Source organism: Aythya ferina (assembly GCF_964211825.1).
Source record: "Aythya ferina genome assembly, chromosome: 1".
NCBI classification, from domain to species: domain Eukaryota; kingdom Metazoa; phylum Chordata; class Aves; order Anseriformes; family Anatidae; genus Aythya; species Aythya ferina.
Window position 1 is genome coordinate 22,559,897 of NC_140296.1, and position 139,402 is coordinate 22,699,298.

At 46.1% G+C, this 139,402-nt stretch overlaps 2 protein-coding genes and 1 long non-coding RNA gene across 6 annotated transcripts in view; 1 reads left to right on the forward strand and 2 right to left on the reverse strand.

Annotated features, from left to right (window-relative positions):
* SLC7A1 (solute carrier family 7 member 1) overlaps positions 1 to 29,069 on the reverse strand; it is a 29,333-nt gene extending 264 nt beyond the window's left edge. The window contains exons 1-12 of one of the 4 annotated variants that reach the window (XM_084534425.1): positions 28,970 to 29,069; positions 17,588 to 17,971; positions 14,919 to 15,077; positions 14,109 to 14,283; positions 12,124 to 12,248; positions 10,300 to 10,522; positions 9,412 to 9,551; positions 8,306 to 8,408; positions 6,206 to 6,417; positions 5,689 to 5,837; positions 4,286 to 4,394; positions 1 to 3,639 (exon numbers count right to left, since the gene is read on the reverse strand). The exon at positions 1 to 3,639 is cut by the window's left edge and continues 264 nt beyond it. In XM_084534425.1, the coding sequence (XP_084390551.1) occupies positions 3,530 to 3,639; positions 4,286 to 4,394; positions 5,689 to 5,837; positions 6,206 to 6,417; positions 8,306 to 8,408; positions 9,412 to 9,551; positions 10,300 to 10,522; positions 12,124 to 12,248; positions 14,109 to 14,283; positions 14,919 to 15,077; positions 17,588 to 17,957 (1,875 nt within the window). In that variant the 5' untranslated portion in view covers positions 17,958 to 17,971; positions 28,970 to 29,069 and the 3' untranslated portion in view covers positions 1 to 3,529. Of the gene's footprint in view, positions 3,640 to 4,285; positions 4,395 to 5,688; positions 5,838 to 6,205; positions 6,418 to 8,305; positions 8,409 to 9,411; positions 9,552 to 10,299; positions 10,523 to 12,123; positions 12,249 to 14,108; positions 14,284 to 14,918; positions 15,078 to 17,587; positions 17,972 to 19,517; positions 19,535 to 26,625; positions 26,816 to 27,414; positions 27,561 to 28,969 lie in introns of those variants that run through there. The other 3 variants (XM_084534427.1, XM_084534426.1, XM_084534428.1) reach the window with 3 other exon arrangements.
* A 37,851-nt stretch (positions 29,070 to 66,920) lies between these two features.
* On the reverse strand, positions 66,921 to 120,423 carry UBL3 (ubiquitin like 3). The gene is made up of 5 exons (XM_084525681.1): positions 119,847 to 120,423; positions 77,685 to 77,793; positions 73,645 to 73,731; positions 69,113 to 69,190; positions 66,921 to 68,676 (listed from the first exon to the last, which is right to left on the reverse strand). The coding sequence occupies exons 1-5, from the start codon at positions 119,871 to 119,873 to the stop codon at positions 68,624 to 68,626; spliced, it is 354 nt and encodes a 117-aa protein (XP_084381807.1). The 5' UTR covers positions 119,874 to 120,423; the 3' UTR covers positions 66,921 to 68,623.
* Positions 118,680 to 119,927, forward strand: LOC311439694. The gene is made up of 2 exons (XR_014694902.1): positions 118,680 to 119,374; positions 119,514 to 119,927. It is a non-coding gene; the product is annotated as an uncharacterized lncRNA (long non-coding RNA).
* Positions 120,424 to 139,402: the final 18,979 nt, after the last annotated feature.

A 139,402-nucleotide genomic window follows, 5' to 3' on the forward strand; every position in this document is an offset into this window, starting at 1 on the left:
TGTTTGCGGAACAAGCATTAAAACTATTTACCACACCTGTAAGAAATATTCTGGGGGAAATCATTAGGAAAATAGACCATCGGACAACGGAAAGGTATATACACTTCGCTGAATAATTCGAAAAAATAAAAAATATACAGACTCTTCCATGGCTTCAGTCAGTAAAAATCGCCTCGCTGAAGGAAGGGCCCTCGCTCACCACCCGTTTGGGAGCACGCCGGCTCCGGGGTGGGCAGCGCCGTGCTCCTCGCCCTTCCCCTGGCACGGGAGGCTCGAAGGCAGGGCCACGAAGCGTGTCCCCGAGCAGGCTGGCCCCGTGTCCCGCAGCAGGAGCAAATACCCTGAGAAAAGCCCCTGAGGCTGCCGGTGCGAGCGGCCGGGCACCCTCAGCACCGTGCCCTCGGGGGGTGCCCTCCTCCTGCCCGCCCCACCCCTGGCGACCTGCCCTCTTCCACCCCAAAAACTCAAGCCCAGCAGGCGCTGGGAGGTTATCCAAGGATTTAGAAGCAGAGAGGATTTTTCTGCAAGAGGGAATGGGGCAGCCTTTAAAAGGGGACGGTGCTGAGATGCAGGGGGGCTGCGGGGCGCCCTGCACCCCTCCGAACCCTCTCCGCTGCCCGTGTGCTCGCTTACCCACTGGGCCAGCTGATAACAAAGCTCGTTTGTAAGCGGTTTTCCGGGGGTGGAAATGCTTGTGCTAGCAGGAATTTGAGAAATCCCACTGCAATACCCAAAACGCCACCGCTCCAGCAGCTGATCGTACAGAACACCAACGCAGTGAATGCCCTCGTGATATTGCCTGCTGCTCCCCGCGCCAGCAGGAGAGATGTTAGCTCCCCGCAGGCACAACGCAGCCTGTGAACAGGATTTTTTTCCCAAGCCCTGCCCCAAAACCAAGCAGCAGGGCCGTGAGGGGCTCCCTTCCCCGTCCTGCTGCAACCCAACGGGGATGGCACACACCAGGCGCCCAAAACAGTGGCAAAATCCACCCCGAGGGGCAAAAAGAACATAAAATGAAGCCAAAACCAAGCTGGTGATGACTTTTCAGCAACAAGAGAATTAAATTTGTAAGCAAATAAGCAAAAGCTAATCGTTTGGGGGGTTTTACACCAAACAATTAGCTCGGGGGAGTGCTGTTGTGGCAGATTTCCTTGGGGAAAGGCTGGCGGGCTCCGTGTCGGAGGGCTCCTGTGTTGGGAGCAAACTGGGAGCACCCAAACAGGGGAAAATAAAGTCAGTCCTTGGGGCCAGATCCTGCCCCAGAGGAGCAGGCAGGCTGTGTTTAGGAGCAAGGCATCACTCCTCTGCTCCTCCCACCCCCTCATACAGTGAAATGCTCTGCATCTCTACACAACGTCCTTGTAAAACAAAACAAAATCGTGAGCCAACTATTTACAAAGGAAAGCTCCAAGGAGGGAAGGCCTACTGCTCACTACAGCGAGGTTATAGCAGCAGCTGCATGTCTTCAAACACACCTGGCTTCGTCTGTGTTACATGCAGACATCAGCAGGGAGGCAGAGACAAAAAAAAAAACAAAAAGAAAAAAAAATAAATTAAATAGAAAATAAAAACTCACCCATTCGCAAAGTCCTGGGCATCATCCTAGAAAGAGGGAGCCCAATTTTTTTTTTTTCTTTCACCTTTTGGCTTGCAAAAGAGAAGCGAGGGGGGACAGAGCCACAAGGAGCCCGTGCCAAACCTGCTGTCCCCGTGGCCACATCGTGCCAGGGCAGCACGGCTCCGAAAAGTGGCAACAAAACCTCTTGAAAGGTGGCCCGGGGTGGGCTGTAGGAGCCTGAGATGGGGAGAAAAGCCCTCGACTCCCACAGCAGATTTGCAGCAGGTGGCTCTGGGGCTGGGACGGGTAATGGCACACTGAATGCAGGCTCTGGGGGCACAGAAGGGTTTTTCCTATGAAACCTCCTCAGAAAAAAATAAAAGAAGCTGAAGAAAAATGGTCCCAGCCCAGACTTTCCCTTCCTTCCTAGTGCTGCAGTTACATAACACAAAAGCTGACGTCAAGTTACGGAATATAAATACCAGAACAGATCCCTATGCAGACAACGAAAAAAAAAAATAAGTTAACATTTATATTAAAAAAAAATAATAATACATACAGCAAGAAATCTGCATATTTTTAAATAATTCTCTTTGGAAACACCCTTCCAGTCAGAATTCATATCGTTAATGCTGAATGTCTCAATTGCTCACAGCCGGTACCCACGGTGGAGAAAAATGTCCTTACGGTTTTGGTACAATGGGAAACTTAAATCCCCTCTGCGTTTGCCTTTTAGTTTTGCCCTCCTGCCACACCTTCAGTGCTTTTCAGGAGGCTGTGGAGTGCGTCGAGTCTGCCCTTGTTTAAAATCAAAACAGATCTCCACCTCGTGGGCTTGGATTTTGATGTTCTTCTCTCCCTGCTTGAGCAAAAACTTGATACGTGCAGAAGGAAAAAAGGCTTGGCAGATGGGCAGGACCATCTGCCGGGACGAAAGCGCCCTGAAAATGCACCCCGAAAGCACAGCACAGCTTCCAGTCCATCCGACTCCATCCCACTAAGCCCCCGGTCGAGTCAAATTGAGGAGCCTGTTCCTCAGCTCTCCTTCCCTTCACCACCCAGAGCTGTGCTGACAGGTCAAAAGCTGCGGAGGGCACCTAAGGCAGCATCCAGCCAGGGCAGGGCAGGGGTTTCTGCAGTGTCTGGTCAGGATTTGTTGCTCAGTACGAGCTGAAACGTGAATTTAAATTTAAGAGTGGTGTTACGTGGGCATGGCCCACCTTTCTAATGCTCTAACAAGCCTTTTTCAGGGCAAGGAATTTGTCTGGGGAAAGATATTTGGGGGAATTTGAGGGAATTGCAACCAGCCTGATGCACGGAGAGGAAAGCAGGGCCCTGCTCATTTTCCGGGCTCGATGCCGCCCCGCTGCCGGCGGTTTTTGAGGCAAAGAGGTTAAAAAAGTTAAATACAGTAAAAACTATGAAACCCAATCCTTTACAGAACGCAAATCTTGCAGGTGCTTTCTTAACCAGGCAAAAGCTGGTGTTTGGCAGGAGCCTTTTGGTTTTTTTTTGTGCGTACACAGGTGGTACAGCTCACATCAGGCTAAGCACGACGGTGGCACTGCGGATTAGGCAGTGGCTGGGGGGAGGTCACTCCCGGGGCTACTGAAAGGTTTCATAGCAGCATTTAAGGTTAACTGGCACACAGAAGCCGCGTTCGTTCTACGCACGCCGAAAAATAAAAAAATACAATTCAAAATTAAAACAGGAGGGGAAGCGCACGGCCCTGGATTAGCTGACAGCGCTGCCGGGAGCGTGCCAGAGGTGCGGCTTTTTTTCCCTTGCCATCCTTTTTGACTGCGCTAGGAAGCAAGCTGCAAGCTGCAGCAGCGGGGCCGGGGATCCCCACGTCGCGCTTCCTGGTCTCTGCCTTACTGATTAACCGGGGGCAACGCTTCGGGCTCCCCCCGGCGCGGCTTCCTCCTCGGCTGCAGCGCTTCCCCAGGTGCCCGTGAGGCCAGCACGCAGTCATTTGCAGCTGTCCGAGCCAGCCTCCGTGCTTCTCTCCGCGTCCGCCGTGGCTGCGTACGTGGCTTCCACGCTGTGCCATATCCCGTAGGTGAAGTAGATGATAAAGCCTGCGGGGAACGAGGGGAGAGAGCAAGGTGAGATAATAGAAACCTCTCCTCACGCCTACAGGCACGGGTTGCTGGTTAAGCCCAGCCGTCCTGACAGCACTCCAGCAGATCACAGCATTGCCTGCCTCAGAAAAAAGCCATAAACACAGGCACCATGTCTTAAAAGATGACCTATCCCTGCCCCAAAACCACCAGATGAAACAGGGCTGATTGCAGAATAAACCCCTCGCACTGTTCAGTGCTGTTTGTTCCGCACAAAAGCCTTCCCTCTCCCCTTGTGTGCCTCCATCTCAGTAAAATACATCAGCAACCGATGCTTCTCCTTATCATAACCTCCCTGGGCTCTTCAGCCTCCTCCACAGGGCTGCTGGGAACACCTCGGGGCAGAGCTCAGCTTCAGCAAGCCCTTACTGGTTCACCTCTCTTCGATCCTCCAGATCTCCTTCCATTACAGGACCTCACAAAGGCTTCATGACCCTTAAATTTAAAACAAAGCTGGAAACACACTGCCTAGATGGCTTCAGTAGGTTATCTGGAGACTAAAAGCAAGCAGAATCCCTCCCTGGGATGCTACAATAAATTTATAGCTAACAAAATCCCATAACTTTGACCACACGCTTTTTTTTTTTTCCTCTCTTAAACTCACCTATGAGCATCCAGACTGCAAATCGTATCCACGTGCCTAGGTCTAGCTGCATCATGAGGTAAACATTCACAAAAATACTCACAATAGGAAGAAGGGGCAAAAGAGGTACCTGAAAAAGCAAGAGGGATACATTACATCGACCGGAGAGATTAAAGGGGAAGGAAGAACATCACATCCCTGGCTAAATGGGCAGTGATGGCTGTCACCAATGCTTCAGCTGCCAGATCTGAGATAAAACGAGGTTAGATCAACACTCAGGGGATTACGAAAATTAATAATAAATAATAATAAAAAAAAAAAAATCTGAAATATTTTAAGCCTTTCCTGTTTAAGCTTCAACAAAAAACACCCCACACATTTATGGGGGCCAGCCATTCCCTTCATTAGGAAGGGGACGGCCATGCAAGCTAGAAAAAGGAAGAATATTTTCCTAAATTAAATGCTGTCAAGTCAGTAGGGACAAATGACCTTGCCCTGCGGGGGTGAGGTATGTGTTCAGAGACTGCAGAGATGATCTCTGAACTATTATTGGGCATCTCCCAGAGCTCTTGGTAGACAAATCACCTATTAAAAAGAAATATGGGAAAACAACTGGGGAACAAACCAGTCAGCCTTGGATTCCTGGAGAGATTTTGGAGAAAAATCACTAAGCAGGCAGGCTGTAAACGTCGAAAAGACAACAAGGAGATAAGAAACAGCCAGTACAGATTTACCAGTGACAGGTCTAATTTTCTGCTTCGGACAGGGTAGTGCCTGAGGGCAAAAAAGGGAGTTAAAATATCCCAAGTGTCAGGAAAAAAAAAGATCTCCTCAGAAATAAGTTCAGAAAATACAGCCCAGGCAACAGCTCCTAACTTTTCTGCTCTGAGGCGCTTTGTTTCCACTTGTGGGCCCATAAGCCAAAGATGAGTTGCAAACACTACTTTGAGAAACCATGGTTGGGTTAAATTTATTGAAAAACTATGAGAGTACTTGGGAGGACGGGATTAGAATTCAAACCTGCCTTTCTAGATTGAACAGCCTGGAATCAATACGAGGAAACGTGACCTGCAGGATTATACTGGAAAAAAAAAAAAAAGATTTTTTTTTTATAAAAAGGTATTTTTTCAATATAAAAAGGATGTTGTGCTTGGGCAGGGCAAGGGAATGGAGAGAGTTGTTCTTATTTAATTCTGTTAATGAGAGAATGGTCATCCCCTAGTCTGCATGGCCAACAGCAGGATAAATAAAAATAAAATATCTGTTAAATGTGCAGCATGGAAATTTAGGCTAAGCTACTGGGAACAGCTTGCCAGCTGTCTGGGCAGCACAGCACTGAAAATGTGACAAGAAGGGTTGGTGTCTTCTGCCAGCCACCTCCCAGAGGGCTCTTTTTGAGCTACACCTCCTCCCAGGGCACTCACCTTAAAGGAAAGTTTGGTCTTGCTTTCGGGCTGTTTCCATATAATGAAGCTGACGATGAGAACCAGTATCGCAGCAAGAATCCACACGGCCTTTATCAGGATGCTCGGCTCGAGGGCAGTCAGGATGCAGCTGCCCACGATAAGGAAACCTGTGAAGAGACACCAAAAGCTTATGGTGCTTTTTTTTTTTTTAAAAAAAAAAAAAAAGAAATAAAAAGAAATAAATTAAAAAAAAAAAAAAGAAAGAAAAAAATTGGCAAAACAAAATCTGAAAGCACAGCAAACCAAACTGCAAAACAAGAAAACTAATTCCCTTTCCCTGTACGCCCCCACACACCCCATCTGTGTATTTCCCTTCAAGTCATCAATTTAACCTGTAGATCCTGAGTTATTTTAGCTGCTACAAGAGCTCACTGCAATTCCAGGTAACTCAAAACAAGCAAGGAGTTGAGCTTTCCCAGCACGGTGAGGTTCAGGACCTACCAGCTGCCCCCAAGCAGCGCTGCCCGGTGCTTACCAATGATGAAGGTCGAGACGTTCACCACTGAGCCGGAGAATTTGGAAGGGTCGGAATTTGGGGGACACAGGATGGCTTTGAGGGAACATTTCTCCTCTTCCTCTGGCAGAAAGCCAGCCTGCGAGTCGCTGGTGCTCACAGACTCGTTGTTGTCTGTCTCCTCTGTCGTTCGAGCCATCTGGTAAGCCAAATTAGGCTGCTCGGGCTGATACCTAGGAAAAGGGAAGTGAGACAAAGAATGTATGGGCTTGGTATAGGGCAACAGAAAATTGTGACTGCACCCCAGATCTCTATAGCCTCAGAATAGGCACACGTAATGCCTACAGACTTGTATTTCAGGGAAAAATCTGAGGATTTGTTCACTACGTGAGCAAATACAATCAGCTGTCACCGCCTAAAGCTTGGTTGTAACATCCATGTTTTAAGCTGGCCAGCCATCTCTTCCATAAACCCCATCACCCACCATATCACCAAAATATTATCAGGTGATAGCAGGAGGCCTGGAGAAGGATGTGCCAGGAGAAGAGCCACGAAGAGGCTGTGGGTTTATCTGTGGCAGCCTCTTGTGCCCTGGTGTGGAGGCAGTTGAACTAACTGCTCAGCACGTATCACGCCCTGGCAGCTGCTGATCACACCACGCAGAGACATTCCTGGTGTGCTGTCCTCCTCTGGTCCAGCCTCTTGTTGCTTTGCCTGTTGCTACAAAGCAAAGAACTGTAGGGTTTTTATTGCACACGTGGACAACGCCTCATTTAACAGGGCCCTGATGTACAACGACATGAATCCATCCACAAAAAACCCTCTTCCAGCCCCAGCTCTTTTTTTTTTTCTTTTCATTTTTTCTTTGCATGTGGCTCTCATCTACGTCTACTTAAAGGACGGGACCATTTTGCCAGGCTCCTTAAAACCATTTCTGCGGGGATACGTTGACAATGAGATTTGTGAAAGATGAGCTGTGGGACGCAGTGAAATCCTTGGGTAGCAGGGTATCAGTCACAGCACCTTCCAGCTCTGGAAACGGTCGAGGTTTTTCTTCAACAGGCAGCCAAAGCAGCTGCCCTGGCTGCTAAAAGGCTGGCTGGCAGCTCTGCGGATCTACGGTGGGGAAAATGCCACCCGATAGGCACTGCAGCGTGCAAAAGCAAATTAGGAAGACATTTACAGCCATATGGAGACGAGAGGGCTGGGAAACCAGAGGGAAGGTATGAAGGGCGGGGAAAATCCCCCAGCTCTGTGCACTGGGGCAGGGTGGACAGCACAGGCACACAGCACCAACATTAAAGTGCAGGGTCGGCCCTTCATCAGAGCTCAAAGCATTTGCTGTGAGCAGGTAAAAAAGCATCCTCTGGATTTTAACTAACTCGTTGAACACAGAAGGGTATTGTTCAGCAACACGATCTTCAAAATCCAGCCCTTCTGGGCAGAGTGCTGCTTGTGAGGTGCCAAACAATTCAGACGCTCCTTTTTCAGCTTATGCTTGGGATGCTGTGGGAGCTGAGCCCTCGTAAAAGACACACACTAAGGCACTGATCCTACAAACCCATGCTCAACTTCACTGCTGCTGCCAGGCTCTGCTCCTACCCCCTTACTTGGGTGGCTGAGCACAGGAACGAGCTGCCCAGAGAGGTGTGGGGTCTCCTCTCCTGGATATTCAGAAGCTGTCAGGACACAACCCTGGGTAAAATGCTCCAGGAGACCCTGCTTGAGCAGGCAGGTGGGGCTGGACAATCCCAACCCCAACCATTCTGTGGTTCTGTGCTTCCTTCTGGGACAATCTGCAGCACTACACCGCTGACTGAAGGGTATCCCTGCTGACTGTCTGTAGGACGCAGAGCAAAGGCAAAAAGTCGTGAGCAACACGGCCCCATCTGGCTTTAATGCTCGGGTGAGAGCTGAACTCCCACCCGCACACCTTCTCGCAGAGATGACACAAGAGAGAACCTCCCTTGCACCTCCAGCGAGTACAAAAGCCCACGACCTTAATGAAATAAGTCTTTCACATGCTTAGCTGGAGATATTCGGGGTTTTACGGGGTCTGTGGAAATTAGGAGGGCATTTGGCTGCCGTGTGGTGCAAGAGAGGCTCTTGCTCCAGACATACCTCAACACCAGGACGCAGGCTGCCACCAAGGAGTAAGCCAGGAGGGTCCCGATGGACATGAGATCCACGAGATCCTTCAGGTCGAAGAGAAAAGCCATAACAGCTGCGGGGGGAGAGGAAGGCGAGAGGGAAGGACAAACATTAATACAGCAGAATATGCACATCCCAGCAGCGTTATCAGCAGCACAGCACACGTGTGGCTGTTGCTCGGGACTTGGCAAGGGGAAGACAGGGAGCTGGGGGCATTCTGAGGTGGGGGAAGGCAGGATTTGCTGGGCACCCGTGGCCTTGTCAGTCCCTGCCTCTCCTGGACTGCCACAGCACACATGGCAAGTGATCCCCACACCTGCAGCTTCAGCTGCATGCTTATAGCCCACAGTGGGACGACCAGAAGATGCTGCAGATTACGTTTTCTTATTTTCTCTGGCTCTTTACTCCCCAGTGTGGACTCAAGGCTCCCTGAAAGGAAAAATGTGAGGGAAGAAGCCGATTTGGATGGCAGAAGGTGAGGGAGAAAGCAGCACCACGCCTCCGCTTGCGAGGCACGGCGAGGACGGGGGTGGCTGCGAGAGGAGGATAAGCCACTCGGCTTTGCTGTCTGGGTTAATTCCTGTGCTCCTGGGAGGCGGGCGAGGGAAGGGGAGGACAGGACTGAGCCCAGCTGCGACGAACTGATTAACAAACGCCTGTGCCACGGGCTCCATCTGCTCGTCTCCGGCTGCTCTGGCATCTTCCCCCGAGCAGCAACCCACAGCCAGGGCAGGCGGCAGGGGCTGCAGCCAAGCCAGGGATGCTGGGGCACAGCTGGCTGCCACCTGCGGGGGGTTAATTACTTCTAAAGCCGGCCGAGCAGCCGGGGAGGGGATGAAGGCAGCTCTTGGCATGAGGCAGGGTGCCTGCAATGAGCTCGGAGCAAGAGGTGCAGGAGCACAGCGAGCTACTCACGTTCACCCTGCCCTTGTGCTTCCTTGGAAACCCAAGGCATCCTCTGGGCAGCCACGCTGTGCGCTATATCCTATTAGCAGCGAGCGTCAGGCAGGCTTATCTGCCCCCAGGATGAGCTTATGGCTCCGCTCCTCCCATTCGTGCAAGCTTTAGGATCTCACCTGCGATGGCTCCTGAGGTCACCGTTGCAATTATGGGCGTTTTCCTCTTCTCGTTGACTTTCGCCAGAAATTTAAAGAGCAGCCCGTCTTCTGCCATAGCATAAATTATTCGAGGCATTGGAAACATGGAGCCGAGGAGGCTACGAGCAGAGAAAGGGGAAATAAGCTACTTACAGCACCTCCTGCTGAGCCCAGGAGCACAAAACACATCAAGTTTATGGCAGTAGAAACACGGAACAGGTGGCTTTCATCCATTTCAGCTTCTCTTTCAAGAGCTCCCTCTGAACAGCCCTGTTGCTGATAGCTGGCAACAGAGGCACAGCTCCATGGTTTTGGATAACTTAGCCTCGGGGCACAGAAACAGCCTGACTTTTGGGTGTCAAAACACCTGTAACTCCTTTCAGCCTCTAAGAGTTGCTCACCTAATTGCATATGCCTGAGCTGAACTGACACAACAGGTCTCCAGGGAGAGTCAGGCAACCTGCAGATGCTCCATGAGATGCTCCCTGCTCCCTGACTTAATTCTGCTCCCCACTCAGCAGGCCAGGACGTCTTGCAGGAACTGTGGAGCTGTTTCCCTGACTCCCTGATCCCAGGTTTGTATTACAGAGACAAAAAGATTGGGTTTGCTGCCAAGATGGGTGTTTCTGAAGTGATCTTGGTCGTGTGCATCGCTGAAATTTATCACAGGTTGAAATCCTGAGCTTTTTCAAGGCGACAGCTCTGAATTTCAGCCCTGATCCCAGCTCCTCTGCCAACAAAGACCCAGGGGAAGGTGATGAAGGCAAAAAAGCTGGGCCACCACCCAGCCCTGACACACACCGTTTTGTAAATAAGCTAGAGACGTGTTTGCTTTGAAAGAAGCACCAAGGACAGGCCGTGCCTCACCTCGTGGAAAGTGCACACAGGGAGCCGACGGCTACGGCGTAATTGGCTCCATCCCAGCCCACGTATTTAAAGGCGTTGGGCAAAGGGCTGTTGGTATCCAGCTGGTAGTAAGGCATCATGAGCGTCAGGGCAGCTGACACGCCAAAATAAGCCACGAAGCAGATGAGCAGAGACGCCACGATGCCGATGGGAATGGCCTTCTGGGGGTTTTTTACCTCCTCACCTAGAAGAAAGAAATTGGAGCATCAGCCCAAAGACGAGCACGAATTTTCTCCCAGTCTAACACGTAATGGATGAAGATTTCAAAGGCTCTGTGTCGGTTCAGCTGCTGTGTGGAGCTGCACACTCCCAACGGCCTAAGGAGCCCGTCACATAGCTCAGACTGGCTACTTCCTCCCACTGCTGCTGCTCCTGTCATTCCTTCAAACATTTGTGGGTGACGTGTAAACTCAGACATAGAAACAATCAGGATTAAAAGCAGCGCCTTCCCCCAAAAAGGGTTATTTTTATCTCCAACTGCTCCTGCTATCCCACTGATAGCGCAGCCCCAAAACAGCTCAAACTCACAAGTGACGAGACAAAAATTGTCATGCAGCTGTGGGGCAAGTATTTAGGTCCGAATTTCCGTCAGCATCTCCACCAAAGCAACTGCACTGTGACCAGAGCACCCTAGGGGCCCAGTTCCAGGGAAGGCTTTTCATTTCACATGAAAATCACAGGGGTCTTTGAAAATCCCTTTCAAAAAAGGACTCCCTCTGGTTTTTATAGAATGTTTTGGACAACCAAGTTGGGGGAAATGTGTAAAAAAATTTAAAAAATCCTCCAAATGCAGACAGTGATTGATTAAGAAGCAGCTTCAAGGCTTCCTTGTTCTCCAGAGCTGCTCCTGTCTGAAAGCAAAAGCTTCTGAGGCTTGGCATTTCGGGAGGCAGAACCAATAAGCAGACCCTTGTACCTGTAAGTCAAAGACAGATGAATGTGTTCCTCCTCCAAGGAGAGGCCCCAGGGCTAGCTGAAGTAATGGAGCCAGCATTGCTTAAACTCCTTGGAACACGAGGCAGTACTTTGTTATCTGTCTCTGTGATGGTCTCCTCCCTCTGTGCCAGCTTTGAAGCAACTCATTCCTTGCCAAACGCGAAATTAAGGGTAAACCTTCCTTTCTCCAGGGGAATTAGATCCTTCTAAGCCAGGAGGAACGTGACAGCGCTGGTGGTTACTCTCTCAGAAGGAGATCTCTGAACCCTTGGAGATAAAAACTCCCCTTCATTTTGAGGCACTGCTTTAGGTGGAATATTCCTCCTTGGAGGCTCCCTCTTTCTCTGGCTCTCTGAATACTCCAAGCCAGTGGAGGATGACTGGAGCACCACTTCAGCTGAAGGCACTGAAGCATCCTGCTCCAGAATAACCTGATTAAAGCATTGTCTGGAGTTAGAGGCTCAAACTCCACTAGTCACACAAGAACCTGGGTTTTACTGCATGCCTGTTGGTAAAACTGGCTGTGTTTTCTGATCTGGTTATTAGCAGCAGTGAACAATCATGGAATTGAGGCAAAGAAGAAGGGAAAAAGCTCTTTTTATGGGTTATATGATCTAGCCACCTGCCACAGCAGCCAGAAGGCAACGTTCGTGCACCCAGGGACTTGGACGTACTCAGCAGTTTAAGGATTAGGAGCAGCTGAGTCAAAAATGTATTTTGGGCTGAAGTTCACAGGGAAAATGGATGCAGCGTCACGGATTACTCATCATCTGTGCTGTAAAACATTCCTGAAAGCCAAGCAGCCAGCAACCAGGGTCACATCTGGCAGGAAGCCCTGCTCCCTCTTACCTGTTGTAGCGATACAGTCAAATCCAACGAAAGCATAAAAGCACGTGGCTGCCCCTGAGAGGACTCCTTTCAATCCATAGGGCATGAAGCCTCCGACACCATACAGCATTTCTCCCTGGGTGTGGCTGAAAAACACGACACGGGGTTATAGAAGGCGTTCTGCCCAGGTGGCAGGAACCAAACTCACACCGAGGTCCACAGCTGGAGTTCAAAGGGACACGCTCTCCTTTTCACGTGCCAGCATGCAAATACTGAGGGAAATGCTCAGCCCTACCCACTGCTGGGCTCTGGGCTGGCCTGCAGCAGCCTGGGGAACGCAGGGAGTAAAAATGGTTCGTGGTTTATTCTCAGTACCTGTATTCATGTTGGGATAAAAATGTCTCGGCTGAGACAAGGAGAAGATAACATGAACATGAAATTTTCTCTCCTGATAAATTGTATGTGTGTAGATACATTTCAAGAAGCTTTTGAAAAAGCACAACACCTAATTCTGAAAACTGAAGACAGAGAAAAATGTAAATCATCCACTGTTCACCTAAGACGAACTCAGACAAGGCGTGAGGAGACATCAGAGCAATGCAGGGTGCCGTGACAGTCTAAAACCTACCCAGTGCTCCACCCTCAGCCTCAAAACTCCCTTCACCAAACCCTGTATGCAAATCCTGCGTGTGAGCTGAGGTGCCTGCACTTCTGACAAAGCAAATCCTTTGCTGAGCCTGATCCAAAGCTCGTTACAACAGGCACCTAATGACCCCAGCGTACTCCGGATCAAAGCCTGAGGTACACCTGCCTGTGTCGATATGCATATACAGAAGATCCTTCAGTTAGACTAATTTAGGCCACTCAAAATTGAGGAAGAAGCCTTGCAAAGATGAATTAATTCGATTAAGGCGAATCCCAGATCTGCACGTCTTATCAGGTAGAAGCATCTGAACTCTCTTGCAGGAGCTCCACCGAGAGCTGAAACCTCGCCTGTTATGTGCAGAAATAGCACAGCCTAAATGTGGGTTGCTCTGGAAATAATGCTAAAGCGAAGCAAACCCCAGACAGACTTGACAAAAATAGCAAGAGCTATGGGTGAAAGAGCTACAGCTCCACGTTGAAGCTGTTGCACTAATTGCTACTTGCATGGGAATAGCAGGAGGGAGGGAGGGGGAACCTTTCCTACAGAAGCAATTTGTTCGCAGGGAAGAAGATCACAGCAGGCTGAATTTTCCAGAGAAGCTCAATAAGTGGCTTGTATACAAGCCAAGCTAGACCCATGCAACATTTATAAATCTCTCCAGCGTGTGCCAGCCTGTGTTTCCTTGCAGGCCAGCGTGAAGGGTTCAGAGAGTGAGTCAGGACTGAGCTGATGGATGTGGAGACATTGGAAAGCCAGGGAGCAGTTGTTCTGTGTCACACAGTCTCAAGTGGAAAAAAAAAAACCAGCCTGGTATCACTGGCTACCCTTGCAAGCTCCTTATCTGTGGTCTTTTGTTGGAATTGAGGATTTTGGCCAAGCAGCAAAACGTCATTAAAAATGGATTTGTGATACGCCTGCTGCAGTGCATTAAAATAACCTGCAACTTGCCTCCCACTTCCTCAGGCATTTGGGACGAGCTCTCCCAAAGGTACAAGGGTTCTTCAAGGAAACTGCCCACAAGTTCAAAGAAACAACAGAGCTACACTTGATCGTGGCTTAAAACAGGCACCAGAGCCAACCTCGTGCTCAAGGTTATCTGAAAAGCTCTTTTCTCTCAATTTTGGACTCACTCCTGTGCAGAGCCCATGCTGGCACAGCCTGACTCCCACCACTTTCACCCCAACAGAGTCGCTCACTTTCAGCAAGCACCCACCAAAACCACCTGAGCCCCCAAAGAGCTCGGTGAAGGAGGAAGCCGTCCCGTTCACCAATCCTCTGACTCGCCCCACAAACCCTCCTCTAAACCTGCTGTTGCAAATGCATCCATTTTAGGTCTAAAAAAAAAAAAGGTGCAACCTACTTGTCCCCCAAAATGCTGTGGTTGGTGTTGTAAATGTCCTCTTCGGTCAGCTGCCAGTTTTTAAGTGATCCTTTCACAAAGCCGGAGACCATGACGAAGCCGAGGACGAGGATGTTGATGCAGGTGAACACTTTGTTCACCAGGGCCGATTCCTTCACACCAAAAATTAAAAGCCCTGCGAAAAGAGCAAACACACGGTCGGCTACTTCAGCACCAGCAGCGTGCGCAGGGGCTGGCGGAGGAGACCCAGAACAGCTCCCTTAGTGAAAATGTCAGCACTGTATCAACGCTGAGCTCTTCCCAGCTTAAAATTTTACACATTTTCAAGACTTTTCCAAATCCTGATCAAAGCCCTGGCACACTTTTAGGAAAAAAGGAGGAGGACCTGACTGCTTTTCACACATTTACTTCTCTGGGGTCTTGCATTCAGTGCTGCAAGTTGAAGCCCGTACATATTTCCATGTTTTGACACCTAATATAAAAAAATAGTACATGAGGTTGCTACCAAGTCCCGTATTTTTGCCTCTCACTTTTCTTGGCCCAAGGCACTGAAAATTGGCAGATTATCAAAGGGGGAATAAAAGTAGTGGAGTAAGAGAACGAAATCCTTGTGTAATAGGATTTGTGGGGGGAAGGATTAGACTTCCATACTGATTGAGGATAACAAGTCATCTTTTCTTGCCTTTCTTATATAAAATTTGATCAAAGGCTTTAAAGGTGGCTCAAAAACACCAATAACGCTCCCCTCTAATTACAAAGCTTGTAAACAGGAGATGCCCAGCGTTAACATCCCCCCCGCCAGGTTTTTACCTGTTAGGATGATGATTATCACCACGGCGAAGATGTCTGGGTACTTGGCCAGCACTCCGGGCGCATCCATGGTCATGTATTTCCTGCAGAACTCCTCGATGTGCTGCCCGATGATCTCGTCGAACGTCGCGCTCCAGGCTCTGGCCACGCTGGAGGTCCCTGGGAGAGGAAAAAGAGGACGAGGGTCACCTTCTGCAGCTGTCACATGCCCCAAATGCAGGGCACTTTGCACAGCTTTTGGCCACGGCAGCTCTCAAAGGCTGCCTCTGAAGGCAGCCTTGCATTGGGAGCTTGGGTGCTAGCAGAATTTCCTCTGCAGACCCAGCTCATTGCTTCACAGGGTGAAGGTCCTCATCGTGGTTTTTTTTTTCCCCTCTGGAGCACTCCACACCTCAGCCTGTACTCAAAGCACCTGCTTTGATATCAGCAAAGGCCATCAGCCATCTCAGACTCATGCTCTGACAAGATAAAATCCCTTAACAAAGTGTTTTGGCTTCCTCATCATCTTCAAAAACCCTCACAGGTGCTCCACACTCCATCACAAATGTTCTGCTTTCCTTCAAGACAATTCAAGGGAAAAGGCTGTTTCTTTACTGCTGGTTTCTTTCTTTTTTTCTTTTGGTCTTGGCTGCAACGTTTCGTGTTCCAGGACGGGAACAACCAGCTCCTGCACGCTTTGTCTTCAATGCCAGCTGCTCGGAAGCCAGTTCCCCATCGCTATCAGCTCATCCTGAACTCTCTGTAACCAGCGGGCTTGAGGAGTGGGGGGAATCTGACGTTCTTCCAACGGTGCAGGCACCTGGATAATATCTTTATTGTTGCTGAGGAGCTTGGCACAAAGGCATTAGGCCTGTACCCAGGAGAGCTGCACCCATGGCCACCACGATCCTGGGACCCCAAGATTTCATTTTTTCCCCACGTTACTTTCTGAGTGGGTGTCTGAAAGCCTCAGTGACAACATCAGCTCGGCTGAGTCCCTTATAAATTTAAGCTCCCACCACCTTGGCTGGCTCTGGTGGCACTGCTCAGGATTTTTTGCTACGCAAATGAAAAAAAAAATTGGCTTTCTGCCCCCTCTCAGCCCCCAGCTCTGAACTGCAGCCTGTGCCTGCCAAGAGAGCTTTCCCTCCCCCGCCCCTGATGCTGACGGGAGTTGTCCTTGCTCACAAGATGGGCAATTAGCACAAGGGAAAAAGTTGCATAAGATAAAGGAGAGAGACCTCGTACAGCTCGCATCCTCCTCAGGCTGATTTGTCTTAGCCACCCTTCCCAAATTGCGAGGAAGCCAGTTGCAAACATTTCTTTTTGCTACGGAGCTGAATTAAAAGTAACCAAGTTGTGTCAGAGCTCCTTCACGGACAACACCTACGTAGTTTGTAATGAGTTCTCTACCCTCTGCTAACACAACCAGCAGCCAGCTCAAAACCACAGGCCGAGGCAGCAGTTCAAAACCATTTTGAGAGGACAAAAAAATAGATCAGTCTCAGCTCAGACTGGGAGCGTAATGCTGGGTGTACAAACTTTTCACAGTGAAATTGCAGAATCAGGTTTTGGGACCGAGCTGAGGCTTTTCCAGGGCTATGTAAGCCAGTTTTGTGGTCCAGTATCATGGTAGGAAGGCCACCGTGTAGATAACACGACAATGAGCATGATAAAGACTGTGTGTCATTAACCTTCGGGATGAGGTGATAAATCACCACGAAATCCATGCCATTTGTCTACATGTAGCCTAAACAGAGTCCATTTTAGAAGTCTGGAGGAAACCATATTCTTACTTTGTTTAAAAACTATTTTTATCTCCTCACTGGAATGAACCTGATTCATAAAAGAACCCCAGGACTCTGATTTCCGAAGGAGACGAGGTTAATTAACTCTGGCTTTTCAACCCCTCAGTTGTTATTAAAAAGAAAATAAAAGAGAGAGGAAAAGGAGGAAGAGGTTCCAGGTCACTTCATCACTCTTGATCTGATCTCACACTTCCCAGCTCCATGGGAACTGATCTCCAAGGTAACAGTTGCACATCCCATAAAATGCAACTTTAAAAAAAAAAATAAAAAAAAATAACTTCCTTTAATCATTTAGCATAACGCTGGGTTTCATTTTCATTCGTTGAGTCTTCACTCTCAGCTGGCAAGTTGGTTGCAGCCTTAATTATGGGCACGATGAGGGATCCTTACTTGGCAAGGTGTGCTCTGTTTTAGTGCATCAGCGGGGCTGCACACCACGTGCTCAGAGCGTGCTGCACGGCCTCCCTTAATGTGAGCAAAGGGCTTAGGAGGGATTTGGTTTGGACCTTTCAGAGGCTGAGAAAGTGCAGCTCACCCTAGGTTAAATCTTGCCACCACTCATGAGAGAGAATTCTGATCTCCAGCTACTTTGAACAGGTCTCAAAGGGACCAGAAATTAATTCCTGATCAGGCAGGAGCACCAGAAATTCTGTCTCAGCAGCCAGGGCATGCCAAGCGGGTGATGTGGGAGTTCAGAGGAAGGAGCTGCTGCAATAATTTGGCTTCAGGACAAAGCCCAGGGTGTAACACTCACCTTGTAGGGTGACAGCAGCCACTGCTGCCCTGCTGAAGAACCCTCAAACCTTCAGTGGGTTTTAAAAAGGACTGAAGGGACCAAAAAGGTTTAAAGCTAAGGTCTCATCGCACGCCCCCTGTACTCACCGATGACGTAGGAGAGGATTAAATTCCACCCCGTGATGAAGGCCCACAGCTCGCCCACGGTCACGTAGCTGTACAGATAAGCTGACCCCGTCTTGGGAACCCGGGCACCGAACTCCCCGTAGCAGAGCCCGGCCAGCACAGAAGCCAAGGCGGCGATGAGGAAGGAGATGACGATGGCAGGCCCCGCGTTTTCCCTTGCCACGGCCCCGGCCAGGACGTAGACGCCTGCCCCCAAGGTGCTGCCGACGCCCAGGGCCACCAAGTCGAAGGTGTTGAGGCACCGCGAGAGCCGGCTGTCCTCTCGAGTGCAGTCCACGTTTTTCCGCCGAAGGAGCTGGTTCCCAAAATGGAGAATCTTCTGGCACTCCATCCTCGTGTCCGGGCCTGCGAGAAAAACAAAAAATTCATAGTTATTTATACTTTTAAAGTCTCGGGGGGTGAACTAAGAGCAAAACCCTGGAGCGTTGCATCCCCGAATAAGGCTCCACACGTGCTGCTGGCCCTAGAGGGAAACGTGAGCACGTGCAGCAGTAAAACAGAGCCACATATCCCTCTGGGAGCTCCAGCTCCTGCCAGCAGGCAGTAGCACGGGCTGGCAGCTGCCCCCAGGCTGGAAGAGATACAACTTGGGATAAAGGACACGCAGAGCCGAGCTTTATTTAATTCGGTTGCACTGAGGCAAGGCTCAAGCTGGTTTTTATTTGCATCGGCTGCGTGCAGCTCCCCGGGCCTCTCAGCCCACAGCCTGCCACCCTGCCTCCATCCCAGCGTCAGCACCCGCAGCCTGCTGGCAGTCGAGTGCATTCAGGCTACTACCAAACACCGCTTCAGTTCTGCCATCACATCGTCGACTCCAAAATGAAGAAACTCCTCGTTTTCCCCAATCCCTCTCCCTCGGCCTGCCGCCTGCCTCCCCTACCATCCCAATTTGCTTTCAGGCTTTGGTGCAAAGCCTCTGCTCCACAAACCTGCCGCCTAATAACGATCGTGGACCGTTTATTTGTTGCGTGGGCTTTTCATTTATTCATTAAAAAAAAAATAGCTGGCAAATTATCTCCAGCTCGTCTATAAATCCAAGAATCCCACTTAAAATATATGTTGAAATAACTTAATTCTGAAGCTTCCTGGGGCACACCTGCGGGTATTTTTTCCAGCTGCGTTGTGGTTATCAAGAGCAAAAGCAGAAGGGCTTCCGACGGATAACCTGGTTAGAGGAGGAACCGTTTCATTAGGATGGGCCTAGAAATGAAGCCTGGTGGCCATCCTGAGCCTCTCCTGCCCGTTCCTGTTGCTTTTCAAGCAGCGGGTGACAAAAGCGAGGTTTTGCTTCCAATTACACCCCCTGGGACTCAGCAAAGTGCCTTTCAGTAAGGACAAGCAGGGATTTTGCTCCTCGTCCCATAGCACAGCACCTCCCTGGATGCCGCAGAGGGGCCCGCATGCCCCTGCCCCGACCCTTCCCCCTGCTCTCATTTGTTATCTTTGCGATTGCATCAAAGGGGGACTGCGGCGGAGCTGATTTTCCCCTCCTTAGAAGTCGGGCCCGCCTGTGATCTGGCTTTTTGAAGGCTTCTTGCCTTTGAAGTACGGAAATGTGTGCTGGGCTGCCTGCTCTCGCTCCCACTCCTGCCCGCGCTGGAAAGGAGGAGCCTTCATTTCGGCGTGTGGGCAGCGCTCCCGCGGTACAACGCAGCCCGAATCGCCTCAAACAATGCGAATTACTCCAGAGACGCTGCCAAGTGGCACAGAACCACCTCCCCGTCGAGGAAACTTGACCTGAATGAACCGAAATGAGCTCTGTGTGTCCTCACACGCCCGATTCTCGCCCTGCTCAGGGCACCGAGGTGTCAGAGAAATCCTCTGGGACCCTGGGCATGAGGTCCTGGAGGGAAAGGAAGAGCCCCTTGGAGGGGCTCTGGGCATCACTCACCTGCTGCTAGGACAGCTCCTGGGACAAGCTCTTGTAGGACCAACCCTCCTCCTGCCTGGAGCCACCCCAAATCCTGGGCACCTGGGGGCTTCAGCAGGAGCCGAGGGAAGGCTGAGCCACCTCGATAACCTAGCAGGGAGGCTCCCGGGGCAGGGTTCACATCCTCAAGTGAGATCCCACCAGAGCCAGCAGCGGAGCTCCCACCGACATCAATAGGGCCCAATTCCCCCGTTCCTCCAGGTCCTTGTCCTTTATTTACAGCTCACCCCGTGTTTGTTCTGCGTCCAAATTCTCCTGCCTGGGCCGCATTGTGTTGTGAAGTCACATAAGATAGTCTTTCTCTTCTGATCTAATTGTTCATTAACCTGTTATATCAGGCTTGTGGATTTCCTTCCCCGTCGACAACATTTCCAAAAGGGCCGACGTTCTTCAAAAACAAGGCGGTAAGAAAACAAGCAGCCTCGCGTCTGGCTACAAGCAGCAAACCATAACAAACATCTGGCCGGCCGAACATGAAACGCCACGGGTAAAAATAAGCTGACAGGGCAGCCCTTTTACATAAGCAGCGCTACCGCTTCCGAAACAACCACGGCTTGTTTCAGCTTCTGGAAAGCCCTCCTTATCTGCCTCAAGGCCCTGCTGCTCCTGAGAATTTGCTTCTCACAAGCCAGCTCCAACACGCAGAAGAGCGTGAAATTAATGAAGTGTGAATGCCCCTCCTTCACGGCAAAGTGGCATCCCACGGCGGGTTTTGTTTTTCCTCGGCATCCTTTTGGTCTTCGGCGAATGTCTCCTCATGCAGCTACAGCATCACCGCTACCGAGCTGCAGAACAAACAGCAGGTGTTTATGACACGTTGGCATGTCTGGAAAACAACGTGGAATGGGTTTGGCCCTCTGTTTTTATATTAAACACACACCATCTTTCTCAACATCCACGTGGTGATGGCTTTTTGATGGTAACAAACCCCTTCGGGTGCCCTTTCCAAAGGGCTGGCTTTGGTTCGTCCATCCCAAGGTAGCACCATCCACAGAGAAGCCCCACTCAGAAAAAGAAGAGATGGAAAACCTGTGTTCCTCCTCTTTCTAGTAGCACGACAGATATTTTCAGGTGTCAGATTGAACTGCAGACTCCTAGAGGCAAAGAGGTTTTAGGGGACCTCACCAGAACCACCGACTGCCTCCTGAAACCTCGTTCGGAAACACCCAGAGGAAAGCAAACAAGAACTGAGGCAGCCACCTCAGGTGCAAAGCAAAACCTTATTTCCCTGCACTAAAGGATCAAGAGTGTCAGATAACGCATTTGGAAGGACCTCTCCTGGAAAACCTGCAGGTGCTTTGTGAAGTTACCTTGCAATGAGTGAGAGAGCAGAGAGAAGACAGCTACAGCAGACACCGAGCTCTCCACACAGACTCCTGCCACGAGAGAAGAGGCTTCACAGCTGATGAAAACCAAGGCAGGACCGTGCAGCAGCGTTACGTGGAGCTGGAAGACATCCCAGCACGGCAGCAGCAATGGCTGGGAGCCCGAGCGAGAAGCCAGTGAAAGGAACTGCAAATCTTTGCATCGGTTTCACCATGCAGAAAAGGATGCCACCCTCTTTTTTTTTATGATAACCAGGCAAGATTTGTCCGTGTGCTGTCGAATTGCTGTCTTGATTCCCATAATTCTGTATTTTTTACGTGTATAAGTATGTATTTATGTCCATAAACCCTGCAGAAATGCAGATTACATCGGCACGTGTGGATGTGGCCACCGAGCGTTGTATTCTTTGCCAATCCTGTCACGAAAAGCGGGATCACCCAGCAGCAAGGCATTTACGGCTCAGAGCGAAGCCATGCAGTTAAATATAAACCACTGGCTACACACAGCTCGGCCGCACACGCAGCAGGGGGTGTGCAGTGTGTACAAACACGCTCCTACCTACCTGCCCAGAGACACGCTGCCCACAAAACGGGGCCCGTGTTACCTCCCTCTTTTCAACACGGCCGTTTGCGTGGCACGAGGAATGTGCTGCCCGGGAAGCAGCCCTCTGCCCCTCGTGGCTTCTGTTCTTCCAGCTCCTGAACGTCACGGGTAGCTCAGAGATTTCTCCCAGTGCTCTGCAGGCATCTCACAGCCCCGAAGGATTCACCCCACTGCAAAAGGAGCAGCGAGGTGCCCTCTGTGATCCCTACACCACCCATTTACTCACCATCAGCTCCTGGAGGGGAATAGCCAGTGCCACTGGAAGAGCAGAGCGTGCTGCTGCTCCACTTCTGCCTCGGGGTGCTGCTGCTCGCCAGCCTGTCTTGTGAACCAGCACAGCTTGAAACAAGTTCCTTTCCCATCCCATAAGGGCTTCCAGGATGGCAATCATCCTCTTCCCAAGTCCAGACAAAACCTCCTAACTGCAAGCTGTTTGCGAGCCAGGGATTTCCCCCAAACCTCAGAGCAGACAGACTTCAATGTTCTGCTTCAATGCCTGCCTAAAACTTGATCCGGGTTATTTGTGGTTATGCTTTAGAACATATTTTAAAACAACGAGTGATTTTTGACCAAAATAAAAGGAGGGAGGGTGTGACAAAGGGCATCACACCTCTCCCACTACGGGGATCCCTATTTTCTGATGAAAAGCATTTAAATTGAAATTATCTCCCACCAGCTCGACCCGTCTTCCCAAATAGTTCCTCAGCAGGGCTTCAAATTATGTTTTGTGAGAAAAGGGCTTGATTTAACTCCCCCAATTTGTCACAAAACCTGAGGGGATCTCCACTGATAATTAGACGTGCCCAAGCAGAGCCCGAGACGGATTGCCAGGGATCGAGTCCGAATGCCAAACGGCCTGGAGTCTGCCAGGGGTTCAGCCTTGACAGCAAGCAGGGAAAAAAGAGAAAAAAAGGAATTATGCTCTGGGAAACAATACTAAATAAGCAAGTTTCTGTCTGTCTTACATCCAGATAAAAGGGAGACAGGGCTCTGCTCAGCCGAAACGTCCGGCCGTGCCATGCAGCGAGCTGCAGGAGCGGCCTTTAGACAATGATCCTTGGGAGACGGTGGGAAGTGTCCGTGAGGAGATAAGGAAGCGAGCTAGACCGAGACAGAAGTTGGTTTGTTATTCAAACAGCGGTGGGGAAACGATCAAATCAGAAATCCAGAGCCCTGACGCTTCTGCAGAAGAACGAATGGCGTCCTGTAGCGAGGTGGGGGGATGGATGGAGGGAGCCTTCCCCAAACGCTGCCATTTAATCGATAAGAAGGGCACAGCAGGCAGGGATTTTCAGGCACACCAATTTTGGGACGTCCCTGAGAGGTGAGGATGGCAGCCGGCACTTTGCTACCCTCAGGTAAGCGTGCCTGCAAACCTCAAATTCTGCTGCAGAGCCTACATCGCCCCTCAGGGCTTGGGCAATTGAAATAAAGTAATTAGACTAATTAATTGATTAATCCGGGAGTTTTCCCAGGTAAAGCACGAGGCGGGCACCTGGCCACACTTCTCATCTGCCATCAGACCCCCCCAGCCTGGCTCTCGCAGCCCGGTGAAAGCCGCTACCTGTGCTTGCAACGCGCTACTCCAGTCGCATCATCATCTCCCTGCCCAGGCAGCTCCTTCCCGCAGGATTCCCGGCCCCCCGGAGCAGCCTGGTGGTTAGGAACAGCAGCAGGGCACGGTTTGGTGCTTTCTGCCAACACCACGAGCAGTTGCCATGGCAGCTTCGCCCACGTGCTTGCCCGCTCGCTGTTAAAGCTTCACGTTGCACCGGTCGCTCGCTTTCCTTCCAGTATCCGCCCCGATCCTGCCCAGCTCCGCGCCCCTCCAGTCCCTTAGCCCAGTAAAATCCAGCATTCAGTGGGACAGGAGCACCTGAGTAATAAAAAAAAAAAGGCAGACGAGCTGGGATTACTGCTCTGACCGAGGGGAAAATAACCACTCTCGGAAGTGATTTGCAAATAATCCCCTCAGCTTTAGCTGCGAAGACTTCACAGCTCCTGGACGCTGATGGGCTTCCACCAAAACGCCTCCAAAAAATGCAGGCACGGTATCCAAACCCCAAATAGGCACCGAGCAGCCCAAATGAGTGTCTGCCTGCTCTGATCGCACGGCCATCAGGTGCTCCCGCTGTCGCACGGGTATGGGAGGCCAGGCTTGATCTATTCCACCTAAATAAATCTGATTATCGGAGCGGGGCAGGTGGAAGGTCTGTTTGCTGGCGGTAAACACTCTTCGCTCGGCTAAAACTCACTGCTCAGCTCTCCCCTGCTCCTCGACGGCCGTGCTGCAGGAGGAAAAAAAGGCAAAGCGAAGGCTTTTCTCTGCAGGCTGACCAGATTTGCCATCGTCGAGTTCTCATTCCCCTCCAGCAGCCTGGCAGCCGACCAGAAAAATTACTGGTGGCATCCAGCCTGCTATCACATGTTACAAACCTGATTAGAGTTTCCCAGGTCTGATAGCAAAAGAAATCTCTCCTGATTGCATTTTTGGGGTTGGAGGTGCACAGAGAGGCCGAACCGCTGAACTTCAGAACCGAGGATCTCCTCGCCGGAGCGGTGATTCCTCCAGCAATTGCAGTCCTCACAAATAAAGGGCCTTCTGAAGCTGCTGAGCTCTCCTGTTTTCACTCTGCTGCTTGTGTTGGAGCTTTCCTGAAGCGAAAAGGCCGCAGCAGCCAAACTCCCAGCCCAATCCTTGCTGTTCCAGATCAATCTCACACGAGTTCTCATTTTCCACACCCCAGCGGGAGCCCAAACACCGATTGCTCTTCCCCTGAGTGGCACCTCCACCCTCACCCCTCGTTCAGCTGCCGAGCTCTGGGTGTTCCCCTCCCTCACGCTAAGGCTGCCAGCACCCTTTTGGCTCCTTTCTTCCTCTTTTCCAGTGGATTAAAGAGCCCGAAAGGCCCCTCCTGCTGCACCTGCGGTCAGCACCAGCAGATGCCCGATGCTGTGGCATGGCTGCGCTTCCAAACCGTGCCAGCTGAATTCCCCATCCTTGTTTTAATCGCTCCCGCTGCTGTTCCAAGCTAAAAGGGACACCAAGCAAAAGCCTTTCTCAACCCGCGCTGCCGGTCACCCTGCTCCGTGAACTTTTGGAAGGGGGAAAGCAAACAGCACAGCCCTCGGCAGCATCCTCTGCTCGGGAATTATCTCAGGCGGGTCAGCAAGCGGTGAGGAACCCGGCGCGGAGTTTAATCAGCAACCTGGAGATGAAAGGCTGCACTCTGGTTACCCAGGCCAACAAACTAATCCCCCCCGTAGTATTTTTGCTGGAGATAAATCACCTTATTTACTCTGCCAGCTGAAACAGCGTGGGTGAAAGAGTGGCTTCGGCAAAGCCACCTCCTTCTATGAACACAACAGGTTTTTTTTATTTTAAGGCTCTCCCCCTTTTCTTCAGCGTAGGGACACAGCTCGTGTGTCAGCTCACGGCGAGCTCTTGCCACATCCATATCCTAAAGAGCCTCCCACGGAGGCATTCCTGAACGAAACCACTACAGCATTAGCAGCGTTTTGCTTTTGTTGTGCTTCATAGCTCGTGCTTTTTTCCCCCCCTTCTTTTTTTGGCAGAAGTTCTCTCCTTCTGCTGCCCCGCAATCCACACCTACATCACTTCCCGCTGCACAGGCAGGACGGGGAAGCAGATCCTTGGGAAACAAAAAGCCCCGATCTCAGCGTGTTTCACCCATAAAGTTTAAAAAAAAAAGGCAGTTTTACACGGCCCTGCTTTTAGAGCAAAAGGAAGTGGCACTGAACCACATCCCACAGCCACCCCACAGCCCCAGCACACTCACCTGTGGTTTACCTGCCCCGGGGGGTGCAGACACACGAGGCAGCACCGTGCAGGTCTTCCTACAGCTGGCCCCAAGAGCTGCGAGCACAGAGGGGAATATCCCCAAAGGGGGGGGTGTATCCCAGTCCTTCTCACCACAGCCAAACGCCCGGCAGCCAGGAATAACACGGGGTCACGGCACACACCGCTGTTTCTGCCGAGAGCACCTCCTCGTTGGACAGAGCGGCTTCCAGGAATAAATAAACCAGCTGGGATTAAGCAAGCTGCATGAATCCGCACCAGGGACAAACCCAGTTAAAGAAAAAGCTCATTGTTCCGTTTTTATTTTTTTTTTAAGGATGTCGGAGTGGCTCTAATAAACTTTTTTAGGAGGGGACGACTACCAAACAGCCACTGGATTCAAGAAGAACACACCTTGCTCAATAAATCCGGATGGTAACTCATTGCAAGCCCTCAAAAATAGCACCCTAATTAAAATCCTCATCCCTGTAATTTATAAATTAAGCAGGCTGAAAGATCTGCAAGGAAAGATACAGACAAATGACACGGGTCTGGAAAATGACGAGGCACAGGAGTGAGGTGCAAAACCTGCCCAGCTCAGGACAGACAACTCTGGGGAAAGAGAACCCAAAAGTTGTTCCTCAGCCCAGAAAAAGGCAGGAGAAGGAGCTGTAAGGAAACAGGAAGCTAAATACTACCCTTACGGTCATAAATGGGGCATTTGAGTAAGCCTAGGAATCGCCTGGATTTCTCAGAGGAGTTGTGGCATGGTACAGCACGCACTGAGGAGTGGGTTAGGTCATCAGGAAAATGTAAGGAGGAATGCTGCTTAGCCAAGGAACCGGTAGTGTATTTTTTCACCTTATTTACCCCAATTTCTGAGCACATTTCATTTGCACCTCTGTGAAAACGACGTCTTCCGATCTGGTTTTCACTCGAGGAGAAAACTGGAAACTCTGAAACGCACCCTGAGCCAAAAACCTCGTTGCATTTCATCCTGGAAACTCCGAAACAAGGCACTTCTGTGCAAGATACGGCTCACAGGACCGCTGGGCAGCCACCTCGGTGGGCTCAGGGCAAGCCAGCAACGCTGGGACGAGGGTCCCGGGGTTTATACAAGCCATGCTGGCAGCAGGGAGGTGGGAGCCCCAGTCCCTAATCGCTGACACTCCCCAAGTGCCCAGGAACCAGAGGGAGGTGTCAGTGAACCCCACGTCCTGTTTGACCAAGAGATTCAGCTCGGCCCTTTTATTTTTTTTTTTCCTTTGTGGGTTTAAGCAGGCAGCGATACGGGAGCAAAGGCAGCAAGAAGGGAGTGCTCGAATACCAGAACAAACTCACCCCCAGTGCAAACAGCCACGGCTCTCCCCGAAGCCACGGGGGAATCCGAGAACCTCGCAGGTTGACCGAGATCAAGGTTTAGGTGTTTGCAGTGCAGACCTTTACGTCGGCATCGCTGATATGGGCCAGGAGAAGGGAATTAAAGGTGAAAGCTAGACTGGCACAGAGCAGTCCTCACACGTCCCATAACCTAAAGCAGAGACACAGAGCCCAGGTGCAACATTACCTGCCATTTGTTAGTGGAATGGCACAGAAAAAAAGATAAAACTAGGAGTGGCAAAGATTTCAAGAGAAACACAGCTCCGAGCTGGTTCCTCTGAAAACTGGTCAGGTTGCAGGAAGAGCAATGCTCTTCTACGCTCCTTCTGCCTAGCGGATCCAGCTCCCTTCTCTCTCCTTCACGTGGACTCATGAGCATGTTGCAAATGTGCAATAACACATTTTGACCCACATTCACAGCTGAACTGCTTGAATTAGAAGCCTCGCTGGCCTCAGTTTCCGTTCCAGCCCCCCCCAAAACTCGGGGGGCCTCCTGAAGGCGTCTTCGCGCTGCTCAGCACAAGCCTGCAAGGAGCGAGCCTCAAAACACCCCACAGTGAAACAGCACGAATCAACAACACAGCCCAGGGAACAGGGGCATTTTGGGGCCAGTTTCACTAAGGCACACTGGTGGAGGGGCACAGGACAAGAGCCATCCCCTCCGGTACCATACAGAACACAATCTGCAGTTACGCAGCCTTGGCAATTCCACAATTCCTCTCTTTTTTTTTTTTTGCATCAGGTACAAACCTTGCCTAAAAGACGTTTAGGCTGACTGCCGAAGGCAAGGCAAGCCCACAGAGTATCTCACCAGCCAGGAAGGTTTCTCCCAGTCAGAGGTAGAGCCAGTGCAGCTGGGAAGCTGGGTGTGGGTGCGTGCCTCGCCGTGTGCCAGGCGTTTCGTAAAACAAACAGCCGGTCAGCGCTGAAATCCAAAGCGAAACAAGCTTCCCTGTCACGAGGTTCAAACGCGCTGCTGTCAGAGCAGGCTCTGCAAACCCTTTTTGCTTCACTACTGTTTTCACATGCTGCGTCTTGCCCTCGGGAACTCAGCAACTGGACTACCCACGCCTCTCCCTCCATGGCAGAGGCAGCCAAGTGTCACGGAGTAAAGGATTTCTAAAGGCAGAGCTGTCCCACAGCACCTACAGGTGCGAACACATCTTCCCCACACGCCCTGGGCTTGGAGCAGGGGTGCTGAGAGGTTCGTGTGATGGCAGACTTCGCCACGGGGTTGTTCCTCGGGGCTGCTGCTGATGTTTGTACATGGCCGCGAGTGCCACACGTGGCAGGCAAAGCCGCTTAGCTAACAGACAGCTCACTCATAAACCCACCTTCTCTCATACCCTGTCAACTCCTCAGAACTGCAGTGGCCTTCTTGTCCTCAGCACCGATGGTAATTACACCCTGCTCCAAAACGAAGAGTCCTAAAGAGTCCTACCCCTTCTTTCCAGCCTGTGTTGCATACAAAAACCCTCTTGAGTTGGTTTTTCCCCCCCTCCCTGCCCTGTCTGCCACAAACGTTAGGACATGAATATGCAAAAGACGAAGAAACCCATCTGTTAGCCCAACCGGCTGACAAACAAAACGGGCACAAGCCCCTTCCCTAAGAGCAGCAGTGACCGGGGCAGGCTGAAGGACAGCAGACAGCAGGAACTCGTGGGCTGCAGCCTCAATTTGAGCACCAGGAGCACAAAACAGGCTTCTGAGTGAATTCCCAGCCTCTTTTGTAATTTTTAAGGAAAGGAAAGCGCCGCACGCTGGGGCCGCAGCGGTCCCAGGTGAGGGATGGCCATGGTGGTCCGAGGCTCGCTCCTGCTCAGCACTGAGGCCTGCACCTCCTGGAGAAGCATGTCCTCTGCCACCCCGCTCGTTTTGTGGGGTGAAGAGACATGGGTTGAGCGGGGCCGGGTGGGTTTCACCCCTTGAAGGCGGGCAGGGTGGCGGCGATGCCCACCTGGGTGGGTGCCAGGTGCCACCAAGGGCGGCCGGGCACCGTCCCCCTGCCACCACAGGACAGCCAGGGCTGGGGGTCCTGGTGTTTTTGGGGGGCACGGAGAAGGGATGGGACACCCCGAAAGCTGAACAAGGGCTGAAGGGGACTGAGGAGGGGGCTGAAGGGGGCTGAGGAGGGGGCGAAGGGGGCTGAGGAGGGGGCGAAGGGGGCTGAGGAGGGGACGCAGCCCCCGATTGCATCATGCAAAATGGATGCCCCGCGCGTGGCGCGGCCCCGTCCCCATCCCCGTCCTTCTTTCTCCTCGTCCCTCTCCCCGTCCCCGTCCCCTTTCCAGCTCTCTCCACTCACCCTCGGCCCCCTGGCCGGCGGCGGGCTCAGTTGTGAGGCGAGGCGGAGCGGCGGGCGGCAGCCGCGGCGGGCATCGTGGCCATGGCAGCACCGCGCTCCCCGCCGGCAAAAGGGGCCGCGCCGAGCTCCGCCTATGAATGCGGGAGGGGGGAGAGGGCGAGGCCGCCGGGACGGGGCCTTTTCGGGCTGCCCGGACCTCCCCCGGGGTTGGGGAAGGCGATGGGGTGGGTTTTAGGGACGGCCGGTGCCGGAGCCGCCGCCCCCGGTGAGCCCCGGGCTCCGCCGCCCCCTGCCCACCATCTCGCTGCTTTCCCGCCCGCCGCCATGGCGGGCCCGGCCGGGGAGCTGAGGGGGGGAAGGAGCAAAAGGGGACTTTGAGCCATGGGGAGAAGGGTGATCGGGCAGATAGCGAGGCAGGGAAAAGGGAAAGAGAGGGAGGTGAAGGCCTCGTTGGGCCGGCTGAGGAAACATAGCCGGAACGGCGCGGGGAAGGAGGGCTTGGGTGAGGGCATCTCCTCAGGCTGGGGAGAGGTTGCCCCCAGAAGCGGGTTATGAGAAGAGTTTGGGTCCGTAGTGCACAGGAACGAAAGCTTGTGTTGGAAACCTGCTTACTCTTTTTCCTCTTGAGCCCATTGGAAGTGAGAACTGAGGGGCTGTGCTGCAGTGAACTGCCCAGCCGTGGTGTTTGCCCCGCTCAGATCACCAACAGCACACCACAGAGACAAAATCATAGGATCATTAGTGTTGGACAAGCCCTCGAAGATCACCTGGTCCAACCATCCCCCTACCACCAATGTCACCCACCAAACCATATCCCCAGGCACCACATCCAGCCTCTCCTTGAACACCCCCAGGGACGGTGACTCCACCACCTTCCTGGGCAACCCGTCCCAGTGCCTGACTGCTCTTTCTGAGCAGAAATGTCTCCTCATTGCCAACCTGAACCTCCCCTGGCACAGCTTGAGGCCATTCCCTCTAGTCCTATCACTAATTATCTGTGAGAAGAGGCCGACCCCAGCTCCCCACACCTTCCTTTCAGGTAGTAGAGAGCAATGAGGCCTCCCCTGAGCCTCCTCTTCTCCAAAGGAAACAACCCCAGTGCCCTCAGCCGCTCCTCACAGGACTCATGAGCCAGATCCTTAGATATAGATGGATGCAGGCAGAGCCCATGGTATGAAATATCATGCCCCAAACCAAGGGAATAGGCTGTTGGTGAAATCCCCACAGCTGCCCCTACAAATAGGACAAACAAGCAGTCCATGGGAGCTGTAGGTATCAGGAGAGGACAGCATGCGGTCTTTGCTGGGCTTGGCTCAGTGTTCATAAAATCTGTGGTGTGACCCCTATGGGAAATGTTTCCAGTGGGCTGCAAGACGGGACAACATCTCAACACAAATCTTGAAGAAACTCTCCAAAATAAAGTGGAAATCTAGAAAGGTGTAGCGTGTTTAGAAAAGAAATACAAAGTAGCAGTGCAGAACAGCTGGCTGAGCTGTTCTAGGCTAGGAAAAGGTCTGGAGATTACAATGAATCTCAACAGTGTTGCAAGATTGCTACATAGTTAAACCAAAAAAAAAAAAAAAGAAAAAAGAAACACAGCCATACCTTCCTTCTAGAGCATCTTGATGGTAACATTGTATGCAAGACATAGAAAGTAATTAGGAAGCTGTAGTGAATAGAGCTGAAACCTCAGCTGGAATACTATGCTTATTTTGACATTTAACAATAAGAACCAAATAGAGTTGCTTGGGGGAATACCAAAATAGAAGTCTGATAAAAAACACTTATTAATGAAAAGCTGAAGGAATTGTTTATGTGTTTTTTTTTGTTTTGTTTTATTTTTTTTTGCAGAACAAAGGCAGAATAGTAGAAGAGTCCTTCAGCGAATAAGCAGGCATAAGCAACAAAGAAATTGCTTAATGGCACTTATGACAGATCCACACTCATTAGTGATTACAGAGGAAGGCTAGAGCATTTCTGGGGTAAGCATTCAGAGAAAGCCCTTGAACAATGTTTCATTGCAGCAGTCCACTTCTACCTGTCACTGTCCTAAAGCTCTGGTTCGTCTTCTGTGCATATTAAAAGATATGGCTATGTAAATAAGGATAACAGTGGTCTCAGATTAGGGCCCCTAAACCAATCTGTTCAGAAAAAGAAACTCTCTTTTATGCCAAGCTGAGGTACCCAAGAATGCCAGATACAAATAGCATGCCAAAAAGAAAAATAATAATACTCATTCTGTATTTGTCTTCTATTTGCTATAATTAAGATATTCTGTATCGAAAGATTATCCATTGTACCTTAATAATGCATTGTTGGTTTTGTTTTTGTTTTTTTTTTTTTTTTATTTATTATTAAGTAGCTGGTCAGCCCATTGTAGTTCATTTTAATCTATGGCACCGAGGAATTATTCACAGCATTGTCTTCTGCCCTAGACATCACTGGCACCAACACACACAGGTGAGTAAACTCCAGCCAAAGGACAAATTGCAGACCTGGCACAGATCGATCATGTATCATGGGTAGGTTGGACATCCTGGCTACTTAAAGAAGTCCTGTCTGCTGATGTGGCTGCAAAGATAACAGGTGAACAAAACCAAGGAGGATCTGAAGCTGCGAGCAAGAAGCTTGGTGGTGAGATGGGCAGTTTTCATGGGTTATGTGAACTTTGTGCAATGTGAAAGGAATGGAAGAGGAGGGGAAGAAGGGAAAGATTATTCATTCTGCAGTTCAGGTTCCTTGGAGAAGATGTGGCAACACCAGGAGTTGAGCAAGTGGAATTGTCTACATCCAAGCTAGTCTCCAGGCTTTGTAACCAATAGACAAGGAGAAGCCTAAAACATATCAGCTGAGTTTCAAGCCCAGGAGTCTCTGGTTCACTCCCCAACACTACTGCTGGGGGGTACACCTACAGCAATGAGCTTAGATGTTGGTATCTGCATTATAGATATCCACAATTAATTGAAAAGGGTCCCATTCCAGCACTTAGATGTGTGAAATTAGGGGAAGATGAATCCAAACACAGGGCCTGACTACCACAACAGCGCAGTAGAGCAGGCAATGGGGTGGATGTCATACTGTGACTAAGCAGTTGGAAGCTTCCTGCAGAATGTATGTAGCCAAAAGTGAACCTGTAAGAGAATGTGTACAAGGGAAAAAAAAAAAAAAAAAAAAAAAAAAAAAAAAAAAAGAAAAATAAGACTGGAGAGGTAGATGGGAATTTTACAAGCTTTGGTTCAGCAAAGGCCAAGCACCACCTCAGGCTGGACTCTCAGAGCATCGTGTGGGTGGGAAGCCCTCATGGCTACAGTGACTGAACACCTTTTCTTCCATGAGCACACACAAATTATCCAACTGCATGGTGCCAGAACGAGGAACTAGGACCTGTTTTCCAGTAAAAGGCACTGCAACCTCCAAAGATATATGTATGTACAGTGTGTGCCCTAGAGGAAAAACATCCGAGTGAGAGAGGAGGGTCTGGAAGCTGCACCCACTTTGCATGCTCAGGAGCTGAAACAAGGCTCTCCTGCTTTTCAAGAGCGGTGTGCCAGGCTGGATTTTCCTTTTCCCAAATTAGTTCAGTGTGCCAGAAGGAAATAATGGAACAAACAGACACTGCCTTGCAAAGAACCAAAATGCTGGTGGTATCCTGACTCTGGGTGAGGTGGTAACTCCCAGTTCCCACATCTGAATCTTCCTGGGTGCTGGTAAATGCTGTCTCATAAATGCTTCTCTTGCTATGCTTTGGTCCTGCAAGGTACCACCCAGTTGGCCTAAGCCAAATATTTGCCACCTATGGCAGACGCCTTTCTCCCAATGACTTCACGGTGCTGGTTACAGAGAAGACACGCTGCAGCCACCGAGTGAGCCCTTGGGCTGTAGGGTGGGATTCCACTCTGGGACTTCCCAGTCCCATCTGGGGTTGTGTGCTATGTTTGAGAGAAGTGATGCTCAGCCCATAAATTTTACTTTCTCTTGTGTTTTTAATTAACAAGATCACTGCTGTGCCCTCCTGACAGGTAGGATGAACCTTTAAGGCAGTTTTTAAATGTGCCTTACTGCAATATGCAGGATAAGTCAAATGAACCCGGATGATCTTTTAAGCTGTCTCTTCCTTCTTCTTGCTTGGCTGTGGGGGTGACTCGCTCCTTTCCAAGCTAGAAAGTGTTACAGCAATAACCTCTGGCAAATAAAAACACTGACGGATAATTACAAATGGGTATTTCCATTTCACTGGAAGGAGCTTCTTTCCTACCTTGCCAAGAGTGAAACTCTCATTTTTCACCTCTTCTGGTTTATTCCGTTTCTTTCTTCTCTGCTCGGTCATTGATGAATTTAGCAGTAGCTCAGGGACCCGGGAATAAAAGAAAGTGCATCAAACAAAGCTGATGCAACAAGAGCTGGGCCAAGAGGTCACCTTTGAATCAGACAGTGGATTTTACAGGCTTCTCGGCCAAGCTTTATTCCTGCAATGCCGAAAACAAGGAGAGATGCAACTGCCAAGAACGGAGTCACTCCAGACTTACGACAGTGAAATGGCAAGGAGAAGAGTGCTCTATACATTTTCATAATTTTCCTATAAATCTAAAGGGACACCTTGGAATGCACTCAGACAAAGCTGTGGGAGGTGGTGGTGTAATGTGCGGCTTTTTTACTCATTTACTTTTATCTGAAACCACCACCCTCAATCCCTTTTCTTAAAATAACCAGAGCTAACATCCTGTTACCGCTTTGTGTCTGTCCCATTCTTAACAAAGTTGTTCTTTCACCTGCTGAAGTGCTTGGATTACTATTCTCATTCATCTTTTCTCTCTCTTTTTTTTTTTTTTTTTTTACCCGTTAGGATTTAATGGGTGTAGCGGACTTCCTTCACATCCTTGTGTTTATTTGGGGGGAAGCAGGCCATGATTTTATTGGAAATCGTTAATATAATTCATGTGTTTTGTGCTCTCTGAAAGCGCTGGAGATGAAAAAGACTTTTGTACTTTCTGCTCTTGAAAGATCATTGTTTCTGGCAAAGTCGTTTAGCATTTTCCAAGCTGTGAAATGATATCACTGACAGACGAGCCATTGGAAAGGGTACATCCAGACATGCCAAAGGATACCGAGAAAAGCTAAGACAATTTTCTTGGGAAAACCGCAGTGTCCGTGGCATACACATGTTGTCCTCTCGGCTTTGTACGTTTACAAAAATGTTGAGGAATAGGCTTGATTGAAATGGACTTTCCATGTGTTGTGGAACAGGTGGGTTAGTTTTCATTTTGAGAGAATTTTGCTGGGTCTTTTTGTTGCCTTTTTATTATTTTTTTTAGTGAAATTTGAATTGCTCATTTAAAATCAGTAAAAAAAAAAAATAAATCCTCAGAAATAAACTATTCAAGACATATAAAATATACAGACATACACTCTTACCATAGACTCCTCTTGACTCCTTGATCCCTAAATCATGTTGCATTTATGCCATCCCACACACAGCAAGAACCTGCAACTTATCACCTCCTGGAGCCAATTTGTCTGTAGCTGAGCCCGTCAGTATCTCACTCATCTGTAGGACAGGACCAGGCATTAATGCCCTATAAGTGGATAATACATTTATTTTAACACCTGAAGAGATACTCCGTCTCCAGTCAACTCCACTAAAGTACCCACTGAGTAGTTTTCAACCTGAATTTTCAAATGATATGTTGGGATTTGGCCCTTTCTACTCTTCCGGGCCTTTGTCCTCCTTCTAGTTGATGGAAAACCTCTTTCCCCAGGACTGGGGAAGAATGAAATCCTATGATAAGCAAACAAGAGCAAATATAATTCCTACAATTCATTTCAAGTCAGGATTCAAGGGGATCCGTAAGATGTCCAGGTTTTGTCTATTGGTTGGTTGTTTGGTTTTGTTTCGTTTGTATTTCCTTTGCCAAGAGTAGTAAAGCCAGGCAAGAGGCATCCCTAAGTTCAGTCTCGGTGAGAAAACATTCCTCGACTCAAAATACAGGTTCAAGTCAACCCCAGACAGAGTTGTTGACCTTCAGGACCCCAAATGAATATGTCCAGTTACAGATGAAAGGGAGATTCTAAATGTTGTGGGTTTTTTTCTCTTTATCTCAAGACCTAAATCAACTTCAGCCCACATTTATGCATGGGAACAATTCTGAGTTGGCCAAAACACTGTGTTTTAGGATGAACTAAATTATTTTAATGACAGAAAGTGCTTCCAGACCCAGTTCGCCTCCTCGTTGACACTTCGTACCCTGACAAATTTCAACTGAATTTGGAGAAGAAAAAAATTTAATTCCTTTGTTCCCAGATCACACATCCAGGCTACATCCAAGTCTTGCAGATTATTTTACATATTTCAGTGACTTCACTGAATGTGCAGGTGGGAGGTTTTCCCACTCCATCTCTGCAGGTAAAACTCTCAGCTAGGAAATTGGAAGAGGATGGAAAGGGTGGTTTGGGTTTTACAGTAAGCACCAGTGTTTACAGAGTGTCTGTGTGAAGGCGGAAGGTGTTGGCTGGGTGTTTTTTGCATTTCTAGACCAAACAACTAGTGATTAAGGAATTTTTTTCTTCTGACTGGAAGAAACCAAAGTCCATTACACGTTTGGTTTCTTACACTTTTAGTTTCCTTTCTTATGCCTTGGCTGTTGTAAAAAGTGTTGTAACACTTTTCTTCTGCCTTGACAAACTCTGGCACACCCTGCTCATATCCACACAAAATGCTGCAAAATTACCCCCTTCCTAGCCTGGTGCAGACTACATGATTCTCTCTTTGCAGCCTTTAAGTAGCTCTCTTTGCAATTTTGTACCAATCAGCATCTGCTGGTCTGTCCTGTACAAGGCTTTTCAGGTCCCCATATTCCCTTTGATATCTACAGACTGATTTCCACCTCTGATGCTCCACGGTGCCACTCCACAGTACCGACGTGGCAAATTCTCAGACTAACACTTCTGAGTTTCCTTCCTTAGCGTGCAAGAAATCGCCACAGTCACCTTCTTTTCTTCTTTTTAGGTGTGTCCTTTGCATCGATGACTGAAGAGAACTTTTGAGAAGGGTGGTGGTAAGTGTACTGAGTTCACATCCTCTCCTCTAACAGACAGTGGCTGTTATATATGCCACCCCCATTTGCCTCCAGCTGTCTCAGGCTACAGCTATGCTGCTCAAAAGAGAAGGCATGGGAGTGAGCTCAGATACTCAGGCCTGGGCATTCACACCACGCACTGATTAGTTCACTTCTTGGCTGTTTTGGGTCACTCCAGCCATTCCTCTTACACATACCTACCACGGAGAGGGAGCGAGCCCAAGATGTGTAGCCATGAGCCAGTCAACGCCAATTGGTTTCAGGCCCAAAGACTTTCCCTTTCTCATTTTATGGTATAGATACAGCTTCAGGCAGTCAGTTCTTGGAAGAGACAGTTGCTGTGTACAGAAATGAAAACAACCGCATCGTACTACCAAGTCTTCTGGTGCTATAGTAATAAAAATAATGAGGATAGTTCCAGGTAGGAAGTGCCTTTCTCCACAGGATGATTCACCACCACTCACTGTTCATTAACTTGCCTAACACAAGCAGAATCGCTGCAGCATTAAGGAAGTCCCAAAATCTGGAAACGGAAAGGCCACAACTACATCTAAAGGCGTTCTTGCCTATGACTTGGACAACTGTAAACAGTACTTGCCTAACTTACTGGAACAACTCATTTGTCTCAAGATAACAAGTCTCAGGCTCATAGAAACTCATCTGGCTATCCTGTAGTTCACATAATATTTCATTTCATCTTAGTCAAATTCATAGAGCTGTAATAAACTCCAAGATATTCAACTTTGATATCTCCCAACTTTGATCTAAGCAAGTTTTGCAAACCCAATCTGGCTTTTGGTGCTAAATGCATTAAAAGAAATACCAAAATAAAACCGATCCCAAGATCCTGAAGGATCTCATTAGTAACTTTCTTCCCGGTTGGTAGTCAATGTCATCTTCCTCTCATTAGCTCTACTGCTTTTCACCCTCCTTATCACTTATTTCATGCACTAACCCTTTCCTGAAACCAGTTTCCAAGGCAGTGCTATATCATTTTCTTTACTGAAGTCCAAGTAGATTAGATATGCTACATTTCTCTGGTCTATAAAGTGATTTCTTTTAATCAAATAGACTATATGGGCTCGTTTTGAAATCTCACCAGTCTTTGAGCTCTATTTTTCATTTAAATCCATACCTTTGCATACTTTTTCTTCAAACTATGTCTTTATATCTTCTCTACTGCTAAAATCTGTGTCGCATCCCATTTGCCACCCCCTGCTACTCATCTGGTTGTGTTGTACTACCTGTGATTTTAAAAATCTGTGAAAAAAAAAAAATCCTGATGTCCAGATTTTCAATTACGTGCTCACATCTTTTCATATTTCTGGGATGAAGATGACCTGCTCTTCAGCTAGCGTACATTAAAGCCTGTGGGTTCTCTTCCAACAGTTTCATCATAGATTGTGCACATTCCTGCTCCAGTGCTGATTTTGTCCTTCTCAATACCCTTGCTGGAAACTTTGTCCATTTAGGACATCTAAAGAAGAACTTGACAACCTAACATGCAACTTTGGTAAAGGCCTCTAAATTCAGAGCAGTGATCCAAATCCTCCTCCAAACTGGAGGCTGATTTAGCTCAGATGCCATTTGATTAAATGGCTCCCGCCTTCCTGATAGTACTAAAGACCTAGTTACACCAGGAGCTAATTTGAGAAGGGCTGAAGATTCAGTTATGTACAAGAAACCCAGAATACACTAAAAGGGGAATTCCTACTAATTTAAGAAAAAAACACTGTTGAGGTTGTTAATGGCCCCTTTACAGAGTACATTACTGAGGCCATCCAAGATATCTCGGAAACATCTCAGTCATTTAGATCATCCCAATCTCAGAAGCTAGCTTTATGATACTAAATAAAATGGACAGTCCCCCATTCTCTGTCCTTAAGGGCAAGCTGCACATCACAGCCTGAATCCACACAGGAAACCCCTCTTCTTCTTCAAAGCAAGTCAAAAACGAGCAAGTCAAACATATCACTGAGAGGAGCAACCCCATGCTATCCTATGAACTGTGCCCCCTCACTGCTGGGCAGAAGGCTGTCTTGGACAAATTGTACCTGAAGCAGGAACTATTAAATACCACCCTGGCCCCTAACAATGCTTTAGGTACGAACACAGGTGTAGCCAGGGAGGCTGACACCTTCTTACAGACCTAGAACCTCACGAGCAGCTCAGGCACCATACAGGTTGCCCTATATTCAAGTCCTGGGAATGTTACTTTCTCTCGTTTACTAGCCAAACGACTTAAGGCATCTTCTTCAGCATTGTGGATTTTGTTCCCAGAGCTAAATTAACTTCCTGGCATTACATCCCTGCGTACCCTCTTGGGTCTGGCCCTTGATCTAAGTGTGAACCAAATAGTGTGTTTGATCTCAGCGCCCTACTCTGTACACAGCAGCCCTACTTCCGCCTTTTTTTATTTAGTTTCTGTTTATACAGATACCAAACCTTTCAGCATTTATCTTCACAGATCTTTGCAGGTCTAACTCAGCTTGACTTCTGGCACTTGAAAGAAAGAAATCAGAAAGATATTTTTTATCCTTTTTATCCCATTCCACTGAAACACTATCAACACCTTGGTCCAAAATTACTTAGTGTAACCAGCTCTTCTATAATATGTTCACTACCAAAACTACACCCCAAATACAACCCCTTTTTCTTGTGGGGATAAATAAGTGTGTTATCACATCTCTTTATTCTTGAGTTTGCAGCTGGAATATTAAGCTCTTGCTTACTGTCAATTGCCAGTAATATTTATTCCTGATATTGAAGACACATTAAAGGTTTAGAGTTTTAAAAAAAACCTCTAACACCATCCTGTTTTTCTACTTTACCATACCTTTCCCAGAGGATTTTGACTCAATTCACTCAGTTTTCCTCCTGCTTGGTCTCAGTTTTCTTCATTATCTGTCACTGTATCATCATTTGTCAATGCTCAAGAAAACAAATCCAGTGATCCAATGCAAAGGATTATTCAGAAAGGAAGAGAGAACAGTGCAGAAAGCATTGTTATCACACCGGTTTGCCCACATCCTGAAAACCGTACTCACATCTCAAAAACGAAAATAGCAGAACCTGAATGGTTCAGGGAAGGGCAGGATGAATAGTAAAGATAAGTAATAATTTACACTTAAGGAGCGACTAAGTGGGACTGAATTGCTGAGTTCCAGAACAAGATGACAGAATAAAATTGTGCAAACAGAGCTGTGAAATTATGAGTGGGAAAATCAAAGAATCACAGAATGGTTTGGGTTGGAAGGGACCACCTTGAAATCATCTAGTTCCAGCCCCCTGCCATGGGCAGGGACACCTCCCACCACACCAGGTTGCCCAAAGCCCCATCCAGCCTGGCCTTGAGCACCTCCAGGGATGGGGCATCCACAGCTTCTCTGGGCAGCCTGGGACAGGGCCTCACCACCCTCTGAGGGAAGAATTTCTTCCTAATCTCTAGGCTAAACCTACCCTCTTTTAGTTTAAAACTATTCCCCCCTGTCCTATCATTATCTGATGGAGCAAATTTTTTATAAGCCCCCTTTAAGTATTAGTAAGTTGCAATAAGGTCACCCCGGAGCCTTCTCTTCCCCAGCTCTCTCAGCCTGTCCCCATAGGAGAGGTGCTCCAGCTCTGACCATCCTCGTGGCCCTCCTCTCGACCCACTCTAACAGCCCCACACCTGTCTGGGGGCTCCAGCCTTGGTTGCAGCACTCCAGGTGGGGCCTCACCAGGGCAGAGCAGAGGGGCACAATCCCCTCCCTCCACCTGCTGCCCACCCCTCTGTTGGTGCAGCCCAGGACGCAGTTGGCCTTCTGGGCTGCAAGTGGAAAAAGTGGATCCGATGAGGGAATAAAAAGAGTGTTTGCTTGTTTCCCCAAGCAAGAACTAGGAGCTGTCAAATGACACTAAGACAGGTTCAAAATTAACCGAAAGGAGTGGTCCTTCTGACTTTGCCTGGTAGTTCTGTGGAAGTCTTCAGCAAAAAGTGCTCTGGATGCAAAAATTATGCAGGGGTACTGGAAAAGTACTTGGAAGAGGGATCTGTTCAGAGCTACGGACAAACCACAGCGAGCTCAGCAAATCCCTGGAACTGAGAAGTGGAGGCTGGGAGAGTATTTCTGAGGAAAAGGGAATATTAAAGGGCAAATAAAAATATATACAAGATGAATGATATGATATGATATGATATGATAGGATAGGATAGGATAGGATAGGATAGGATAGGATAGGATAGGATATGAATAAAAAAATATTAAAAGGGAAAATTAAAGGGAAAATTATATATATGTAATATATATAATATATATATAATATACTATATAGATTATGATATATATATATCATATATATATCAATATATATATAATATAATATAATATAATATAATATAATATATATTTATTATAATATATATATTATGTATAATATATTTTATATTATATATATGATATGAAATGATATGATTGATATGGTATGATATGTGATACGTGATATGTGGTGTATGGTATGGTATGATGTGATGTGATATGATATGATATGATATGATACAACATGAATAATAAAAATATTTTAATTTCTTTGTTCTTAGTTTTCACTGCGCCTCCCCTTACAGCCATTGCTGGAAGCAGGACAGCAGTCTGGGTCAGCACGGAAGTTTTTACGTGGCAAATCCTTCCACGCCCAGACCTTGTTTTTATGGTTTTGTTCTGGCACTGCGTGCCCCCACACCCTGTCCTGCTGCTTCCCAATTTTCCATTTCCACCCTCGCATCAGTACACAGGTTTTAGGACTTCTGCTTCCCAACCCCAACGAGGCAATGCCCTTCCTCTGACAGGACCTCATGTCCGCCTTCTATGGCAGCACCCCACGCGTGGGGAAGGAACGAGGAGATGGAGGAGGACAAGAACGAGGAGATTTCACCCCATGAGAAGTGAAACCTCAACAGGCCCCCTCAGCCCAGCTCTCAGCTCTTCATGCAGGCTGAGCTCCTCGAAACGAGCCAGGAGGGCCCCAGCTCTGACAGGGCCCCGGAGGCCGCGGGGAGCCCCGGGCCACAGCCGCCATCCTGCGGCGCCCCCGTGCGGCCTGGCCGGGCTGCGGGGCCTGCCTCGGCCCCCTCAGCCCCAGCAGCAGGAGCCGGCCCCCAGGGGACGGCAGGGAGGGGAGAAACCGCCTAAATCCCGCGATGTTGAGTGGGTTATTAATGCCTAAATATCTGCAGATCTTAATTTCTTGCCGCGTTGCCTAGCCAAGGTGGAATTTCCCGGTGGTCTGATGGAGAAACCTGTTAAATCCCGAACAAAATCCTTCCAAAATCCCCTTTGCTGACATTAAAATAAAGCAAAAAGAAAACCCCAAACCCTGCAAGTGTCGAAGACGTGCATTCTTTAGAGGTGTTGGTGTTATTTCTCAACCAGAAATTACGTCACATCCATGATGCAATGTAGTAAACATGTAAGGGGAAAACCATTGCCACCCAAAGCCCCGGTGAAACGAGGTGTTTTGGTTGGCTTCAACAAGATGCAAACAGTCTGAAAACTGCTGCCGGGGCTAACGTTGTCTCCCTCGTCTTGGCCAGGTCAGATGCTGAGCAGAAAGACTGCCAAACCCTCCCAACACCTCCAGCATGGACACACAGTGGGACACCTGCTGAAATCCAGCTGCTGGCTCTTGGTGTCAGGAGACCGACCTACCTAGATGTGACCCTGAAAAATGCTCCTGAGTGAAGAGAATTCTCCTTCTTATTCAAAAATTCCCAGACGCAGCATATTACCTGAAAAAAAAAAGAAGCCATGACTGCAGTTTTTGCTTGAACCTGCTTAATTATACCATAGGACACAGGGAATTTGAATTTTAGCATATATCAGAGGTCTCCTCCACAAAAATTATATACACTGCAGACCCTGTTGCTCCATGAGGAGTGGGGTCACTGCCCTGCACAACTCAGATTCTTGCCCCTTGCTCCTGGTTCTCACATACCTAAGCCATAAATTACCTGGCCTTATAAATTTGCAATCTGTACCTGGTTCCCTGATCTTTGTTCCTCTAAGCTGATCTTTCTTTTACTGCATTCCCATATCTAGACCTTGCTGTCTTTCAGAAAACTTTCAATTTTTTGAAAAAAAAAAAAAAAAAAAAAAAAGTAGCTTTTCCTGTGTCTACAGACCCACCACGACCTGAGCAAGGTACTTTCTGTTCTCAGCCAAAACCATTTCAGCTGGGGCTACCAGCTCACAGCCTTCAGCAGCCTGAACCTTCCCAGTCTACCTGCTCACCTTAGTCTGTATCTGAGCAAAGCCACCTCACGTATGTCATTGCAAGTCCCATCACCGAAGGAGCATCATCCCTCCTTCCTCTTCGGTGCCTGTGGTGCTCTGTGCTCCCAGAAACCCTACATCCCTTTCTGTTTCTGCCCTTACTCCACAGACTGGCAGCCGGGAATCCCTGAGTTTTGGCTGATGGTCTGTAGCTCTTCCAAGAGCCAAGAAGGGGCTCTTTTTGGCTAGTTATTTCTCAGGGACCCACATTTCCCTGGGTAGAGCCACCAGCAGGTGGCCCTGCAAAGATCCTCCTGCTCCTGTAGGATATTTTGCTCAAGTAGGAGCAAAGAGGAACAGATCTGGACATCTTTCCCAGATAAATTTTGCCCACAGTATTTGTTCTACTCACTGTTGGGTTTCCCTCAGCCCCCTCTCCTCTGTCTCCCAGCCCAACTCTGAAATGGTCAATTCCCACCAGGAAATGAAAAAGGAATATTATGTGCAATCTCCAGGAAGAAAGTACTGCTCTCACAGCAGACTTGAGGATGACAGTGAAAACACAGCGTGGGGTTGTGTCCCGGTGGGGATTTCTCTTTTTCTTCCCTGATGTAACCCAATATTTCTACATATCTCACCTTTCCTCTGCAGCCTTAGGACACTCTGGGCATTAGTCATTTACTTCCTACTTCTAGGTTTGTTGTATGATTTTATTTTAATGTTCAGGTCTTGGGTGTAGTCCCCTGAAATGTCATGGTGGTTGGCTGTTAGTGTTATTTTTCCAGAGGAGTTACTATTTCCCACCCCAACCGTGGTGCCATCTAGAAATCCCCCAGCCTTTCCCTCCCATTGATAATTTAATGCTTTCCTCCAGAGCACAGTATCATCCTACAGTCTCTCAACAAACAACATTTGCCTTTCTGGCAGCAAAAGCCATCATTACATTGCTCAGACCTTCGCCCTTTCCTCTTGGACCCTCACTGTCTCTGAAATGAAGGGACTTGGTGTTCACTCTCTGTCTTCCTCCATTGTTTTTCTTTTCTCATGTTCCAGCAGAGGGAAATTCAGTCAGAAAATACCTAACCACCTTACACAATGTTTTTATCCAAAACAAGTCTGGTGTTAGCAGTCTTTGGAAGCCAAAGCAGCGTTGTGTGACAACAAGCCTCCGTCAGCATCAGGTGCTGGGAATGCCTGTGCCTCTGTGCCACCGCCTGGCCCTTGGCCTTGCCCTGAAGCTGGGCTCGCTGAGCCTGAAAAGAACATCCCTGTCCCTCAGCAAGCAACCTGATGACACCACGGTTGTGGATGTCCTGGGACCATGGGGACATGTGGCACGAGGAGTAGCTGTGTCCTGAGGGACCACATGTCGCGAGATGTAGGAGAGGCAGCCGGGAGGCCAGCAGCAGCTCGGCAGCCCTGGGTCTGGAGGGCTACGTGACGAAAATCAGACCAAACCTGCAGCGTTATAGGGGCATTAATAGTCACAGAGAGCCGGCTTTTGCCCTTCAAGGGAGACAGGAGGCCAGGAGCACTGGAGCTGTTAATTGAGTCACCGAGCAGTCATTTGTACATTTAAATAGCAGAAAGCCAAGTATGTTCTGCAGTCACTCCGAGCAAAGGACAGTGACAGGACACGCTCCTTTCAAAGCCCGGGGCTGTGTGACACACAGCTCTGCAAGCACAGCTCTTTCTGCCTGCCTCTCGCCAGGCTCCCTTAAAGAGACAGCTCTCCACGTCTCATTTTTATTATTTTTCTTCCCAAGCCAAACATAGTAACAAGCCATAATCAAGAAGAGATCGTAACGCGTAGCTTCCAGCATAATTAAACAACTTCGCTGATTAAAAACGTCCTCTTCATTTCTGAGGTGAACGCATTGTGCCCTGTGCTGAAATATCTCCTCTGGCTAAATCCATCCTCTGGCTCTGCCTGCAGCCACCCTGCAAACCTGCTCTTGCCCTTAGAGCTACATCACAAGGAGCTTCAGGTGATCCCTTTGGTTTCTCCACCTGAATGAGATTTGCATCTCATTTTTTTCCAGCATCTCTGTCGTGTGCACCCCCCGGGTGTTGCTAGAGGAAGACAAGGCACACATTTTCCAGTAGATCCGTCTGGTAGGACAAGCATATCGCAGCTATCTTCCATTACCTTCTCTTTGCCTTAGCTGGGGTAGTCCAGCTGGTGCCGAAGTGGCTTGCTTTGCAGGCTCGTCCCCTTCTCCTGTGTATTCCCAGGTCACAGAAGTAGGAAAAATGCAGAATGAGGGGGCCTTGGGTCAAGTTCTTACCCAAAATGCACAGTCAGCTTTCCTCCCAGTGTTACACCTGATGGCTGTTTGCTACATGTGCTCTTTCAAAGACCCGTGAGGACAGCCTCCATCAGCCCCCACAGTAAGAGAAACAAAAGACGTTTGGCCTGATGGAACATCTGGGCTGCTGAACACAAATCCAGCGGCAGCTGGAGAACATAATGTCTCCCAAAGAGAGTGCTGAATGGGAACATGCTGGGTTTTATGGCCTTGCCAGAGACCTGCTGAAGCTACAGCATCGAGTGTAGTTGCTCTGTTCTAATCTCTGACTTGTTTCAGTCTCCTCTCTCCTCAGTACCCATCATTTATGTTGAAATCCAGTACGTACGGTTTCCCAAATAGTTTCCTGTGCATAGACGTCCCCAAATATAACAAATTTATATTCTCTTAGGTACTCATCTGAGCTCGCATTTCACACCCTTCCCTGGTAGATTAATTCATGTAGCTTCTGTGTGTTGCTGCACGTCTCCTGTTATCACCAGCTTCTCTTTCTGTGTGTTAATAAAACTGTGTCTGCCGCCATGCAGATTTGGGCATCCAATTTAAAATAAAGAAATACACAGCTCGGTTTGGAGCTGATCACCCGCGTGTGCTGTAGAGCTGCTGGCAGCCTCCGTCAGTGCTGCCAAGTGCTGCAGACGCTGCAGGTTCTGCATCTCCTTCCAAGAGACGAGCGTCGCCTCTGTTTGCTGTGCTTGCCACGGAGCCTGCAGCTCCCTGTGCTGCTCCTTTTCCTTGGACGGCTTTTCCTCTCGCACTGAGGGTATTTTCCATTTTATTTCACATGTGGCATCACGTGCTGGTCAGTAAACTCACAGAGCTAAGACAGCTGCCAGCCTCTGCTCCCTTCAGCATTAGCTGGTGAGCTTTTTAGCACTGCGTAAGAGGAGCAGCAAGCCCTGAGTAGCTCTGTCGAGCCCCTCTAAAGCACTGTTATTGCTGAGGAATGCGTAATCAAGAGCCTCCTCTTATTATTATTCTCAGTGTATTCCTGGGATTCCTTCCCCCTGTGCATTAAGCCATGCTTGCACCCTCCTGCCAGAGGGTGTTGGAGCACGAGCTTTTGATTTATTGGCGGGCGGAGAGGGCTTTTTGCTGGGATTTTTTCCCAGAAGTGCTGCAGTTCCCCAGGCTGGACTACTAAAAGCTGATGAGAAACACGCTGCAGAGACCAGACCAAGATGGGCAGCTTGTGTTTAAAGGAGAAAACACTGCATGGTGACAGCGGGGAAACAGCAGTGGAAACTTAGAAATAGAGTGCTCTGTGAAGAGCCTCCGCAGGAACCCAGCTCTAACAATGCCTGCAAGGTCTGGGTGCTCCTGCTGCCAGATCTTGGCTCCAGAACCACCCATTGCAAGGCTGGAGACGATTAGCCCAAGTGGAAAATAAGATTCAAGCAGTTTAGGCAAGGATCAGGCTGACAAACAACTCCCAGAACAGCCCTGCTCTGTATTTGATGGGCCAAGGGCTGAAAATATGTTTTCCATCAACCTGACAACTTTGAAAAAGCAAAATCCTAGAATGCTGATGCTGGCAACCTGAATTCATATTTTATCCCCTTTCGGGAGAGACAGGATTTTTTATTTTTTATTTTTTCCCAGTGCCAGGTTGATTCTCCTGAAGAAGCTTTCACAGCCCTGCACGCACCAGCACCGAGGGGTGAATTCACCAGCAGGTTTCAAGATTAAATGCTACGGGATTTATTTTATTTTATTTTATTTTATTTTATTTTATTTTATTTTATTTTATTTTATTTTATTTTATTTTATTTTATTTTATTTCATTTCATTTCATTTCATTTCATTTCATTTCATTTCATTTTTATATTTTGCTGTGGGAGAGATCACTGGGTGTCAGCGAGGCTGTAACTCGACGCCGATTTGATGCCAGGGAAAGCAATTACAGCAGATACGCAAGCCAAGAGCACCAAGAAGCAGCAGGAGACATCGCAGGGTCCAGCTAATCCCCTAGGCAACTTCAACCATGTTATTACTTGACGCCGACCATTAAAGAAACATCAGCATTAACCTGCTTCTGCAGCAGCTTTTCCAAACAAGCTGAGAGCAGGCTGCACTGACAGTAAGGCAGAACCAAACAAGCTTTTTGTGCTGTGCAGCGGTAGCTGCCTTATTTCAGTGGCTGAGGGGATGAAGGACACAAGAGCAATCAGATAATACATTTACCTCTTGGGAGAGGAGGGGATACATCAGAAGAAAAGCCAGATTTCATCCCGAGACAGGACAGCCTGTTCCACAGCTACAGTAGGGACAGGTACTCCTGAGAAGATGTACAAACCTCTTCTGGCTCAGCTCAAGCCCTGCCCTTTTGGCAGGAGATTGTATGTACCAAAGAGATCCCTGCAGCCAGGGTCAATATCCACAGCACTGGCATGGTTCGAGATGGTGTCTACATGGGAGGACATCTGCTGGGTTTAAAGCTTTATAAATACCACAGCCAAGCTGTAATTTAAGCAGAGAACCAGGCTTATGGTAGAGGCTTAATGAGAATCCCAGCTCAAGCTGGGAAGCTGAAGGCAAGGCATGGCTCGCCAACAGACCCTGTGTGGCTTCGGTTTCTGCAGAGTTACCTCACAGCACACTGTGCATCTCTGAGCTGTAATGTGATGTGAGTTGTCATCACAGGACTTAAAAGAGTGATACCCGTGCAAACAGCCAAGCCTGGCAGGCTCAATGACACCCAGATCCTCCTCCCTGCTCCTTTCCCCACTTGCCACCCAGGAGATTTGGTAACAATTAGGAAAAGCATCTTTCCTTGTAGGTTATTTACTATAACCTACCTGATTTCCCTCAGTAAAAATCCAGCACAATGAAGCTCAGAAGAGGAGACAGGACCACGGCAACCAACTTACTTCAAAAAACTTCCCCCGAATAACTGGCACCTTGCAATCTTTGCATTGCTTTGCTTTGACTGAAGTTCAGAAATGGAGGAAAAGGTGGGAGTAAAATGAATTATGTTTCAGGATGACCATGAGCTCTACATGCTCTACATGAGTTCACGTCTTCTCAGCCAGCACCAACGAGCCCTTGTCACGACATGGAAGAGGAGCTCTTCTGCTGAGAAAGGACATGGTGAGCCTGGATGGCTGGGTTATGAAATGCAATGCCACAGAGAGGAAAGCAATTCTGTCATTTGACTGTTTTTTAACTGCTTTTGAGATTTCACCACAGGCTTCCCCGTAGCTCTCGAAGCTGACCACAAAGAGCTCCTCCTGTTGGGATGTCCCATCGGGCTGTCCCCGGGAGTGCCATGAATCCAGATGTGTGCCATGAGGCTGTAACTTGTGTTCCTCAAGGCCCAGGGTGAAATTTTTGCCTCAGCAGGTGCCCTCTGAAGCAGCCCATTGCCTGAAGCCAGGGGCCAGCATCTGGCTGAAGAGTTGGCTGCTGGCTGATTCGGACTGCATTTACCAGCCACAACCCCAAAAGTTGGCTGGGATCTGCTCAGCGAAGCAAGCTGATCGAACGTGATCCAAGAGGCACTGCCCTTCAGGACATCGAGCAAGTCTCAGCTGGGAACACAAAGATCATCACATCGGACTGGTGTCGCGCTGCTCCGAGCCAGCCACGCTGGGTGGGTATTTTTTCCTAATAGTGGTTTTAATCACATCAAGCCTGCCTTTTCAAGACACGGCATGCTAGAAGAGAGCTGACTTTTCACAAGATGCCACATAGCCACGTAGCTTTTTGAGTCTTTCCTGTTCTCAGAGCACACTGAGACAGTGATGGAGACTGTAAGGGCCTGCCTGGGGGAACCGATTACACGTACAAGGTGTTACTGACTCATCATGGCCTACTGTGACAGGAAAGACTCTCTTACAAATGAATTTACTGCAGCTTATCACAACTTTGTGAGCTATATATATATATGTACTCATCAGGAATAGGAACATAACCAGAACAGGAAAAATATGAGGGATGATTTGGAGGCCTCCTGAATACCATCAGTCTTTGGTGCTGGTTTGTACCTTCAGGCACAAGGTGAAGAAAGATCCCATGTGTCTTAGTTTCTACCTGGAAGCCCTATAGTCCCCTCCTCTGCTCTCCTCTGCTCACCACACCTTGCCTTGCTTCACCTCCCCTCCTTGTGTTGTAGGAAACAAGACCAGGCCAGGCCCTGACCTATCTGCTGTCCTCCCCCGTGACCCTAAGGAGGGAGCACACCGACACACCTACCTTCGTGGCCATTCAGAATAGGGAAAATCCTCGGGTAATCCCCTACTCTGTAATGTCAGCGAGTGGGAAATGAGCCAGCACAGACATATCCACCCCCGCCCCAGCCTTCACCATGAGGAGTGGAGGCACCAGCAACCTGATGGTTCTTGAAAAGTTGATCTTCTCATTCCTTGGGTATCCACTCGTTGCGATTTGCTTGGCAGGGGCATTTCCCCTTATGGGAATCTCTCTCCCAACAGACATGGTGTGAACAACTCTTATGGTTATGCCTTTCTCACCCAGTGACCTTGCACCACAGTACCAGCTCCTGTGCCCAAACAAAACAGGACCGGGACAATTCTGACAAACACGAAAGAAATTTGGTCACATTTCTTCTTCATCTGGCCAGCAAATCATTTGGCACTGGCATCCCAGGTCTCAAAATTTAAACTCGAATGAGTTCCCAATTGCAACCCGTAGAAGGAGGCGTTTTCCCCTCTCCGTTCCAGGACTCTCCCAGTAGACTACAAAGGGTTCAGCAAATAGAATAATGTGTCTTCTGTGCTAGGTATAATGAAATTATATTCACCACAGTCCCTACTGGGAGTTTTTGAACTCCAGGTTTATTTCTTAAACAGACGCCAAAGGATTTATTGCCAGAACAAATAACTAAAGAGAGAATGGAGAACGTTGTTTAATAGACGTAAGTATCTCAATGGAGATAAAAAGACAGATTTTACTCATCGTTTTCTAGGAATTGTATCACAGATACCTATATGGTTATAGGGCAAATTTATGTGATGTGATTTTTTTGAAAAGTTACGTGTGCTTATCCATATCAGCATTTCCTTGAAACGCTCCAAACTAGAATAATCACTCCATTAAAATAATTATCACTTAGAAATGCCGCATTAAAGAAAGGTAATAGCATGTGAGCTGTCAGCCTGTAGGATATGTGTATGATTGAGCTTAGTGGATCCATTTTCCAATTACAATGAAGCCTATGCTAGAAGCAACCCTTCTTAGGCAGACGCTGATTTTAAAACACTAACCAAAAATAGCTCTATTATTCACTTTTTCTAAGAAGATTCTCTCCAGCAATTCACTAGTCTCCAGGGTGGTGACTCTACCCAGGCTTTGGTGAGCCCTGCTTGATATTTTTGGTATATCAGAGCTTGGATTCTCATTTTGAAAGAAACTTGACAACATTAGGAAAGTAAATTAAGCACAATGAGATGGGGAATGACTCCGTAATAAGAACAAATGTAACTGCAGTCAGGAAATCTTTCCCCTAAAGGAATAACATTCATACCAAGAATGCAAAACAAATCAGCTCATGCAAAAGTGGAGCAATCAGCTCATTCTGCAGCATACAGATAAGTCCAGTCCCATAAACTAAGGCTGTGTGACCCTGCTGCATCCTCATGGCTTTAAGCACTTCTGTGTGAGGAAGGAGAACCATCCGCAAGAGACGAGGAGGGTCTTGGACCTCTCGCTAGGAAACACTGAGTTCAGTAGGAGTTAACTCGGCATGTCATCCAGTTCATGGCTGAAATAGGGCAGGGTACACCTGTACACACAAGTGGAAAGTCCTTCCTTCCTTCCTTCCTTCCTTCCTTCCTTCCTTCCTTCCTTCCTTCCTTCCTTCCTTCCTTCCTTCCTTCCTTCCTTCCTTCCTTCCTTCCTTCCTTCCTTCCTTCCTTCCTTCCTTCCTCCCTTCCTTCCTCCCTTCCTTCTTTCTTTCCTTCTTTCCTTCCTTTAAGAAACAGAAAATCCAGCTTCAGCTACCTGCTCTCCTCCCATCAAAACGTGTTTCTGTCATTGCCTTCAGCACAGGACCTCATGTTCAATCACAGCCGCTACCCTTCAGGTGTGTTAATCAAGAGGTAAGCGGCTCAATGCATCTTCCCGTTGTTCCCTTCTTTTCTCATTGCCCCCCGTCACAATGGAGACATCTGCAAAAATTGTTCAGAGTTGTCCAGGGACCTTGGATCCTTTCCTCCCTTTAGTTTTGCCAGGAAATATTTGTCCGATCGGGCGGTTTCACATATATCATTTCATGCCTTTCATCTGCAACAGCAGCACCAAGGATTTGTTCGGACAAAGCCTTTTGTGTGCAAAGCTCCCATGGAAACTTGTCGGCTGCAGAAGATTTTAAGACAAGGCACTTCATGAACTCTATACAGAAATAGAAGCGAAGCGCACAGAAAAGAAGAAAAAGCTCATTCTAGATGGCTCCAAAAGAAACATTCCTATATCTTGACTCAGTTTGAAAATAATTAAGATAATCTGGAAATCAAATTCAAAGTCTAGCAGGAAAGAAAGGCTCCCACTGCTAAGAGAAACAGCCTTGCAGGAGACACTGGTGCATAGCACATAATAAGGTGTGACGGTGAGCAACGGGGTTGTTACTGGGACATTAAATTCAGCGTTAATAGACAAACCTTACATTTTCACACATTTACAATTCTGCTTGCTTTCTTTTTATCCTTTCCTGGCTCGTCTTGTTCTCCTCATACACATTGCAGACAGCTCTGCTGTCATCCTCGCCGACGTTTCAAGGACGTCTCATTGAAGACGTTGAGAAAAGCAGCCCCTCGCAGCCTTCCATGAAGAAGCATCAGCGACTGGCAGCGGCCGAGCTCACGGCATCCCATCTCCAGCTGGATCCAAACCCTGAGAAGCAACATCTGGAAGCAAGATTGCAGGAAAACTTCTACAAGCTACCTCAGGCCGTTTACTGCCTGGTTTTACCCTTCCACCTTGCAGTTTTGTTTAGCCTTCATGCCCCTTGTTCCCTCCTCAGCAGCTTTCCACAGGTCCTCCTCTTCTGTTGCTGTTCACACCACAAGCTCGCTTAGGAAATTGCATTAAAAACATATTGCTTCTGTAAATTATCATTGTCAGGGCCTTGCTTGGTGTCATCCGTAATAGTTTTTGAAAATTAATTGCTCTAAAGCCACTTAAGGCCCCGGAGGATATGAATCGTTGTTCTCATAGTGTAAGTCCTTTGAGATAGGGACTACACCAGCAGTAGTAAAAAATACATCTAAATAGATGAAAACATGTTGGTAGAGGTTATATACAGTTTGAATGTTTAGGAGGAAAGAGAAAACTTTTGGGCCTTGAAATACAAGACACATGGCTAGGAAAATAATCAATCGTGGCCCCTGGTAATGGAGTGTGGAAATGGAGTGTGTGATTTGGGATTTTGAAAGGCTTGCACAAGAAGGTAGAAGCAAAGGGAAGGATCTCTGTGGCTGACAAGCAGAGAGAGGCCAACGCAAGTGTTGGAGGGAAGGGAAGGGAAGGGAAGGGAAGGGAAGGGAAGGGAAGGGAAGGGAAGGGAAGGGAAGGGAAGGGAAGGGAAGGGAAGGGAAGGGAAGGGAAGGGAAGGGAAGGGAAGGGAAGGGAAGGGAAGGGAAGGGAAGGGAAGGGAAGGGAAGGGAAGGGAAGGGAAGGGAAGGGAAGGGAAGGGAAGGGAAGGGAAGGGAAGGGAAGGGAAGGGAAGGGAAGGACAGCTGCTCTCGTGTGGGCTGGGCGGTGGCTGCGGCACCGTGCGATCCTTCACGAGCTGATGGGTTTGTCATCTGCTGCTTTTGCTGCTCAAGACATACCACTCGCGAAGCAGAAACGCAGTATGGCACAGAGTAAAAGCCATTATTCAGTTTTAATCTGCTGGAACATCAGTGTTTGGCAACTGCGAAGGAAAAAGAGATCAAGAAAAATATACTGTAGGCTGCGTCGGATACCTGTGACACTACTCATTGTTTCTCCATTTAAAAACAACAGCCCAAGTGCAGGATTCAGATTTTTTTTGGTCTGCTCATAAGTCTTTTCCCCGATGAGGAGTTTTGCTTTTCCATCTTAGTCCTCTTCTGTGTGAATCCTGCCTGTGTGACAGACCAGCACCAGCCGCTGTTGGTATCAGGAGGGACCGAACCAAGGGCTCTCGTCGTTCCCTTGCTCTCCATCACCGTTTTCTCTCTTGCTTTGTTTCTTTTTATGGTTCAAAAAAGAAAAATCACACAATCAATGATATGCCAACACGAGATTCACTTTACTACCCACCCTCTGGAATTGCAATGAAATTGCAAAATCAGCCTTCAACAATATTTGATTGATGGCCTTTGAAGGCTGGATAAAAAAGTCAATAAAGTCTCATTTCTTACGAATGTCTTCTCTGCTGCTTTTTCATATTTGCCCTGTGGGATATTTGGCAATTTTTCACACAGCACATAACCGAGTTGACTTATCACACGCAGTTCTTTAAAATAACACTGGAGGAATTTGAGGATTTTACTTAACACAATATGGTGAAGAAATACATCTCGGTTCTGTTTGCATTAGCGATAATCCCCTAACGTCCCAACGGGTCTGCTCGGCTGCAGCTGGTAATTTAGCTGGAGTTATTTAGGCAATAATGAAGGTTTTTAATTGTGGAATTGTATTTGGAATTCTTTTTGGAGAAAATCATCCTTTAAGACCCTCTATCAAGATGAGCAGTGCCCGGAGTTAGAGAAATGTCTCACGAAGGGGCCGAGAGGGTTCCCAGGTCATCTGGCGCTGGCGATTGGCACTGGTGCCTCCGGTGGAGTCACAGTTTGAGAGGAGGGAGCAACTCAAGCCACAATTATCCAGGCCTCTGTGGTCAGCAAAGACATGGAAAGCCCCAAGGATGGCCTTTACCATCTCTATGCGACACTACAAAGCCCCTCGCTTCTCCCTGGGCTTCTCTTCTGGAGGGAAGCCAGGAGCTCGGAGCAGCTTTATGGCACTGCCTCTGCCTGTGCAGCAGCAGCCACGTCCTCAGCCCTGGCTCCGTCTCTGTTCTGGGCTCGTTTGAGGGATTGACTGCTGTTTACAGTAATAAATAACGAGCAAGAGGCAGCCTGCAGGGCAGCCGGCGCAGAAGCAGCCTGTGCCCTGCCTTTGAACAGCATGTGGAATCACAGCCTCCTGGCCCTCCCTCCCGGAGCTGGTGTGAGCCCAGCTAAAGTAATTATCCTAATTGCTCACTTTAAATACTCCAGGTGCTGATCATGGGTGTGTCTGACACATGGAAACACGACATGAAAAAAGAGATGAAGCAGCTACTGTTGTAATGAACGTAGGTAATCCAAGCATGAACCCCCCATCACAGCAGCAATCCACGAGGAAGATGGACCTACAGCAGCATCAGCCCCAACAAGGGACAGGTCTTTGTTGAGGACCCTCCCGAAGAAAGCCCACGTGTCCAGACGAGGACTTTCAGGGTCCACGTGCTGAATGGAGCTGGATATAACGCAAGGGGCTCCCTGCACTCAATGGTGAGGGGAGCTGGGGGCAAAAGGAGGGCAGGCGTGGTGATCCAGAGCAGCCCTACAGCCCTCAGTTTCCCCATTGCATTTCTACAAGGGAGCAGAAGTAGGGCTCATTAGCCCAGCCTTATTTATACCCATCTGAATCTGGACTCGGTGCCTTGCTGCTGGAGGCCGAGCACTGTGCACGTATCTTGTGGGGAGCCCCTGTCTGGGGCAAACTTTAGGAGTTCCTAATTAAAGCTCAGGTTTGTGTGACTTCAGCCCTGCCAGCTCGTTCGTGCTTCTCTCCGTACCGTGTCACCGAGATCCAGCAGTGTAACAATAGGGACCCTAATCTGAATTTTACTCATTATGACAATTTCGGGACATCGTGTATCTCCAGGAATATATCGCTCCGTGTGACTGGCAATGGCCTGATATGAGTCAGTCTGTGAATCACAGGAGATAAAACTAGAAACCGAAGTAAACTGTTCTCTGTTTTTCAACCATGTAGAATCACTTTTCTGACAAATCACATGAATTTATTCTTTTATTTCATCATTTTCCCTCTTTCCTCTACCAGCTCTTATTTAACCCAACTGGAGCATATCCTGCCCCAGGTGTGGCTGCCGGTGCCTTCCCCTCATCCCTGGGTGCTGTGTCTCAGCGGTGCAGAGCAGGAGAAGACCTGCGTGCAGGACCAGCAGGGGTGCTCCCGAAGGGCACAACACGCTTTGCTCTCCCACGTGCTGCAGCACTGCCCAGAAGGGTTTGCCCACAACGCTTCAACCTCTGCCTGTCCAACCCACACAGGGCGAGATACCTGGGATGGGAGCTGTCCTGGACATTTGGGAGACACGGATGTCCAGGTAGAGAAGAGAAATCATAGAAATAGAGCTACAGAAGGGCTGAGGCTGGCAGGACCCCCTGGTGCCCCCCTGCCCAAGCAGGGACACCCAGAGCAGGCTGCCCAGGCCCACGTCCAGGCGGCTTTTGGAGCTCCCCAAGGAGGAGACCCCACAGCCTCTCTGGGCAGCCTGTGCCAGGGCTCCGTCACCCGCCCAGCACAGCAGTGCTGCCTGGTGCTCAGAGGGAGCCTCCTGGGTGCCCGGCTGTGCCCATGGCCTCCTGTCCTGGCACTGGGCACCACTGAGCAGAGCCTGGCTCCGGCCTCTCTGCACCCAGCGGGAGGCACGGCCTCTGCGGCCTCACCTCAGGGAGCCCCGGTGAAACGGGGACGGTGCAGGCAGGAGCACAAAGCCCAGGCAAGAACCAAGTGCCATGTGGGAGCTGGAATTTCCACCTTGCAGGGAATTCCCCGGTTTTGCAACGGGCTTTTAGTCTACGCTGGAGCGAAACCAGCAAGTTTTGGCAATTCCTCCGAAACCCGACTTTGGAAAGGCAAGCAGATCCTTTGATGCCTGTCAGAGTGTTTGTTGTCATTTCAACAACCGACAGGTTTTTTTTACATTAAATGGATTTCCAAACAACGCGCTGCCTCACAAAACGCTAAGCCAAGCATTTCGCTTTGGAAGGGCTGAAGCAGAGCATTTTATTGCTTTTGTGCAACTCTTCCTTCCTGACTTCCAGGATCTTATTCAGTTTTATTTTAGCTTTTTTTTTTTTTCATTTAGTTGTTCCCTTAAAAAAAATTCCCTTGATGGGGAAATCATACTTTTCCTGGAAAAAAAGAGTGGCCCATCAGCTGCATTGCTACGGCTAAGAAATAAAAGCAATTTTATTGCCTCTGCGGCCACAAGCCCACCCACAGCATGCCTTGAATGCCTGAAAAACAGCTCCATGAAACTTAAAAGTCCCTTTTTCCTTTCTCCTAGGTCTTCCTGAGTACTGAAGCGAGATGAGGTGATTTGCAAGGCAGAAGAGGTGCCTCATTCAGTCACGATTCGTCCCGGCTGGGCACCAAGCAGCCCTCGTGCACCTGCCCCAGCTCCCCTTCCAAGGGGAAGGTGGTGAGGGACCGCAGCAGCCAGTCAGGCTGGGATCACCTCAAAGTTTAATAATGACAGAATTCAGCCTCTTAGCAGCTGCCTTTGACAGGCAGCTAAGTCCTGGGCACGAGCAAGCCCCGATGGCTCCATCAGTCAGAGCCCTGCCAGAGGAAGAGCATTCCTTCAGCCACGTAAATCAAAGCTCTCGCCTTCTTTCTTGCCTGGGTTTGTTATTTCTCCTAAGCCAGACCCATCTGGATTCCTGAAAGCCGTTCTTCTGACCCGCATAAAGAAGGTGTTTTATCTCTAAGAGGATGGTGATGGGCTCCCTTCTCTGTACACCCATGTTTTCCCCTTTGTGCCTGCACTAACTGCCTCTGCTTGTTTCATTGTTCATTTAATACCCGCTGCCCATTTGCTGCTACCTGAAGTACACTTCAAAGCTCCTAAACACGAGCTGGGTGCACACAAATTTCGATGCAAATCAAAGCGGAGAGGAATTTCAGAAAGCCATCAAAGAGCAGCAGAGAAAAGCCTCCCGAAATGTCATCCCTCCCGGCAGGCAACCACGATGCCCCGTGGTTTCCCCAGTGCCTGACCTCAGGCTGCTCCCAGATCTTTGGGTGAGCCAAGTCATGGTTAAAGCCTTCTGTGAAGTAGGAGAATCAAGGAAAGTGAAATAGATTTTTTATTATTATTATTTTTATTTGCAGTTCATCAGCTCAGTGCAAAGGTTCTTTTTTCTCCTGTTGGTCTTGGAGTTGCTTCTCGTGTCTCCAAACCCTTTCGCTTGGTTTTACTCTTGACTCTGCCCGTCCAGCGCTCAGCATCCTTCTATTTCTAGTGCCTCGGGCTCTGATGTGTGGCCATGTAGGGAATCCTTTAGGGGCCATTCCTGACACACGTCCAAGCCATCACAGCTGTCCCTCTCCACTCTTCACTCGCAGGGCAGGTCCTTGCCTTAGCTGTTTCCCTCATCACATCATCTTTTATTTTCTGCAGCCCTGGTCCTCGGAGCTCTTTCCAGGCTGCTCGCTTCCCCATCGCTGCCTTTCTTCCTGCACCCTGCCCCGTTCAGCAGCCTTGTCTCAGGTGTGGGGGTTCCTGGCTTCAGCAAAACTTTGGGACCATCTCCCAATACTTGCAAAGTTTCTCCTGGTGTTTCTCCTGGTGCCCGCTTCACAGCCTTGTGTGTACTCCAGAGCCCTCAAGCTTTCCAGATGAATCCTGGAATGTTTTTCATCTCTCTTGGTTGGAGAGAGGAGCATTTGCAGGGTGGACTATTCATGGTGGGGGGGTGGAATTGGGTGGTCTTCAAGGCCCCTTCCAACCCAAACCATTCTGTGGTCCTATGCTTCAGGCTTTGCCTCTTCCCGTTTTCGTCTTGACATGATGTCTACTTTTACACCAGTTCTCCTTCCAAACTTTTTGTTCTTTTGCCCCCGCCTCATCAGGTACTCACTCTAGACCTTTCTCCATCTCCTGACAGGAGGTCAGGAAGAGCTGAGCTGGGAAAACCACGATGTACCTGACCGGCACAGCTCCTTTGTGTGCTGTGGCAGAGCTGTGACCACCTCGTGCCTCCCTGGCCTTCATCCAAGCCCCAGCCACATTTCAGGAGCCTGCTCATCACCGCCGGCTCCATTTCCACAGGCTCACCAGCCCAGGGGTTTTGGGGGGCTTCGGGAGGCTGCTGGAGGCACGCAGCTGGTTCCCATCACGGGGTGAATGCCTTACACAGGCTTCTCGATGAGGAGCAGCGTGGGCTCGCAGGTAATTTTAAAATCCAATTTCGGCATCGGCTGAGAGAGTAGGAAAGGCTGTCAGGGAGCTGAAAAGCTGGGGAAGCGCTCTGACGCTCAGAAATGTCAGGGATTAATCGGGGGAAACCTGCACGCGGGATGCTTGCTTCCGAGTAATCCTTTTAATGAAAACTGGTTATATAAAGTAATCCCAGCCCTTCCTCTGCCCCTGACCCCGGTCACAATTACAAGACAGGCAGAGGGAGCAAATGCAAGCCAGCGAGCACTCTGCGCATCACTAATGGGTCATCCTCCTTTAGGGACTGACCGGGCAACCCCGCTCCCGGCTCCCTGTGCCACCTGCCATGATGATTAACAGGGAGGAGAAACCCGCTGACCCAAAGGTAAGCCCGTTACAGTAAATGGGAGCTGCTCATCGATTTCCCCCAGCCCTTCCTCCAGCAGCAGCGTGGCCGCCCAGGAAATATTTTTGGGCTGGGAAGGTGGGAAGGGGAGGGTGTCTCCGGGAGCTCCTGCCCGTAACAGGCCCCGTGCCGTGGGTGCAGCGGGGTGATTAAATGGGTGATTAAACTCCCCTGAGTGCACAGAACAGGTTTCACCCTGCTCCACTTCTGGGGAGGGCTCAGGAAGGGAAAAAGGCTCCTGGAAGAGCTGGCAGGTGAGGGGCCAGAAGGGCCCGGTGCCCAGGCGCATGGTGTGACCAGCTGTGCGCCGACCTGGAGGCCAAAGGTCTTTTAGGATGGCAAAGCTGGATTTTGGGGCATATCTGCACCAGGTTTACATGGATGTGAACTCCTTCCTTGCAACATCAGCACGAGGCCCAGGCAGAGGGCTGGGCACACAGGGGGTAAGCGGTTGAGCTGCTGCCTCTGGCTGCATGCAGCAGAGCCCCTGCTCCTGCTCACTGGGACTTCGGGCAGAGTGCAGCTCCCTCCGAGGCAGTACAAGCAGTGTCCAAGGTCATTTTTTTAATAAAAATGTGACTGCACATGATTAAAGTGTTCCTTGTCCCCGTAAAACCAGCAACGTAGCAAAGCAAGTCCACGGTGACCGTTTTAATGCATGAGATTGGGAATTATTTTAGGGCATCTCAGGAAGATGTTTTAAAGCAAGCTTGCTTGTTTCAAGGACTAGAAAAATGGGATTTACTGATAGCTATGCAAAATAGCTAATGGAGTGGCAGAGGGACCAGGACCTGATCTCTCACTGAGCTGGACCCCAAATCTCCACCCCTCAGACCACTGCCCACCCTCCCAATTAATTGGAGCTGATCGGTGACATCAGAGGCTGTGGTAAGCAGGGTACGGGCAGACGCAGATGGCTGGCTGGCGAGGCAGATGGACAGACAGCAAGTGCGAGCTGGCACGCCTCATTTCCTTTAAAATCTGGCTTCAAATTAGGTTTCTGTGCTACAGCAGCAGTGATTTCTGCAGTGACGCGAAAAGGGAGCTCTGGGGCTCGCTGGAGATCTGGGATAACTGAGGGCAAAAAGTGCCGCACGTAGCTGGCAGCACGGGCCCGTGCCCAGCACCCAGACACCATCCTGGCTCCCCTTTGACACGAATCTTGGTCCTCAATCACCTAATTGGATAATTATGCCAATTATGAGGGTGAGGGAAACCTCTCAAGCTCGTAGGTGTCAGAGCGGCCTCCTGGAGCCAACCGGTCGTGGCACAGACACCAGCTCGGGAAGCCTTCTGCATCAGGGACGGGATTCACCCCTGGGACACACACCCAGGGGGAAATGCACGGAGCTCAGCAGGGTTTTCCCCAAGGAACAAGGTAAGGGGGAGCCAAAACTTGCTGGAGGAGGCAGTAAAAGCATCTCTGCTCCCTGCTGAAGGATGGGGACACAGTGAGGCAAAGCGGGGGGCAGGACAGGGATCTGGCACTGCCTCTGCTCACCCAGCCATCCCCAGCAGTGTCCCAGCTTGCATGTGAGAATATGTGGGATGTGGCATCAAAAGTAAATGACAGCCCTTGTTCCACCTTCATCCACAAACCCAGGCACTGCCAGGAAGGCAACCAGGCATGAGTTCCCCTAGGGAAAGCCCTGCTGACTGCTGGCTGCCACCTTCTCCTCTGCACACCAAGAAATGCGGCCCCAGAGAGGTCGCTCCATGGTTTTCCAGGAGCCAGAGCAGGGTGGCCAGCCGTTGGTCCCCCAGCTCATCCTTTGGGCCTGTTTTTTTGCCTGCTTTTCTCCCCCTGTCTGTAACCTCACGCAACCTCCATCACCTTTCAGAGCACAGCCATCAACTCCAAACCACACTTACAGACTTGTGGTGTTACAATCAGGTGAGCGCGGTGGCAAATCCTCCAAACCTCTTACCCTGTTCTCTTCAGACTTAACAACGACAGAGAATAAGATGATGGCAATTTCGCAAAGCCCTCTCCGTGAGAGGGAATATGTTTCAAAGCGAGTATTAATGGGTTTTGGAAGGAGGAACTCGTGTATGACTGCATCTACTGACAGATATCAGGCTGTAGGTTCAAAAAGCCGGAGCAACTAACCCCTTCTGCCCCTGCAAGCAGCGACCAAAGCATTTCAGAGGGAAACCTCCCTCACAGCTCTCACCACGTTTGGGACATCCAAAGGAACTGGGGTCAGCAGAAACCTCTACATGAGCTACGGTGGGGATCAGGCCAGGCCCTGCTTCTCGGTGCCTTCTTCCTTGTACTGCTCCTGCCCAGTGGGGAGCCTTGGGGACAGGCCAGGTCTGCTCCCCATGCTGCCCATTTATCAGCACACTCCTTCGATCAATGTCCTTGCACTTCAGCAGGTCAAGCATGTTTGTACAGATGCAGCAGTCCCCTTTGTGTGCCAGCATCGTGTAATGTGAGCTTCGTGTACTTACAGAAGGACCCACCCCATATTTAAGAGGTTTTATAAGACAGAGGCAAGGGGACTGGCACAAGGAGTGAAGCAAAACAGGGCAACATCAGCACAGCCTCCTCATCCACCTGCCCTTTTCCTGCAGGGATGTTTTATCAGGTTAGACTTGTAGTCACGACAATCTCCTTTCCCTCCTCATCCCAGCCGAGTGTCGTCCTGCAGCTCAGCATGACGCAGACCCAAAGGACCCACATGAGAAGATGCACTGGGAGAGGAGGCACAGTGAGGCTGTGAGACTGCTGGGAGAGCAGAAGCTGCTCTAAGCTGATTACAAGGGTTTGCTTCAGCATATACTATCTGGTAACAACTTTTTTTTTTTGCATTTTGACGATCAAATTTCATCCTCCTCTCCTTCAGCAGGCAGTGAGCTTCATCCACCTCCTGCAGCTCCCACCACCCATCCCCGAGGGAAGACCTGGCAAGGCCGGGGGCATCCAAAGCCACCAGGGCCCACAGAGTTTTTGTGCCCCCGGGGTTTTCACAGAATCACAGAATCACAGAATTTCTAGGTTGGAAGAGACCTCAAGATCATCGAGTCCAACCTCTGACCTAACGCTAGCAGTCCCCACTAAACCATTTCCCTAAGCTCTACATCTAAACGTCTTTTGAAGACTTCCAGGGATGGTGACTCCACCACTTCCCTGGGCAGCCTGTTCCAGTGCCTCACAACCCTTTCAGTGAAGAAGTTCTTCCTAACATCTAACCTAAAACTCCCCTGGCGCAACTTTAGCCCATTCCCCCTCATCCTGTCACCAGGCACGTGGGAGAACAGGCCAACCCCCACCTCGCTACAGCCTCCCTTGAGGTACCCATAGAGAGCGATAAGGTCGCCCCTGAGCCTCCTCTTCTCCAGGCTGAACAAGCCCAGCTCCCTCAGCCGCTCCTCGTAGGACTTGTTCTCCAGGCCCCTCACCAGCTTCGTCGCCCTTCTCTGCACCCGCTCAAGCACCTCCATGTCCTTCTTGTAGCGAGGGGCCCAAAACTGAACACAGTACTCGAGGTGCGGCCTCACCAGAGCTGAGTACAGGGGGACGATCACCTCCCTAGCCCTGCTGGTCACGCTGTTCCTGATACAAGCCAGGATGCCGTTGGCCTTCTTGGCCACCTGAGCACACTGCTGGCTCATATTCAGCCGACTGTCCACCATCACTCCCAGGTCCTTCTCTGCCTGGCAGCTCTCCAACCATTCCTCTCCCAGCCTGTAGCTCTGCTTGGGGTTATTGCGCCCCAGGTGCAGGACCCGGCACTTGGCCTTGTTAAACTTCATGCAGTTGACCTCAGCCCATCGGTCCAGCCTATCCAGATCCTCCTGCAGAGCTTCCCTACCCTCAAGCAGATCGACACACGCACCTAACTTGGTGTCATCTGCGAACTTACTGAGGGTGCACTCGATGCCCTCGTCCAGATCATCGATGAAGATATTAAAGAGGACCGGCCCCAGCACCGAGCCCTGGGGGACGCCACTAGTGACTGACCTCCAACTGGACTTGGCTCCATTCACCACGACTCTTTGGGCCCGGCTATCCAGCCAGTTTCTAACCCAACGAAGCGTGCGCCAGTCCAAGCCTAGGGCAGCCAGTTTCTTGAGGAGAATGCTGTTTTATATAAATTATCTCCTCCTCTCTCCTCTTTCCTCTCTCCCACACCCCAGTTAAGGTCTCAGAGGCACAGGGACAGAAGCACTCACATTTAAATACCTACCAGCAGCTGAGGAGGCGAGCTGTGCGTTAGGTGCCGATGATGCTGTGCCCTCAGAAGCTTCACCACATCAATGCCCTTGCATTTTTTTCTGTCTCTCCAACAGAAAAATCACTTCTGTCTCTTTTTCCACCCCAGAAAGGAGGGGAGGCTCTCCAGGTTTGGCACCAGCCTGCAGGGCCCAGAGGATCCCTCCAGGCTCCCCCCGGGCAGGAGCCGCCTGCCAAGGAGGGCGCGAGGTTGGCTCCACTTTGGCTTTCTCTTGGCCAACTCTTGCCAAGAGGAAGAGAGGAAAGGTCTTTGCTAGACCAAAGCAGAGCTGAAGGCTCACATCCCGCTGTGCCAGCCAACATTTTCCAGACCACACTTCCTGAAGCGAGCCATGCAAGCACGCCTCTCTGCACGGGATCCTCCCGTACCCGCGGGGATCAGGAGCTGGCAGGACAGAGCTCCCCGAGGGCAGGGAGGCTGCTGGGCACCTTCACAGGCAGCAAGTCACCACTCCTTCCAAACGCCTTCGTTCCCAGAGGCAATGAGGCGCTTTGTAGTGTTCAGCCTCTCTCTCTGAGGCTTCACCACTACGCGAAGGCCCTGGAGGCCCGAGCGGCCTCGATCCCATGGGTGACAGCCACACGTCCAGTGGTAATCACTGTGATCTGCCTGCTGAAGCACCAGGATAGTGGAAAACCAGGATGATGGGGAGCTCAAAGGCTTCGGTGGCAAAGTAACAGCTTGCCAGAGGACAAAAATAAAGTCTGAGGCAGACCTTGTGTCTGTTTGTTGAGGGAAGACCTTTCCTTGGGGTGTGGGCAGTCAGGAACCAGAAGATTCATCTGACATTTCTTAGTGTAAAAGCTGTTGCCTATTTGCTTCACAGAAGAACACCCCCAGGTGCTTATTCCACTGCAAGGCAGGAAACACGGCTGCTGGGACACCCACAGGGGGCTGGGAGCGTTCCCCTTGCTGGGTCCTCGTTGCCTCGCTGACATTTCACCAGGAGCCGCGCGCTGTTAATCCCACACCGCTGTGTGCTGTGGTGGCCCTGGCTTTTGCCAGGTAACATCTGAAAGCCTCATGAAAGAGCCAAATACCAGCCCCTCCTGCCCCTCTTTCATAGCTACGGCTACTTGGCCATCAGCGCTGGCCATCAGTCAGGAGCTGTGAAGTATTTTCTGGTAGAAGACTCAAAATATTTCCTACCTATAAAGTCAGAGTCCTCTGGTAACAGCAGGGTACTTAGATCTTGCCCTGTGCATTTTTAGGGCATTAATTTCTGCCCTAATCAATTGCAGTTCACGTTCCTTGCCATCTGAACACAGTAACTTGCTCCTTCAAACTTGCTCCAGGAAAGCACAAAAATCACCTGAACTGACCAAAAGTTCTCCTCAGGACACAGCAAGATGATGAACTCTCAGCAGGGCATGCGATACGTTGGCCTGGTACTGGCAAGGGCTCACATTTTGCTGTCGCTTGTCCATAACGGAGGAGGTAGCGTGCCAGAAACATCTCCCCCCAAAAGCCAGGCTCTCATTAAAAGCTTGTGCACCGTCTGAAGGAATTAATACCCTGTTGAAAAAAAGGTTTAATGATAATCATGAGTACTCTGAAATTTCGCTCTATCCTTATAGTGATTCATCCTTTTAAGTCTTGCTCATCTTTTCTCCTCCAATTATTTCAGGTGGAAATCTCTTCAGTCGTTTTCAGGAAAAATATTTCTATCAGATTTGAATGTGACCTCTGCTTTAAAGAGGAATTTCAATTTGACGCAAAAGCTCTCCAACCATTTTCTCTGTGCTCGTCATCGTTGTAGATATTTTAATCCCTCGTTCTCTTCAGTCTAATATTTCTGCTGTCTAATCGTTTTTGTTATCATTTTCCAAACCCTAAGGAGCTGGCAGTACAACGCACTTGCTGTGAAGCCCAGAACAGAGTTCCCGATGGATCTAGTTGATTTTAAAACTTATGAGTTGTACAAGTACCTTGCTTCCTCCAGCTATGCCTTCCTCTACATTAAAAACCAAACTTCATTTCTCATTGCAATCCATTCAACGTGCTTGATCAGGCACAGCCCAACTTTCCAAATTTTGTCTAAGCTTCACATTAACAACCTTCACAATTTTCCACTTCACTGGTCGTTCCTTTATCATTTAAAAAATTAGAAAAAAAATCAATCATAACTACAGAAAAACAGCAGAAAGGTGGTTTTTTTTTTTTTTTTTTTTTTTCCCTCCAGGTTTTAGTATAGCATAATAAATTGGTCATCAAATTAGCTATTGCATTGTAAACTTCTTCACAATCATGAAGGACACAGGGCTGTTCCTCTGAAATATGTTACTGCAGTATGAGGACTTCAATAACGTATCATGAACCATATATATTCTTGGCAGCCTCTTGAATAACAAAGTACTTTTATTGTGCTCTGAAAATAAGCTTGATACTCACAAGTAATGGCCAAAACACGGTATCTAGAGGAATACAGCTATTTCAGAAGAAACAAAGATAAGAAGTCTTTAACACTCCTGAAAGATCTTGATATTTCCTCCAATTTAAGCACAAAGCCCCATCAGTTTCAGTGGTGCAGCTGTTAATGGCCTACACATACATTTTGACAGGACGTATAACCTAAAATCTGCCTAAGTTTATCCATTTCATTAGTACAATATTACTGAGAGGTTTCGATTGAGAAGTCTATCCGTCTTCCTATCCACTTCTCCAAGTAGGGTTTGCAAAATGGATCTCATCAGAGCACTCGCTGAAGCGTGAAGCATCCAGGCTTCACCTCCCCAAAGAACAGCAGCAGCAGCTCCTGACTTTCAGCCAGCCTAGAAACCGCTGCCTTCCTTCCTACCTACCTGCAAGGGAGGAAGAAAGCTTTCTCAGAGTCCTATATACATTTTCCTCTAAATTAAGTTAAATTAAATCACTGCACCTCCTGTTGCAAACACGGGGTACTAAGGAAATGCGTTCAGACTTCAGAGATCACCCCTGGGTTAATATCAATGCTGAATATTAGTAAAGACTTTTTAAAAATGAACAGCGGTGATACTTTCTCCCTCCATCAGCGAGACGAGTCCCTCAGACTGTTGAAACAGCTGTATTTATTCTATCATTTAAGTACAAGTCAGAGTGCTTTCGTTGCTATCAGATACGATCCCTCACATGTGCTAATATTAACTTACGACCGATAGTGCACAGGGGAGTGGGAGATGGATGCGGTCCCTTTGTGCTATTTCAGAACTCGAAGGGTTCTGCTTCATCTGCTGCTCTCATCCTCATGGCCATCTATTACCTCCGAGAGAAAATATCATTTCTGTCGAAGAGTAAAAATCAAATGTCAGGCTCTCCAATGCATTAGCAGACTGTCCAACAGCTTGACCCTGCAAAGAAGCATCCTCTTGACTCCAATCAGCAGAGAAGAGAAGCACACACATAGCAAGGCTGGGGAATCTGGGATTAAGAACCTGCTGCTTTTTTTGTTTTTGACTCATATGCACTACAATCCCCGAGACAAGGCATCCCAGGAAAACGCGCAGCTCTTTCAGCAATTCTTCTCCGCAGTTTTCCACTACCCTGACACAACAGAAATGTCCTGGAATGGACTGATGGAGCTCCAAGAATTCGCATGGAAATTAAGGCAGCAGTTCTGCTTGGCTTCTGCAGAACTTGCATTTTGACAAGTTCACATTTTAAATGCCAAGCAGCATGCAAAGATTTGCTTGGACAAGCACGTACGTGTACATTATTCATTTCAACAAGAGGGAACTCTACATCACTATTCAAGCTTGCCAAGTATTTTAACCAGAAGCTACTGGATTTTCATATATTCATACAGTATTAAGTACCTAGCTGCTTTTAGAAAATGTGCTTACATTTAAAGCATTTTCAAAAAAAATATATGTATTTTAGAGTGGTTTAACTAATAAAAGGAGTCCTGCCTCAGCCCATTTCGTTTTCTTGTATTGTAACAACTATTCCCCATCTGAGCCTGCATTACTCAAGTGGCCAGCGTTTTGGAAAAAGGGAAGCTTCATTTTATGAATAAAGATGACAACACGCTCCTCATAGCTGTCTTAAGTTGATGGCTTTCAAACACTTTAATTTTAATAAAAAAATTGTTTCACTATAGTTGCCTATTTATCAACTTAGCAAGAAAGAAGAAAATACCCAACACCCTAGGCCACTTCTTTTCACAACGCAGACGAAATGGAGGTGCACAAGTTACCTCGTGCTTACTCTGAGAGCACACCCAGGGCCCCACACACGTTTCTGTGGTCACACTCCAGGAACACTTCCACTTTTCATTTAAGTATTTAGTACAGACAACTGCATCCTTCTCAGGAGGGCTGAAGAGTAGTCACCGAGCATTTGAAGAGCTCAAAATCTGAAGTCAACATGCTACTGAATCAAAACTGAAGTGATAAATCCCACTAGGAGTTTTTACTCCCTCCCTCCTTTTTCTTTTTTGTTTAAGTAAAATGGAGTCCTTATTAGCTTCCAGATTAAGAAGTATTATTAAAACTAGTTACAGACCCAGTCACAACCCTTAAAACACCACCGAGATGCACTACAATATTCTTTTATTTAGTTTACAGAGGAGTCTATCAGTACAGGTTGCAGAAAGAAAATGTTTAGTGCTATTTACAATTTATTTTAAAACTCTGCTCTATACAAATTTAATTCTGATCAGTATGAACAATATTTTTGTAAATCTACTGCATATAAAGCATTTCATCAAAGCAGTAACAATGGGTAAAATAACCTGATTACATTTGAATGATGCCAATCATTCGAAAAAACGATTACACGGAACATCTGTAGGAGTTGTGGACACTTAAGTACAGAACACAATGTCAACCTGTGACTTTCTTTAAAGGCTAAAGCTATTTATATGGAATATTGTTCTATTATACTACACGCCAATCTATATTTAACTTCTATAGTTATGTATTTTATAAGATTTTTATTAAATATATTCTACACATATTTGTAATTTCAGCCAGGAAGAATTCCTCCCCAGTGAAAAAAATATAAAATCTTTTATTTTTTAATTTTTTTATTATTATTTTTACAGGTTTAGATGAAACTAGCTCATGCTTTAGTGCTGTGCAAATTTCTTTAGCATATCAATGTTTAAATTATTGATATGAAATGAAAGAATGGCATCCTTTTTTAATTACGTATGCCTTCAAAACTCAGCTTTTGATTTTAATACAATTGCAAGCACTAATACCAAATGCAGATTACGTAAAGAAACAAAACTAGTACTATGGCAGAGGTTTTTCTTTTTGCTTTTTAAACTTTAATAATTCTTTTGAAGTCTCTAATGAGTAAGCATGACACTGGACACTAAGGTACAGATGAGAAAGTGACTGAAAAACACCAATTGCCAATATTCAAATACATAAAATTGATTAGTAAATGATGTTTTCTAACATTTATGCACAATAATAAAAGCCTATGAACTACAGGAAATTACCCCTCCCATATTAAGGCTAGGAAATGCACTCTCTGCACTTGTTTGTGCTGTCTGAATTAAGCACTCACCTAACGCACGAGATAGAGTGCACGCAGTAACGAAAAAAATTAGTTTCATCAGCCCTCTACAGAGTGCTTTTAAATTACAGGCACATAGTTTTTTTGTTTGTCGTAGTGAAAATATATATAGTTAGACTCGGTTTAGTTAGTATTCTGTGCCAGTTCGGCCACCAAGGTTGACTCAGGTAGAATGGACTTAACAGTTTTTCCTTTGATTTGGCCAAAAATGAGATTTGCTTTAATTATAGATATACTATTTTCCAGTGTTGCATTGTAGGTTATTACTAGGTATCTCAAATATTGTTAAAGATTGTTGATAAGAAATATACTGTCAACCATATTTAGTGCAAATTGCATCTAGAAAGCTTGACTATAGTTAGACCCGGTTAATGGACATTTCTCTGGCAGCAAAATGATTCCTGCTATGGAAAAGAACACATTAATTTTTCTGGAGATCAAATTTGTTCAAGAACCGATGTATTATAAGATTATTCAACAAACAAAAAGCAGGAATTAAAAAAAAAAAAACACAATGAAAGTGTTCATAGATCTTTCTCCTTAAAAAAAAAAGACTAATGAGACAGTGTTCGTGTAATATTTCAGTTCCATGGATTTACAGACAGGCTCTTCCTACAGGTGTTTGAAGCAAGGTAGGGCCTCTTCTATTCCAGCAGCATGAAAGACAAAGACTATATTACATCACACTTAGCAGGTAAAGCTAACAAGGTTTACAGGATTACACAGCAATTGCTTTCTCCAGTTTTTTCACGGTTCCTTTGACCTGCAGAACAAGAAGAAAGTTTTGCTTAGAAGCCGTTTCTAAAATGATTAGGTGGTTTTGTGCATGAATAGACTTGATTGAAGAATGTCTTACTATTTTTAGTGAAGATATTTATGTGTTTATCGTTATTATCCCCATGCATACATAAAATAACAAAATGATGAAAGTAAATCAAGAATATCTTTTTAACAATAAAAACAGAGCTTTTAAGGTTTGAGTAATTTTTGATATATATATTTATTTATTTTTTTACAGAAATGCTAAAAAAGAAAAGTAATTTCTTAGTCTTCTATAAGGAAGATGTACAAAAGCATTCTAATACTTGCTTCACAAGACCACAAGGACTTTTCTCCACTATGAAATACTCAAAGCCTGTAAGATATTTGACTATTTTGCCACATAATTGAGTGAGAAGTACCTCTATTGCACAGCGTACCTTGAGAATTTGGTTCTGGCAATGTCTCTCTAGCCACCAAATGCATCACTGTTGTTTTGCCAAAAGGAAGTTTTAATGCTGCAAAAGGAGAAAGGGAGATTTACTAATACGTTACAGTAGATTTCTTTCTTCAAAACACCCAATTGAAACGAATGTTGATTGGATTAGCATCTGTTCCAAAAGTTCATACTGTTAGGTTTGAATTGCTTATTAAATAAATCTATAAAGGCATTCTGACTAAAGCTTTGCAGATTAGTCTTAGAACCTGATAATAATCACTTGAAACGTGGTGTTCTTGGAGGTCTGAGATCCCTGTCATGAAGTTTAGCTTCCTTCTTCTGAGTAAAAGCAGAAGGCCAAGACTCAGGTGCTTTAACGTGCCCTTATTCATAAGGATGGAAAAAAAACAGCTAGGTCAACCAGCGAATTGTTAGTTCTAAGACACCCAGAACATAAAAACCACTGCTGAAAAACAGATTCTCCTAAAACATACTTAGATCCATGATGTGGATTTCTGAATGTTTGTTTTAATGAGTTCTTTATTTTAGTTACATTTCCTCATGCCTCATCCTAAGACTAAACAACTTTCTTGATTATTTTTCTGAGAAATGCAATGTAAGGATGCATTCTTTGAAGCTTGTTCCCCCATTTATAAGGGAAAAAATGATAAATGTAACAAGAACTTAAGCCTAAGCACACAAATCATTTTGCCTCGACTAGAATTTTTCCTCTTAAATTCAATTTACAACTAATATTTTCACACACGGTGCACCAAATCATTTTAAGTGAATAAATGAATAACGAAAGCCCAATAAACCTGAAGGTAACTGAAGAGAAAATCCTTTTACTCATTTCAATCACTACAGCATACATCCAGCATTCAGTAGTAAAATCCACAATGTAGTATTTCCTTACTTCTTACGTTCAATACAAGCCCAGCTGCAACAATGACACTAACTCATTTTTATGGCCTATGTCTTTGAAAAAAAATCAAGTCACGATTGCAGTACTGGTGTAAACATGGAGGGATACACAGATAAACTTCTCTCACGTAGCTGTGCTGTGGGAAGAGCTGTCTAGGGAAAAAAAAAAAAAAATCAGATCTGAACATCACTTAGTTTACCTGAAGGACTGCCCTGTGCCTGCAACTAGAAGCTATTGATAGCTTAAAGTTTGGCAAGGATGAAGTATTTTGGGTACTCGATTCAGAGTTTTCATTGTATCACAGAAAAGAATACGTTAAGAGCCTGTTAAACTCAGTATAAAAAGTATTCTTTTCATTACAGAAACTCTTAGACCCAGGACAGACCAAGATTTTATGAACTAATCACATTAGGGACATCTTATATAATATCAAGACACTCAAGGAGACTTGATTAGTGAGCTGTGGAGATTAATTATTTACAGTAATCAAGTAAAAAGTATGCTAATATTTTAATTAATTCATTTCAGCTAATAGTTTGCATAGTTCACACAAGTTCTTATTAGCAATTTCCAACAGTGGCTTTCTTTGGAGCACCGTGAAAGAAAGAGAGCACCTTAACCTATGCTCGGTAACCCTTTCCTTCTATCATCTCTGCTCTTTCATCCCTTCACCTTACTTAAAGCAAAATTTTATTGAATTCCTTTCTCATCTATGTAATCCTGCTTTTATTTCAGAGTTTTTACCATCAGAATTTTCTTTTCACCTTCTTTTGGTATGTGCATGCCATGCAAGTAAAGCATTGCCTACTGCCACTACCTAACAAGACAAATAGGGCTGTCACCTCCCTCACTATTTCAGATGTATCACTTCAGGCACAACCTGCAAAGCATTTAACTCAAGGGTAAAATTTCCTGTTGGAGGCTGAACAACAAACTCTGCCCCGCTTCCTCCCCAGCCCTTCGCGGAGGCAGGAGGCAAGTGGTGGCTCTAGCACCCCAGGCAGAGGCACGGCGAGCTCTGCAGAGCCATCTCAATCTCCTTCCCGCTCGCAATGCCATCAGCTCAGCTCTTCCTGTAGTGACAGCCCATTCAGAAAGGTGGCAAAAGAAATGGTTTCTCTGAAATACGTTTTTTTCCACTCAAAAGCCAGTCTTTCCTATTTACCTGTCATTTTTTGAGGCGTCTCCCTTTAAAAGGGTCTCAAATCCTATCCACATGTAAGGTTACGACTAGAGCGTTACAATATCATTTTAAATGGGATTGAAAAGGGTCTCCTCTTTAAAAAGCGCACAACAAGCTGTTTCCTTGGAAACTCTTGTTTTGCTGGTTGATAAAGCGACCTTCAGTACACAGTAAGTCCAAATTCCAGTCAATATTTCCTAATCACCCAAAGCAAATAAAGCACTGTGTGCTACAGCAGTTACACAGAGCTGCAAACAGAAAAGCCTAATGGAACTGTATGATGACAACACAAGAAACTAAATATGTCTGGTATTTAACAAGAAAGTTTTTTTTTCCCCTTTCTTTTAAAAATAGCCAGCTCACTTGGGGTTATTGGCAGTAACTTTGAAGTCCTAAAGTCTTTTCAGGCAATCATGAATCGCCGTTGCCCTTTCAGCTGTTATCTTACTCCAGATAAATTTGTTCAAACTGAAGCCAGTGTTTTAGGATTTATTTTTTTATTATTATTAAAGCAATGCAGCAACAGAAAGATCTTTGAGAAATATTAACATACATATCTGATCCTCGGGGTAAAATCATGATGATTAAATTGCAACGCATGAATGATTAACAGTGAACTAAAAAGCCCTGAACTCAAGTAAGTGTCCAAAATGCGGGGAGGATCTGAGCTGATGCAAGAGTCAACAGCTCGCAGCTATTATTTTTCAGCCTTACTTGTTAAACAAATATTCAAGATTGCTTCAGATTTAGACAGGTATCAGTAAAGGAAACAAGCACTGGTAGTCAAGAACAACACCTAGAGATGATTAGTAAAGAAAGTCCCATTTAGCTGTACTTGCCTGGAAAAATGTATGATAAATCTCATGTCTGTAATCCCAGAGATGAACCAAAATTTACAACACTTGTCTCAACTGCTTCCTTAACTTCTACTAGCTGTGCTCATTGGCACCAGGTAATTGAAGAGATAAGAATTACATAGTTCTCTCAGGTGAATTGACGATGATCTTGTCAGTATATACAGCAGGATTAAAAATTGATTTATATGGAGAGTAAACCCATTGGAACCAGCCAACACCAGTAACATCAGAAAGAAAATCAAGGGCTGAATCATCCCAGTCATTCCTTAAGGGAAAGGCCACTGTAAGCAGTCAAAAAATACTCCTTTCAGGTTCAGTTGGACTTCAGAAACAATTCATTAGTGATCCTATAATGGGCAGGGACACCTCCCACCACACCAGGTTACCCAAAGCCCCATCCAGCCTGGCCTTGAACACCTCCAGGGATGGGGCACCCACAGCTTCTCTGGGCAGCCTATGCCAGGGCCTCACCACCCTCTGGGTGAAGAATTTCTTCCTTATACCTAATCTAAACCTACCCTCTTGGTTTAAAGCCATTCCCCCTTGTCCTGTCATTATCTGACTGAGCAAAAATATGCTCTCCATCTTTTTTTATAAGCCCCCTTTAAGTACTGAAAAGCTGCAGGGAGGTCTCCCCAAAGCCTTCTCTTCTCCAGGCTGAACATCCCCAGCTCCCTGGGTGAGGTGCTCCAGCTCTGACCATCCTTGTGGCCCTCCCCTGGACTCACTCTAACAGCCCCACATCCTTCTAGTGCTGGGGGCCCCAGCCCTGGTGTAGCACTCATGGTGCTCATGGCTGGGATTGACTGCTCCAGTGCAACACCTTCCACTTGGACTTGTTGAACCTCATCAGTCCACATGGGCCCACCTCTCAAGGCTGCCCAGGTCCCTTTGAATAATTTCCTTTTGAAATTGCTCAAAGAGGCAACTTTGATTGATAAAGGGAAAGATTGCAACAAATTTGTGTCATATTTCCATCCAAGATACCCACCAAGGAGTGTAATTGCATGAAAACACTTGCCACAAGGGGGCATAATTGAATTGTATTTCCTTAGCATCCGAAGTGAAGCCATTTACTTTTGTTTTCACATAACTATGCAATTGTATCCCTGGGAGAGCACTGGACATCAAGAATGCTTCCCCTCATTCTCATTCATAGGGTGTCTTTCTTCATTGCACTATGGTTTGAAGCATTGTTTAGCCAATTACCATAATCTTTAGAAAATATTTTGAAGCACTTGAGACATTTATGTAGTAACTTGCCCTCAAATACAGTGTAAGAGAAGTGGAAAAAATATTCTATTTAGGAAGACAACAGATAAAAGCAACATTACTGCCTCTTAATGCAAGAGGAGACTTGACTTGCCAATTGGTACATCCCAGAGTTTAACTAGTCATAACAAGATGGAAAAATATGCAAGATAAAATGCAATGTCATCCTGTGCCAAAGCAAAATAGCACGCAGCAAGGCACATTGTGATCTTCAACACCAAATTAGTATTTACTGCATCGTACAAAAAATCCCCTTTGCCTGGCTGTAACATGGATAATGGAAATCATTTTCGTACCTCCTAGTGTCACATTGCCATGAAGAAACCTCCCTTGATAAATAAGCCGCAAGATATTTGGACTGCTGACTTGCTCTTCTTCCCAGTCTGAAAAGGAAGAGAATTTCCACGGTTAGGTTGTAATGCCAACGTCTTTGGTTATTTCTCACCTTTACTTAAGAAGAAAACCTGGGAGAGGATTTTCTTGCATGAAACACCACAGAGAGCATAGACTAAAGATACAGAAAGACAATTCACTCCTGAAAGTTATTCTTAAATGTGTTAGTGATATTGAGCATTGGAATCCCCTAATTCTATGCCTATAAATATAAATATTACGAACTCACAGATCACATGAGCTATTTAACATACACACAAGCCCTGCACGAGATACTTTTAAGAGCAAATTGCTTCCTGTTTACACCGAGGCTGAACGCCCACTTTGCTAAAATTGCCTTGATTTCTTCCAGTCCAGGGGCTCCATCCTGGAGCCACACTCATCCTCCCCAGTTCCCTGCCTAGCCCGAGCCTCTCTGCAGCCACACGCAGAGCCGAAGCGCACGTGATCGGTCATCTGAAAGAGGATTCCCAGATCACAGAGCCCCAAGCCCGGCGTGGGCAGCTCGGCGGTGCTCGATGCCGACCAGATTGAGCCAGCTCCGTGTCCAGAGGCGGCAGAGAAATGAGCAGCCCCCGACCCGACAGCGGCTGCGGGGAGGCCGAACAGAGGAGGCTTTTATGGGCGTATTTTAAGGAACTTCTCCAAGAACAAGCTGGATATGGTTTCATGGGGAGAAAGGTGATTCGGGAAAAACAAGCCTGCATTTTCCTATAATGCGTTTCCCATAACGCCTCAGCTGCAATAAATCATTTATAAGCTGAGATGATCGCTTCCCACTCCTTCGCTGCTCCCCGTCACAATGTGAAAAACAAATACATCTGCACTTTGCTTTCAGAATAAGTACCATAAAAACCTTTAAACGCCGAATTTAAATGGCCTCTCTCCGGGAGTAGTGTCTTCTGCTCTGTAGCTGACCAGCTACCTGGTAACACCTGCTCACAGACGTGATTTTTTGCTGCTTTTGTAGTGTTTTTATATGAAAATGAATATTCAGCAAGGGATCAGGACAGACAGACACCGACCTGCTTACTGGGAACATACAATTAGCACACGGACAGCGGCAACCGGCCCCACAAAAGGAGAGGAACTGAAAAGGGGAGACAGGGAAGCATTTAAAACAGAAGGCAGTGCTGTGGGGGGCATCCGAAGAGGCCCTGGTGTGAAGGAGAGCATGGGGGAGGCCGAGGAGAGGCCGGGGAGGTGAGGCTGCTGCAGCAGGCCTGGGGTAGCAGCTGGGGTAAAATTCGGCAGCCAAAGCCATCTGAATTGCAATTATCTCCGCTCGTCGCCTGATGCGACTGTCTTGCACGAGCCATTTTTGCTGTGCTGGGAAGACAACCAAGGATCGGAATTACCACACTGCTAGGACAAACTATTTATTTTTTGGAAGGTATTGGTTTCTTTCTTTCTTTTTACTCTATTGCATCTGAACTCCACAGAGACGAGGACTGTGAAGAGAAGCCAATTTACAGGACCGTAGCGATATAAAACAGCAACCAGAAGACAACAGACTGTGTTTTGGCACAGGTATTTCCTCACTGTTAACCTGCCAATTTGCCCATTCTTTTAATTTTTGCTTCTTGGCTCACAGTCCGAAACATTTCTTTCTGACACCTTTTCCATTTTCAAATTCCACCAATGATGACTAAAGGAAAAAATATTTACCTAGGCTTTTAAAATTTTTTGTTGTTTTTAAAAATATAGCAGATAACCACTGTACAACAAGTATCTTTTAACACTGTCTAGAAGGAAGGCAGGGAAGAGGAATCCTACCTAGATTTGTACATGAAATTAAGTCAGCATTCCCCACTACCCATCAGGAAATCCTTAATTAACAGCTGCATTACAAAAATTGGAGGAGAGTTTGGCCTTAAGCTTGCTAGGCATATGACTGAGGATCTCTCATGAATTTTCTTCCTCATAAGATCGTGACAAGTCAAAATGACACTAAAAACAATCATTTCCTCTGTTTGACATAAACTTTTGTCCGCATTGGGATTTCTCAGTGCTGTGGTACAGAAGAGTGCTCTCACTCAGCAAATAGCCTGTAGGCAAGTAACATGTGAAAACCTACATACTTTTCTCAAGTAGTTTTTTCCTGTGTCTTTTACATTGACGTTATTCTTCTTTGCACAGGCAATTAAATATTCATCAAGAAGATTCAGAGCACTCCTGGGGGACACCAGGTATTTGAACCAATGCTTGTACGTCCAGTTCTGCTTTTTGTTTTCTTTAAAGCTGAGACTTTGCAGACTGGGTTTCCTCCCAGACAGAAACTCCATCTGCAACCTTCAAGCTCCTCAGGTTGCAGTAGGAGTAGACCACATTAGAAACAAACTCACATAACAGAACACTAATGTGGCAATACTTTCATCTCTGGTGCTGTTCTGTCAACCTGTATTATGTCCACCAAAATCAGTGACTTTACTGGCCTTTAATCTTTACTAGCATAAAGGAGAGCTGAACCGAGCCCACAACGCACGCTCATTCCAATGCTACAACCACCCAATGCATCTGTTTTGCTGTAGTGGAAGGAAATCACCTTTATTATTACTATTGCCTTCAGTATTCAGTATTACTTGATGTATCACATCACAAGCCTAAACTACTGAGTTTGCCAAAGGTTTCCTCATCACATGCCGCAGCACAAATCAAACTCATGAAATAACCCCTTGCTTCCGAGCTTAATGCCCTGCATACGAAGAGGTAGGATGCAGATGTCAGACTGCAAGATCACATGCTCAGGAATAAACTTGGGTAAGAGAAAAACAGTTCTGTCTTTACTAATTCAGACAAACGTAACCAAAGAACAACCAATGCCAACCACTTTCCAGGCTTGCATTAAAACATGTGCAGCAGCTCCAACAAAATCCTTCACCAACCAGATTTCTTGCTGTAAAAGTGCTGAACATCTCTATCTAATACTTAGGACTACAACTTCTTCATTCATTACGTGTTTTATTAAACATGTAACGCTGCATCCCACCAAAACAAACAAACAAGTCACCCAAACCCCTGTTCCTCCTGATCTCAAAGATAGCAAGTTTAAGGCCTAAAATACAGCTTATCAGCACTAACTTTATGGCATAGATTGTCCGTCCTACCTCTTCGAGGAACTCACCACAGGAACAGATATCGCAGTGTTGGAGTTTGTGTAAATAGCAGGCTTTTTCACATCAAAATAGTAACCCAGATGAAGTCCTCTACCAAAGGAAGCATTTTCTTTCATCATATATAAGGCTATGCCTGTGCTTTGGCTATTTTCCCACGAAATCATACTCAGGGAAAACAGAAGGACTTTGTTTTTGTGGAACCATTCACATATGTGAATAAACATCTTAGTTTTCAATTCAATTTTCCTGGTTTGATATTCCCGCGTAACACCAAATACATTTATACAAACACCTTCAGTCTCCCGTCTTTTAATGCCTCTTAAAATCTTCTTTTACATAACACTTTTTTTCCTGGGAAAATATCATTAACACAGATCCTTTCCAAGATAAGGTAGTAAGTGAGAAGAACTTGAGGCTGAATACCATTAATGTATTCCTGTGACACGCTATGCTTTCCACTAGCTGTCCTCACATAAAAGGTTTTGTATCTCCAACACTTCAAGGTCTTCCAGTTATTACATCTGCTACCAAAACTGACCAAGAAAAGAATCTAAAGATAGAGAGAAAGTAGTAACTTCACTCTGAGAAAGCAAGTTTTAGGGGAAAAAACAGGAAATAGTCAAGACACCTACAAGTCTACCCCACCTAAGACACAGGAAGAAGGCAGGATGGCAGCTGTATTTCTATGTAAATCTCTGCCCACATACACAACGAGCGTACATAATCTGAATGTTGGTAACAGAGGCAGGTTTATTAGGACTTCAGCCTGAAAGCACAGGGAAGCTTTGAACTCGCCAGTAAAATGCCAAAGGCACACAACTACTCACCCATCGGCCAGTTGTCGTACACGTGCTTCGCAATATCTGCAGCAGAGTCATTTGGTGAGAACAAGAACTCTTTCGTTTTCCCGCTCACCAAGATGAGGCGCAAATTTATCTGTAAAGAAAACGCATTATTAGGAAAGTAACTGAAAAAAAAAAAAAAAGACTTTACTTTTTTTTTTTTTTTTTTTTTTACATTATTATAAGCTGTCATGTTTTGGAGAAGATTTTTCTAAAGTGATCTGACAATACACTTTAAGATGGTGTTAAATATAAGGACAAAGAGGTCAATAAAATGTTGTTTGTTTATGCCATCTAGGAAGATTAGATCCTTACGGCTGATGTTTTTGACATTAACCACCAGAAGATTCCAATAGATAGTGATCAAATCAACTGCAACATTAAAAAGCTTTCAGCAGAGTATAAAAGAAATTCCAGCCAGAAGCACTAGCAACATATCATCTTGAATAAAAACGAACGTGAAGAATTAACCTTTACACACAGCACTGAAAAATATACTTCTGCAAAGTCTGTGTGCTCTAGAGTCAGTCTCCTCTAGTATGACATTTATCAGCCCAGATCTCACCCACTGCTCCTCCTACAAAACACCCAAGGAACTGAACATCTTCCCTTGGTCCCAGCCGCCACAGATCTCTCTTTCAAACCCAAAACTTTATTCCATTGCTGCCCTGATGCTACAAGTAAAACTGCTGAGATCCACATGCAATGAAGTTACAGCACATCGCAGTGTATCAGCAACTTCCTTTATCTAACCATCAGCATCTTCAGCTACAATTGTCCTCCCTTCTATCTGCAAGTTACTGACTGCTTTTTTCCATATAGCATCAAAATAATCTGTATAGAGACACTATGACACGAGTTACAATGCAAAAGAGATTAGATTCCAGTTCTCAAGCAACCACAAGGTCACACAACGTATTTGGGTAGCCAACGCTTCCCAATGTCCATGACAAGGAGTCTATGTACCTTGTGTTTTGGCCTACAAGCCTAAATCCCATCAATTTTTAGCAAGACTTGGGCAACCCAACTGCTTGGATGCTTTTTTTCTAGATCAGACTGGGAAAAAAAACCTGCATCCCTCATTCTAGAAAACTTCTAGAAAACATTCTCACTGGAATTTGGGAAATTCTTTGTCTGGGTCAAATACAAGAGGAAAAATGTACAGTGATGACCAAATTTTCAAGACTTTTGCAGGGTTGAATACCTTGGTGCTTCACGTCCACATCCCAAACAGATCATTTATTCCCTCTTAAATGCTTTGGCTTGGGTTCATCCCACCTATCTTTGTGAATCTAGTGGAGGCATCCAAAATTAAAGTCTCCATCATCCTGCACATTTCATCAAAGTAAATGAAGAGAACGATCTCTCCAAAAAACAATTCAGCATCTACTTCAAACACAGCAAGGGTAAATCCACATGAAAGGGCTCAGTTCCCCTCCCATGCCCCTGGTAACCTCCATCAGAAAACAGAAGCTGTGCCGTTAGCCCAGGGAAGATGCCAGGTGGCTGCTTTTTTTCGGAGGAAATGCTGCCACCACCATCACATCATCCCTGCCCATCACGAGAAGCCTCCGAGGACTGAAGCTGCAGGAATGCTGTTTGGTCACAGAAACTCATTCAGAAAATTCGGAACTAGCCCCACCGACTCCAAAAACCCAACTGCAACTTCAAATTTTACGCCTAAATTTAGTGGCAGCCAGAGGATGCCCGCTTGTTGCTTTGCTTCTACTGTGTTTCAGCTGAAATAGCTCCCCCAACCCTCAGCAGTCCCCACCTGTGTATTTACAGCCAACACTTCCACAGACGATTTCTTTGGTCGGACTGCCCATGAGGAGCTCTTCAAGCTTTCTCTAACGAGATATCCATTTTCCCATTCACCCCAGCTGCCTGTCTCTGCATGTTTCAGTCTTTTTTTTTTTCCCCCTCCTCCAAAGAGATGACTGTTTCGGAAGCGTACCCAGCGATGTCTCACCAGCTGCTTGTTCCACCACCACCAGCACCTACTGGGAACACCCCCTGTGGCTGTGTCCCAGGAGGGCACACACCTCCTTCAGAGCTCACCACACCATGAGCTTGGCTACTTCGTACCCTGACCTACCTTCATCCACACGATTATTTAGGCTCTGAGCCTGTAACACCCTAAAGCTCCAAATTTCACCCCATTCCTACTGCTCCACGTCTCCCAGAGAAAGGAAGGAGGAGTCCAAGTGGAAAGAAGTTGGCAAAACCTTACGCTGCAACCACAAAAACGGTCGGGATCTCCCTCATGTCTGGGCCTGAACCCTACAAAATCACCCAGACATTTCTGCGTCACGCTTTTCCTTCTATAATGAGAACATTTTTTTTGAACTTCACATCATCCACAGGTTATGGCAGCAACATCCCTTGATGTTTACCTTTGCCACGGAGTCAGATGAAGCAAGAGTGATCAGAGAATTAATCCACAGCGACTCCAATAATGAGTTCCCCCTCCTCTCAGTCAGGCCATTTATGTTCGCCCCTTTATACACTCATTTTCTCTACTAAATCCCAGTTTCTCCTATTTAACCAACAGTCTACAATCTGGCATCGCATCGGCTGCTATGTACATACCCAGATGAAACTGTAACAATTTCTATTTAGAAAATCAGTTCTTTTCATCGAAAGTCAGCCTGCCATCATCTGGCTTTCAGAAGTGCAGCGCGCTGCCTTCCCACTTCACTTTCTCTATACCTCATTATCTTTAATTATCCTTTAAGCGTCAATGCATCTCATTACAACTCCGATACACTGCCAAAAATTTCGGAGGTTTAGACTGCGTCACAAGCTGTTATTGTACTTGGGAATGGGCTGCCTGTTTAACAAACAAACAAACCAACCCCAAATATTCAGCAGCAGCGTCTGCTGTACACAGTCGAGGATAAAACGAGGAAATTTCTGCTCCAGCAGCTTGCCTTCCTCTTCCCCTCCTCCCCCCACGTCTGTGTCCCCGCTCTAACTAGCTCCTCATCCCCCCAGCTTGCTCCCTGTCGCCCAGCTGTCCCCCAGCTCTGATTTTCTGCAGGCTACCTGAGGATTTGATCTCATTTATCAGGGCGGAGCTCATCTGTGGTGGGGATTACATGTTTTGAGGATGAGAACGCTTTCCTAGGCAGCGAATGTTTCTATCACCAACCTATCAGCTCCTTAGAACTGCGGGATCTGCATCCTACAAGGAGATGATTAAAAGAAAAAGGCTATTAGTAATGCCCAACACTTATAATTATGGCAGAGCACTGATACAGAACTGAAGTTATTCTCCAGCTAGCACAACGTTAAGGAGATTTCTTTTCTTTTTATTCTCGCTACCGTGTTTTGAAACTGGCAGGCACGCTAAAGTAAACACAGAAAGGAAAAGTATATCACAGAACTAGCCAAAACTAATGCTGCTTCCTGGGAAGTTTGATTAAATCATATCTCCACAGTTAATTAAAAATACAAAAATCAATATAAGCACCAGGAAAAAATTGAAAAACTTTAATTCCTTCCCACCTCCACAAGATGGATAGCCCAATAAGTGATTTTTTTTGTTGCTGCAGACTATATCTAAAAGACTATCATCTTTTTATCAAATGTAAAGGCAAATATCAACATATACCACATATACCTTTACAGCATCTACCACAAAGTATGTCTAAACCAGGGGAAGAATACATTCATTAAGAAACAAGAAGTCTCACCAAATATCAGAAGGAGCCCAAAATAAATCCTTAAATCAGTCCCGCAGATGTTGCATCAAGTGCAAGGAAACAGCTGCTCCAATAAAAGGTTAAAGTATTTTCTTATTTATAGTACAGCATGCCCCTGACACGTTTAGTTTGCATGTTTGTCTATATATATGCATATATATAAGATATATTTATCTCTGTATTTATATTTCTTAATCTTGGCTCGAAGGAATCTTAATCTTCAGTTGAACATCACGTTACCTCAAAGGGTTTGAAACACAGAATCCCCAAACTTGCCTTTAAATTTAGAGCCTAATCTTATTTCCCCTCGAGAGCACTGCGAAGTGAATTGCTTGCAACTGCTGCGCTTCTCACCCCGTACGCCTGAGAATCCCACTTCAAACAAACTAGAGGGGATCTGAAACAAACCTTCTGGCACAAGGCCACTGATGGAAGTCCATATCTAAAATGAAAAAAAAAAAAAAAAAGAGCACGTGCATGTAATGGAAGGAAGGAACAGACAGGTCTTGGTTTGGCAGAGAAGTTCTGACTCAGAAGCAGCCAATTTCAAAATTTCAAGTTCCAAAATGACTCTTAGGATACAGAGTAGCTCAAACCACTACACCTTATGTTAAAAGTCTGCAAGGAACTTGTGCCTGTATCATCTGAGATCATATGCCTACAGCCCCTCTGCCTTCCTTACTGTAAGAGCCTTGGTCTGAGATACTCGTCTGATTCCCATGGCCCTGACGAGTTTCTTCTCTACAGGGGATGTAACAAGAACTGTCCTGATTTATTTATTTTTTTATATTTTCTTTAGGACACCAAAGGGAATTCCAACCTTTTGCTACAGCAAGCTGCATAAGGGCCATAAACTCACATCTATGCCTTACAGCACCAACTGCAAAGATTATACACTACAAACTAAAATAATAGTAATAAAAAATGCTTGTGCACAGAAGTATGTATTAACAAATGCTGTGCAATTGCATCTTTTGGAACAAAATTTGGGTTATGTAGATGCAGATGTAGAAGTTGTGTTTTGTGTTACTGAGTTTGTGCAACCGAGTTTGTTCATGTCACTGTGCTTCTAACTTCACAGCCCAAGTTAAAGAAATGAAAGCCTCTTAAACATCAAGGAATGAGGGATTTACAATCATCAGGAAATACTCTGTTGGCCAAGTGGCTCCCATCTACTCAGTTAAACATTTTTTCTTATCAGTTTCACGCTGCAGCAGCAGGTTAAGATTCCTCCCATCTTACAATTAAAACACAGAGGAGGAAGAGCATCGTATCACCGCATGCTATACGACCCCAAGTTTAAACTAATTGCTTTTGTTCAGCTGTTTTTAAGATTGAAATACATACACAAGACAATTTTTCCTCTTTTTTTTTTTTAAGATGTAAAATTTAATTAAAAATTAAGAATGGACCAGAGGGGGAAAGGATGAGAAAGCAGCACTCAGAAGCTTCACTTTTCAAAACCCAACACATTTACTTCCTAGCTCAGGTTCATAATTGTACAAAAGCAGCTTGTTCTCCAAAGGTGAGCCGAAATTTCTTAGTGACTGCAGCCCAAAGAGCTGCCTGCTAGCTCCCGACCATGTAGCACCACGCAGCACCCTCCACTTGCTGAATTCCACCCCATCCACTTCAGAGGCTGAACCAAGCCTGAACAGGAGCCTACGTGAAGCAGCAGCGTTACACAGGCCGTGTCAGGACAATCCTGCAGGTTCTAGACTCCTGTTCACTTGTAAGGTAGATGCCATCTCATGTAACCCCATCCATAAATTGAGAATTTCAGTTTTTACGCTCCAGATCCTGGCTGTCCTATTGAGTGAAACTTCCTTTCCGTTCCCAGCACAACTTTATTCTTGGCCAGGGTACACCCACTGACACCAGACCTACTTCAGGCTTCAGTTATAACAGCGGGGTTTTGTCCCCTTAGGGTTTGGGAGGTTTATTCTCCATCTGCAGATGAGGACACCTTGCTAAACCAAACAAGCAAAGGCTTTCCTCATTAGCAGGCGGGCTTGGTGTGGTCACTGCCTTCAGGGCTCCGAAGCACATCAGCAGAGGTTAAGGAAACAGGGCTCGGTTAGCCCGGAGGCTTGGCAGGCACCTCTGAGCAGCCTTCAAATACCTATGGGGAAATCGCTGACGTGATGACCGTTCGACTGAGGTACAAAACAGAAGATCAAGAGACAAGAGTCTTGGGAACAACAGGTTTTCAAATGAGATAAGGAAAAAAAAAATTGCCCTGAGGACATCGAAGCAGTGAAAGAGGTAACCTGGAGATGCTCTGGAAGCTCTGGCTTGGGGATTTTCAAGACCTGAATGACAAAGCCCCAGGCGACCTCCTCTGAATTCAGTCCACTTGCAGAGGTGACCTTGCTTCCAGCAGCAGGCTGGGCTGGAGACCTCTCAAGGTCCTTTCCACACTGAGTGCTTCTACAATTCACTTCCATCTGCATCTGCTTCAGCTTTGATTCATCTTCCTTAAGTATGCACGATTAGAACTGTACACAGCGTTTCAGAGAATATCATCAAGATTTTATGAAGTGATAAGAAACCTTCCTAAATCTATTGCAAATGCCTCTCCGTTTTCTGCACAAAGACCACAACTGCCTCACATTTGCATTTCAGTAACTTTGCAATACTCCTCCAGTCCAGACAATCCCGTGACACAGAACTTCTAATCTGCATTACACTACCTTAACCACCCGTTATGTACAGGATATGTTGATATTAATGCAATTAATTTTGTTCCTACTAATTCAGCCTTTGAGATAACCCAATCTTTTCCATATGATGGCACGATCCTCTCTGATGCCTCCAAGTTTTCATCCTCAGATTTCATCAGCATCTTACCATCTTCACCCAAGTCACACACTCCATCAATCCGTCTTCCCAGACTAATCCTCTCCTACAAAACTTCAGCTACTCACTGAGTTCCAGACTTTGACCTCTTCTGCGTTTTCCTCATCTGAAAAACCACCTTTCCAAAGCAAACTGGATAATGAATCTGTCATCATCGAACTTTGGTAAGTAAATACACATTGTGAATTTGAGTTGTTTTACACTTCTCTGCTCCTTCTCAACGTCCTGCTTGAAGTGGTTATTTACCTGTCAACTTCGAAGGCTCTCCCTCCATCCTTTTACTCACTTTGCATGCAGCTATTTTATACCTTTAATGGCTTTGACTTGAAACAGCAAGCCTGCAAACTCTTCAGACAATGCTCCTTATACTGACCCCACACACGCAGCCTAATCAGCATTTACACCCTTGGAATCCAAAGCCTTGGTGTATCAGAGATGTATTTGCTCCTGTTTTGTTTATTCTTCCATTTGATATGAATACGAACTGTATCAGCTCGTGACCGTTGGATCTAATGTCACTTTGCCACGCAGTCTGCTGAAGATTTCCAGAGCTTTTGGGAAATTTTAAGAGACAGACATCTAGAATAATAATGTTTGGCTAAGAAACTGCCTGGCTGTTAGACTGACAGACAGGCACACGAAGTGAGAAGAAAGTACAAGAGCAAGGAGGAGAACGAATGTGCTGCCCGGCGATGCAAGAGCTCTCAGGAAAGGAACAAGAGATCCTTGATTCTGGACTCGACTTGAAGGGTCTCCAGGCAAAATGAACAACTATTTCTACCCTTACAATTATTACCCTGCACCTACATTAAGTTTACTTCATATCAGGGCAAAGAAAACGACATATGTTATGGGAAGTGACATAAATTGACGTAAATTGTCAACGTGGCAGAACAAAACTCTGAGGTTTCATTGCCAGCTGGCAGACAGACCCACGTAACTCATCCAAAGCTGTACCACTTGTGATAGCACGATGGCTCCGACACGGGGCCGTAGAGGTGTGATAATACCACCCTGCATCACCCTACTCAAGATTAACGTGAAGTTCATAACCAGCCCCAGTGACACACTCATCTTCACATCACTGCAAAGAGAAGCAAATACATTTTTATGGGTAAACACTTGCACATCAAACAAGCATTGACTAAGACAGCTTTGCACTGCTAAGAACTACGCAAATTTCAGAGAACGCTGAAGTGATGGGAAAGGAAACCAACCCGAAGCATGATCAAATTTTATTTAAAGGAGGAAAAAGCAAAATCCTATCAGCATTTACCTCGGCAGCTGTGACAGAGCAAGCTGTCTCTATAGAAACTGTGGCATTCTTGAACTAGAAGTCACAGTGCTCGGACACACTTCAGCCATGCCCTCACTTCAGCTCAAGTAACACTGGAACAATGGCAATACATTAACCAGCGTCCTCCAGTGAGTTCAAGGGCTGTCTTTTAAGAAGAAATATCTAGGAAACATTGTTCTTCAAATTAAGTTAACATGGATATTGTCACAAATAACCAGTAGAATGCAATTGATTCCAGTGGAAGATGGAGATTTCTACGTGCACTTTACCATCTAATACTCCACAGGATCACAGAATAGTTTGGGTTGGAAGGGACCTTAAAGCCCACCCATTTCCAACCCCCTGCCATGGGCAGGGACACCTCCCACCACACCAGGTTGCCCAAAGCCCCATCCAGCCTGGCCTTGAGCACCTCCAGGGATGTGACATCCACAGCTTCTCTGGGCAGCCTGTGCCAGGGCCTCACCACCCTCTGGGGGAAGAATTTCTTCCTTATACCTAATCTAAACCTACCCTTTTCTAATTTAAAACCACTCCCCTTGTCTTTTCACTCTACCCCCTGGCAAAGAGTCCCTCCCCAGCTTTCCTGTAGCCCCCTTTAGGTACTGGAAGGCCACCATAAGGTCTCCCTGGAGCCTTCTCTTCTCCAGGCTGAACAACCGCAGCTCCCTCAGCCTGTCTGCATAATCCACTTGCACAGGGAAGATGCAGATAAAGACCTGCTCTGATAACTCATCAGCCAGAGACAGGGCAATTTCATCGTGCTCATGCAAAACAGATTTCTATCGTGTTATGACAGAATTGCCTAATTCCACTGCAGTGATAAGATGTACTTAAAAGATACAAAAGACCACGGTTTAGAATTAGGCTTCAGTATAAGTAGGTAGAAAAACAGGCACAGAGAGTCAACCACACGGCACCCAAGGCTGCTGTTTTCAACACTCATCCTTTCAGGGCGCTGTTGGAATAAACACATCTGCACTTTGAAATAAACTGCCTAAAACACAGAACGGAGAAACCGACGCAGTGAAAATTACCATGAAATTCTGGTAGAGATCACTGTAGCGATCCCTCCAGCACAGTGAACCAGGCACTGCAAAACACTGGAAGTAATAACGCCGCATCCTGTCACGATGCATACGGGAGAAGCTGGTGAGTAGGAGCGAGAAGACAAGATGCTCGTTTCTTTTTTTTTTTTTTTCTGATCTTTATCTCCCTAAAAATGCCTCCTGGTGACACACATCCCGGCATTTGACTCCAGGCTTCAGAAGAGGGATCAGTGCGTGCCATCTGTGTGACCTTCCTGCCGTGTTTTCTCAAGAGCTGCCACTGGATAAGGCCATCACCTTGCTTTCACCTTCTGCTATCAGCTGGCGTTCAAAGCTCACAGGTTCGCTGCAGGTGAATAATGATAACACTACAGTTTGGATTTAATTCTCGTATAATTCAACACTTCGTAGATTTAAGGAGTGTTTACATGGAACTTTTAAACATTATCTAGGACAGCTCAATCTCTTCTTTAAGAGGAGATCTAAGTCTGAATGCTTATTTTGTGAACTAACAGCTCAGATTTGCAAACAAATATTGCTCTAACCAAGGAAGAAACACAACTCAAAGGAAAGCCCCAAAGACAGCTGCTTCTTCAAGTCCAAGGGGCAGATGGGTACCTTGCACCCTTCTCAATCCATTATTTTCTTCCCATCTTTAACCAATTTTGTGGGTCTAAATTTCCATTTAACTCACGTTCCTAGAAGTTTCAGATGCAGCTGTTCCATGGTTACAAAGGATAAAGAAAAGCTAATGACGGGCTGGGGAAAGCATATTGAATGCTCTGTTTGTGCGCTGTGAGAAAACAGAGGCAGAAATCTGAGTTTCCTGCTGCTGCATAATGGGAATTTGACCAAACCATGCACGCCATAACTGGATTTGGAGGTATGAGGATTTTATAACCAGAATCGGTCAAGAAGACAACACACACAGCTCAAAGTAACCTTTCGGTTACAGTCAGCTACAGTTTGAGCAGAATTTAAGTTCAACAACAAAAAAAAAGTGAATGTGAAGAAATCATTCCAAAATGTCCCCAAAAATAAATTGGACATTTCATGGGAAATGCTATTAACTGGAGGCAATCAAAACAACGATAATAGCCAGCAGCACACGGCCATGGACAAGGGCTAGCTCTACATGCTAATTTTCAGGAGAGAAAAGTGAAGCTCTCCGAGCCAACTTCATTATTTCTGAGAGGAACGCTCACTCATCTGAATGCAGTATCAGGGAGACGGATTGACAAAAATAATAACCAAAGGAGGCAGGCAGGCAATTCACCAGTAAAAGGCAGTATTCAAACTTCCCGTAACACCCCACTGATCTTTGCACTACATGCTGGAGTAAGCACGGATGTGTATATTGAAGCCTGCCACAAATCAAGGGATTAAGTTGTTGGTTTTGTACTTTCCTCCCTAGACACAGTTTAAAGGGGTATAGTATATGGACTATAATCGCTGTACTTAATCACAGAAAGGTTTGGGTTGGAAGGGACCTTAAAGCCCACCCAGTCCCAACCCCCTGCCATGGGCAGGGACACCTCCCACCACACCAGGTTGCCCAAAGCCCCATCCAGCCTGGCCTTGAGCACCTCCAGGGATGGGGCATCCACAGCTTCTCTGGGCAGCCTGTGCCAGGGCCTCACCACCCTCGGAGGGAAGAATTTCTTCCTTATACCTAATCTAAATCTCCAGAACCTCCAAGTACTTCTCACAGGGCTGTTCTCAGTGAGTTCTTCACCCCATCTTTCTTCACCCCATCTGCATTCATGGCTGGGACTGTCCTGACCCAGGTGCAGCTTCACCTGACAGCCAGGACTTTTCAGATCTGGCAACTCCATCAGCCAGCTCCCTCAGGACCCTGGGATGCACAGCATCAGGCCCCATGGGCTTTTACACATTTAATGTATCCTTATATACAATAAACCATGTTAATACAACAGGTATTGCAAGAGGAAACTGAATTTTAATTTCTATTTTAAAGTTATTCAAACTTTAAACAAACCCGTTGGTTAATCATTATTGCAGAACTCCTAAACCTTGCTCTTCCCCCTACTCCTACTCCCCCACAGGAACAATGCAAGACTGCAACAGCAATTAAGGATCGCTTCAAAATTAGTGTCTTTTTGTGAGAATACACAACTAACTAACCAATTTACAGAATTCTTCGGAAAAATCTTTAATCTCCATTTATTGAAAAAGGGAAGTGAGGGGACCACCCCTTAGTTCCCTCCACGAGCATGAAGATTCCTGCCGTGATAGTTCTCCTTGAAAACTAATCAATCTCCATGCAAAACCTAATAAGATTTGCTACTCTTCAAGCCTCAAAAAACAAAGGATAGTGACAAACAAGTGCAAATCTGTTCCAAACCAGACTATAGCAAAAAGAAAAAAGCCAGAAAATGATCTTCTGAATCCAATTCTGTTTCCTGTTGTGTTTTTTCTCGCAGTACCTGTTGCATTACATGGTTTTGACGCAGCTCACTGTACTGTACATAACACACTGTGACTAAACACGGAGATTACAGCTGATATAGGTGCTACAGCTTGAAAATTCAAAGAAAAATACCTCACTTCCTAATGACAAATAAACAGTGAGGTGGTCCCCTGGAAGTCCAGGCGAATATCATTCCCAGAAACCAGCACTAAGTTATTAATAAGACCAATGAATCAACGAAAACCATCCCTAAGACTATCAGGACCTACATCCCAGTAACAACGCCAGCAACAGGAGACAATTTTTCAGTTTATCACTGTGAAGTCCTTCGGGGATTCTGCCGACTCCTCCTTGTGTGATCCCGCATCTCAGACAGCCTGCACCTACTAAATTTTTCAAGCCTTGGGAGCGAGCATCAAAAATAAAATGGAAAAAGTCTTCAGTATTTTTAAGACAGGACAGAGGTGAAGAGCTGCACCTTGAATTAGAGACGCATTACAGCTCACTCGTGTGGAAATACCATAAAATTAAATTTTTATTATTAGCCACTGATTCCTAGTTTCTCTGGGCTGTGTATCGTGGCAGTCAGCCAAAGTTTTGTCATTCCAAAGCACTATCTAAATCACTGAGCTGTGATAATTTAAGACAAGAGATAGAGCATTACATATATATATTTTTTCTCTCTGATGCAAAAGATGGTTTAAATTTTAATCAAAATGGATGTTTCACTGACTATACATCTTGTTTATTCTTGCAAAAGCAATCACCTTAGATATGAATGAGAACACAACCTTTTCTAATTGTTTTCATCCTAAAATAGCCCAGAGAAAACACTGAATCATGTGGTAAGAGATGAAGGATTGCGATGCTGGTGCCAATTTATTCAGAATAAAACTCTTCAGGAGCAAACAGCTTGACCTTGACCTATGTCTGCACTTTTCAGCTCAGAGTGATGACCGCTCTATACCTTCGATTTTTCCCTCCTCAAGGAATTACCCTTAACCTTCAGCAAAAAGGTAAAACACGGTTATATAAAGCTTAAATATTGTTGTTCCATTTAAACATGGTGGCAAAACTTCATCCCCAAGCTACGCCTGCTGAAGTCAACTGACTGAAATTAATGGCAGATAACGCAAATCAGGTTTGATCCAGTTATTTATTGTGTTAAATACTAAAAAGCACAGCTTATCCACCTTGCTGTTACTGCCCTCCCGACCAGCTGGCAGCCTAGGAGTAATTCTTTGCCTGTTTCCATCACGGAGAGCACTTGCTAGTCCAGACTATCTACTAATGACTGGCCAGTTAAAGCTGCCCTCGCATTTTGGCCTCCTCCTCCAGTATCATTAAGCCTTTTGTGGAGTAAGAACCACACAGTTCACCAGCTGTAAACTTATTGCTCAACTTCCTTGGTAGATGCAGTTCCAGATGCAGTACCTCTGTGTGGCTCTGGGGAGCTCTGCCCACCACAGTGGCCAAGGACATCCAAAGGGAACTGGATCCACCTTGGCCAGGTGCTGTGAAGTCGCAGTAGGTCTAAACCAACCTTTTTCCATCTGGGAGAAAACTTTTCACCCAAAGAGGGAAATAAAATAATAATATTAATAATAAAAGCTTTTTAGAGCACACATTTAATATCTTCTTAAAATCTTCTTCCTTCCTCCATTTGTCTTTTTAACCAGAGTCTACGCAAAAAGCATCACATCACACACAAAAAAAAGCTTGGTTCCAGCCCTCCAGGAAACAAAATATCTATAAAACCCACTAAATTCAAGAACCGACTAATATCCAGGCATCTTCTAAGCACAAGTGTCATTGTGGTCTAGGATCTCACTAAACCCCTCGCATGAGGGGAAAATAGCGATGCCTTCTTGAAGACATTACAGTCTTAATTGGAAGCGATTATAAGCAACACCAGTCAGGGCTCTTTGTTCTTCCTGCATCAACAACTACATTATAACGAGCCATCTGCTCTGTGTCAAAGCAGTGAGTAAGGTTGGTTTCTGCGAATCTGGGGCAACATGTGTTCTAGCTTGCATCTTAATTACGGCTTGCAAAACCCTATATATGGACAACTACACAGGCATGTTATTGAGAGCTCCCCAAAGTATCTGTGCCTCTTAAAAAATATAGTATTGCTTCCCTGAACTAATTGGTTTGAATCTAAATACACAAGCACCTGGAGAATTTAATAGGTTTCTTTCCTCACACACTATGAGAATAAAATCATTTCAGACCCAAGTCGTATTACAAACCCTTAACCCTCCCCTCCACGTTTCTGTGGTCAATACCGCCAGCAGATGCTACTCACCAGATGAGGACTGGTTGCAAAACAGCCAGCGCTCACCTACGCCAGAAGAACATTTCCTGGCCTCTTGCCATGGCAGGTCACTTGGCCTCCACAGGTTCCCTGAGGTATGGAGATGATCCGTCTCTCTCTCTCGTTTCTCATTTACCCAGATTGTCAGCTTTTTAGGACAGTTCTTGTTTTGCTTTACACATAACACTTCTAAGCTATAGCTCATCTACAGAGCAAATGTTTTGAAATTAAGGGTGTTTCATTAATAGTTCCACAAACCCTATGGTGGGTTTCCAAAGAGGCATGACTGTCTGGCAAGATAGAATCAATAATGGACCACGTTATGAAAAACCTCACTGCTTATGACTAACAATAGTTAATGGAGAATTACTGCCTCAGACAGTTACTAAACTTTCGTAATTATTTGAAATAAAACATGACTTTGATGTTACAAGAGAGAGCACACACACACCCCCAAAACCAAACAAGCCAAAATGTCTTTTCTTACTGGGACTCTGCGCGGAGCTGTGGACAGATGAGTGTTTCGGCTATGGTGACTAATCCTTAACAAAACCAATCTTTAACAAAAAGGGTTCAGAAAAAAAATCTGTACTTGTCATTACAGCAAAGAAAGGTGCCATGTCGTCACTGATGCTGTCACAACCTTATGAAGGTTGCTTCAGCTACGTGTTGGGCGAGAAAAGGCTTAGCAAGCTCTCTGCCAGGAGATGCACCACCCTTTAGCATGAATCTTTCAGGGCAACAAGCACGTAGGTATTATCGACTGACTGACAGCGCTGTGTACACAACCTGATGTTAACACTCACGCAGCTCAAAAGTTTCTAGTTATCAGCCAAGGGATTTTCTTGCTATTTACTAAGCCGTACTTACAGCACAGTAGCAGAATTGTTGATGTAACCATTTCTTACAAACTTTCAAGAACATCCTCACGGGACAGCACAGAAAATCCAGCTGCTCTAGGCGAAGAGAAGGCAAGTCCACGCAGTCAGAACTATTTCATTCTTCCCAGTAGTTTGGGAGACAAATCCTTACACAAAGCTGAAAGGAGGATGTGGCATTTAGAAGAAAAGTGCGTTTGTCACACAAAACAGCTATCAAGACCACTATTGTCTTAAGCTACCCTCGGCCTGGGCAACTATTCAGCTGAAGAGTCAATCCGCATCAACCTGCGACTAGTGATACTGTCACGTAGTGGTGCCAGCGCCAACCGTGCCATCATCTGCCTTTCAGATCAACATCCTCGCTCATAAATTAGTTTTCAAATAACATAATGAATTCTCATGTGCATATAACTGTATTTCATTGATTACCTCAACAGGCAAGACTGTTTACTTAAATAAACAGCCTCTCAAATTATACAAAGTAAGCGTTGCATGAATACTGTGCAGCATTTATATTACAAGCCAAGGATTTGTATGCTGGATGAGCCTACGCTGTGCCAGATACTGTCTGGAATCTGAACATCCCCACGTTACAACCCCGAGCACCACCTGGCACAGTTCAGTTCTTAGTCTAGTAACTGTAACCAGTGCACAACAATTCATTTTGTTAACTGAAGACACCAAGAGAAAGCTTGAAACCATTACAAAAAAGTAAGAACTAAACAAGGCAGCCCAAAGAAGAAAGACAAACCAGAAGATGTGGAACAAGATGACAGGCTACAGAAACCTGTGGAGCCTGGAAAGCGTCTCCCTCAAAGAATAAAACCAAGAGGAAACCAACAGAAACAGCTCCAGTCTGCGAAGAACACAGGAGTGCGGGAATCACAGCAAATAGAAGAAAATGAAGTAAAACGGTGGTGAACATGGCCTGAGACTGATGGCAGGCAGCTGTAAGGTTTGTAAAGTTTAGTGAAGCCTACAAGGCTTTAAATCACAGAATCATCTAGGTTGGAAGAGACCTCCAAGATCACTGAGTCCAATCTCTGAACTAGCACTAACCAGTCCTCCACTAAACCATATCCCTAAGCTCTACATCTAAACATCTTTTAAAGACTTCCAGGGATGGTGACTCCACCACTTCCCTGGGAAGCCCATTCCAATGCCTCACAACCCTTTTGGTAAAGAAGTTCTTCCTAAAATCCAACCTAAAACACCCCTGGAGCAACTTTAGCCCATTCCCCCTCGTCCTACCACTGGGCACATGGGTGAATAGACCAAATCATGGCCAATTGGTTATTAAATAAATAAAAGGTACCAATCATCTCAGCATCTCGAGTTGCAGACCTGTCAGAGAAATATCAATTAAAGATACATAAGACACCATGTCCCTAATAAAAGCTACCCTAAAATACCCCTGTGCCAAAGGTTTTGAAACTTTAACAAACATCCAAGATTATACTCTATCCTTACAAAAAGGAGTTTCATGTTTTAAGAACTGCAGCAGAGAACTGCAGAGATGGCAAGCGCAGCTTGTTTTCAAAACCCATGGTATCTCGGATCTTCCCGCTGCACGCCTCAGAGGTAGGATTAAGAAGTTTAATTAGCTATTCAGGCAAGTCCTGAAGCAGCTGATCACCTTCACCTTCCTCCCCAAGTGCGTCAGTGAAGTCATCAGGGTGCTACTTGCACTCCAAAGGTGAGACCATTACTGTGATTACCTGCAAATTCTCAAATCACAAAAGCCTCGGTGTCATGTTCTCGAAACCAAATGGGAAAGGACCGCATGTGTGCTCCTGTGTTAAACAGCACCAAGCTCACCGCCTTCACCCATCCAAATTCTGGAACAGAGAACTCTTCCTTAAGGCTTCCTCCATAATCCATCTCCCTTTCTTTAGGTGTGAAGAGAAAGGCATCGTCCATAGTTAGTAATATTACATTAAGGAATGTAAGGACTTCATTTCATTACTTACATTGCACTTACACGACCTACAGTGGGGTAAGTAGCAGACAGAACAGAACAACGTGCTCAGTATCAGAACAAGAACAGGCCTCTGGAAAGTCTTTTATAAAAAGCAAAGCAAGAGATGATCTGAAACTTCAAAACAGGAATTGAACACAGGTGCTTGTAAGAAAATAGATTAAGTAGTGGAAAAGTGACTAGTTCTAGCACTTTTTTTTTTTTTTTTTTTTTTTAAGTGTTACCTGGAATATATTTAGTCATCAGACTGCAGATCCATTACAGAAAAATAATTCACGTTCAACATCCCTATGAAAAATTTAGGCACACTACCTCTAGAACTGAGCTTTATTAATAGTGTGATTCTCCCTACAATATTAGTAATTTGCAGTGTCCTAAAAGGAAAAGAAAGCCGAGACAGTTCTTCAGTCCTACCTTCTAGCTTGCTTGTCAGTTCAGACTTCTGAGGCTGCTGCTGTGCCTCCTTTGCAAATTATACCTCTACCTTTCCTCATTAAAGGCTCTGCAAACTAATATTAAAAATACATAGAAATAAAAAGGGAATGGTCATACACTATCAAACACTTCATAATTCTTAATTACAATATTACTTCTACCTCAGTAAGAAAACTCCCTGCTGATGAAACCAACTTGCAGATGGATCTCTGTACCATGTATCTCACCATACAGCAAAACAAGTCAACCTGACCACATCTCCCCTGAATCTGAAAGTTTCCACAAATTTTAGTTTTGCCAGGCCTAAATTTTTAATGCAGATTTTAAAATTAGAGTGAAACGGTATATAGAAGAGTACCGCATCAGTTTGTGATGTAGAAATGAAGTTGAAGAAACAAAACTGGTGACAATACGATCAGAAGTTTAGAGCTTTTCCTTCCTCTTTACATTAAGCTGAAGAAATACAAAATACCATCGAAGGTCAACCCAAGAACCTACCACAGCCAGTCTGCTTTTAACACAACCCTGCTCTGGACACCTCAGAGAAAGGAATAAATCCTGGACAGGCTGTCTCAGTTCCACACTATCACAACTGGAGGATGTTTTCCTGCCATTAATGACTATTTTTTTTGCTCTTGAAAATTAACAGCCCTGTTTGACACTGACGTGACAATCATTTGCACAACGATTCTTATTAAATTACATCTTTTGCCTCATTATAACAAGCCAGTAAGTTCTACCAACTACTTCAAACTTGACATCTTCTCAAACTTCCCTTGTACAGCGAAGCACTGTAGGATTAAAAAGCTCTTAGAGGTTAACTCCTACAGCACTTTCCCATCATTTTTCTTACCTCTAATGAAGGATTAAGCTTTTTTTTAAAATGTCCGCTAAGGTAATAATTCAGCATGTGGCCAACTCACGTTTGATCTATTTTAAAAGACTGCATTTAGTCAATAAAGTGTCATTTTACCCCCCAAAAAAACAGTATTTTCACCCTTGCATATATATATACACATCTAAATTTCATGTTTCTTCTTGAATTTATTGGCTAATAATTTGTAGAAAATAATGTGCTCTGAGTAGTTAGCATTCAACAGTAAATGTAATTCACAATGAAATATTTCCATTAGAGACAAAGTTGAAATCAAAGCTCACAAAGTCTAAGCTGCAGGAGTTTTTGAAAGAACCCAACTTTGATCTTTAATAAAATCCTCATAATCAATACAGCAAAACATAGGGAAGGGGGGAGGGAGGGCAGGAACAAACACGTTTATTCAGGACTGTCCAAATTGCAACACAAAACCAAATGTCTCTTGCCTACTAATTATTCCTTTTGTGGTTTGGTAACAGCACTTTCACAGAGGGATGGTACTTGCGGTAAGCTAAATGAGTAGCAGGACATAAATCAAAAGAGTATTTTAGCCTGCTTCTTCCTTCAGAGAGAGAGCAGACGCTCCTCAGCTGAAGGCTTCCAAAGTCTCCAAACAAAAATACAACGGTGATTAATCCTCCCCTGTTATTACGGGTTGTTTCATCAAGGAAGGAAGCGTAACTGACATCACGAACCGCAGAAGAGACACAGCCAGAGTGATTTTCAGTTCTTTTCCCCTCCTCAGTCAACCAGCTACACCAGGGATGGGTATGACTGCAGACAGCGCTTCCACCAAAAACGCCCGTGGCTTTCATGCGATTTCTCACCTGCACAGAAGCCAGTGGCAGATAAATGCTATGAGGTACAAACGGGGAGAAAACATCATCCTGTAAGCAAGGCAGCAAGATGAATAGGCTTAGTTGGACATACCACCCCTAGAAATGGGTACAGAAGGATGCTCTTACAGCTTGCGACCAAGAGAACAACCTTCGGTTACTCAATGGTACTTCAAGAACCTGGACATATCTCTGTGCTGGCCTTTTATTCACTTCTTCCTATGTCAGAGCACGCTTTGTTACTAGCCCAAACGCTTTATTTCTTCCCTTTGCACACATCCAACATGAAAGCAGCACCAAAGGCAGAACAAATATTTAATTTCTTGAAATAACACGGCTTTCCTCCATAAAGGCAGGCATGAAGTTTGTGAACTATAAATAATTAATAGCTTTTCACAGGTCAGATCTTTTTATGTACAATAAAGGGGTAGCAGAGTTACTCTATTTTTATTTTATCTTATTTTTTTTTACTGTCACAATGATATCAGCTGCTCTTGAAGCAGTATTACTATATTTGCAGGGTTGTATTCAATGCTGACATGTCCAGAACCACATTTTTAGGCAGGACAGACCCAGATTCACTGCATTACTAATACATAATATTACCAGGAAAGTGCTGGTTCACCTGACCAAGGCTTCCCTTTGAAGCCTTCTGCCACTGACCACACAATGCTCAGACTCCCACTTCTGAAGCTGAGATTCCCTACGCTGGCTCCCACTTTAGATAGCACTGGCTTTGGTCGTCAAAAGCAGGACCAGAATGAAATGAGCACTTCTGAGAGCAGTGAAAATACAGGCAGAAAGGAGGCACACGTCCGTGTATTTTAACCAAAAAGGCTCATTTTTATCAAGTTTAAATAACTGTATCAAGCCAAAGAGAAAAACAGAAGGTCTAATGGCTTGAGTGCTGTACCACGTGTGCAACATTCAGAGGTTATAGATGCTCAGCCACCTTCCAATCCGAGAGGAAAATTCATCTATTTCCAATTATCTTGGCAGCCACATTAGCCCAAGCTTAACACATCATTCAGTCCTTCCTGGAGATGCTGGATCTTCAAGGGAAGCTTCACGAGTTGCTCCTTGCGGATGGCATTTCAGCTGATAGGTTCCCGATAATTAATTCGCCGGGCAAGGCTGCTGCCTGCAGATCAGGTTTATTCCCTCCTTCAGCTCGCCGTGAATTAGATGCAAACGACACAAAGAAGGAAAACCAACTGAAGGAATCAACCAGCCACCCACAGCAACAGGGCGATGAATGCCACGCCGGGGAAATCTCGGTTTGAGCTTTCCACATCGCATTCAGGTTCCCTCGTGAATCACCCTGTAACATTAGCTGCGTTTCTCCCCAGGTGGGTACGTTCACACTTTTTGGGAGCAGAAAGCACAGAGCGCTAGAGAATGCATCACATCACCTCCCCTATACGACTGTGACTTGTCAGGAAGCCAGAAACTAATTTATTTCTGAAAGGTGAGCAAGAACTGCTAATAAAGCACTCGGATGACTCCACTTCATCCCTTGTCTTCTCTCAACCGCTGTGATCCTGGGTGCTCTCTGCCCTCCCCGCCTCTTACAACACTTCAGCCTCTTTATCGCTGCTCTTATCTATTTGCTTACTTTTTCCTCTTTTAGCAGCGTTTTCTGCTTACCAACACCCAGCCCTGGGTGACTCATTTATGTTCATGTATCTACCTGACATTATCCATCAATTTAGTCTCCTACGTACCTGACTACTCGTTCCACCTGCCGCTAGCTTGGTCCAAACACAACCCAAAGCAGGCTTGTATTTTATTTCAAACTTTTGCCCTCTCCGTTCTCCCAGTGCTGTGAGTACCTGCTAACCCTATTTTCATCTTTCATGTCCATTTTGCAATTTTCAGGTTGCCTTGAGTATCTAACCCCTCATGAACAGACACTGTGCAACTCCTCGTTACTAACCTATTACTGCGGTCACAGAGTATCACCTACGTGCTGTCAAATTTCTTGCAAATATCACAGAAAAATTCAGGATGGAAAACGTTAACCTTGCAGCTGGCGTACACAGGACTCTTTCTGAAGAGCACAGGCAGCACGGGATAAAGGCCAAACCTTCTCACTGGATCATGAGGTGCATATGCAGGAGCAGCTGCCACTGAAAGCCAAACAACGAAGTTGAGCAACCTTTTTTTTCCCCCCCATGAACTAGGAAAGAAAGTGACAGTGAGGGGATGTATTAAGAATGCCAGCATTATGTTTGTGTCTTTGCTGACTGGTTTGGAAGCATGCAACAGGGGCCAGAGCAAAGGATGCTGCAGTGACTGGAAGATGAGATGAGGGGAATTCAGCTGGAGGAACAAGTAAAGAGAACGTAAATTGCATGTAAAGAGAATAATCCAGGAGAAAAACCTGGACTAGAGAGGGTTTTGTACAGAGCAGGCCTCAGATTGTTGTGCCTGTGGGTGAGGAGGAGCTGAGTGAAGCCATAGCAGGAGAGATGGAGCAGAGCTGTGCGCGCAAGCACGGCTGAGCAAAGCACGCAGCACAGCGTTGGGAAATCTCCTAAAGAAAGCTGGGAGTGGAAAGGAGTTCACGAGTCAAAGGAGGACGCAATAGAGATGCTGCAGGAGGAACAGGAAAACAATGTTAGAGCATCCCTGAAGGACAGGCTACCTCAGGTCCATTATCATCCCGCAGCTGTCATTTATTGCCATGTCTGGTCCCGAATCTACAACCAACAGTGAAACAGACCCCTCAGCTCATTGACAGGTTAGTAACAAGCGTGTTACTCAGCGAGTGCTGGACAAAAGTAAAAGCAGTTGTCATAGAGGACATTTCTCTCAATCTGGGCACAAGGAGGAGGTCTTCCAGATCCAATCTCACATCGATCAGTTCACTCTAACCCCTCTCGGTTCTGCATTTATGTTCTCTCTATCACATTTTCTCCTTGAAATATTATCGTGCGGTTTTGAATTTTACCTCAACCTAGATTTAGCTGGCGATTATTTCAAGGTAGCTTCCCAACAACAAAGTAGTCCTTCAGCTTCAGAACTGGGCAGGTTTATCAAGCATCTTGCCTTTCCAGCACGTTGTGCTGGCCAGCCAACAGAGCTGAAACATGCACCTCACTGAAGTCACAGCGGGTGGTTTGGTTCATCACGGAGCAGCAAAAGGAGGAAACTCCTTCACTGACTTCTGGCAAGGTAATTTCCCAAGCAAGGAACACAACAGAGGAAAAGAAACTTGAACACAAAAAGGGGTTGCAAATTTAGGAAAAGGATAGATTTTATATGGAAGATGAATGCAAGAACAAGCTGGGCGCTATTCCAGACGCATACCAGTGCCAAGTCAAGGGGCCCTCGGGCAGGCCAACTGCACCTGCAGCTCGGTGTGTTCACAAATTTGACAAGCGAGCCTCTGCTTCCTCCTCTAGGTCACCAATAAAGATATTAAATGAGCCAGGTCCTACAACAGAGCCCTGCGATGGACCAGCCTTGTGCTTAGCACAGCTGGAACCTGCAAAAAGCCCCGATGAAGCAAGCTCTGAAAAGGGAAGCTTCAGCACTTCAGTGAGGGGCACAGCACAATTTCCAGCTGGCGCTGTGGTAATCTACAGAATCTCCACCATTATCTAAGAAAAAAAAACAAACAACATACATCTGTTTCTCGACCAACACATGGCTGCCTTCATTACACCTGAATTCAGGCAGCTCTTCCCACAGCTGGACCGTGGAGTTTAGGACTCTAAGGCCAGGCAAAAGTACAAGGAAGAAAAGCATGTCTTATCAGAAGATCTGCAACAGCTGGTATATAAAACCACTCAAAAAAAAAAAATGATTCTTTTACTCAGTCATCCCTTGGCAATGGAAATTAATAAGTTCAATAAACCATCCCCTGGATCTGTTTAGAAAGAGAAAGACATCGCAGGGAATAGATACCTGTTCAGAAAATCATCTGGGGTTTCAAGTTTTTGTTGTTGCTGTTTTGCTTTTGTGTGTTTTAAATCATTTTGCTCCTGTGACTAGTAAGATTACTAAAAGGTCACTCTGCAAACTCATTAAATCAGCATCTTTCCCCCTCATAGTTTGTATTTATAATAAATACATAATACTGTTTTCATTAAAACGTGGATCTTCTGAAACTTTACTTCCCCAGAATACTACCCAAACCCTTTATTGAGCCTATAAAGCTTTACAGTCGGTCTGGGTGTTTTATGCTGTAATTTTAATTTTATTTTCAGTGCTGAAATTCCACCTTTGAGCAATAAGCATGGATAATTTTTTCGGTAAATCTGCAAGGATTGAAAAGGACAGTTATAAGCAGTCGTAAACATTCCCTTAACACGGAAGCACTACAAGGCATGCTTTTCTTCATTCACTCATTGCATGCTTACACTTCGTACTAGAAGAGAAAAGCAAAAGGGCTGCACACAAGCAGTTATAAACTGAAGAATATCACCTAAAATGCTACCAAATCACGGAAAATACTGGTCAGTAATTTCAGAACGTGCTGCAAGGATGACCCTGCTTGTGAACATGCACATGTAGGCACTGTACATTTCATGTGGTGCTGTTTTTATGTGAGAAGCACAGGTCTCTGCGCCTGGGCTTGCAGGGTGAAGCTAGAGAACGGCAGTTTTATTTCACCATGCTTCAGAAAACTGAAGTGGTTTTGATAAAAACAAAGCCAGGGGAACTGATATTGAAATAAAAGACTATTTGTTAGACAGAACTAGTGAGGTATAGTGATAGGCTGCACATCCTTGGAAGTGAAGCACAAGTTGAGCATTTGCCCAGCCAGGGACAAGCCCACAAGCGATGCCCTCTCCTCTCTCTCCTGTAACTAAAGCAAAATGCAGAAGCTGGTTCCAGCAGATCATCTTCCCTTCTAGCAACTACCACCAAATCCCACCGGGATGCGTATTTTAGAGATGAGAACCTCTCTCATAATACACATTTTCAGAAGTTTATCAAACACAATGCAGCTTTTTAGAGAACTTAAGGACATTTAAGTTCTCTAAGCTTAAGCACGAGACATTTTGGTAGTGCCTATGGATTTCCCTTGTTCCTTTTTTTTGTTGTTGTTGTTGTTGTTGTTTTTTTCTTTCATCACTCTGAACACCTAAAGTTAGGAACACCACCAACAAAAACACATTAAACAGAGCATACCAGTACATAAGACAGAGGTTAATACACACGCAAGGAACTAAAGGTTAACTTCTGGCCCCAAAAGACCAAAGGGAGAACATAACATTGTGCATACATTGTTAAACTACTTTTTTTCCTGCTACAAGTAACAAGAAAAGAACAATCTTGCCCTTGTTTGTTATTTTTGCCTTATAGAAATCTCCTCACTCACCCCTATCCAAAGTTTCAGCCATACAAGAGGCTGGTCAGCATTTGGGGAGAATTCTGTCCTTGTTCAGCTGTGTGTTTTTAACTGAAACATCTTGCTATTTTTTAAGTGTCTCTTAACCCCCCAAATAAATGTATCTTTCATCTCATTTAGTTATTTAGAGGTGACAGTAGGAAATACACAGACAAATTGTCCAGCTAAGCCAATTTTTCAATAAATATTTATACAAGCAAAACTGTTCCATCTACAGTGGAAAATGCAGAAACACTGGGTTATTTTAATAAAACTTCACAGGTTGCTCTTCAAACTACTACGCACAGGCCGACTTGCTCTACACTAAGAATATAAAATCACTTAGTTACTCACAGACTAAAGTGCAAGGAATCCCAAAGCAGTTTGATTGAAAGGTCTTATTCAAAGAGCTAAACTACCAGTGTTTTGAAGCATCTTGATGTTCACAAGCTGCAGCAAGGGAAATTCTGCCTGCACACACAGATGAAGTCTTCGGGTAGAGGTGGTTTAAGCTTGGCACAGGTTGCCCCAAGGGCAGTGGGACTGGCATCCTTGGACACACAGAATTCAAGCAGAGGAGGCTTGAGCAACTTCTCCTACCCCTGAGGACAGTCCTGCTTCGGGCTGCTCTTTTGGACAGCTCTACTTCAGGCTAGAGGACCTCCTGAGGTCACTTCCAACCTAAATTGCTCTATAACCTATAAATATGGACTAGTCAGACCAAAGTATTTTTAGTACTACAGATTTTTCCAGTGTTCCCCCGATCCCTCATCCTTCCATACAGCAGCATTGGTAGGAAGATGAGAGTCTGATAAACATTGCATAAGAAATGTAAGAAAGGATTGACAGCCACATTTACGTGTAAAAACTGCATCAAAAAGGCATTAAGGTTAAATAGCTTTATTTCCTTAATTCTCTCATTGGTTGTACCATTTCATCTGAAATTTACAACAACCAGCAACAACTATTTTAAAATGAATGCTTGTTTAGGCGTTCAGGTGGCCTTTACTATAAACAACCAGAACAAAACAACAACAAAATGCTTTATTTCCCTGACAAGCAACTAATCCTTTAAGCCACGTTCACTGTCGCTGTCCTACTTGGAAATTAGTATTGTCTCAGTACGTCGGCGCTTACATAAATGCAAGCACTTGGGCACCTCCAGCATTCAGCAAGTTTGGCTTTCTCTAGAGAGCATCTTTTACATCTACACTTTTGTGACTGCAACCGATTGACAAAAAGGGGCAGTCCCAATTTCTACCGTTTTTCTGGGCTCATTGGATGAGTGGTTTTAAGGCAGACATGGAAAAGCTTTGGGAGAATTTCTGCCAGATTGCTTCTCCATCAAATCATTCGTGACCCGTTCTTTTTTTTGGCTGCACGACCCACGACTAAATCCTGCTTTTGAGGACATGGTGGAAACATGGCCATGGGAGGGCAGGCGTGATGTGGCTAGTCATGTCTATGTAAGGACTAGATGGAAAGTGTGTGTGGGGTGAGCTGACATCACAATTTTGTCCCTGGTTCATTAAAATGTTTGAATGAAGACATTAGTGCTTGCCGGGGCTGCCCCCCTGCCAGGAAGACAGATAAACGGGCTGTCTTGCAATGACATGATATTGGCAGGTTTTAGCTACAAAGCTTCCAGGGAGACTTTGAAGACAGCGGCTGGGGCAAAGGAGATTTTAAAAGCATAGATTCGAGGTCCTTGATCTTCCTAGAGTAAGCCTCTGCTGAGTTGGGCCAATAACCTTAAGCCAAAGCCAGCCACGTCCAAACAGCTGAAGCTGGATGTGATTAATTCAAGCGCAGGTTATCCAACTGATACGTGAGTATAAGAGCAGGCATTTCGAGTATTTTGATACGACAGCTTGATTAGTATCCCAGCTGCCCTCATACAATAGCTTCAAATTATTGTTCCCACTTCATGTTCATATCTACACGCTGGAGTCACTGCAAACACCCCTTCACCAAGCTGCCCCGAGACAGAGCAGAAAACAAAGCTCAGCGGGACGAGAAGAGGCTGGAGCCTGCATAAACGACACCAAACTCAGGGGTTTTGTGCTTTTCAGCAGTGCAGACACCTCTTGCTAACTCTGCAAGGCAGAAGAAACACACAAGGATTCCCAAATCCAGTGGAGCCAAAGCCTTTCCCAGCCCAGGCTCAAACTGACCGCTCCTGGAGGGCCAGCAAAAGGAGGTTTGTCATCCTAAGGGGGATGAATCAGACCCAGACGCAAGGTATCTGATGGAAATCCAAGCCAGAAAATGTGGTGCCTTGTTGCCTTGGGTAGTTTCCCCGCTAGAATGTCTCCTTGATTTTACTTGAGCTTTAGTTTGCAATTTTAAATGAGCAAAACTCCTGTGGGAGGCAGGAGGATGAATTTCCAGAATTACATTTTAAAGCCAGCTCTAAGCGGCAGTCAGCAAAGAACTGGTTTCTAATTTTAAGCAATTTTCTGCAATTGATGATTTTTTGCCTCAATACAGTTTATTTTGCTGCAAACTGCTCAGCAAAACAGAATGATTAACTGACCTGCAGCAATTGTCTTCCCAGATTTTTGCAAATACCGATTTTTTACATAAAGACCGAATCTCGGTCTTATTTATCACGAAGCCAACTTTTCAAAAGGAAGTCAGTAAACCCAAAAAACCCAGTCAACTCTACCGGGCTGCCATTATCATCCCAAAACACTCATCCAAAAGACTCGAAAGTTACAAAAAGCTGCATCATCTCCCAGGGTCAGACAAAGTAAGAGGGATGCCAGACGGATTAACGCGGTGCTGCTTGGGTTAGATGTCAATAGGATTAGAAAGGCCTTCGGGTTGCGGCTAGCAGGCGGACCCACAAGAAGGCACACGTCCCATCTGGGGGAGCAGCTCCGGCCCTACACGGCAGAAGATGAAAGCAGTGAGGCAGAGGAAAGATCTCAAATACACTCCTCGGCCAAAGACTAAATTTAAGGAAGTGTCAGACAAGCTAAAGGAGTCAGATTAAAATGAAAGGGAAAAAAAAAAAAAAAAGCTTTTGTGTCAACTCACAGAAAGGCCACTGTGTTATTCTTAAATGCACGCCTCCATCCAGGCAACAGAGCAAAATGGACAGCTGGCTAAAACCCATCCAGAAAAAAAATAAATAAGCTCCTCGTGCATTTAACAGATGGTGGCCCAGGTTATGAAATTGGTCTTTGCTTCAAGTCTCTGAAAATAGGCTTTTAACTAAACCAAGCTACAACGTTTAAATAGCCTGAGAATACTTCTCAAATGAAAGAGAGCTAAGTGTGTATTGTAGTGCATACACTAATACTGGGAATAACACCGTGTTTCTACAGATTATATCCTAGTCTACATTTCTTGTGTCTGAAATAATCCGCATCCTCTGAAAAATGAAAAGTTTGGGGGTTACTGTCGTGTACGTCCAGCCAAATGAGAAAACAGTAATTGCAATAGCTTCACTTTGCATCACAGGGTTTGGGGTGGGAAGGAGATTTGTTTAAAATAATTCTCTGCAACTACTTTGCAAAACATCTTTACTTTATCACACAGCATAGGAAAGAGCAAAGGTATCTGCCTCAACACAGCCCTCTTCAGCACTTCTCAAAGCCTTGCAGGGTACGGACAAGGTTTTGCATTTCATATTTTGATGTGGCAAGCTGAATGCGTGCAGAATGAAGTCCTAGCTATTTCCCATCACCTGCAGCAGAACTAAATTACAACAAGCTACCTATGACAGGTGAGTTGACAAAGTAGAGAATCACTTCAAAACAGACAAAAACCCGCAAAGCGCCTGTGAGTGTCCTAGCTACAAGCACGCCTCGCATCACCTTCACTTTGGAAAACCACACTCAGACAACCTACATCCTCCAAAAGACAATTTCAAGAAACTTCTACTCAAATCCGGGCTTAAGAAGCAGTTCTGTACATTTTTAGATGTCCTCCAAGTACCCACACAATTAATAAGTTGGGTGACAAACGTCTCAGACCTTTTTTATAAAATCACAGCAACTCCAGCTTCTGTAGCCTAGAGAAGATGTGCACATCGGAGTGGACAGCAACCTTCTTCCCCCAAGTCTTCACTGACATTTTTGCTTCACACTGGTGACACGCCAAGCTAAGCTATTAGTTATTCGCCCCCCCCTTCTGGACCTGCTCTAACAGCCCCACATCCTTCTGGTGCTGAGGTTCTCGTGGTTATTTTCCCTTCTACTCATTAGAGAAAGCAATCTGCTCGTCTGCTTGATTACAAAGCTCCAGGAAGGAAGAAACAGCATTAATTCTTGAGTTTTATTTCCCTAAAGGAAAAAAAAAAAAAAAAAAAAAAAGCACAGAGCCACTAAACCTGAAGCGTTTCAGCAGAACGGCCCCTGCTTGGTGGCCACCTGACAAATGCTTGGAGCCACAGGAGTGGATAATTCCCCAGAAAAATAAACCCCTAAAAATTAACATTGAAGAGAGCATTATGCACGTTCTACTCAGAGAATGTTACCCCTAACCTAAAAATAAATAATTCATCAGTCTTCAAAAAGGAGGGAAGGAATCAAACAAGGAGATACACGTGTGGATTTGGCACTACAATGCTTTCCAAGGCACCGAAATCCAGAACTAGGGCACGGCTTTATCCCCCAGATCATTTTCAGCTTAGTCTGAACAATAAAAGTCTTTTGAATAAACTGCCTGCATTCAACAATCGTGCTACACGCATCCCCAAACACCAGACACAAATGTAAGAGCTCGTGTCTCCACAGCAGAAAACAGATGGACTCGAAGGAAAGGACATGCCTGTGGGCTGCTACCTCTGCTTTGGTCTTCGGGGCACAAGACAGCAGGTGGAGCATTGCTTCCCATCCATGCCGCACGCTAGAGCTTTCAAAGGAACACTGTAAATACTTCAGCAAAGCCTCCTGGCTCTTCAGGTCAAGTATTATTTCCAGGGCTCCCGAAATAGCAGTTCTAATTCGCAAATTTTTGATTGATCCCTCGGTAATGAAATCTAGCCATCCAAAAGAGGTCTGCCAGAAGCCCGAGCCCAGCGATTAGTCTTGTCATACGGATGGAGGCTATATTTAGATGAGTGCCTATTTAGGTAGGCACTATATAAAGACTCCTCCACTCCCCATGAAATTCCTCCAAAAATGAAGCGCCGCTGCAAATACCAGGCACTGCCTTCTAGCACACGCACAGCAACGCGTCTTGTCTCAGCACTCGTGACGTAGCTTGGCCACGTCAACGCTTTCTTCTTCTCCAAATACTACAACTACTTATGCTGGAAAGGCTTTACGTACGGTCATTGGGATTCTACTGGACCTGTTTTTGAAAAAAACAGAACTAAACAAGTGTTTCAAGGATTAAACTGGGCCAAGAGCGAAGTGCTAATATGAGACACAGCACAAGGGCTTCATTCACACTGTGACTTAACTTTGACAATGCACAACTCTCAAAAGCAGCCCTCCAAAACAGAAACGTACAATGTACTCCTCAAGTCATAGGAAAGAAGTTTAGTATACAACAGAAATCTTGCTAGAGAAGTGATAAAGTTTTCTGTATTCATACATTATGTAATGCTGAAAAACCTTCATTATTTAACCACGTATGCATTAATTTCCAAGCTACTCTTTCTCTTCTGCTTTGAGGATACGAAATATCTTGCAAACATTTCAGGCCAAGTGTCAAGAGAGACCTGTCAAGCTCCAAAGAGTGAGCTGCTTTCATTTAATCTAGCATCAAAAAAAAATTTGTGAATTTCAGAGACTATTATAAAATCTTCAGTATCATTAAAACAAATTTGTACAGATAGTATCTTTTTTTTCTCCTGCCACACAAGCATGATTACACACTTATGTACTGAAGACATATTGCATTTCTGCTGGGATATTTGGCGTAGACCATTCAAGCCCAATTTTATACCACAAATTACAAAGCTGATGGGTCTGACTTCAGACAATTTTCAAGATTAATCCAGTAGCGTGCAAATTCTTGTTTGATAACTTAAATTACTTTTAAATTCATTGTAATACCATGTCTCAGCTTCCTTTTTTTTTTTTTTTTTAAAGGAGTATTTCTTCTGTGCTAAAAGGAAGGAAATGGAGTTTGAATACTGGAAAACTTCTTTTCTAGCACTGTACTCACAACCATGGATACAAAAGTTATTGTAGGAAGTAACAGAAGCAGTGGAAGTGTGATTTACTGTAAAAAAAAAAAAAGTTTATTGATTGTGAAGCATTACTTAATGGACATGAGCTAGGAAAAGGCAGCCTACCAACCAAACAATATGAAATTGTTGCAAACAGGACTGCAGAGCCCCAGCAGCTCCAATGAGTTACCTGAACACACACCTCTGGTGCTGCTTTCAGGTGTTGTGAAGTCCCCATACACTGCAGCTGCTCCTAAACAAGGGCACAGGTCTCCCCCACACATGGGGCTGTCTGGACACGTCCATCAACACGTGCTAAATGGCACTAATGCCACATTGAGGCAAATTCTTCAAGTGGTGGAAACCTTACTGCCTTAGAGACTGGATTTGGTAACGCTAGATTCACTTTTACCAAAAGGTGGGAGAACACTTACACATTTTTCCACCCAAAGTAACGTACTCTACAAGTACAAGTTATGGATGGGTTTGGGTACATTGGTCTGTATTTGGCATGCAACAGGTAGGTGAGGATGCCCATCAGAAAACTGCTATCATCTGACACATTAAAAGCAGCACGTACTGGAATTTAATCACTAAGAGTACAAACCTATGCATGGTAAGAATAAAAATCATGAGCTGGTTGCTGGCCAGCATGCTTGCATGGCAAACTACTGCCCATAAACAAGCCTGAAGGCTTTTACGCCATGGTCTGCACTGCCTCTGAGGTCGCTGCTAGAAGGTTGTGTAGTTGTGATTTGGCTCCCCTCTGCGCTGCTCTCAGCTGCTCCCACCACCCATCCTACCAGCTACCACGGCAGCTCAAAATGCCTACAACACCAAGCGTGTGCCATCTTCTGCAGCAACCCAGCCAGAACGGTTTCTAACAGCTCAAAACGCTTCCTCTTCCCTATCCCAACAGCCCGAGGGACACTCTAGGGTTAGCCAATACAGCTTCTGGCACAGCGCAGCGAAACAACTGCTGTCTTTCCCCCAAAGTTAAAGACAGAACAAAAACGGGAGGTTACTTCCTATAAGATTCTGAAAAAAAATATTTTTGTAGATGAAATTTAGATTACCACAACAAATAGCTATGGTTCCTCCTGAAAACTACACCGCAGTTTTCATAATGTTGTACATCTGATTTCACGAGAAAAACTATTATTTGATACAAAGACTGCAGAAAATGATAGATTTATTCAGGAATAATCTGTATCTTAGGCCTCCTGCAGAGCAACATTTAGCAAAAGATAAGAACTATGAAACTATACTGTTGATGGCAAAAAAGACCAAAACCTTAAATGATCTCCCTGTTAAGCACAGTAATTTTCTTTCCCTCTGGGCTTCACCTCTATATGCTGAGAAATAGAAGATAAAACAAAAGCAGGATTTTAGGGTTTTTTGGCAGAAGATAACAAAGGGAAAGAAAATATCTCCTAACCACATGCTTATTATAAATAAAATACATAACCTAGGATTTTTTTTTTTTTAAGGCATCAAAGTCAGTACTGATATGCAGCAGCAGAATCAGCTGCAAAGGCAGGAAAGTATTTACCTTCACTCCACCTTATCTGGCATTACTCAGCACTCTTTAACTACTCACTCAGGCAAATTTCAAACCCAGCTGAAGAAAAAGCAAGCACCAACCAGCATATCTGCAGATAAAGGCACTGACCGATAATCACCCCTTTCTCCGTGGATAAGTCTAGCAGCCTTTCCTACATGTTGTTTTCTAAAAAGAAACTTACAGAAATCAAGGGAGAAATTAAGAATGAAACTAAAATCTCACATCACTGAACACAGGGAAGTGCTGCATATCACAGAAGTCTCAAGGTGAATTCGGACTTCTCATCCAAAACATGTTAGAGCAGCGCAAAACAGCAAGGCGCTGATCCAGGCTTTGAACAAGGAGTGGGTGCTGAATAGGAAAGGGATATTGCGATGGAGAGATGCACACGGTTCTCGAAGAAGAGTTGATTATCCATTTATGAAATACGATAAATGGATAGTTAAATGCGGTGATTTAACAACCAGTGGGCAGCTAAGCACCACCATGCCATGCTCTGCCATCTTGATCCTGGTATTTATGTTTCTATATTTCATTTCAGAAGTGGGACAGTTCTCTCCTAATGCCAGTTTTCCATGTATGACATAATTAGCACTACAGTAACTACACCATACAGTTTATTATGCACATTTTGCCGGCGTTATCTGCTTAAAACACAAATTGAAAAAGACAACTCAGCCAACTGAGGGAAAGAGAGAAGGCACGCAGAAGTCCCAGCACCCCAGCAGACGTGAGTGGTGAGAGTTCCCTGCAGAACTGTGTGCTTCAAGCCTCCTTTTTTACAACAAAGGTGAAATGAAGGTGAAAAAGCAAGCTTGGAGGTCCCCCCGACCCCCACTTTCATGGATATCCCTGCTAGCAAGGCAGCACTGAGCCCATCACTGGAGAAGCATACTCCTCTTCTACCCTTGATAAGGGAACCACTTCCAAGCTACAACAATTCTGCAATACGCGCTGCCACCTTCCCCAGACCCCTCACTGCGATCCCACTGGAGTTCACCTAGCATCTCAGCCACTGCAATGGATATTTTAAACTCCCAAATAATTTCAAGCATATGGAACTGGAAATGAAAGATCCCCATTTCCAGATTCGTATGAAAGCTGGATTCTTATGGAACTGTACCGGCCAGAAGCAACCAGCAGACAGAAACGCTGCACTCTCCCTTTGACACGAGCACCTGGTCACTTTGCCATTACTCATGAAAAGGGGATCCTGAAGATCCTACATGGCTCGGTAATAAGCTGTTTTCTTGGTGCCAGGATCTGACATATTACATCCTGAAGCTGTTCCGGTGTCTAGATGGCTAGAAATACTCATTAGTGTCATTTGGAAAAAACCTTCTCTTCCTCAGTATTTCACATTTGAAGGGGACTGGCTGAAACTCACCTAAAACAGTTACCAAACCTTCAAAGTCAGTTGCTAAAACAGCGTTTCTTAGAAACCGCCAGCACAAAGGATACACATTACAGCATACTTGGGTAGAAAACCTACCAACATTCAAGTCAAATAGGATACATTTTTATGGCCTAAGGTAACACGCCTGGCAAGCGCCAGCTTATGAGCACGGGCTTCCTGACTGCGGGTACGGGCAAACTACAAGGACTCAAAGAGGTACTGCCAAACCATCCGTGTAAAGGGGAAAGCAGGGCACATCCGTAGCTGTTCAGGAGAGGGGCTAAACCACTGACCCCACTGTTCCCACCATGCTAACCAGCGACAGCCTCTGGCAGAGTTTTACCCCCTGTGCTCCCCACACTGAGTGACCAATAGCCAGCCCCAGCCCTACACTTAGCAAGCCAGAAAATTAAAGCGAGTGAGAGCTTTGGAAGCCTTCGTAACAGACAGCACAGCGCTCTGTTGGGAGAACAGCTTTTTAGTCATCCTTACAAACATATGATTATCCTGCTCTGCCCTGCGCTGGTGTGGCCTCACATCAAGTACTGTGTGAGGTTTTGGGTGGCATGCTAAAAGAAGGACATAAAACTATCAGAGAGCACACAAAGGAGGGCTACAAAGATGGTGAAGGGTTTGGAGGGAAAGGTGTATGAGGAGGTCCCTTGGTGTGCTCAGCCCCGAGCAGAGCAGGCTGAGGGGAGGCCTCATGGCGGCCTGCAGCTCCCTCACGAGGGGAGCGGAGGGGCAGGCGCTGAGCTCTGCTCTCTGGGGACAGTGACAGGACCCGAGGGAACGGCATGGAGCTGGGACAGGGGAGGGTCAGGCTGGGGGTTAGGGAAAGGGTCTGCACCCAGAGGGTGCTCGGGCACTGGGACAGGCTCCCCAGGGCAGTGGTCACAGCACCGAGCCTGCTGGAGTTCAAGAAACATTTGGACAGCGCTCTCAGACACATGGTTTGGTTTTGGGGTGGTCCTCTGTGGAGCCAGGAGTTTGGACTCCATGACTCCTGTACTCCCTTCTAGCTCAGGATCTGCTATGATCCTACACAGTAAGATATGACACTCATCACCACTGACATGCTATAATACAGCTATCGGAAGCTACTAATTGTGTGTGATTTTACACTAATTCCAGTATTAGGGAATCATACTGAACTAGTGAATGGGGATTTCCCCTTCCCCCACTTTAAATCTTTCAATAAAGCTTTCTGTAAGTTTTGAGTTTATTTCCAGAAATACCTGCGCAAATATAAACCACTGAAACAAGCGAGCCCAATGAAGTCTGTTTCCATTGGGGATCAATGCCTCAAAAATGAGAGCTAAGCTCTTGTTACCATACCCCACGACCGTTATATCTAACGTGCTCGTACTGATTAAAAGTATATTCACGCACAGCCAAAGTGACAAATATTCAGATTGGATACATCCTAAGCAATGTGTTGTACATCAGTTACAACCATGGAATGCTACTCCAAGAATTAAGTTTAGTTTTATGTTCATACAAATAAGACCTCTATAATCAAAAAAATGATACTAAAAAAATGCTGCAACAAGGTATTACAGGCTTTTAAGAAGTACACGGCCTTCTAGCCAGCCACTTACAGTATCTGACAGATAAGCATGTCTGAAGAATGTTGGACAGTATTTTATCTTAAAGGAAATACTGTGAAGTGCAACTATCTTCGAATAATTATGTTGAAGTAACATAATCTAAAATAACTTTCCTGAGGCTTACTAACACACACCACGTATATCCACAAGCAGGCTGACACTAATCTACTTTTAAAAAGGCGATTTTTAAATTTATACCCCCAGCTATGGAAGGTTTTTGATTAACACTGAACTTCACTATTTTATCACTAGCCCATTATTTCCTTACATTCAAAACGTGCGCCAGATCCCAGAGCCAGATTCAGTAGTAGCCTCTAGAATATATGGTAAGTATCAGGAACAGATTATAATGCCATGGATCTCTGCCAGACCACGAAATATTACCGTATCGTAACTCCACTGAGGAGATAGCAACCAATGCTACAACACAGGACTTTGAAGTACGATTATTTTTGAGATGAAACACTTCGTTCTCTTCAGTCCCTGAAAGAGAAGTCACATTTAGTTTCCTTGTGTTTATTTTGAAGTTGGGACTGCACTTTTATCAAGTGCTCCAAGTTTCTTACGCAACGCGAAACAACGCGTGTTGCGTAACGAAGATCACAGCAAAGCTTCCACACGAGCTCAGGACACCACTTTATGAAAAATAAATTAAAAAATAAATAATAAGGAGGGGAAGAAAAAGGAGCTAAGCATTCATTCCCAGGCAAACTGCCCATCGATTTGTAGATTCAAGTCCAGATCCTCAGCTTCAGCTAGAATGCTCCAGCACACGGCCACCTTGGCTTCTCAGCAGCGGTGCAGGCCACTGACAGAAATCAGATCCCACTGAGGCCCTGAGCTGGTGTTTTGGTGGTTGAACAAACCCATCAAATCACAGGCAGGAGCCTACTTGGCTAATTTGTATGGATACACACAACTCAAGGAGCTCCTTGCTTGTTTCTGTCTCCATAACAACAGTATTATGGAATAAAATCTCAGCTCAACACTGCCACAAAGTCTCCTTTTAATGGAAAACTCAATCACACAAATAGGTTTCATTTAAGAACAGACAACAACAAACACACAAACCCCCAAATGTGGGCCCTGCCACTGGCAAGCTATTTTCAGATGTCTTTAGCAGAAAAGCAGAAAAGTTACAAGACACCGATGGCAGTGTCACAACTCCGCAATCAGCTGAATCTGCACTTCACAAAGTTTCTAGCTGTGGAAAATGCACACCAACCACACTTCCAAGCCAGATTTCAACACACTTGCGGAGTCTTAACACACACAGAAGGGTCTTCACAGCAGCTGCTTTCCGAGCAGCAACTAATTTAGCCTCTGTTCAGGAGCTAACCACAATCTCTATTACTGACTGCAAAATACCCCAATTTCCACAGATATGTCAGAATATTCAAAAGCAACAATGCGTAAGTATTTCTGCAGGACTATACATTGTAGGCCCAGTACTCCTACAAGTCAGAAGGTCTTCACTTGCTCTTTAAACGTTGCCCCCCAAATAAAGACCTAAATAATTGTCTCTACGTTCTTAGAAAGCCCGTTTCACAAGTTATCACACTCAACAAGTTTCCTTTCAAATACAAAAAACATAGTATTGAAGCACAGAAAGCTATTTGCAGAACATCAACTGATGTCTCCATCTTATTTTAATGTTTTAATTTTTGTGGGTTGTTGATTTTTCATTTTCCTCCAGTATCATTTCCTCAATATCGTAGCTTGCAATAGTCAATGGCACATCTGTGAATTTGTATTTCTTTGGAGGTATACCCAGTGAAAAATGATCTACTCATTGCTTTAAGATATTCTGCAAAGTCTGTATATCAGACACCATCAAAATGAATAAAGCTGTCCTTCTAGCAGAGTTCATAGGGTAATTTTTAACAGTAATTCAATTGTTATTATTAACTGCTAACTGAAAACCAGAGCTCTAAATTAAGCTAAAACTGGTGAAGAGCTGGGGTCTTGAAGTTCAGATCTGACACGACAGCAGCGACATTAAAATTGCTCATTGACATTCTGCTCACCTCTGACGGCTTCTAAAATGAAAGCATCTCCCTCAGTCACAGCCCTGTAATAACTATGGGGAGCTGAAGTTTATGCATGCAAAATCGTGGCAGGGAAGGCTTGCTCCTTCTGTGGGCTCGGTTAATTGCTGCAAGACACAGACAACATCGAGAAGAGTATTGATCTGCAGCTCGGCCTGGCCCCGTACTTGGGCTGAGAAATAACCAAGTCAGTGGACCCAGCACTGTACGAAGCAAGGGCTGAAAATAAGCCATCCGATCACTTCCACATAAAACCACAAGAATGATTAGTCACATTCCAGATATTTCTGGATTCCTGCAAAGTAGAGTAGCACTCGGGCTGAGTCACAACTGAGCTCTCCTTTCTGCTCAGGATTGCATAAGCATATGCAGGGACATCACCAAAAGTTTGCATTTTGACTTCTACTCAGAACCGACGCCGAGTGACCAGAACTATCCAACAAGTAAATCCCGCCTGGTGCAGATACCGTGACCGCGGCCTCTGACGTTCACAGAAGTCATCCTTAGAAAGGACTGGGAGTTAAAAACAGAAAAGCTTGCCCTTAGTCACTCTGTTTACAGTACCATAAAAGCCTTGCCTATCAAGTCTGCTGCAAGGGCGGTATCCAGACTGGCTGATCTCCTACCACAGCCTTAGGCCAAGCCAAGGAAGAGAGCCATGGGCCTTGAACGATCTCAAACAAAATACCAATGGGGCAAAGTTAAGTTTAGATATGCACAAACAGCAGTCACACACTGAGGTGAAAAGCAGGCTACAGGTACCTGACGTTGGCCCTAACTCCGCATCCCCGACTTGTCCCCACTCGGGCCCTGACCTCGCTGTCAGCATTCCTCAGATGAAGTCTGGCAACTGTGTTGGTTTTTGGTTTTAAATGTGTCGAATTCAACATTCCTTTTGCTACAACCAGATACTCAGTATTTGTGTGTGTTTTTTTTTGTTTTTTTTTTTTTGTCTTTTAGTCCTGCTGAAACCTGCCAGCAGCTACTACTGGCTTCCAGCAATCCAACAAGGGAAGCCTCAAATGGCCCTCAGCACCCGTTTCCTCCACTATTTCATGGGATCAGACAACAAAAGCAGAGCCAAACAAATCTGTAACCACCCAGAGGTTACAGCTTACTGCCCCTGAATAAAATGAAGGCCATACAAACACTGTTAGCCCCCTGAGTTCTTCATGAGGGTATGCGGAAAGGCTACCAGGGATGTAACAAGTTTCAAAACAAAGAAAAGGTATCTACCGAAGGCAGAAGGAAAAGCAGTCAAAACAGAACCGAGATGCGTGGCTTTTTACATTTTGTTCCAATACATTAACATGCTAAGAGCAAACAAAGCATTTTCTTTCTATGTTCAAAGCATATTGTAGTGATAAAGGACTTATTATTCATAGATGAAAGAATTATTTAGACTGGATGACGGACGATAAAACTCAGCTGCCATACCACCAGCTACTCCTCCGAGCCCCTGCTGCCTGAGCCTTACTCCAGGATGCCACTGTTGCCCTACTGCTTGTAGGATCAGCTAGAAGTCCATCCTTTTCCTCTGTTAGCCTCCTCCAAAATGGATTTTATTGTATAAATGACACACAAATGTGACAAGTTACGCTGTTCATCGTCATTCTGCACTAAACTTCCTAAAAGGGCACATGTACACACATTGTCACTAAAGATAGTGACACTAACAAGATGAACTGAGCACAGTTCGTTAGTCTTCCTCCACCTGTTGCCCTCGTCTAATATTGTTCATGTATGTCAGGATTTTAGGCCGTGAACCCCACGGTCTTGCATGTCTACAACTGTCTATCACCAAACATTCAGTTTTATTAAAAAGATCTCTGACATAAAACCTACATCTCTTAAATTCAGCGTACGGATTCAATAGTTGTACATAACAGAAGTGAAAACCTTCAACTGTTGGAGAGATTTGAGCACTCAACGCCACCCAAAAAAAAAAGAAAAGAAAACACCACGGGCCAAATACATTACACTTGATTACTACTCGACACAAAAAGAATTTGAAATTCGATATCCTAGAGGGCATGCAAAGAACTGCACAGGAAGGAAGTGCTGGCAGAGCCTTCCCATACCTAAACAAAATGCACCAATACAGGAAACAGCAGGCAGCATAATAGTCTTTAGTCACACAGGCCCCTTACCGTGAACTTCCAAGACCCCCAAAGAATTATATGTGTAGGGGGAGGCATGGTAGGGCCACACAATGGAGAGATTCAGCTTCCCAGATTGTACTGATAACTCCACCGAAATAAAGGGGATTGTTCAACTGAGCAGTAAATGCTGGGCTGGGCCTAGTGGTGGTGGTGGTTTTTGGTGTGGTTTTTTATTTTTTTAATAAATTGCTTTCTTTGATATAGTCAGTTACAGTTTTTAAACAAGTAGCAAACCATTTTCATTCGATTAACTTAAAAAAAAAAAACACAGCATCGTTGACTGCAAGTCCATAAAGCACCTCACGTCTCCTCGTTGTTGGAAAAGAAAACTTGCCAACAGCTCTGCTGTCATTCACTGCTGCTACCAGATGGCAAAACCAACAAGTTATCTGATGAAATCATTCAACGTATTCAAATACCCTGGCTGCCACAAGTGCCAGTAATTATTAAGGAAATAAACAAAATTAAGCTGTAGAAATGCAGAATGGCCTAGTCCTCAATAAGTAAAGAACCTACACGAGTACGGAGGTCAGTATTGGCAGGTTTCATTCCAGGAGGGGAGGACAGCCTGTAAGCAGCACGGATTGCTAAGGAATAATGCAACACAAACTGACAATGCCCGGAATGTGGTGTGTCACCATCCAGTTTATTAGTGGAATGCAAATGATAAAGTACTTATGGTAATTACTTCAGAAGTGATGTTGAAAGGGTTAGCAGGTAAAATCTGCTGGAGCTTTGGGAAGAAGTCAACCAAGCATCAGAGAAGAGAAGGCCGGATCAAGTTGTGTCTACCCAGCAGCACAAAACTTGCTGAAGATTTGATAATTCGCTAGGAAATTATCTATAGCAGGTCCTTGATGTTTCCAAGGCAGGACAGGAAGGCTGCGTTTTAAGAAGCATCAATTATAATAGTTTTACTGTTATTATGAGAGGGTTAGTTCATGAATCTGACAAACACTTTGAAACGCAATTATTATAATACTTGAGCAATTCAGAGCAGATTTAGGAAACGTGATGGAGCCTTCGTAACGTGACACCCCCCCACAGCAATGCCAGCTCGTACAGAAATGGGGAATATTTTTTTTTTTTGTAGATGCAAATTACAGAGTGGGTGGATAAGAGAAATGCAAACTGCAAAATCATACAGTAAATAAAAACATATATAAACAAGGTGACAGCCTGGTAAGTGCTTCTCTTTAAAGAGCAATCAAATAACAATCCCATTTTCCTTCCTGGACAAGCTCCTTTGAAATAAGGAGGACGGTGATAAAAAGAGACCCAAAATGAGTTTCCGAGTGCTCTTTCTACAAATTAAATTATTGATTGTGTTTAGCGATTTGAATTTCTACAACACACTTCAGACCTGAAGAAACTGCCGCTAATAACGCCGTAACTCAGCAGAACGATCCCGAGACAGAGCCGAACACATCCATCCCTCCAGTTAAATGATACTGGCATTGGTGACATCTTCATCCAAATGTCTTTGTAATGACTCAATATTTAAACATCGCTCTGCCTAACAAGCTTCTTCCTGACTCGGGGAAGCAGAGCATCTCCAGGCCTCGGTATCCCTGCCGGCAGCATCCTCATTACATCACAACTACGGGAAGAAAGAGTTGCAAGAGGAACGAGCTGCGAGTTCACCTCTGGAGATCTGTGTATTGTTATAAAATGGAGTCCTCCGACGCGACGAGCGTAGTGGCAGCACCACGACTGCCCAGCAGGCAGGACGGAGGAGAGCCGTGGAGGTGGCACCGCGCTCAGCCCAGGGTAAGAGGAAAGAAGAGCTTCGTGTCACAGCCACGGGGCTCCTCCAGGCAGCTCTGGGAGATGTGCTTCCAGCTCTGCGCAGCTGAGGAGGGGACTTCTGCCATGCAGAGGCAGACAAGTGCAAAAAAGAAGGGGTTTCAGAGTGTTCTCACGGTCAGAGACCCCAAAAAGACACGTATGGAACTAAACAACTGAAAGGATTTAAACACGGGGGCAGCAGTCTCATCAGCACCTTTTCTCCCATAAAGACAAAATATATTTTTAGTATTTAGGGAGGGGGGTGTGGAATCTTAAAGCTGTGCCTGACCACCCTCTGTATCTCACTGGTTCTGCTCTTTTGGCAAAACCCGCTCATCTTCCCTGCAGTAGAAAAGCTGTGAATTAAACAATGAAATTAAGCAACTAGCACGATTTCAATAGCCTGTTTGTCCTACATATGCACCACTAATTGCGTATCGATGGCTGAAACGAGGCTCAGTTTTTCTATCACCACCGCCACGGCAGCTCACACTCACAAAACAGAATTTCATCCCGAAAATAAAACGCACAGCCCCGGCTGCTGCTGTCAAAGTGCCTTTAAACGCGAACAATCACGGGGGGGGGGAGGGAAGTGAAAATGTTTTGCCGTAAGAATAAAGAGCCAGCATGTCAAACCACTGCCACAACTTTTTTTTTTTTTCCGCTCAGCTAAGTGATTTATGGAAATACAGGCAAATCGGTGCAGCCCTGCTGAGCAGAAAGGTTACCTAACAGACCCGATCGCCCTCCCTTCACGCCTAGCTGTGCCTTCCTATTTTAAATGTACCCACACGGGCTGAAGTACAGTCCGCCATAAGAAGTGCAAGGAGTGCCCTTGAAAAACGTCCAGATTGCAGCTAGTGCACAAAGGCTCTCCCTGTGCAAACAGGGCACGAGAATTCCTTTCTCCCTCTTGACCCGGCATCAGGTGAGGGGATTAACTTCCCAGCAGCATCAGAAGGCACGGCGTCGGTAAGAAACGAGCAAAGTTTGGGAGCCGAAAAAGAAGGCTGAGAATCAATTTCACAGCTGGTTTAGGGGAGGGGGAAAAAAGAAATGGCTTGGGTAAAGCAGTCTGGATGCTCTGCTTTGAATTTCTCTTCCCCAAAAGAGTGGTGGGCAAGGCTGAAGAGCACTGCTGGAGCAGGCAGGCAGGAGCAGCCGGAGATGAACTGCCAGCGCCAGGAGACCGGGCGGCATCCACACTTGCCTGGCCACACGGCAGACGACACTGCAGATTTCCCCTCCGCTCCCCAAAATCAAAGCCGAACCAGCATCGGGGATGGGGGGGGAGGAATTATTAACCGGGAACTTTTTGTTCCTTAAATACGCCACCGAGATTTTTCACACACACCCCCCCCCTCCCCTTCCCACACCCCTCTCCTTTCCATCCCCTTCTGCCAAAAGAGGCCTTGGGGGGGGGGGGGGGGACGCCAGGACTCACCATATCAGCCGGGACTCCGCTGGACATCTTGAGCTCCCTCCGAAAAACCGATTTTAAATTAAAAAAATAAAAATAAAAAAATAGACGTAAAGGCAGCAAAGGTCCTCGTCACCACCGGCGGTGCCAGGTAGGGCCGGCAGGACCGCAGGGCGACATGGGCTGCGTGCGGGGCTCCTTCTGCCCGCACACCCCCTTTTTCTTGCCTTCCTTCCCTCCCTCCCTCCCCCCCCACGCCTTCCTCGCTCTCCCTGCTCTTCTTCCTTCTCCCCCGCCGGATAACGACGGGGTGATTCACGGCCAGGGCTGCCGCGGCCCGGCCGCCTCCTTCATTAGCGCCGCGGACACCCGGCGGGGCGGGCAGCTCCTGCGGTGGGGGGGGGTGGGGGAGTCCAGCTGGGTCCTGAGGGGATAAAGCCGGATCCCGGGGGGTTAAATCGAGCCGGATCCGCGGGGCCGAGCTGGATCCCGGGGGGTCACCGCCAGCCCGATCCCCTCAGCGCTCCGCGGGGACCCTGAGGGGCGTCCAACAGCCGCCGCCTCGCCTCGCCTCAGCGCTGCGCTCGCATCGCCTCCTCCTCTTCCTCCTCCTCCTCCTCAGCCCTCCCTCTCTCCCCCGCCTCTCCCCCCTTCCTCCTTTCCCTCCTCCCTCCCTCTCTCAGCAGCCGGGGGTGCCGCTCCCTCAGCGCGCTGCCCGCCCGCGGCCGCCCCCCGCCATCTTCGCCTCACGGCGCCAACATGGCGGCGGCGGCCGGGCCCGGACAGGGGGCGCGGGGGGGGGGAGGGGGGACACCGACCCCCCCCCCTCCTTCTTCTTCACCCCCCCCCCCCCAATCACGCGCCGCGGCGCCGCGCGGCATCATGGGACTTGTAGGCGAGCGGGCGGGGCCTCCGCCTCATGGCCCCGCCCCTCTCCTTAGCAACCGTTGCTAGGGCGGTAGATTATAATTAATCATGCTCGCTATTTCATATATATACAAATAAATTATTCCATTTTCCATCCCATATTAACAAATCGAAGCCTGCACGGCATTCCTCTGTAAAAACTCCCCGTCACGGCCATTGGTTTATTCCTCATCGCAGCCCCTCAGCGTGCCATAAAGGCCGTGCCCCATGAAAAATGCTTCCCACACGGACAAAAAAAAACACAAAATAAAATCCCGCTCAATGTGCACATCTACCCAAGGAATTAGTGCACCTTGTGAGAGGGATATGTGGAGACGCGTTCGTATTCCAGCACTGTAAAATTGTCCAGGATAAAAAAAAAAAAAAAAAAAAAAATCAAGTAGACAGAGCTTGTGGCAGATGCTGTCTGGTTCCTTCAGGGACAGTTCTCATGTAAAACCACAGGAAATTAAGACAGAGTTGTTCCCTTTAATACGAAAAGTTGGAAGCTGTCTTTCCTCTTTATGACTTCCTACTGAAAGCAACAAAGGCAACCCCACTGTCCCCTCTATCAAATTTATCATTCTTTTCTTCAGGAAAAGCTACAGAATAGCATGAGGCCGTTGACTTTAAAAGGCAGATCTGACAGCAAACATCCCAGCTGAATGCCCAGGAATAGTTTGGGGGTCAATAAAAGAGACCTGTGCTATCATACTGTGTGACTTTGGGCACGTCATTCCCCAGGACCTCTGCTTAGAGAAGTTGTTGAGTTGCTGTCTGTGGAGACAGTCCAAACCCAACTGGACATGGCTGTGGACAACCTGCTGTGGCTGACACTGTCTGAGCAGCGGGGTTGGACAGGATGGTCTCCAGATGCACCTTCCAAACTCATCCTTTCTGTGTGTCTTGGTGTCTCTCTTGGTGTCTCTTGGTGATTCTCCCCTGACAAATGTTTTTGTGGTACCATCCATAGTCGTCCCCAACTTCAGTCAGTTCTTCAAGCCACCAATAAGTCTTGTGTTTGTGGCAATAATAGCATACTGTTGAAACATTACTTACATTTTTCTCCAATCAGATATCCTTGAGGGACAGAGAAAGTGTAAGGGTTCCTCATTGTTTTCATATCTTTTCATAAGGCATCGAATAATAATACTCACAGATGAGGGTCAAAGGGGTGAGCTCTGGAGGATGTCTCCCATCTGACATAATATGCCTCCCTGGGCACATGCCTCTGCCTGGTTATGGCAGTGACAGATTGAAGAATTATAAATAGGTCTCGCTGAACAGAGTTTATACTTAGAACATTATCAATAAAAATTCCTTATGGAATTTTAACTGTATGCCCAACAGCTCAAGTTTAGGTGGACACCCGAGCTCTGCTGTGAGGCAATCCTGCAGACCTAGCAGTTGCTCCAAGCAGACCACAGCCCCATACAGGTGCCTTGAGATGATCCCAGGGTGATTTAGGAGCTGCCCTGCCCATGCCCACTGATAGCAGGGGCAAGAGGATAGGCACAGTGTCTGCTTCTCAGGCAGTACAGCTCCCAGCTGTCTGCTCCTGTGAGCTGAAATTGGTGGCAACCCAGAGTGATGTCCTTGTCCCTGCCGTGACAGCTGAGGAGAAGGCAGGGCAGACAGCAGGGGTGAGTAATCTTGCACAGCTCGCAGCGTGAGCTGCCAAAGGTTATATGGAAATACCCTTCGATCGAGCAGGGAGAGGTCTGTGTGCCCAAGCACGTCAGGAGAGTTAGGGCACCAACAAGCACCGGCAGACTGGATGAGGGGTCGGCCAGGCAAGGAGGCAGCAGCAGGGTACATCCACTCCGTGGGAGATGGCTCTTTTGAATTATTTAGCCAGATGAGCTCATCTGTGGTCCATAAAGATAGGCACATCCATAGGACAGAGCCATAGGACAGAACGCAGAAGACACAGAACCAAAATCAGGGTGATTGCGTGCTTTCTGTTTTCCTACCCCTGGCTTAGAAATCTGCTAAAAGGAGGATCAGGACTTCAGACAAATTTGAATCCACAATTATGAGTGCAGGCCAGAATGCCTCTACATTAGGCTCCACACAGTACACATAACAAAGACAGAGTTTCTGTCCTGAAAGGTTCACAGTACTGTGTTTACTCTACAGTTGACATTTGTATCACATTTGTGTGATTTTTTTTTTTTCCCCAGCTCTCAGCTCTGATGACACAACACAAACGAACAGAGGACCCAGCACAGCTGGTACACACTGGAGATCGTTTAAGGATGATTGTGTGCTGGGCAAATGAATAAAAAGAAAAGCTGTACAAGGATCCTCGTAGGAGTAGTGCGGGTCCGTGCACTGCACGTGACAAAAGGGATGAATTCCCACCAGACTTGTGGAGGTGAGGTAATGGATTTGAAATACAGTGTGGTTGAGTATAAACCAGAAAAATATCTTTTTCTCTTTGGCTTGCATTAAGAAAGGCTGTTCTGATAGCATTCATTTCACGTTCACACGGAGAGGAAATGAGAGTTGTGGTCAGCAGCAGTCAGCTGCAACAAGGGACCCTGCAAAAGCGCAGCTATAGCCTGCATATGGGACCAGCTTGCAGCTCAGCACTGAGCAAGCACTGCAGGCACACGGAGCTGAAAACAAACCTTTCCCACATCCAAGGATTGAGCAAAAGGGGAAGTGCTGTTTGAGAGAAGTGCTAACAACATGGAGAGTTGAAAAGGCTATTCTGTTTTGGGGACCTAGCCCTGTACTCAAACACACAAATCTTTCCGCTAACTCTCCCTAGCAGAACTGGCATGTGAATTTAGCCGGCCAGGCACAAAATCTTTTGTTGGCATTGCTTTGGCAATTTGCAGAGGAAAACGATGGAATATACTGCTGATAGTTTGCTCCTCATTTGGAAAGCATGGCATGGCATGACTGGATGAGTCGAATTTTGCAATGCTGTATTTGCATTGATAACATTTGTACCTGGTCTCTGCGGGTGGGTTGAGGCTCGATTTTAGTGTTTCATGACCATCAGTACTAGTTGAAACCTGACTCTGCACTGAGACATGCTTAATAGAAATAAAAGGTCTGTTATTCTAAATCAGATTAGTAGTCCAGCCAATGTGATATCCTGTCTCCAGCAGTGGCCAGCATCAAATACTTCAGAGAGACACACAAAACCCCGCAATGGACAATCACGTTATAATCTGCTTATCTGGTTAAGTTTCCACTGCTGCCAAGGATGTAGGAGAGACTGGTTTATGCCCCGAAGCACAAAACTTCGTGTCCTTTATGTCCTTAATAGCAGAATAACCCATCAATAGCATGTAAAAATGATTGCCATTTTTCAAAAGACAAGTGCTATCTCCCGTCAGTTGTTACTGCCCGGGCTTGAGAACATGTCGAGCCTACGCTCCAAGACTGACATTAAAAGCTTTCAGCCCCATAATGTACTCCAGTGTTTTTCATTTGATGCAGGCTGCGAACAGGAGCATCTTCAGGAGAAGGAGCACGCAGCGATGACAGAAATGAAATTTCTCCCAAGGCAAGAATATCCATGGCTTCTCGTTCCCCTGCAGGTTTTTCAAGCAGCTTGAGAAGGTGAAAGGCTCCCGAGACAAAGGGTTTAATTCTCCACACTTTGGCCATGGGACAGATCAGGATTCCTTCCCTCTCTGGCAGCCACAGAAGCAAGATACCCAGGGCAGCAAGGAGCACACAGGGCTACTCAGCAGGGTATTTTAATACCTTTGTATAAACATGTGGACTTTTTTTTAACTCTTGCCAAGCAAAATTCACATTTAACTTGGTGCCTCTGTAAAAATCTCAGAATTTGTGTTTGCAAATATATTTTTTTTCCTTACTAAATTGATTCTTTTCCATTGATTTTTGCCTCTTTGGTTCTTCTGAGTCAAGCCAAAACAGTGTGGGTGTCCTACCAGCCCCTCACCTGATGTCAGCAGACTTCTAGGAATAGCATTTAGTGGTTCTCACCTGCCCCAGAGCCAGTAGGGATAGCAAAAGGACCTTTGAGGTTTTGTAGAGTTTATAATACTGCTGGCTATAATTGTGGTTTATTTATTTACTTTTTAAGTTACTTGCCATGCTGATCTTGCTGGAAAATGAAAACACACAGCTATTTTAACTCGCGCTGTACCCCTGAATGCCGCAATATGCTTTAATGATTTATTCCCCCACTTCTTGATGTAGTGTCCACACACAATTCAAGATGACTGGCAACAAGCAGGTAATACCAGAGATTATTCCTGGCTTGGCCCATGCAGTGAGAGCTGGTAGGAACAGCGCTCTGCCAGTGAAATGGGTGTAGCAGTAGAAAAGGAGATAGGACGTATCAGTGTTCCAGGTACTGGTGCCATAAATAGCACCGGGGAAATCCTAAGAGGGGGTGAGGATTGACAGAGGAAAGTACAAAGGTGGAATGAGGAGGAAGGAAGAAGAACGTGAATGAGAAGAAGGAGTTCCCATGCGTATATTAGAAAGTGCTCAAGTCACCAGCATTCTGAGGTGGTTCAACTACCCATAAATCTATGAATTAACAGATACATCGTCCAGTCCATACAGAAAAATAACCCTGAAGATAATTGGAAGTTCCTTTTTTTTAGTGTCATAAATAAAAACACAGGAAGGAGAAATTGTAGCAGAGAAGCATCCATCCCATCCATCCTGGATCCACTTCCTGACGGCAGGGGGAAGCTAAGGAAATATTGAAATAACACTCAACTTCTGTACTAGAAACTTGAATTTAGTGAAGGATTTACAAAACATAGCAATAAAATTGTATTTCGTATCTGGAAATCAAATGTGTGGGAATTAAAGATTCCTATACAAATAATCAGAAGAGTGGTGGCGGCAAATATTATTAAAAGCTGCTGGACAAGAAGGATAAGATGAAGAAACTCCAAGTGTGCAATGCGAAAGTAAATGAAAGTTCTTCAGAAAAAGGAATGAGAATCTGTGACCTTGGGGAATGGCTGTTGCAAAAAATGAACTTTGCGACAAAAACTGTCGGGAAAACAATTAAAGAAAAATACACAGAGTACGTACACATACGGAGAAACATTGGAGAGAGCGTAGTAAAAGACCACCAGAGATCACACTCGGTCCAACCAAGCATGAAAAAGGAAAATGGCTTTGTAAAAATGTTAGAGAAGGCAGCTGAAGCTCGTGCTGCAGCTTTCCCCTCACTCTTGCAGGAACCGCCGAGCCTGCGGCGGAGCGCAGCCCATTAGCCGAGACCTGGAGCACCTCCGCCTTTTATCGTCCCTGCTTCCTGCTGACTCCAGCAGGTTATTTTTTACATTAGCACATGCAGAAGGTTACGTTCATTTAAATATTATTTTTTTTTTCCGTAAGGGTCTCCAGTGGGAAGCTAACCATTAGCGAGCTCCCGTTATAGCTCATATTTACTATTTATAAAATTAGTACCAAAAATACTAAATCGAAGCACAAAAGTCTTCTTGCTCATGTGATTTCCGAGCCTGTTGTCAACGCTGCTTTAGAATTCTTCGGGTTTTTTTTAATTTAAGGATCTTCATATGTCCCTAATTTAAGGCTGTTAATTATATGTGTGTGTGTGTGTGTGTGTGTATATACAAGCATATGTTTATATAGACTCTATATGCGCCCATGCGTATTAAACCTCTGAACATTTTTCAAGCTAACTGTAGCACTCAAATAAATTGCACTCAAATCTGATTGTACGCTACTTTAACTGAAACAAAACCCGTCTCGGCATTTGTGCTGAGGACATAATTGTTTTTTACATACATTACGCCATTGTAATAGAACATTTAATCTGACTTCTTTTCTATCGCTCGCTGGTCTCCAAACCAGAATCAATATCTGAATGAACCACTGTCTAGGAGCACTATTTTTAATTGGCTAAAGAGATTGCCTGACCTTTGGTAACTGGTTACTGCTGTTGGGGAGGCTCTCCACGAGCAGCAGGGCATCGTCTAAATATAACGGGACAATGGCCTCGTGTCATCTATAGGATATGGAGACACCACCGTTTTGTGTTGCTTTTACTTTATTACTATACATGCTAGGCACAATCAACAAAGACTTCCTGAGGATGAATGTTGTCAGTATATGAAACACTGAATAACTGCTTTTTGTTTCACTGAATGGTCCCCTTTCTTTGGGATTTAAAGGGGAAAATACAGGAAAAACAACTCTGGGGAATGGAGTCTCGCATATAGGAGATTTTGTTTTCCAGTGGAGAGACTTTTGGCTGCACTGGGATCTTACATTAGTTTTATAGGAGTTTAACTCCGTTGACGTAATCTGGATTATTCCTCTTTTACAATAAGGTGAGAGAGGCACTGGGCAAATTAATAGGAGCATGAATTCCACATTATTTACAAGGTCACAGTCATCTGGGTCCTGAATGCTGCCAGTGTTGGGATTGATTTTTTTCTCTATTTTCACTTTCTCTCATCATGACCATAAAACCCAAGAGGGCCTGATTTAATTCCAGCCTCCCTTTCTCTTTCCAGTCCCCAGGCCAACATGTACTGTAATAGGTGTTTGTGTAGTATAGCCGAATACTCCCAAAATAGCCAGCACTAAAAGTCGTCTAATTGGTTTACTGTCAGCAAGAGACTTGCTAGAGACAGCAAGAGAGCAGCAGAATCCGAAAGACTGAGCAGAAAAGTTTCACCACGTTTGAGTTGGTAATACGGGTCTGTAGTCACCTGCTTCTGGTAAAGGGCTTCCTTGAATTTTATTAATTTTAGTTTTATTGATTTATTTAAATGACTCTAGCTAGAAGTTAAAGGAAAGGAGAATTCATCAGACCTCAGCTGTGGGTGCAAGCTATGGACACAGCAAGTTCACGAGAGGCAACAGTGGAAAAGTTTGTCCAACTGACACCACATTTTCCGATTTCCTTTACCAGCCACTAAGAGCAGGATTCCACTCACCTGAATAAAGTCTTCTAGAAATGTTGAATATTTACCCTAGGCTACTTGTCTGGCTTCTTTCTGTCATTGGTGGAGCAAGGTACGTCCATCACCTTGGCATCTCAGGTAAGACTTAACTTTTCTTCCCTGGCTATTGGACAAGCCAGAACAATTATTCTAGATGATCTCAATTTTTAGCCAGATGAAGTTAACCAAAATGAATCTCTCTCCAGTCTCTCCCACTTCTCCCCAACAACATGCAGTTTTCTGCTCCACGTGCTGTTTGCCTGGAAAATGAACTATGATTTTGTGCTGTGCTGCACTAACCCACCAAACCTTGGCATAACTCATGTTCCAAAGCGCTGAGATCCAAAGTCAGAGACGAGTTGGTCATGCAGGACCTTCAATGTGAAAGTAAAGCTGGAGTCAGTGGGTGCAAGCTGAGTGAATTTCCTAGCAGTAAGCACATGCAAGCACACTGGTTACGTACTTAAGCAAGTACAAAATTTCGGCAGGATCCAGGCTTAAATATGAGCACCTCGAGGCAAGAAAATGTTCTTCTTTTGTTTCCTTTCCAGAACAAAACTTGCTATTGTCACTTAATTAACTCGCTTTTCAAACTGATGAATGGTGAAGTAACTTTGGAAAGGTTACAACCATGGCATCACTTAAAACACTTTAATGCAATGCTGGGAGAAGCCAGAAAGTGATAGACTGGCTGCCCTGCTGCGTCAGGCCGCTCAGTGCTCACAGGGTGTCCTCTGGGGTCTGTGGCACTGGATTTTTGTGGCTGCTCTGAGATTACATGGGCAGAGTCCACTGCATCCTCTTCCCAAAGGATCCTTATCTACAACGCTGAGGACACGGTGCAGTAGTTGATCATTAAAGGCTTGGTCAAGGAGAACAAGAACAGAAAGGGAAAGCTTGGGCAGAGCACGTAGAGATCTCTTCTTCCTAGCTTTAATAGGGCATTTAACACGAGTACATTTTCTAGCTCACTGTTGCAAATTCCTTTGTAGACGCAGCAAAAGGCAGGTCTTAAACAGAGACTGGTTGCACAGAATATTACAGAGTATTTTCAAGAGCATTAAGTGCGCCACCAAAGAGAGATCTTGTTCACTTCTCCTGCCCTTTCAGTGACAAATGACTGCAGTAAAATTGAACTCCTGCTTTTCCTTATTTATGAAACACCTCTTCCCTTTTGTATGAAAAACTAATTTTCCTGCACTTTAAAAAGTGTCTAAGTGGCAGCTGAAAAAGCATGAGAAAGGTTTGCATTAGAGTGGAGGAACAATCCAAGTACTGTAAAACAAAAAGCTATTCAGTGGTGTTTTTTTTTTTTCCCCTAAAAGAAATGGAATGAAAACTGTCATCAGATTAAATTGTTCTATTCCTGATTATTGTATATAGCGCGATGAAACAAAAAAATGCATTTCCATTCTCGCTTTCATGGGCAATCTATGCCTGCAAACCTCTTGATAAAGAACTTATTTTCCAAGAAGCACATTTCTGTGCTCTGTCAGCCATCCAGCAGAGCTCTCACGCTGCTTTGACTTTTCCATCGCCCAAGAGTATGAGACCTTTACAAATTTTCTGGGATCCCAGCAAATTTAACAACACAAGAAAACTCTTCTAGGGATTGATTGTGGACGTACAAGGTTTCTGGCACCACGTATTGCTTGCTTGCGTAGATGTAACCAACAGGCAGAACCTACACACCGGTCTTGAATAAGTGCCATTTAGGCAAAATGGATGTTACCCGTCATCCTCCCCACAGCTGAGACTGGAAATGTATCACAACTGGCCCCATTTCTTCAGGAAGGAACTGGTCTTAAAGAAGTCAGCTTAAATAAGATCAGCAAAGGCATCTCCAGCGATACCATCTGGTGACTCTTAATCACATCCAAGTGTCGAACATCGCAAACATGAGTCAGGTTAAAAAAGGCATGAGAAAAACAGCGAGAGCATGGAAAAGCAAGAGTATTAAGTTAGAGTAGCTTGCAGCACAGGGAAGAGCAGCAAAGAGGAACATGTAACTAAGCAGTCCGTGAGCTCAGGCACTAGGGCAGAACAAAATGCAATCAAAAAGTGACTGCAGCACTGGAAAGAACAGCATTAGAGCTGAATTTGAGTAGCCTCCTAATGCAAAGGAAACGAAAACAGCTTTGTGATGAAATTTGCAGGTGCCTGCATAGTTGAAGTTGAGAATATTAATAGATCCAGAGGAAAATTCACGATGTCTGTAAACAATACACGAGATGATCCAGTACGTGGAATTTCTTTTGTTAACAAGAGATTCTGACCCTTGGAGATCTGAAGAAAAATGAGTTGAGGCAGGATTGCACGGGGCAGACCCCCTGGTGTGGCACCCTGGCCTGAAAACATTCCTGATAGAAGGCATCCCATGTGGGCAGTCCCGGGCAAGGGGCTCGTCCTCCTGCCTAACACGGTGGAGCCCATGGAGCTGGGTCCACCAGAAGAGGCGGAGGAGCCCATGGAAGTGGATCCACCTCGACCACATCAGACCTGGGACTGCCCCAGCAGCTCTTTGCTCTGTGCCATCAGGGAACACCGACAGCTTCACAGCAGGGCCCAGCCAGCTCCTTGCTCATCATTGCTCAGGCTCCATCCCAGGCATTAGCTTGGAGCCACAAAACACCCAGCAATAAAGATCTCTTGCTGATTCTCAGGGGCTGTGTGAGTGCTTCTTTCCCATCCCCCAGCCCTGTGTGAGAGGTGGCATCCCTTCTGCACAGAGCTGCGAGGAAGAGCACAAGAGAGGACACAGATCCCTTCGGGCTGCTGCGCTGGGGTGACAGGAGGAGTCCCTGAGGGTCACCATGTGCCTTTAATATCTGTGAAAATAGACTGAGGGGTGAAAATAGGAGCGTGTAAGCAATGATAGGTGGCTAATTTCTTATATTAGGTGTAAGTTTCTGTATCTGAATAATTGGTAACGACAGACATGGAGAAGGCTGAGGTACTCAGCAAATTCTTTGCCTCTGTCTGCACTGGTAGATGGGCTTCCCAAGTCCTTCATTTCCCTGAACCTGTAGATGGGGGATCAAAGTCCTACCCATTATAAGTGAAGAGCAGGTTCGAAACCACCTGATAAATCTAAACAGGTACAAGTCTGTGGGGCCTGATGACATGAATCCCGGGGTCCTGAGGAAACTGGCTGATGGAGTTGCCAAGCCCCTCTCCATCATAGCCAAAAAGTCCTGGCATTCGGGCGATGTCCAAGGTGAGTGGAAAAAATGGAAACATCATGCCCTTACTCTTCATCAATTAAAACAAAGAATTGCACAAAGAGCACTACTCTTCAACAGTTAAAACAATTAGGACACATTTCTGCTCAGAAAGAGCAGTCAGGCACTGGGACGGGTTGCCCAGGGAGGTGGTGGAGTCACTGTCCCTGGGGGTGTTCAAGGAGAGGTTGGACGTGGTGCTTGGGGACACGGTTTGGTGGGTGACACTGGTGGTAGGGGGATGGTTGAACCAGGTGATCTTGGAGGGCTTGTCCAACCTTAATTTTTCTATGATTCTATGATTCTACTTTCTGATTAAAACACACCCAATACACCAACACCACCCTGCCCGTTCTCGCCTCTACTTTTTGTTTTGTTCTCATGCTCTGGTGCAGGTACAGATTGGGAAGATAACAGCCCAGCCCAGAGCTCAGCATCATGTGCTTGTCACGGCTGTACCGGCACCGAAGCATCCCTTCCCTGCCTGGCGAGACGTGACAGCTCTATGTGCCTCCTGACACTGCACAAGGACGTGGAAGAGCAACCCTTGTACTTTCTGTATTTCTCCCTCTCTCTCTTTTTTTTTTTTTTTTTTTTCTTCCTGATGTTGGTGTGCATCGTTAGCTTCAGTTTCATTTCACTGACTGCAACACCGTTCCTTTGCGGTAATGAGCAGCTGGGTGACGCATCGCAGGACCACTGTATTGGGGGATGTCTACAAATAAATGAACTTGCTGACTTTTGCATTTAAGCCCTTCACTCAAACCTCTAATCTAAAGACAGGTGTTTTCTTAAAGTGGATTTATGTGCCAGCAAACGTACAGAAGCACTGGACATGTTGGTAGAGACGTGATCTCTAGAGGCTGAGAAATTGAGAAGATGAAAAAGGTGAGCTCGCATGAGATACAGGCTGATGGTTTGATGGGAGTGATTTTCCCATTTCAAAAATATCTTCCAGTTAGTTTAACAGTATTTGATGCAATGATTTATAGGCTTGTGAACAAGTAGCTGAATAGTTTGGGCAGCGTGTGTTTCATCCTGTGCTGAATAGTTTGCATTAAGCTGCTGGAAGCGCATGCACATCCCTTCATCGCCAGCCTCCGTTCTCATACCTTTTCTTTCCTTCCTCTGGCTATAATCCAGCAAACTATTTTAGCACATGCTTAATCCCAAAATCATCGCTAATCCCAGCCTGTGCACGTGTGGAAGCTAAGCACAGTCTGAAGTTCTTTGTTAGCCTGTGCTGGGCCTAATCAGCTCCCTGGGGGATCCCATCCCCTCCAGGAAAGCCCACACTAGGTGTGCTGTGGTGTGGGGTGGTGTCCACCAGCATGGAGAAGAGATATCTTTTCCCTATGGGCATGAAGACATGCATGCTGTGACCCTGGAGGTCAGGCTTAAGCACCTGTTGTGAGGACTAAATTCACGAGATTTGTTTGCTCTTCAGGTGGTCTGGTCTGAATACCAAGCCCAAATGGTCTGCTGGATTCCATCTTAGGTGTTTCAGCAAAGTTTCTTTCTCTTTGTGAGGTCTGTAGTGCGGTAGCTTTGGGTTCAGCCCTGGTTTCTCCCTCTCCTTTCCATGCAGCTGTGGAGAACAGGGACTGTCAGTCACTAGTGGCCCTTCTCCCCTGCAGGAGGTGACCGGATCAGCTGTAAATCCCACGGGGAAAGTCCCTTCCTGCTTGGGACCTTGGCTCACTGCTGGTGAATTTGCGTATGGCAGAGCAATATATGATGGATGTCATCGCTGTGTACTGACCAGGTAACTCCTAGGGAGAGCGCCCTTCCTCTTGCTGGCGAACAGCAGCTCTTGGAGAAGCTGAAGAAAAGTACTGATCAGATAGACAAACACAAAATATATATATACACAGATATACATTAAAAATAATATACGTGCGCATGAGTAAAAAGGGTTATTTCTTTTTCCTGAAATCCCCTACCCGTGAAAGCTAGGGCATCTGGGCATTTGGGGTTCATTGTAGAAGTACTTTTCATGTTTGGTGGAGTCTTCTGGTAAAAGGAGGGCATTCGGGGTGTTTTAGTTAGAGCTCAAAATCCTCCGTAGCCCCAGGGAAGTTTTATAGCTGCTCTCACTCTTTGTACAGAATCAGATATACATTGTGCAAAATAAAGCAGAGACGTGTACAGTTACTTTTATGATAGGTTCAGCTTGACAAAGTACATTAATAGAGTTTCTTTGTCCTTGCACAGGACAGGTTTGTTGTTCTTCAAGCACTTTTGTGAGCAAATGAATGTGTTAAATTAGGTCCTGTAGAGACTTGTTGGCAATTTTCAAGACATGGCATAATGAAGCTTGTTTCCAGCTCTGCGGGGATGGCTTCTTTTGTTAATCTACCAAATTAAGTATTGGGTAGGATCGTTGAGTTAGCAAATGGGAGAGGAGACATCAAAACCCCATTCTTTTACCCTCCTGCTCCTGGCCCTCTGACAATCTCCTGTGCCCCAAAGGGGAAGCAGATTTGTGTTCTGAGGGGTGAGTACGACCCTTTTCCAAAATCAAACCCATCTCAGATCAAACACCTCCAGTGAACTACAGAGAAAGAAAGGCAAGAGCAGAGGGCCAGCTATGTGGGCAGCTGTCTTCAGAGGGATGAACCAGGTTTTGGCAACCCATCTCTCCTCTCACCAGACAACGGGACTAGCTTGGATTAGATACCTGCCTCCTGAAAAGCTAAATTTAAATTTATTAGGTGAAAGGGGGACCCAACCTTAGATTTTTGATCTTTGGACAAACTGAGCAGATCCGACTCCCCCAGCAGAATCTATTGTTGCTTTTCAAGAAAAAAAAAAATGTTTTATGTCTTGCCAGATGGTTTTAAAAAGTGGTGGGCTCTTGGCCGGGATGTGGTACCACAGTTCTGCTGCTGCCAGCACATTCCTGCTCTGCTGAAAGGCCAAAAAAAAAAGGAAAATTCCCCCCCTCCAGCAGTGGGGGAGCCTAGGGCTGAGAGCAGCAGTGTGCTCAAGAGATTTTGGCCAGTGCATCTGAATAAAATAACCTTTGTAATATTAGAACAGCAAAATGCTTTGCTGCTTTTAGCACAACAAGGCACAGCAGCAGAGTGATCCTTGCTGGAGCACCGTGATACCTCCGCAAGAGAGCCGTGCTGAACCTGCATGAGGTTAATTACTGGAAACACTCGCGCTACTGATGTGATTTTACTTGAATGTTATGGAAATAATGGTCACATCTCTACGGGGCAAAGTCAATGAAAGGTCCATGGAGCAGAGCCCCGGGTAGCTTGTGTACCCTTTATAGCAGACGCTGGCAGTATCTCCTTTAGGAGAGCTAAAATTCGGCTCAGAAACGCAGGCAATAAGAAACACTCAAAAGCCACTTCTGGTACCCATGTATTTACGGCTTCTCATTTTGAAGCCAGAAAGTGCCGTGCCTTTTAACAATCTAAACACACACAAAACGGAAAATGCAATTGCTTAATTTTGCCATGAGACCCAAGCCCAGGAACCCATGAGGAGCAAACTCCACATTTCACACCCACAGCAGCCACACGCCCAGCCCAGCTTTGGCTCCTGGCTCTGTCCCCAGATGACTTCTGGCTTGGATGGCAGAAGTCTTCTTTTGTCACCTGCAGGCTTGTCCTTGGGCTGCAGGAGGAGAGAGGGAGGAGAAATCTGTGTTAGCATTAGGAAAAGTCTTGCTAGAAAGTGAGTGCGGGCATCCATCTCTCTGGAGGCAGCAGCAGAAGGTCCACAGCCATCCCTATACTCCCGTCAGGGCATGAAAAAGAGAAGGCAGCGGTGGTGGGAGCAGATATTCCCTTTTTTTTTTTTACTTTTTTACATCATGCCCCAAAAACAACATCCTCATGCTCAAAGTCATTGCCTCTCCTTCAGCATCGCCAGCTCCTGCCATCACCGTGTGCCCTGTTCGTAATGCCAAGGGAGGCAAGATACCCTTACACTCTCTAGCTTGAACAAAAGACTGATTGCTTCTGACACTGGATTCCTGTGCCTGATAAACCTCTGACTTTTCTAACTTGAATAAGTGGTGTAATTCATAGCGGACCTGATCGTGGTCAGATTGAGCTGTTGTCATCACAGCGTCGCTCAACGCCGGATAGGAAGGTGACTGGGAAAAGCTGAAATTAATAGCGCTTTCATATGGCTTTCCTAAAAGAGCCTGAAGAAAAAAAAGCTGTAAGTGCAGATTAAATATTGCAGTGTCTATATGGAAAGGATTCATGCTGCCATTTGCTCTCTGGTTCATTATATTTGCTTTCCCCCGCTCCTCCACCCTTTACTGTAAGGCAGTAACTTGTCAGAAAGCTCTTCTCTGTTGATGTTTCACCTCCGTTTCATCGGCCTTGACAATCTGCACTGACTTGGATAACAATTAGTCAAAGAAAATGCTGCGAATAAGATCAAACATTCCTCTATTTGACTGAGCGCTTCAAAGCAAACCAACAATATGTGAAATACAGTTCGTACAATTCGGTGTTCTTCCTTTCGTTGGGCTCCTAAAGTCACTGCTTGTGAAAGGAGACACTGCGCAAATCCCGAGCGAGCATATGGCCACCCCTGTCCTTCCGAGGAGACAGCCTGAATCTGTGCGATCCCACTAATGATGGGAGCAGTGCTTAATGGCAGGTGTCACTCATCCCGAGATACCACGCTCCTGGGATGTCTTGGTATGTCCGTGACAGACAGATTTGATATTTTCTGCCCAAGACATCGGGTCGCAGCACACATAATGCTGCTCGAGTAGAGCTGGGCAAGGCAGCGGTAGCGCTCTAGGGTCCATGAAACTGCTCCTTGCAGCCTCCCCGGGATGGCAATGATGATGAATGACGCTGGCTGTGCTCCACAGGCTGCCCAGCCTTGGAACAGTCTCTGCACCTTGCTCCTGGATGCTGCTGAAAGCTCCCTGTGCTCCAGGAGCCTCCTGCTGTGTCTCCACAGCCAGCCCCCTGCCTGCAGCATCTCCCTTCTCCTCTCATTTCAGGATGCTCTGGGAGAAGGCAGAAGGTGCAAGGCAGCCTGCCTGATGCCTTTCGTCCTGACCTCAGCGCCCAGAAAGGCAGGCATGAATGGCCACACTCCCCAACATTAAAAAGCATGTAAAAAGGGTAAATAAGTGACCTGGAATTGTGAAGGAAGTGAGAGGAAACACAGGGTTTGAAGTTAATTAGCCCTTGAACTGTCAGGCCCAATTACTTCCAGCAGGCTCTGACATTTCGAAGATTAATTAGGGAGTTAGCTGTCACATCCCACCGAGGGCCACCATTGCGCTGGAGAAGAGCTACCTGCTCTCTGCACACAATGCCTGGAAATCTTGCGATGTGAAATTGTATCCAGAAGCTAATTGGGGACCTCTGGTAAAAGCTTTCGGATTATTTCACTTGTCCAAGGAATGCGGCGTATTTACGTGCTGAAATACAACTGGCTGCTCCAAGGGAAAGGTTTAACTGATAGGAGGAGGATTTTAAATACTTGAAGCTCCTGGGCAAAAGGCCTTTACATCCATCTGTTCCTTCTGCAACACTCTGATTACATCCAGTATGGATTATCGTAGGCTGCTCTACTTGCTGTATGTCAGCATGTGTCCTCCCCAAAGAGATCCAAGCATGTTGCAACACACCTGGCCCTGCGATCAGCCTCCCACCCCATCTCACAGCAGCACCCTCCTGGTGATGTCCCAGGTTCCTGCACCCTTCTCAACGTTTCCCCAGCCACTTTTGGTGCCCCCAGCTCAAGACACACAATGAAAAATATCTGTCTGCATTGCAGCCTTAGGAGCTTTTTTTCATAAGCAGCTCCACAGAGAAAAAAAAAAAAGAAAACCAACCCTCCCTGCCTCAGAAGAGCTAACTGTAAAGCACCAAAGTGGAGAGTTGGGCAAAGGCTTTTTCATAAAAAAAAAAAAAAAAAAAAAAAAAAAAAAAAAAAGTGGAACAAAAACAAAAGGAAGGAAAAGAAAATGAAAACCCGTTTTAGACACAGAATGGTTTCTGGCTTACGGCCACGCGGATATTTTTAACGTGTCCATCAATACCGTCTCTGTGCACAACAGAGCTGTGAATCCGTATTTGTGCCTCCACTTCTCTCCCAACGACCGGAGGCTGTGCTGAAAAGAATAATTTGGTCTGAGCTACTTTTATTTTCCTTTATCTTTGGGGCGTACTTATGACATGAAAGCCGGGCTGTGGAGAGTTGGGACAGGCAAAAACCTCTCTTCAAAGTCTCCTTAGTAGGTTCCTCTGAAGAGCAATCCGTCTCCTCCCAAAACAGGTGGATTCACCCTCCACTACCCGTAGGAAGACGCTACACAACCCCTCTGCTTCCATGGGGCCAAACCCTACAGCTCAGGGGCTGACTGTGGCCAGCACTGATGTTGATGGGAGCTGGACGTGGGCTTGCAGATGCCTTGAAACAGGAGGGATGGGCTCTCCCTTTCTTCTCCAAGTGACCTGTGCAAGGTGACACCGAGCTGGCAACCAGACCAGGAAGCGATGTGCCCCAGCCACAAGCCTGCTCTTTCTCTCATGCTTTTCTAACCATTTCCAACCCTACCAGGAACAGATGAGCTGAAAAAGAAATACCTGAGATTCCAGATGCCTGCTAATCTTCTGCACCATCAATACAGTAGCTGTAAATACCTGCTGGAGCCAACCCAAGGCTGGTTTGCCGTTTCATCTTTCAAGAGCTTTTTTAAAGCCAAGAGAAAAACTAGTTCCTCTACAGACAGCAGTTAATCATTAATGGTATGAGCAAAAACATAACATACTTGACCCTTTGATGCGCTAGAAGGAGCAGGTAAGTGCGGGCTTACGTTCCCCCTAGACAAACCTGCCTCGCCGGGGGAAGCAGCCAGCTGAAATCCCCACCGCCCCATGAAGGAGGTTGCGTTTGGAAGGCAGCAGCCGGGTGCTTCAGGGCTGCTCGCTTGTACCTCTGCCTCCTAAATGCTGAGTCATTGATACGGTTCTCCAGCAAGGAACTGCTGAGTCAGCCTTATTTTGCTGACTCACTGACTTTTTTTTCGGAGGACGGCAGGCGCGGGGCACAGCAGAGGAGCTGGCAGGCAAGCAGGACCCGGTCTTCAGCCTGGTCCTCGCACATGGAGATGCTGCCAGAGGGACGTCCTGTCAGGGTCTCTCAACCCACCGAGTCCCTTCAGCTCCTAGGGTTAAGGGCATGGTAAGGTGCGAGGCACCTCGCACTCCTCAACCCTTTATTTTCCAGCAATAAATGGGGCAGCACTCCTTCGTTAGGTTTTTTGCACCGACACTTTCAGAGAGCATCCTGTTTCACCAGCTTTCCCATCAAGCGCCTTGCAGCTCTGGGCACATCTTAAAATAAATAAATAAATAAATAAAAATAAAACATACTGAATAAAAAAAGGGAGTTCCATTTGCCTGATTTGCCGTGGGGCTCGGCCAGCCCCCGGCTCCCACAGTGGCGGTGCCACCTGCTGGCCGCAAGTTGCTTGGGGCCAGGGGCTCGCCAGGCCCTAAGTGTGGCTGCCTCGTGTGTCTTGGGTTCGCTTTATTATTATTTTATTTTATTTTATTTTATTTTATTTTATTTTATTTTATTTTATTTTATTTTATTTTATTTTATTTTATTTTATTTTATTTTATTTTATTTTATTTCATTTCATTTCATTTCATTTCATTTCATTTCATTTCATTTCATATTTCATTTCATTTCATATTTCATTTTATTTCATATTTCATTTTATTTCATTTAATTTCTTTCATTTCATCTCATATCATACCATTTCTTTTCCTTTTTTATTTCATTTCATTCTTACTTATTCTATTTTATTGCATCCCAGGCGGCACTGTCTGGGTGTCACGATGCCAGGCAGGGTGAGCAGGGCGGTGTGGGTGGGAGCTGCCGCACACCCAGCTATCAGTTCCCAGTGGGAACTGGTAAGAGTTTAGGAAGAGGAGCTCCTTGCAGGTGTGAAAGAACACAATGAGGGTTTTGGGGTGGAAGGGGACAACGCAGAGTGGGAGGATGCTCTTTCTGCTCAGACCAGCAGGAAGGGAAGGTAGACAGCATGGCCATGTGGGCACGATGGGCACACCTTCACCTCCAGACCCCATAGGCCACAGGGACCACACAACGTATCCACCTGACGGGCTGTGATCCCCAGCAGCTCTTGTCACCAGGACTTTGCCGTCCAGCAAGTGACCTGCCCAAAATCTCACATGGAGGCAGGGTTGCAGCTGGGGTTGGCACAGAGGAGGTAGGAAGACACACTAATTCCAGAATTAGGAAGTTTTGATCCTCTGCAGTTTGCAACACACCTTACACCCAGAGTCTTGCTGAAGGTGGTGTGATGCATGGAGCTGTAGCTGGGGGGTGAGGAACACTCTGGCACAGCAAATATTGCAGCTGCTTATTCAGAGCCAATGGTTCAGAAAGAACCACATTATATCTTTGTCTCTAAATTGGAGAGATGTGGATTTGATGGATGGACCACTTGGTGGGTAAGGGATTGGCTGGATGGTCGCACTCAAAGAGTTGTGGT

Bases quoted from the DNA above. Each gene is read 5' to 3' on its own strand.
- UBL3 (XM_084525681.1), bottom strand. From the start codon at position 119,873: ATGTCCAGCGGAGTCCCGGCTGATATG. The intron at 77,794-119,846 runs GTGAGTCCTGGC...TTTTCTTTACAG, and splicing joins GCGGAGTCCCGGCTGATATG to ATAAATTTGCGCCTCATCTT. The intron at 69,191-73,644 runs GTACGAAAATGA...CTCCTTTTGCAG, and splicing joins TGGCAATGTGACACTAGGAG to CATTAAAACTTCCTTTTGGC.